Raw genomic sequence first — 144,179 nt, 5'->3', positions numbered from 1 at the left:
TGCTTGTGGAGTAGAATGATGAACGCGCATTACGAGCTAGTGCTAGGAGCAAAGCTGCAGCCGCAGCCGCCACCACATTGCTCCTGGTGCCTGAACTCAGCCTGCATGAAAAAGACATCTGGCTGGTCAGGGCAGCATGTGCTGCAGGCAACCCATCTTCCAGGAGGAAGGCCACCACCCACAGCCTCCAGCCTGACTGCAAGCACTCTCAACAAAAAGGAAAATCAGAATGCTACAGATGTGTTCTCCAGCACAAGAAAAGGCAAGAACTGTTTTTATCCAGAACTGAAAAAGGGAAGTTTCGAGAACGGCCCAGGGAATGCTGTGATTTCCACCGCCCTTCATGAGGTTGACGAGAACCCTTTCCCTTGGTTATGTTTTACATCAGAAACTGCAACAACAATGCTGGTGTTCAAAATGATGGAGACCAAAGCTAAGGGGCATCTAGGAGAAATCATGCCGGAAGGGGCAGACATTATTATTGCTAGGGAGGATAAACGATCCTGGACTTTTCAGGTAGCAACAGGGCCTGATAAAACTCAGCATTCCACACCTGGACCATTTAGAGTTGAAGTGGAGAGAAATWCAAGGGAGCTATTTATCCAGATTGTTAGCAAACTCAAAGGAACTTGCAAGACGTTAGTGTCTGCAAGTGCTAATGTCACTCATGCTTCTCCTCTAGCCTCATTTTCTGCCTTTCACAACAAGGCAACAGCTGCAAGCAAAACTCAGACCTCTAATACAGACTGTATCAATAAGGCTTCTCACATTACCTGTCTCCCAAAGACACTGTTACAACCTGCTGCCCAGGCAAGYGGTACTGACAATGCTGGTAAATATAACACCTCTACAGTCTTGCTGTCACACTATGTCGTATGGCATCCAAACATAAGACTGGTGAGCATATCCATTTTTAGCAATTGGTGCTTATTTCTGGGTGGTGTTGGCAGTCATGGGAAAGAAAGCACCTGCAGACTTGGCTCATCTGMCGGTTGGCAAAGGGTGCATTGCATGTGCAATGTGAAGTGGAGGCACAAAAGACTCCTAACAGATGCTGGGACAAACACATCCACTTTCAACATCAGGTTGCTGGTAGCCAAAGTAAACGTTACCCCCAACACTGTGAATCTAGAAGAATCTTGGAGAGCAGACATAATTCAAAACCCTGTGACCCTTTTAACAGTTGCGGTCATTCTTCTAGCTTACCTTGTACTGGCCCTCTGGGCGGTGAACAAAGACAAAGCTGACAGAGGCAACCAGGACAGCATTAGCGTTCTGCCAGACAATGAACCCTTTGATAGAGTGTGCTTTTTGGTCACCTTATACACAGGCAGTCGCTTTGGAGCCGGAACCACTGCAGATGTTTCTCTTCAACTCATTGGCTGGGGTGGCACAAGTGAAGTCCACTGCTTACGACAGCCACATTGCTCATCTTTCCGACAGGGAAGCATAGATACATTTTGGTTAACAATTTGTGCCTTGAGGGTGTGGCACAACAACCAAGGGCCTTCTCCAGGCTGGTTCCTAAGCAGAGCAAAAGTGGAAAATCCCTATACTAAGAAGGCCTGGTTCTTTATGTGCCGCCGGTGGCTTGCTCTCGACAAGGATGACCACTCCCTCAAAAGAACATTCTTTGTCATGAATCCAAAAGCACGTCTCAGCAGAATGGACTATTTTTTGATTAATCTTGCTGCCAACCTGAGAGATGGTCACCTCTGGTACTCCATTTTTGTTCATACTGGCACCGGCACTTTCAGCAGGCTCCAAAGATTATCATGCTGTCTGGCCATATTACTCCTCAATCTGCTTGTTGACTTTATGTTCTTCAATGTTGGCAAAAGGGAAGAATCCCCACTACACATGAGCATTTTGAGAGCAATAGCACTAGGAACGGAAAGGGCTTTGCTTACTGTCCCTGTAGAAATGCTCCTAACTGTCTTATTTAGATATTCCTGGAAGGAACCTTATGAGGCATTACAGGAGGAAAATCTTCAGAGAGAGAAGACACTCAGCACTGTCTCCCTGCTGTTTAGCAAGAGACTACACTTTGTTTTTTGCTGGGTCTGCGTCTGTTTCTCCTGGGCRCTAATTACAGCTGTAAGTGGCCTGTCATCTTTTTTCCTTGTATTGTATGRCTTGTGCTATGGCTATGAGACCTCYGTGCAGTGGCTTTTTGCATCTKCCMYCTCCTTTGTTAAGAATGTCTTCTTTTTCCAACCCCTCAAAATCATATTTTTCTCTGCTCTGAGGACGCTCTCTCCAAAATCCTGTCAAAGCATTTTTTTTCTGACAAACTAACTTTTCTGATTAAAAGGCTCACAACACCCAAAAGGGGGCTCCCAGATCTCCTTCGGAGCGCATTCTAGGACAGCCTCAGAGGAGACATCASYRACACTGGGKRCTCCAGAAGRGTCAAAGAAATGCAAGAAGAATAGTTTATCTTGTCGTATGAGCAAGACAGGATACTGTATTTAGCACTCATTTGACTCTCTTTCTCTGTACTTTTCAAATAAATGCTCGTCAGTGTTGAACTGCATTGGTTGTTCTTGTGTAAATTTGTCAGTAAATTTTAAGGAATTCTTCACACCCAGCCACTTGCTTTGGACTACGTTGCGGTTTCCTGCAGACTTTTGGTTTTGTATGCACCTCAGTGGTACTTCACCATGTGAAGGCAGCTGATACTCCTTTTACATAGACACTGACTACAGAATAAGACCGTGAGGAGTCCTCTTGCCTCTGTCAAAGAGAGTATGGGCAGTGCTCGGCTCATCTGTGCCTATAAGAGGGGGCTACAAAGGTCAGCGCTCTGAAAGTGGTGATAAAATCTGAACTCCTCTAAGCATAAGGCATAAAAGTTGAGAGGATGATCTATTGTGCTTTGGCTTGGCACCGTAAAAATGTGAGTTCCTAACACTGCATTTACGTTTGTATGTGGATGAGACTGCTACAGTTTTTATTTTTGCAAATCATTGCTGTTAGACTCTAATGTAGTATAAATAGTATAAAAAAGGCTTTCTGTAGGATGCTGCTTGCCGAAGAAAGCTATAAGGGCAGGTTAATTGCGGGAATCTTTTACTCTGAAATTCATCCATCTCCAGATGAGGAGGAACTTCTTTACTGTGAGGGTGACAGAGCAGTGGAACAGGCTGTCCAGGGGGGTTGTGGAGTCTCCTTCTCTGGAGGTCTTCCAAACCGACCTGGATGCCACCCTGTGCCACATGTTCTAGGTGTGGCTGATTGAGCAGGAAGGTTGGACTAGATGATCTCTAGAGGTCCCTTCCAACCTTGAATATTCTGTGATTCTGGGCATAAAAGGCCATTACTTGATTATMCCCCATTATGATTCTTGAGTATACACCATTACAATTTTACATTTTATTCCGGTATCACTGTGACATCCTTTCTGACCTGGACCCTCATGAAACCAACTGCAAGTCAGGAAAGCCCACTGGCTTATCTCTTGACATTCAGAGCAGCCATGTCTGCAGTGCAGCTGCTCCTCTTCCCCAGCACTATTGTTGTCTTAGCCTTCTTTCTGCCCCAAAGATTTATTCCAAATGAAATTTGCACGGCGTTTTCATCCAAGCAAGCCCATGGTCCCATAGGGTAAATACAGAGACTTGAGGAARAAGAAAAAGGCCTAAAAGGCCACCTCACGGCAACACAGCATTAGCARTCCCTAGTGAAGGAGTGAACTCTGCAACRAGGATCAACCAGGAGAGGAGAAAGAGATGCAAAACCTGAATTCTTGTACTGCTGCTGTTTTCCTGGGAAAGACAAAGTGCAAAACCACAGGTAAGCGGGACACCAGTACAATGTCTTTTAAAGATATTTTTTCTTTTTAGAAAAAAAAAAAAAAATAAAAGACACACACAGTGTTGCAAGCCTTTCTGCAAGGCTCACTGTCTATCCTGGGGTTAAATGGCATTACTGATGCTTTTCCCTCTGTTTTTTTCTAGAGACAGAGTGACAGTATGCAAACAGCAGCCCACAGAGGGGGATGCTGCCAGTTTGAAAGCTCAGAGCTGCACCACAGTTATTACTTGTAACCCCATCTCTGTTTTTCTTTTGGAAAGAGACAATAGGATTCTTCTCTTGCAGATCCAACCTGTCCTGTCCACTGGCATCAATGTGCACTACCTCATTTGGGATATAAGACATATTTTTCCCTTCTTGAGAAACAAAGGCAGTTACACTGGGTGCAGTAGGAGGAACAAAAATCTCACTTCTTAGGGATGTAAAATCCTTAGGCTAGTCATTTTACCCTGTTTTGTGCTGAATGTTTCATTTTACCTGACAGACCTCTTCAAGGCTCTTGCATGACAGTTCTCTGCATGGAATTCCCACATCAAGTTCTGTGTGTGTGTGCTCTATATGTCGGTTCCTTCCACTTATGGTTATATTCTCCCGTTCATATTTTTTTTTTATATATATATATATTTGTTTAGAAAATTGTTCTTTCCAGATTGTGTTAGGTACCGTGCACCTCCTGATTTCTTTGACTGACAGGAATTTGTGTGTAAATCGAAACTTTCCAGTTTCTCTTCCATATTTGATCACTCTGTTGCATGTATTTTGTGTTTCCCTCAATTTCTCTGCACAGATGTGTTTGACTTTGAGATGAATTTGTTTGTTTTGGTTTTTCCAGAGCCATTGTGGTGAGCAAGGTGCTTAAACACAATGGTAATCGCATGCCCCGATCCATGGTACCTCTGCTAGTCTTTGGGGATGTGTGAAATAGAAGGATCATCTTGTTGCCATGAGCCCCATTTGCTTGCTGACCTTGGAAAAGCCTCTCTGACCTTGTCCCCTGAGTGCCTCTTCCTAGGAAAGGGGAAGATAWCTCTGCATGTAGAAGTGGCAAGGCTAGACATTATCCATTTGAAAAAGAGCATCTATGACACAGGGAGAATATCTTCCCTGCTTCTGAAGAGCAGCTCTGCTTTGGTGACATGCTTGTTGCCATGTGTTAATATCTAAATCCTTTCTTCTCATACATCCTTCTGTCTAGCACAGAGTCTCTGAAGTGCATGTTGGATATAGGGAGCAGCGCTGGGAAAAGTGCTGGGAATCCCTTCGGCCTTTATCTAATAGACCAAGTGGAATCAGGAGTTGATAAGGCTGCAGGCTTCACCAGCTCTTGATACTGTATTTCAAGTTGTGCCTTTCATCTAGAAGGCAGACATGAGTGCCACCAAGGCAGTGTGCTGTTCTGTCAGCAGCTGGGTCTTTGTGTACCTGCTGTTTTGCTGAAGCGTGACTTGCATGCTGTGACGGATACGTTCCTTTCCCAGCTCATCCTGGCCTGTACCTTACATGCAGCCCTGTTTTGTTGCTGACCACCAGCAACCGATTTAATTCTGGCAGGTGCCATCGTCCTGATTTCTGTTCTCACTGAGGCTTAACAAAAACAGTCCTCAAGGCTGCATCGTAAACAGGGAGATAAGGTCGACACACTAACCTAAGTCTTTGAAGTTAAAAATATGACTACAAGCCAATCATCTTATCATCTTATTCCATAAATACTCGGTCAGCCTGAGAGCCCCTTTCAGCTCTCTTGACACGGCTGTGGCCTGCACACCAGGATCTCCCCTTGGGCAGGGACGCCTCTCAAGGTTACTCCTCGAGGTTCCTCGAGAGATCTTCCTTTCCACAGCAGATTTGTGGTAAGTGAATATAGTGCACGCGCTTTCTTTCTTTCTTCCTTGCTTGCTCTCTCTCTCTCTCTCTCTCTCTCTCTTTCTTTAACTTTACTTTGTAACATAAGCACCCTCAGTCATAAACCGTCGACCAGGTCTGGGACTAGGATTGGATTCAGCCACACCCAGACTCCTTTCAGAAGGAGCCTGGAAAGCAAGGGGGTCCAATCTGAACCTCGTGACCCAACGGGAGGGTATCCCAAGATAATCCTGTATTATCTTGTGCCTCCATGTAGTGAATAATAAGTGACCTTGCCATAGAATCTCGTGAAATCATTGTCCATATTAATAAATCCTGTTATTATTTCTTTCATACGAGTGAAGTGCATTTGTCACTCACTCCTGCCACCACTCGTTCCGTGACACATGCCAACTCTTGCTGTGCTGTCACAAGAACAGGAGCTGATGCATCAGCAAGAATCTAGCTTGGCAACCTCCAAAAATGGTAGCCATAGTTGGCTCAACCCAACCAATCCTACTGCTTCCAAGACCTATGTTAAGCAGACATCACAGACATCACAGACATCACATTTGACCTCCCATTAGATCGTTACTACCAAGTATCGAGCTAAGTCCCGATGTGCTGTTCCCCTTTATTAGCAGGGGATGCATCTCGGAGGCAAGAAGAAGGAACCCACACAGGCTGGCTGCAAGAGGACTGGCTTTGTTCCTTGCAAGCCTTCCTCTTAACAGATGTAGCTGTCCTACAGGGTCAGGCCTTGTACCCTGCAGCTGACCCTCTGCTTCCCTGAGAACGGTGAGAGTTCCTCAGCACAGCATGCAGCAGAGTAAAAGCCTATTTTGTAGACTGAGGAAGAATGTCATTTGGCCCTGGGGGAACCCCACCTGGCGCAGGCAGCAACAACGTGAGCAGTGTCACCAAATCGCCTCTCGCAATATTTTGTATTGCCAATCTGCTTTACAGAGGTAAGTGGTCATTCGAGAAGATTAAAGACAGAGATGTCTTTGGAGATAAAATTGCCAAAGTCATGCATGAGAGAAGGCAGCAAGAGAGCACAATTCATGCTTCAGACAGAAATATCAACTTTTGAGTAACTTGTAAACAGTGGGAGAAGTATTGGAAAGTGTAGGCTTTGGTTCCCCCGGCAAAGGAGTAGACATGCTTAATTACGCAGCCCTCCACTTCCTGAGGTTTTTATTGAAGTGTGAGTTGTTGTGTTTTAACTTGGTAAATATAAAGAACAATGATGCTGGCTGGCTGTAGAGATGCCGTGTGTTTTTTTTATAATAGCCAAAGCTCCCTGAGATGTCTGGAAACAAACGCCACTGTCATCTAACAGTTTTTGTTCTCAGTCTTAATGGGTCCCTTTATTTTAAGATAGCTTTTTTACTGCAATCTAACTTGTGTACAGGTCTTGCCTCTTCCTTGGACATGGTAAGCATTTAAGTTATCCCCTCTATACTTTCAGCGTCCTTCCACAGGAGAGGAGAAAAAGAGAACACGTTGTAGAAGACACACTGTCCACAGGATAGGTGGGAGCCAGAATCCATCCCTCTGGAAAGTGTTTCAGTGCCTCAGATTTGTTCTATCATTGTGCAAGGGAAGGAGTCTGCAAGTCCTGTCCTCCTAAACCCGCTTCCAGGAAGGGAAAAGAGGTGTGTGCCTGCAGCTAATGGCCATAAGCATGGAAAAGCTCTGTCACACTACAGGCCACTTGTGTCAAAATGTGAATGTTACTGTGCATTTTTATCAAGGGGAACAATTTCTTACCAAATGCTGCAGGACATTTGCTTAAGATGTATTAATGTTTTCTGTCCTATGTGTATACATTACTTTTTGTTTTCCAGAACTACTAAAGCTGTGGGAGACGTCATGAGGTAACAGGAATAGAATTGTCTGTCGGAAAGAATTTATGTATGCATTTTGTAGCTTACCTGGAATTTATGTGAGAATGCACTGACAAGGCTATGGCCAAGTGCAATTCCTTTTTGCTTTGAGCCTGCTGTGTGTCAGCCAACAGCATACACATTGTCTGCATCTGTTTTTCAAGAAACTTCCTTTACCTTGTTTTCCTTCGTGATATATCCTCTTTAAAAAGGTGATGATCCTCTTTAAAAAAAGGGGCCACCAGAAAAAAACGTGGATGAAGGAGTCTAGAGCCAACCATGCAATACTGCCTTCGTACAGAATCCGGTACAATCCTCTGTGCCCACTTCCAGGTGACTTTCCTCTCTCAGAGGAAACTCAGAGAGAGGACTTTCCTCTCTCTTTCAGAGCAGTTTCCATATTTTACCATTTAGCACACTGGGGAGATAAAGCATAAATAAAAATGAAAAAGTAAAAGCAGGAAACCAGAAGCTCTCATCTACAGCATTTTGTAGAATACTAGCTTGATGCAAAAACCTCAAGTCACATTCCTGGAAGAAAAGACCATTTTGATTGTTAACCTATAGTTTAACATCACCTTTAAAAAACTTCAAGATTTTTAAGGACTTGGCAGTCCCACTTTTCACACACTTGTCAATACAAGCAAACAAGTCACACACTGATGTTAAGCATATCTGAATTTACTGAGGTAAAGCAGGCCAAGTTTTGAATCACAGTCTCTCAAAAGTTTTCTAAATGTCATTATTTCATTTATTTTGCAATGTATCACTTAGATACCTACAGCCTGCAGAAACAGGTGATCTCTGGCAATTTGTTGCCAGAGGAAATTTGTTACAATGTTGAGTAAAAAGTCCTTTGGGCAAAATCATCATCATAAATGCACTGATTAAAAATCAAAGAGTAAAMAGGCCCCCGTAACTGCAGCACACTCTGCACCAAAGCATGACCACATCTGGAAATAGACACAAAGCAGTGATGCACCTGAAGAAGAGGGAGCAACCTSTGCCTGGACGATTCAAAAGGCTACAGGCAAGGACTGAAGTACCCTCAGGTGCAGGCTCTGACATGGGCTTTGAGTACCCTTTGCTACCATGGAGTAGCTTGATGCTGTTGGGATGAGAGAAAGGCCCTGCTCTGCGGGAGCTAGGAAACACACAAAACCAGCAGTCCAAGGTGGCATTTAGAAATACCACTAGCTAAGGAGAAAAGCCCAGCCAAGCATACTGGAGGAACTCAGTTCATGCTTGTATTGCCTTTGGCCCCTTATATCCTAGTAGCCATGCTTAAACGCCCTATTAGAACAACCCCAAGAGTGTACTCATTATTTAACACATTAATTAAGAGTGTAGCAAGCTGGGCCGATACTTGACTGAAATGCAGGCATTGTTACAGTACTGTCTCTTGAATTGTGCCCTACCGCATATGGTTAGAGTGCTACTGTGGGCCTAGCAGGGGCAAGCATCTCAAAGGACAAAAGGAATCCCTTGGATTAGCTTCAAATAGAAGATAACTGTTTGGGAGGAGGGTGGAAGTGGAGCGTGGAGTACAGCGCTGTGCCTCTTGCCTTTGCAAAGAGAGCAGAGTAAGGAGGAAAGCCAAAGTCACATGTTCTGCTTAGTACTTAGTCTTGGCTTAGGCTCCTCCCGGCTGCTCTCTTTTGTATGGGTTGTCCCAGGTACTATGTCACCTGTCCCACCATTACTTCAAGCTCCCTTCTCTCCACCAAAAACCTCCTCTGTCTTGGACACCTTATGTTGTTGGTCCTTCCTCTTCTCACGATCCTGCTTCCACCTCCCAAAGCTCTGCATAAGCAACAGAGCACCTCCTCCTCCTCAGCATCACAGACTTCGTGCCTTGAGGGTCTGGCACAATAACCAAGGGCCTTCTCCAAGCTGGTCCCTAAGCAGAGCAAAAGTTGAAAATCTCAACACTAAGAAGAACTGGTTCTTTATTTGCGGCAGGTGGTTTGCTCTCAAAGAGGATGACCGCTTACTCGAAAGGACATTTTCTGTCATGCACCCAAAAGCACGTGTCTGCAGAATGGACTATTTTTTGATCAATCTTGCTGCCAACCTTAGAGACGGTCACCTCTGGTTCTCCATTTTTGCTCATACAGGCACCAGCACTTTCAGCAGGCACCAAAGGTTATCATGCTGTGTGGCAATGTTACTCCTCAACCTGCTTGTTGACTTTCTGTTCTTCAATGCTGACAAAATGGAAGAATCCCCACTACCCATGAACATTTTGAGAGCAATAGCAGTAGGAGCAGAAACAGCTTTGCTTACCATCCCTGTAGGAATGCTTCTAACTGCCTTATTTAGGTATTCCCGGAAGAAACCTTATGAGGCATTAGAAGGGGACAATGTTGAGAGGAAGAAGAAACCACACCGCACTGTCTCCCTGCTCTTTAGCAAGAGATCACACTTTGCTCTTTGCTGGGGCTGTGTCTGTTTCTCCTGGGCATTAACTACAGCTGTAAGTGGCCTGTCATCATTTTTCCTTGTATTGTATGGCTTGTCCTATGGCTATGAGACCTCCGTGCAGTGGCTTTTTGCATCTGCAGTCTCCTTTGTTAAGAATGTCATCCTTTTCAAACCCTTAAAAAAATTTTTTTTCTCAGCTCTGAGAACACTTCTTCCAAAATATTTTGAAAGCATTTTTTTTCTGATAAACTAACTTTTCTGATAAAAAGGCCCAGAACAACCACACCTGGGTACCCACATTTTCCTCACAGCACCTTCTAGGGCAGCCTCAGAGGAGACATCACTGACATTGGAGCTTCCAGAACAGAAAAAGTAATGGGAAAAATGGTTTATCTGGTCGTATGAGTGAGGCAGGATATTGTATTTAGCACTTATTTGACTCTGTTCTCTTTAACTTTTCAAATATATGCTCCTCAATGTTGAACTTCATTGGTCATTCTTGCCTAAATTGGTGAATTAAGTTTTAAGGAATTCTTTACACACAGCCACTTGCTTTGGAATCTGTTCTAGTTTTCTCCAGACTTTTGATTTGGTATGTACCTCAGTGATAATCTACCACGTCATGGGAGCTGATACCCCTTTTACTTAGACAATGAATACAGAATAAGACTATGAAGGGTCATCTTGTCTCTGACAAAGAGGGTACAAGTAGATAGATGTATGCTAATCTATAATACGAGAGAACTAAAACAGGTCAGCACTCTGAAAATGGTGATAAAACCTTTACTCCTCACGTTGCACACGTGGCCCCGCAGGCCCTGTGGGTTTTCGTATGACCTCTCTGGGCCTCGGTGCATATGCAACTCCGCTGTCCCTGTGGGCTTCTGTGCAGTCTTCCCAGTCCTCCGTGAGTATGTGGCACTGTTGGCCTTGCCCTCAGTCGTGTGGCCTCCCCAGCACTCTGTGCGCACCTGGACCCAGAGTCCCTGTGGGCTTTCGTGCGACCTCCCTGCTCTTCCGTGCGCATGTGGCCCCAGGTGCCCTGCAGGGTTTTTTGCAGCCTCCGCAGGTCTTTGTGCACACCTGGCTCTTGGGACCCCGAGGACTTTTTTGTGGGCTCCCCGATCTTACGTGCGCACCTTGCCCCAGGTCCCTGTGGTCTTTGGTGTGGCCTCCCCTGACCTCTATGCGCACATGGCCTCGAGTCCTGTGGGATTTGTGTGGCCTCCCTGGGGCTATGTGTGCGCACATAGCCCCAGGGGCCCTTTGGGCTTTTGAATGCCCTTCCTGACGCTCTGTGAACACCTTCCTTTGGGGCACTGTGGGCGTTCGTGCAGCCTCCGCAGGCCTCTGTGTACACATGGCCCTATTGGCCCTGCGAGATTTCCTGTGGCCGCCCTGGGCCTCTGTGCACACGTGATGCTTGGGGCCCTACGGGCTTTTGTGCTGTATCTTCGGGCTTGCGTGCCCACGTAGCAGCAGGGGCCCTGCCACGTTTTGTGCATCTTCCCCAGAACTCCGTTCCCACGTGGTCCTGCGAGCATTGCGGGCTTTCGTGTGGCCTTCAGGGCCCTCCGTGCGCACAGGGCCCCAGACGTCCTCCAGCTTTTGTGTGGCCTCCCCAGGCCACCATGTGCACGTGGCTCCTGGGATCCTATGAGCTTTCATGCAGCCTCCCATGGGCTCTGTACCCATGTGGTCCCAGGGACCCCACAGGCTTTCGTGTGGCCTCCCTAGGTTTCCATGTGCACGTCGCCTGGGGGCCCTGCAGCATTTTCTCTGGGTTGTTGTCTTGTTTTTTTATTTGCCTTTTTTTTCACTTTTGATTTTATGGCAGTTTCACTGGTAACATGACAGCACGCTTGGAATCATTGCAGAGGAGGCTCCCGCTCCAAGTCACAGCTCTCGCCAACTAAATCCAACTAACAAGGACTCTCTTTGGCAGTGTTAAATGTGGAAAAGACCAGGGGTTGAGCCAGCCACACACTGGGGTAGGAAATGCCAAGAAGAAGGAGATAGGTGTCCATGTACCTAAGCACACAAAAAGCAGAGAGGGAAGGTGAGAAGATGGTGCAGCGGGAAGGGACGGCTGGAAAGGGGAGCACGGGGAAGGAGCCGAGCATCTGGTCCCGGGAGCCTTTGCAAGCGCAGGCAGAGTTGGACCCTGAGCAGGAGTCAGGGCAGAGCTCACCCCAAAGGTACCCGGTGTGTGAGAGGCCTGTGAGAGGCTGGCAGGGGCAAACTGAATAAGGGCCCTCTCACAGCTGTCACACAACACGGGCGCTTTCTGAGCTGGCTGCCCTCACAGCAGCACTGATTCTGTGGAGGGCAGCGGGCATGGCCTCAGGGGCACGTAAAACACATGGTGGCAGCAGCCTCAGTGTGCACCGGCCTCCTTTTGTGGCACTTCTTACAAGAAGGAAGACAGGCAGGGAGGAAGAGCAAACTRCACTGAGCACCAAAGGCCCCTGCTCACTGTGCAGTGGCCCTCATTCTGCAGTTCCTCAGGGGCACTATGACCCTGCTTTGCCAGCTCCATCGACCCAAGACAGGCCCCACAGAACCTCCGCAGTATCTCCAAAGCCTCCTGCCCTGTGGAGGGGAGTCGTCGGGAGGGGCCACCAAGGGCCAAGGCTGCCTCTCTGCCTCCCTCCTGCCAGGGCCCACAAGGCCAGTGGCCTATGTCCCTCACCCCATGGCCCTTTTCCCCTGTGCTGCCCCAGGCCTCTGTGCACACATGGCCCTGGGGGCCCTGCAGGCTATCGTACAGCCTGCATGGGCCTCCGTGTGCACGTGGCCTTGTGGTCCCTATGGGCATTAGTGTGGCCTCCCTGGTCCTCCATGTGTACCTGGCCCTGGGTATCTGTGAGATTTCGTGCGGCCTCCCTGAGTCTCTGTGCACACATGGTCCCAGGGTCCAGTGGGGTTTCATGCGGCTTTGCCATCCTCCATGTGCACGTGGCCCTGGGGTCCCTGTGGGCTTTTGTGTGGGTTCTCCGGGCCTCTGTGTGCCCCCTTCCTGGGGACCCTGCGGGCTGCCTGCGACCACCCCGGGCCTCTGTGCTCACGTGGCTCTGGGTGCCCTATAAGCATTCTTGTGGCGTCACCAGGCCTCCATGCGCACGTGGTCCCAACGGCCCTGTGGGCTTTCACCCTCCCTGGGCCCCCGTGTGCCTGAGGCACTGAACACCCTGCAGGCTTTCATGCAGCTTCCCCGGGCCTTCGTGCACACGGGGCCTCAGGGGCACTGAGAGCTTTTGAGCGGCCTTCCCGGGCCCTCGTTCGCACATGCCCCTGGGGGCCCTGCGGGCACTCGTACCACCACCCTGGGCCTCCCTGCGTCCGCCTGCCCTCAGGCGTTTATGCAGCCTCCCTGGGCCTCCTTGCACATGTGGCCTCTTTGGGTCTATGGGCCTTCGTGGGGCCTCCCGCAGACCCTGTGCACACGTGGCCGCAAGGGCCCTGCAGGCATTCATGTGGCCTCCTCGGGGCTCCATGCGCACATGGCACTGGGGGCCCTGCAGGCTTTCGTGTGGTCCCCTTAGGCCTTTCTGTGCCTGTGGACCTGGGGGGCACGCAGGCATTTGCATGGCCTCCTCAGGCTTCCATGCGCAGGTGGCACTGGGGGCCCTGTGGAATTTTGGGCAGCCTCCCTGGGCATCCGTGTGCACCTGGCAATGAGGTCCCTGCAGGCTTTCATGTAGCCTCCCCGGTCCTCTGTGTGTATGTGGCCACAGGGGCCCTGCGGGATTTCGTGCAGTTTCCCCAGGCCTCAATGTGCACGTGGGCATGGAGGTCTTGTGGGCTTTCGTGCGGGTTCCCCGAGCCTCCATGCACCCACAGCCCCAGGACCCTGCAGGCTTTAGCGCGGCCTTCTCAGGTCTCTGTGCGCACATGGCCCCGGGGGTGTTGCAGGATTTCATGCAACCTCCCCGTACCTCCATGCGCACATGGCCCCGGGCACCCTGTGTGGTTTCATGTGGCCTCCCCGGGCCTTCGCGCACACTTGGCCCTGGGGACCTTGCAGGGTTTCGCGTAGCCTACCCAAGCCTCCGTGTGCACGTGGATCTGGGGGCATTGCGAGACTTTGTGCCCTCCCCAGGGCTCTGCGCACCCGTGAATCCGGGGGCTCTGTGGGCTTTCATGCAGCCTGCTAGAGGCTTCGTGAGTACATGGCTTGTGGACTTCCATGCGGCCTTCCTGGGTCTCTGTGCATCCGTGACCCTGGTGGCCAGTGGGCTTTCATGTAGCCTCCCCGGGCCTCCGTGTGCTCGTGTCTCCGGTGGCCTTGCAAGATTTCATGCGGCCTCCCAGGGCCTCCGTGCACTCATGGCCACAGGACACTACATGCTTTCGTGCGGCCTCCCCGGGGCTCCATGCTCATGTGGACTTAGTGGCCCTGCAGGTTTTCATGCAGCGTCTCCGGGCCTCCGTGGCCCCGGGGACTCAACGGACTTTTGTGTAGCCTTTCTGGGGCCCCATGCACACCTGGCCCCATGGGCTGTGCAGACTTTCATTGCGGCCTCCCCAGGCCTTTGTGTGGACATGGCCCCAGTGGCCCTGCGTCTTTCGTGCGGCCTCCTTGACCCTCCGTGCACACGTGGCTTCAGGGACATGACGGACTTTCATGCGGCCTCCCTGGGCCTATGTGCACATATGGCCCTGCCCGCCATGCAGACTTCTGTGCATCCTCCTTGGGCTTCCATGCACACTTGACCCTTGGGACTCTGTGGCCTTTTGTCTCGCTTTCCCAGGCCTCCATGCACATGTGGTCCCTGGATCACTGCAGGCTTTCCTGCGGCATCTCCAAGCCTCCGTGTGCCTGTGTCCCCGGAACTTTGAGGGCTTTTGTGCGGCCTCCCCGGGCCTCCCTGCACTCGTGGCCCCATTACCCTGTGAGCCTTTGTGCAGCCTCCCCGGGCCTCCGTGCAAAGGTGGCCCCCACGGCCCCTGCGAGCATTTGTGCGCCTCTTCAGGCCTTCGTGTGCATGTGGTCCTGATGGCCCAGCAGGCTTCAGTGTGGCCTCCCCAGGCCTCCATTCACCCATTGCCCAGGGCACACTGTGGGTGTTCATGCAGCCTCCCCCGGCCTCCGTGCACAGCTGGCCCGGGGGCCCTGTGGTCTTTCGTGCGGCCTCCCCAGGCCTCCGAGCACAGATGGCCTTGGGGGCCCTGCAGGTTTTCGTGAGGTCTCCCCGGACATCGGTGTACATGTGGCCCCAGGGACACTGCAACATTTCATGTGGTCTCCCCGACCTCCGTGCACACCTGGACCCAGTTACCCGGTGGGCATTCATGCAGCTTCCCTGTGCCTGTGGGCACAAATGGACCCAGGGGCTGTTTGTGGGGTTTCATGCAGCCTGCACAGGCCTCCATGTGCACCTGGCCCTGGGGGCCCTGGGGGCTTTCATGCAGCCTCCCTGGGCCTCCGTACACACATGTTCTTGGAGGCCCTGCGGGATTTTGTGTGGGCTCCCTGGGCCTCTGTGCACACATGACCCCATGGGCATTACAGGTTTTCGTGCGGCCTCCCTGGTCTTCTGTGCGCACGGGGACTCGGTGGACCTGTGGGCTTTCCTGTGGCCTGCCCAGGCCGTCATGTGCACCTGGCGCCGGGGGCCCTGCAGGCTTTCGTGCGGCTTCCCTGGTTCGCAGTGTGCATATCTCCTTGGGGTCCCTGGGGGCTTTCGTGCATCGTCCCCGGGCTTCCGTGTGCACATGACCCCATGGGCCCTGTGGGATTTCGTGCAGCCTCTGCGGGCATCCATATGCACGTGGCCACAGGGGTACTGCAGGCTTTCATGTGGTCTTCCCGGGCCTCCATGCACACGTAGACCTGGGGGACGTACGCACTTTTGTGCGACCATGTCGGGCCTCCGTGCAAACCTAGCTCCAATAACCTGCAGGCTGTCATGCAGCTTCCCTAGGCCTCTGTGCGCACGTGACCCCATTGACCCTGCGGGCCTTCGTGTGGCGTCCCTGGGCATCCATGTGCACGTGGCCCAGGGGCGGCCCTGCAGTCACTCATGGGGTGTCCCCAGACCTCCGTGTGCACATAGCCCCATGGCCCCTGCAAGGTTTACTGCGGCCTCCCCCGGTCTCCATGCGCAGCTGGCCTCAGGGGCCCTGCGGGCTTTCGTGTGGCCTCCCCGGGCCTCCATGCACTTGTAGCCTTGTGGGCCCTGTGGGCTTTCGTTTGACCTCCTCGGGCCTCCCTGCGCGCATGGCCCTGCAGGCCTTGCGGACTTCTGTGCGTCCTTCTTGGCCCTCTATGCTCACATGCCCTGGAAACCCTGCGGGATTTCTTGTGGCCTCCCCGGGCCTCCATGCACACGTGGCACCAAAGGCCCTGTGGACATTTGTGCGGCTTCCATAGGTGGCCCCATGGGCCCTGCGAGCTGTTGTGCGGCCTCCCCCAGCCTCCATGCACACCGTGCTGGATTTCATGCGGCCTCACCAGGTTTCCATGCGCACGTGGCTCCTGGGGCACTGTGGGCTTTCATGTGTCCTCCATGGGTCTCCATGGGCACGTGACCACGGGGCTGCTGTGAGTTACGTGTGGCCTCCCCGGGCCTCCGTGTGCATATGTCCCCAGGGGCCGTGCGAACTTTAGTGCGGCCTTCCTGGCCTCCGTGGACACGTGGCCCTGGGGACCATGCAGTCTTTTGTGCAGCCTCCCCGGGCCTCCATGCGCACGAGGCCCCGTGGGCTGTGCGGGCCTTCATGTGGTCTCCCTAGGCTTCCATGCGCATATGGACCCATCAGCCCTGCAGTATTTCATGAAGTCTCCCCAGGCCTCCATGCATACATGGCCCCGGGGACGCTGCGGGCTTTTGTGCAGCCTCCCCGCGCCTCTGTATGCACGTGGCCCCAGGAGCACTGCAGGCTTTCGTGCGGCCTCCCCGGGCCTCCGTATGCATGTGGCCCCGAGGGCCCTATGGGTTTTCGTGTGGCCTCCTCGGGCCTCCTTGCGCACCTGGCCCTGAAGGTGCTGTGGGATTTCATGCGGCCTCCCCAGTCATCCATATGCACGTGGCCCTGGGTGCACTGCGGGCTTTCATGCAGCCTCCCTGGGCCTCCGTATGCATGTGGCCCCAGTGGCCCTGCTGGCTTTTGTGTGGCCTCCCTGGGCTTTCGTGTGCACATGGCCCTGAGGTCCCTTTCATCTTTCATTCGGCCTGCCCAGGCTGCCGTGTGCACATGGCCCCAGGCTCATTGCGGGATTTCCTGCAACTTCCCCGGACCTCCATGCACTCATGGCCCCGGGCACCCTACAGGCTTTCATGCAGCCTCCCTGGGCCTCCATGCCTTGTGGGCCCTGTGCGCTTTCGTTTTGGCCTCCACGGGCCTCTGTGCACACGTGGCCCTGGGGACCCTGTGGTCTGTTGTGCGGCCTTCTTGGGCCTCTGTATGCATGTGGCCACAGGGGCCCTGTGGCTTTTATGTGGTCTCTCTGGGCGCCCTTGCGCACGTGGCCCTGCAGGCCTTGCAGACTTCTGTGTAGCCTTCTTGGCCCTCCATGCTCACATGCCCTAAGACCCTGCAGGGTTTCTTGCGGCCTTCTTGGGCCTCCATGCGCACGTGGTCCTGGGAGCCTTATAGACTTTCATGCAGCCTCCCCTGACCGCCATTCGCCTCTGCCCCCGAGGGCCGTGCGGGCTTTCATGTATCGTCCCCAGTGCCCCATGCACATGTGGCTCTGGGATCCCTGCAGGCTTTCGTACAGCCTCCTTGGGCCTCCATGTGCAGTTGCCCCCGCGGAACCTACGGGCTTTTGTGCAGCCTCCCTGGGCCTCCATGCGCACATATCCTCGTGGACACTGTGGGCATTCATGCTCCCTGCCCAGGCCACCATGAACCCGTGGCCCCAGGGCACCCTGCTGGTGTTCGTGCGGCCTCTCTGGGCCTCTGTGCAACTATGGCCCAGGCCCTCAGCAGATGTTCATGTGGCCTCCCCATGCCTCTGTGTGCACGTGGCCCCGGGTGTCCTGCGGGCTTTTGTCCACCCTCTCCAGACCTCCATGCACAAGTGTCTCCAGCAGCCCTGCGGGCTTTCGTGCAACCTCCCTTGGCTCCATGCCACCTGTGGCCTGGAGGCCCTGCAGGCTTTCGTGTGGCCTCCTCTGGCCTGTGTGTGCACATGGCTCCATGTGTCCTGCGGACTTTCATGAAGCCTCCCCGCGCCTCTGTGCACACGTGGCCCTGGAGGCCCTACAGGCCTTCGTGTGTCTTCCCTGGGCCTCCGTGTGCAAATGGCCCTGCAGGCCTTGGGGGCTTTTGTGTGGCGTCTCCGGGCCTCCACGCTCACTTAGCCCCAGGGTACCTGCGGGCTTTTGTGCAACCTCAATGGGCCTCCATGTGTATGTGGTGCAAGGCCCCTTCGGGCTTTCACACAGCCTCCCCAGGCTTCCATGCACACATGGCCCCGAGGGCCTTTGGGGTTTTTGTGCAGCCTCCCTGAGCCTCCTTGCGTTTGTGGCCCCGAGGACCCAGCAGGCATTCGTCCATCGTCCCTGGACCTCCGTGCACACGTGGCTTCAGGGGCCCTGCAGATTTTTGTGCAGCCTCCCTGCGTCTCTGTGTGCACGTGGCCCTGGGGGCCCTGCAGGCTTTCGTACAGCCGCTCTGTGTTCTGTGCGCACATGGCCCTGGGGTCCCTGGGGGCTTTCATGCAGTCCCCAGTCCTTCTCACACCCGTGGCTCCGGGGGCCCTGCGCACTTTCATGCGGCCTCCCTGGGCCTCCATACGGACCTGAATCTGAAGAATTGCATCAGCTGAATATCTTCTTTAAATTAAGGGAAATGTTTAGCAGCATTACACAGTTCAGCTTATCTAAAAATCTATTTTGAGGCATAAAAATTAGTTATTACTTTCAGTCACATTTGTACCATGTGCTTCCTTACATACTTCTCTAACTTTAGGTCTAATAACCACATTTGCCCAAATATTTTCCCAGGCTATTTTGTGTAGTGCTAGACATTACTGGCTTCCAGTCTTATTCTGCGGGCCAGTTACACAAGTCAGTTTAGGAATTGCAGCTTTCTTGATATCACGCTCTGATAGGCTTCAGAAGCTAAGGTTTAAAAGCAATTTGTTTTCCAGAGAGCGTTATGATATCCTTCTGGGCTGTTCTTTGTGGATCCTGGCACAACAGGCATTTCAGCATGTCAGTTAACCTTCCAAAGCAGTTGTTTTTCCTTTTACCGATTAACACAGCTGCAGCTGTCACTGCATATGTTACCACATTTCGAGTTTCCCCAAGAAACACACCTCATAAGGTACTTCAGTTCCTTTTCTATTTTTATTATCTATTCTCAGAGTGAGATTTAAAACAGATGCTTCGAATACAGCGTGCACCTAAGCTACAGGAGATAGATTTTGCAAGGATAAAACCCTCCCCTCATGCAAGATACCATCACTAATGTGATATTGCAATCTTTTTCACCCTGAACTGAATAGTCATATGCTTTCATCTCATGCCTTTCCACCCTTGCCTGCGCTCACAGCACAGGTTTGAACCCATATTTTAGTTTCAGTACCTACCTTCCACCAGAGTATCACTTTCAACTCGCTGGTTTTATTAAACGAGGGAATAGGGAAACAGTCAGAAGTGCAGTCTATGATGTTAGCTATCTATCCCTCATTAGTGACAGTAACAGTCGCCACAGCCTTTAAGCTAAGGATTACCCAAAAGCAGCATAACTCTCAGAGCAGTAATATCAAAGACGAGCCTTCTATTTGGAATATAGAAAGAGAGGAAAAATAAATAACAGAGTTCACACAGTGGTGCTTGCGAGAGGGGTAGTGACATGGTTGCCTGCAGGGGCAAAATACTGGTGGCTACAATCCAGAATGGATTTCCCCCTGCACAGTACAAAGCCCGACGTGCCCCCAGAAGGATACAGATTTCTCTGAACTGTGTCTTCTTTAACCAACAGATTGCACATCAGGCAGTAAAGTGAACGAGCTTCCCCCGCACTTAGAAGTTAACACCCTGTTTAGCCTTTAGATAAAAGTAAGTTTTTCAAAAAATGGCAACAACAGCAAGCTTTGCCAGCACTTAAACACCAGTCATTCACTTGCATAATCTTGTAACACAAAGAGGAAAGCCATGTGCAAGTATCTATAAAGCCGGATTGCCAATAGATAACAAATACTCAGTGTTTTATACTTAAACTGGCCTCATAAAAAGGTTTTTGCAGGCCAGAAGCTCAGAGGAAATATCTGAGAGTTTTTTTTTTTTATATACAAATACAGTTTTTAAGCACTTTTCTTAATATGTCAAATTTAAAAGATTTGCCCCAGGAGGCAAATACCAGGCAGTAGAAGCTGTTTCCTACATTAGAGATTCATAACATCTTTGGAAAAAGGAAAAACCATTCAAGCTAGAATTAAGTTTGTTCTTTAAGTACATGTGATCTTTCCAGCATATGTGAGCAAACAGGCTTTACACAAAATTAATGCTGTCAACTGCGGAGTCTTTCTAAATATTACCCATGCCTCCCCCATTTAATCAGTATGTTAAGAATTCATACTTACCACAGCAAAACAGCATACAGAAAAAAACACCTTCTATTGCTCTCCTGCAGGGAGAGGGCAGAACAAACAAAGCTGTTTTAGCTGTTCCTCTGAGATCCTGACTGAACCAGCCTGGAGACTCAACTTAGCTTAGACTCAAATTAGGGCTCATTTACTAGAAAATCAGCTTTATGAGGTACACCTGTGCTGCCTGCCACTCGGCCTACAAGGTGCAATAAAGTGCAAATCAAGTGTCAGTGTCTTTACTTCTTCTATTTCTTCTTTTTTCTTTTTTTTTTTTTTCAGTGCATCCTAAAGTCCTACTGTTATCCTACTCTTATTTTCAAACCAGTGAGCAAAATAGTGAAATAGCTCACTGCTGTGTATGATCTCAGTGGGATGTTTCTCACTTCTATTGCTAATTCTCCTTTCTTTCTTTTCCCRACTGCTTCAAGCTTTCAGGCAGGAGCAGATCTTGTCTAGTTTTTTCCCTACAGCAGCTCAAACAGAGAGCTCAGAAACTGTACAAAAATTCACAAGTCTTATGGCATTTTGAAGTGATGCAAAATTTCATTTTTGCTATGAAAACTATTAAGTTGGTATTCTCTTCATTATTAAATTCTCAGACAAATAAATCTGCATTTTAACACTGTAGATCTTTAAGTATTTCTGTATAAATAACTGGAAATAAGGTAGGCCAATATAATCTTGTGCCCAGGTTGTGCTAACCATACAGTGTGGCAGACTTTTCTAGGAAATTGGAGAAATGTCACTTGTCAGTCTGATACAGACTGTTTCAGAAATTCAGGGAAAAAAAGTCTGTAATGCTCCTACAGTTTTTTTCAAGTCGAATCCAAAATGTGAAAGTACATGGACATTCCTGTTCCCTGTCTTGTGGGAAAATTGCTAAATATAGGTAGAAACTTATCATCATCATCCAGCATCAACATATATCATGGCACTGATCAGTTGATCAGTTCTGCTTTGACTGGTTGGAAGGTGTTTTTTACTAGACATTCTTTCCTCCAGGAATAAAGCTGACTCATAATAATAGAGAAGTAACAAAATTGAAATCAAAACATCAAACTGAAGATCTCTTTTCCCTTCTTTTCTCATATATTTGAGAGAGTTATATGTACGGGAAGATTTTAAACTTCCTGGTAGGGAGAGAAAACCTCACATGTTAAACCCATRTTTTTTCRTATCCTGATGGRATCAAGGGACCTCTACTCAWAAGGTYTGTGTAGCCAACCCTTGTYACTTRYGCTGCTGTGCAGCTAGKGGGRTAGGYRTGCATGCCCCCTGYTCCATGCCTGYRYAGGGGCAAATGATCTCCCTGCTAAAGATTTTGGAATCTAAGATAGGTGGAGTATGAAAATGGCCACAGAGAGAAGTATTGTGCTCGTAAGGTCTAAAACTAGACTCCTAATACTTACATTTTTGATAGTCCCATTGACATACTTTGCCTTCTCTTTCAAGTGACAAATGCCACTCACCGTTTTGTGGAGATCTCCTGAATTTCTTGTTAATTAAACTCATAATTCTCTCCTGAATTATCAGTTAAGCTGATAATTACTCTGCACAAGCACAAACTCTTGTAATGCCTCAAAATATCTCTTGTATCTTGTAATTGCTCTAAAATCTCAGCAAAATTTAATTTAAAAATTAAGACTTTTCTCAAGTCCTTCCCTTTTTATTCCTTCAGGACAGGTGGAATCACAGTGACATGTAATAGCTGAATCAGAAAGTGCCTTTTGGGTTACTTTATTCACCTTTCAATAAATATTTGTATCTTGCTGTGAGACTCAATGATGTGGGGGATTTGGCAGCCTGAAATTCTCATCCTCCTCTTTGACTTGGTGAGTAGCTTAGATAGACATGATTCAGGGCCCATCTTCGCTGAGCTACGTTGTTGTCTTTTGCCTGGGGTTTCACAGTGGGTTGATAGGGATGAGATTTAATAGACCTGGTGACATTGATTTCCAACCCAATTCCAAAACACAATTATCAATACCAAAATGTTTGTCAGTTCTGATAACCTGGTGCATCAGGCAGAGCTGTTTATTCACTCCTGAATAGGACTTCTACCTCTAGAACAAGCTTTGCTTCAAACAACAGCTGCTTTTGTTGTTTCAGCAGTGCAACACAAAACACTTGTATTCAAGTAGGATTCCTTTTCTCTGCATATTGGGACTACATTGCATGTTATTTAACAGTAAAATGTTCTTCATGTACAGACTGCGTGGGCACATACTGAAAAGAAACATTTTCATCTTGACAAGTGTTAAGCAGAATTCCCCTAAGTCACTTTTCTTGAAAAAAAATGCCCTGAGATTTCCAGTTTGGCCTAAACCACATCTTCCGCTATATACGTTATACATTTTGTACATAAATCTGTGTGTTTATATAGAAATATGTAAATCTCTTCCCTCTACATGGATGTGTATAGATAAGGGCAACCACCCGAAGAATCTGTACATTTTACAGACTTTGCTCGTACATGTTAGGCATTTTGACTCCCAAGTAAACCGAGCGGGTTGCTTCAGTCACTGGCACCTGACTGTCCGACTAGCACCGAGTTGTTCAGTTTAACTTGCCTTCTTCCTTACTCTCAGTTCTACCTGCTGTTCACAATCAAATGTTGGCATCTAGCTGCTGCCAACAGCATGTTGGCAACTCATGCTGCGCAGCACTAGCATGCTGTTTCTTGCTGGCTCCATGGATGAGATTGTGTGACAAACATACTGCTCGGCCGAGACGAGATGGCTGCATGCGTAATGTTTAGCGTAGTTTGTAGCCCTCTAGGTAACTTCCTGACAAAGACAAAAATCCTCTTTGCCAAGTTCAGGGGGAAGAAGAAAAGGTCAGATGACCCCTGGCCTTTGGTGTTTCTGTCATTACAGAAAGGTAAGCTCTGTGAGGTATGTTCAGCAGTATCTGCTTCTCTGAAAAGCTGTACAGCTTCTGCTAACATACATTTTAAATACCTGTACTTGGCTGCTCATCTCTCTTTTCTTGCTTGAAAGTTGGAGAAAACTAGTTTCCAGAAAAGTTTTTTCAGCTGAACTCTTTTTCTGAGTGTTTCCCCCAGACTTCTCCATTACTGAAAAAAAAAACCCCATGTACTCTAATATGGTTTCAGAAGTAATACCTCCTTTATGGTGTTTACAGCTTTAAAAAATTTGTTGACTTCTCTAATTTCCTGAACCTTTTAAACATCCCTTACCTCATGAAAGATTTTTAACTTTTACTTAACAGAGAAATACTTTTTGTCACATACTCATTTTTACCCTTGAAATTTCGTCTCCTCTACTAGTGCACCTCTGGGAACACTAGTTCTTGGACCTGAATGTAGCAATGTCCACACTGTAATCCTCAGGTAAGGCTTTGTCACCTCTCTTGTGCCAGTACCTGGCAAACTGACTTTAAAGCAGCTTGTCCAGCATGTCAAGTAATTTTTAGCAGAGCTCTTCTTTCAAAGTCTGTGAAAAAGAAAACAGCTCTAGCAACAATGCAGTTATGCTGAGATCAGGCCTGTGGACATGTATGCTTTGGAGTATTTAGGTAAGTTAGATCTGAGTTTAGGCCAGCTATTAATCACGTAGGTCAGAGAATACATCTTACCCGAAGAGCCGCACCATAAAAGTACTAATGTCCAAGGGGCTAAGGTCTATTCTGAAAAATAATGCTGAAAAACATGTGTGCATGACGTTTTAGGGTGCTTACATGTCAGTGGATAAGATATCTTGCAGATAAGATTTGCACAGTAAACAATTGGATACAGTTTTAAAAGGTGAATATGGAACTTGGACACAAAGTTCCTGCCAGTTTGAGTGGACTTGTGGTTAAAGTCCAGAGTCACCTCTGAAAGATCATAGGAACATAAAAACAGAGCTGAAAAAGATGTTCAGAGGTCATCTAGTTAGTTGTTCTATCCCTGGGCAGGATCAGGTGGTTGGGTAGTCCTAAAAGGGGCTTGGCTACACAATTCTCAAAGCTTTTCAGTAATGTCAGAGCCACAGCCTTTATATTGTTTTAGCCTGAAAAGGCTTCTTCTATTGTCAAATTCCCTTACTGCAAGTTAAACCCAGTACTCCCTGTTTGCAATTTCCTTTTTTTTTTCCAGACTTAGCAATGACAGCTCTCAAATTTTTAAGATTTTATGATTAGCCTGGGTCAGAATTACACTGTATTAGATGCTGTTCAGATTGCAAACTGAAGTGAGATGTGTGAGCCAGAGCGACAACAGATTAGCAGGAAAGCACAAAGGAAGTGCGAATAAAGGAGACAGTGGTCACGGTAACAGGAGATACCAGGATACCATATTTGCTGTTGGATCTGCTGGCCACCTACACAGAGCAGCTTCAACATTTACTCAGGAGCAAGCAGCAGGTCACTGGTATTGTTATCAGCAATTTAAAAAAATGATAGGTGCAATGATTTAGCCTGTATTTTGGGGGAAGTTTGGGGAACATACACAGTCATACGATAACTCAGCAACGCATGCTCGGTCCCACTAGGTAGAGCTCCACCATGGAAGTACTCTTCCACCCGCCTCAGCACTGAGCTCCAGTCGCAGCAACTGACTTGCATTATTTACAGTGTCAAGATAAGCAATCATTGCCCTTTAGATCATCTTTAAGGATAAGCGGAAGTTGTGTTCTTTCTAACAAGGGGTCCTGCTGCTCCAGAGAGCTTCACTCTACTTCCCTCACGTAGCATATTGATTACATGCCAAAGCTGCTTCCTCACTGATATGAATGAGCTGAGAAATGACAGGACTGACAATGAGTGTTTCATGCAGACCTCATCAACCTGAAGTGCTACAGTCTTTTAGTGTGTTATGATCCATAACCCAATTATAGGCTATTTCATTTATCAAGGCTTATATATGTCCATATACTATCTTTGTGAATGCAAACACACTCAGTGAATGTGTTTCCTACTCGAAGTGTTGTCTCTTGTTGCTGTTTGCAAAGAAATTATGTCCCATCTAACATCTTTGAACTGGCTACTTTTCTGAGAAGAATGAGATGACCACCTTTCAATAGAATCATGGCAAGAATGAGATGTGATAGAAGAAGAAATGTCATTTAGATTTTAATCACTAAAGTAGGATGAAGAAACCTGGAGTCCATTCCTTGTTTTCCACACAGACTGCTTAATGTATTTCCATGATGGTAGTTTAGGATATATGTATTTTTAAAACATTACAGCAACGTAGAATTGTGTATTTAGGTCCTTAAGTCTTAAAGGCACGGAGAATTTAATACTTTTCTCTTTAGTCTCTGCCTTATTTCCTCACTTTATGAGTAAGGGTTATGAAGTTCCTAATATTAGACCATTTGATTAGAAATTTTGTTTAGTATTGGCTTCATATTACATGGAGTTATCTGTGAAGTGCATAGTGAGAGCTCCATGAGGCCAAAACCAAAATTCCCTTCTCATTTCTTGCATCCATGCCAGAGCTAAAACCCATTTTGTATGTTGGATGACCAATTTCATCTGGCATTAGCACAGAACTAAAGAATATCCCCACATCTGCATAGCAAATATATCCCTAGTAACTGTGGTTCAAATGGGTCCCCACAGAGACATCATGTTAGGTAAAAGGCCTATATCAAACCTTAGCACTGAATACTCCTCATGCCTCCTCACTTATGAGTTGTATTTCTGTTACACAGGCTGCTCCACCTTGTGGGGTTGCTGATGTTAATTTTCTAATAATCAATCTTCTTTTAAGCTTTCACTTTCTGGCTGCCTGTTTGGACTTCTTCCCCCTTTGCTTCTCTTTCCCATTTTACTAAGGAGAAAGTGAAGGAATAGAGACAAAACCCCTAGATACAGAACCAGCAGGGCTAGAGAATGATTAGTCTTTTGCCCAAGGACAAAAAATGCAATCCATARCTGTGAAGAGTTCAACAAACACTTAGAAACAGCTTATGAAAATGGCTTCTCTGAATCCTGCTTCCTTCCTTTCTTTGTCTGTCTCCACTGCTTAATCTATTTAAGATTTAAGCCCCATGATTTGGGCTTTTACTCCAAGTGATCCATGAGACGCCRAAGTTTTTCTGATTAGTAGCATTTTTTTTTTAATTCAGCTTTGTATTTTCACTTGCATTAAGAAAACTACAGTCAAAAGACTGTCAGAGAAGCAAATGAGATCTCATCCTTTAAATGTGTGCTAGGAGTAACCTCGAGCTAGGGACACCAGATAAGTCATCTCATCCCACGTTGTGTCCCACATTGGCACTCTGTGTCTGGAGAGTAACTCTGAGCTTCCACAGAGGATGGTAAGCTGATGCATGTTTGATTAACCTAGCTAAGAACTTGTCATCYATATTAATATCTGCTTCTGRCTGAGGTTATCRATCATCTGGCAGGAAGGTGASGTYRTATTGCCGTCACACTGGGAGAAGTCTCAGGATTGATGCAGATCTATTCAGAAGGTATTCACCTGGTTAATGGGGTGCATATTCAACTGTGTCCACCCTTCAATCATTTCTCTGACGTCTTGCAAGACTACAGGTTTCCCTCAGGAATCATCAAACCTTTTACGTCTCCATCCATGGGGCTGACAAGAGATCTGGTCAGATTCCTCCACCCTGCCACAGAAGGGGAGGGGTCCTTCACTCTGAAGATTTAAAAGGGACCCCCAAATTGCTAGGAGATCTTGTAACTCTCTCCCAAGAAGACTGCAGATTTACAGCTGAACTAAGTATGAAGGTGAGTGAGACTCTTCAGATGTATGGGAAACATTTTAGGTTGCAATTCATACCTTTTCACTTGAGTATAAGATTTTAGGACCTTTAGAGGGATTTATTATTTTTAACTTAAAAAAAAACCCCAAAATTAGCAATTAAAAGCAATTAATAGCATGCTGTTTTCAAAAACAGGATGGAATAACCCATTGTGAATCATAGTGGCTATATGCTTTGTTGYCTATCASAGTTATTAATGCAARAATAGCAGGAYGRTGTRTGAACGAGGAGAGGGKCAATTTGTCCACAGAGGATTCATGCCCAAAGCATTTGTTTGTGTGTGCTGCTTCAGTGAACAAGCTCCAAGAATCTAGCAGTCATCTACTGTGACACGTGTTTAATCATGATTGATGCAGATAGGATGCTAAATTTAAAAACTTTCTCTTCCTGAAGGAATAGTGACCTGCTTTTATGGGTTATTTGCTTGAAATGGCAAGTCTCTTGCATTGACTTATTGTTTCATCTCTATCATTCATTGTTTGATAAAATCAACATACATGTTATGTCCTTTCCTCCCCTAAGTTTGTGTATCGTGCTTATTTCTGCAGGATCTAGTGTCGATGTAAAAAGCACAAGAAGCACTTGTCTCAGTGACAGCTCTCACCTGTATGGATCCCTTAAAATAATATGAATAAAGTGAATAAATTAGGTCTGATTTAACATTCAACCTGCCATCGAACTAAAGCTGAAGTAGCCACTGAACTAGAAGAATTTTGGCAGTAAGATAGGGAGAACACAGGAGCTGGAAATACCTTCACATTTAGGTTTGAATTTGAGAGGATCTACAGAACTGAAATGTTTTTCCTGTAGCTTGTGATTCTCTGTCCTCTGCAGGGGCTGCGTAACCTGACAGCATCTGTGATGGCCCTGCTCCTTGCAGCATCCTTCATCTCTTCCTCCTGGAGTGCTCCTCAGGTAAACAGCTCACTCAGACCCAATGTGCAGCAGTCACAAATCTCACAGGTTGGTTGGTTAAGTATTTTTACCTGTTAATAATGGCATGGTTAACATGCGGTTTTTTGTTTTTTTTTTTTTTTTTTTTTTTTTTTTGGCACAAAGGGTCATTTCCAAAGGAGAAACTGGACACCTCAAGCTATGCTCTATTTAAAGGGTGCACGTAAGTCTCAATCTTTATCAGTTTTGAGGAGTTAATGTTCCCTAGAGGACATAATGTTCCGCTAGATAATTCTTGATCCTAATTCCTGAAAGAAGAAAAGCGAAACAAAACATACTTAAAATGTACAGATTCGGAGTCTAAAGTAAAACCTATTGGAAAAGCAGTTTCTTCATCTGAAATGATTTTAAAAACGTTTTAAGGTACACTAGATACATTTAGCATTTATTATTCTCATCTAATGTTTTTTAAAGCACCATCTTAAGCAGAACATATTGCCTATCACAACCATTATAGAAGATATTCAGACCATAAGCAACCACTTCTAGAAAGTGCTTGGATTCTGTTGCTAGTTCAGAGTTAACAGAGCATTAATTAAAAAAACTAAAAAGTACATCTGAAGAAGGGATTTGTTCTCTGAAGCAAAAATACAAAATTTAACAAAAATATTTTCTATATTTTAATTCCATTGTAAATTATTATTTCAAAATTAAAAACTATCAGATGGAGTTATATATTAAGACTGCAAAAAGCTTAAAGAATACTTTCCTTCAATTAAAAAGAAAGAGAAAAATCTTGAAAGAAAGTTCACAAATCTGAGAAAAAAAGAGGGGACAATAAAAACAACGATGACAACAACAACATGAAATAGATGCAGGGTCAAAACAATGCTAAGGGTAACTGGAAGAAATTCTAGTTAATAATAAAATTATTATTAACTAATAAAATTATTTCTGTTCTTAATATCACAGAATTTGACACTTTTTTATTGTCTGATTCTTTCAACTGAATTAAGACTAGTTATTTCTTTTATACTCACTTGTGTATCAAACATTGATGCACAGGATGTATTTTTTAATGCAGTTTTTTTTACATTTTTAAATGGACATATTGCTTTGAAGGTTATTAGTTTATAGACCAGGGAAAAAAAAAAAAAAAAAGAAAAAAGGAGGGACTTGACCGCCGTACAGCAGTCAAAGAAAGAGGTAGCAAAAGACAGTAAATTTCACTGGATCTACAGTTCATATAGCAGGTTAATGCAAGAATGAAAAATGCTGAAACCTCACTTCTATGCAATATGTTTGCTTTGCTGTGTTTGAGTTCAGAATGGGCTGTTGCTGATTTTGAAAGTCCTTGGGAAGGATAGAGATATGCATCACATTTTATGTTTGCATAAAAATCACTGTAGTTTTGCTTTTTGAAAATGCTGATCATAGGAATTACAACAGATTTGGAGGTTGTTTTTTATTATTTTTCCACTGTTTTTGTAGAGGGACGTCGATTCATCTCAGAGGAGAGCCAGCAAAAAGATCTGTATGACAGAGTGCAGCTTGGTAAGTGAACATGCACAGGTGTAATGTATCTTTCCTTCGATAAGGAGAGAAATCTGTGAATTCTGTATTTATATTCAAGGAAGCAATTAAACTCCCCATGGTTATTCTTTCATTCCAAAAAGCACATTATAAGAATATGTGTCTGATTTTAGTTTCTTGTTTATCAATGTGACTTCACTGATGTAAGAGGTGGTGTTGCACACTGACCTGGCTGTTAAGTGAGATTGTCAACAATGACGTTGAATCTCTCTTTCTTCTGGAAAAAAATAAAATCAAATTATTAATTTTCGATAAGTGACAAATGTAGACTATGTTAGTCAGTTAGTTAGTTAGGTAAAGTGTCTGTTGGAAACACAGTCTTGCAGCAAAATAAGAAACACATGAAAGAGTAAAATGTTCTTTCTGCTTTGTAAAGTTGAAAATGCATTAGGCATTTATTGGGCTTGTTCTCAGCATGATTGTTACAATGTGAAGCAGACTTTTTTTCACCTTTTTTGGCTCTCTAGATGTAAAGACAAAGTAAAAAAAAAAAAAAAAGCAAGGAGCAAAATATGAAGAAATGCCATCAAGCACTAACAGACTGTGTATCTCTATTTTTTTTCTGTATCCCTGATTTTATGCTTCTAGAAACACGCAGCCAAAGCTCAAATCCTTTATCTCTACCTGAAGCTGCAGCCCTATTTCTTAGTTCCTTGCAGAAAGCACAAGAAGAAGGTAAATGTGTATTTTGCTTTCAAAAAAGCTTTCAAAACGGATTTATCGCTATTTCATTTGCTAACATTTTAATCTCCTATATCTTTCTACGATTTACATCTTCAGTTACAGGACTGCGTTTTGCTTAAGCTCTACTCTTTTTGGGAATGCAGTTGGGAACAGGGAAGTTGTGAAGGAGAGGGAACACCATGTGTGCTGTGGAGAGTCTGTTCTATGACTGCTGGATGCTGGGGCAGATGCGGTAGCTCATGCAAGGACAGGAATGTATCTAAGTTGTGGTGCTCGTCTCCGATCAAGGACAGGGAGCAGACATTTTAAAGATAAAACAGATTTAAAAAAATAAAGATAACAATGCGTTAAGGAGAAAATCCTCTAAAGTTCTCTGAATATGAGAGAGCTAAGCAAAACTGGGAGCTTGTTTGAAGAATACTCCATGGAATAACATGCCTATATTGCAGTGGGACATAGCAGACGAGTCAAATATAGATAAGCCATTCATGTTCAGAAGATCACTTTCAGGTGATTTTAGAATATTCTTGATTAAGGCAAATGTCCATCTAAAACCCGAACATGTTATTTTCTTCTCATGAAAATTCTGTGCCTTGTACTGAAATATGTCTCTGCCTCTCAGCAAGTGCAAAACTTCTCGAATTGCACTGGAAATGAGAGAAGTTGTGATCATTTCTACAGATGCCTGTGCCTCCTACCTAAATAGTCACATTACACTATACCTTTATTTACAGCTTATTTTTCCCCATTGTATCTTGTCTTGCAGTTGACGAAGAAACCAGTGATCACCCTGGATACTTGACAGACAATCTATCAAATTGGTGAAATATTCCGAATTTCTTTAGCGTTCATATGCTGAAATCATGATTTGAGTGAAAAGAATATTTAATTCCTTCCATCTCCACCTAAGTTCGAAAAGAATGATGTACATGTTCATTCCATTATTTTGAAAGCAAAGTCATTAAAAGTTACCCATTCTGATAAGAAATCACTTGTAAAGTTCCAGTCTTGTTTAGACCATTCTGCATGTACCACCCAAAGTTTAAAATCTGCTGTACTGTCTTAGCTGAAAGAGTAAAATTGTCTTTCTAGACAATTATTTCATTAAAAGCATTTTTCAAAAGCCACTGGAAAGCCTTTTACCACTTTTCACCTAGCTTTATTTTTAAAATTTTTATTTCTGATATAGGTAGACTCTTTCATCACTTCATTGTTGACCCTGCGTGTTATCGATAGTCCAAATAAGTCACTGAGATACTGTTGGCAGCAAAGCAGGCAATTTCTTCTTGGACAACACATCAGCACAGAGTATAGGCCACAGTGCTTACTGAGAGCTCAGTGCTACCTCAGAGTTACATACATTTTCAAACCTACCCTCTGAACAATCCTATTGAACTCCCTCTGCATAAAGACAGTGTGTGGATAGCTCTGACCAGGATGAGGGCTTCATTCATGCTTGTGTCAAACAGCAGCTGCTATTATCGGGAGGTAAAATACCGCTGAAGATAGTGGGGAGGCACTGGTTAGGAACCTAGTGTCAAGCATGCCAACAGGCACGTCAAGTATTCATGGGATCATTGTTGCAATTTTTGAGGGCATGTTTTTTGGGCTGAAAATTGGAAGCATACATAAAATGGTTAATTATCGTTTTATACTGATAAGGATAAATATAACATTATGCAGTTTGGTAGCATTACTGCAAAGCCCTCTGTAGTTCTCATGTGATTGAAAAGTTGCTACATGACTCTTGTGTCCAAGCAATTATGTTTTATTTATTAACCTTTAGCCCTAATTGTGCTTTTCATCTTCCAATGCTACTTTTCTCTGATCTTTCTCATGACACTTAATTAATTATGCTAACTCCACACAAAGAAATATAGCTGACGTAACAAAGGAATTAAATCCTACCATGAGATCAAAAGGAATGTTCAGTTATTGTGTATAATTTTTAACACTTCATGGAAGAACTTAACTGGAGAAATAGCAATGCCCTCGTTTGTTTTTGTTTTGTTTTGTTTTTGTTTGTAAGTGCTAGTATATTCATCAACTGCAGTAGTTACTTATAGTAGGTTACTTACGGCATTCACTACGGACTTCATCTAAAAATCAATGGTATCCACTGGAATCTTTTCATTAATTTAATTATTCTTTGTTTCGAGCCTACTCTGAATGCCTCAAGTGCATCCTACTTGTTTTACAGCATATTTTTTCAGCATAACCTAAAATAAAAAGTCCCAAGACAAGAGGCTTATACATCTTTCGGTATATCAGTACCATGAAACTCATGTGCCTCTAAATATAAAAACTATATAATATAGATATAAAAAGTGTATTCCCCACTGACTGATATCTCCATGTATTCCTGTAAATCTAAGCACACTCATTTAAAGAATTCTTTACAAATGCTATGAAGCAGAACAAAAGTTCTGCCTTAGAAATGAGATGCTGTGCAACCTGGATATTTTCAATATGGCAATTGCCTATATAACAGATAGCTGCTACCAGGCTTGTCACATGTCAGTTAGAAATTTGTGGCATTCGAGGGAGACAATCTGTTGTTCTGAATGATCTAAAAGCCATTTCCCCTAAAACTACAGGCTCAAAAGTTAGTAATGTTTTGCCATAGCTATATTGCCTTGGTACTGACAGCTAGTCCCAACAGTCAAGATGGAACTAAAATAAGCTTAGAGACATGGTCACTTTGGTCCCTGCAGGTCCATTTTGGAGAAAAACGGGCACAGCATTCACGGTAGTCATGTCTGGAAAGCTATGAACTTTCTGTCATGCAATGAGTGCTAACAGCACCCTCATTTGTGTTAAAACCCATGCAGCTGAATTTCTGTGGGATGTCACAGGAGATTCCCTTCTTCCCAGGGAATCCAAACTCCATAGGCATGTCTAAAAGAATCTGCAACCTGGACCATGCATTTGGTCTCTTGTCCAGCAGGAACAAGGGAAGTTGTCTTAATGCCCTAGTGAAACTCTTCCATACTGCATATTGTCTGTTTTGCCTCAGTCATTTAGAGTGACTTAAAGTACCTACATAGGAATCGTGTCTTCAAGCACTGAAATGATGATAAAGAGATGTCCATGACCATGTGGCTACCATGTTAGTTGTAGGCAACAAAGGAAGGAAAGTGCTGAATCATTTTCAGAGGATAATTGGTGCAATTTTGATGATAGGGATTTTAGTTTAATGGTGCAGGAAGTCCAAACAATAACACCGATTTTCTTGATATTAGTATTAAAAAAATAAATAAATAAAGGTTAGCTTTAAAGCAATAAGAGTTGGGGGAAAAATAACATTTTGAAATGTAAATTCATGTTTTGATGCTAAAGTGAATTTTCTTTCAAAAAAGGTATGTTATTCAGTTAGAAATACAAAGATAAAAATTGAAACAAAATATTGCTTAACTATCAAAAAAAATTTCACCTACCATATCTATGTTTGTCCTTCCAAATTTTTGACCTTTTTTTCTTTTTTTTTCAAGATCTTGACTTTTCATTATGATTTACAACTGGTCTTTTTTTTTTTTTAATATCTGTCCAATATTCACATGTCTTTTTGCTGTTTCACGTGCCTTTCAAATTTTCTTTTGTTGAATCTCTCAACCATTACATTCTTCGACTGTGCAAAGGAACTTTAATTGAGATAAAATCATTCCAGGGAAGAATCTATACTTCCAAATTGACAAAATGCAGTTATTCTCCACTCTGAAAACTGCGAAAGGAAAAATATTTGCAATATCTTTGTTTTCAGAATTTTCACAGCAGAAATAACTACCCACTAGTTGATTTTAGTTACTTTAAAACAATGTAACAATGGCAGTTCTTTGCAAATCCTAATTCAGCTCATTTTCTATAAAAATCTGGGCCTGTCCTCTGAAAATACTCATTTTTTTTAGATATCCAGAGTGTCTTAAGAATGAAATGGCAATTTAAAAATTGATTTCAGGTGACCAAAAATACAGATAGGCACTATCACATTTTTCACTATCACTTTTACTAGACATCACTATGATGTCTAGTAAAATCCATCTCATCTAGTATCAGTTAAGCACTTAAAAGCAGAAGACTAATCAAAGCTGGCCATTCCCTTAGAACTGACAGCAAAGGTGAACACTTGCAAAGCTCAGAAGAGCTCAGCTCCCCAAGAACAGGTTAAATCAACTCCTGGAAACCTTGAAAATCACGAGAAATCCTTGATACACAAACTCCTAAAAATACAAGATGGATCTCCTTCCTAGTCTTTGTATTAAGATCTACTTACAAAGATCTTGTTCAGGCACTCTCTGCGTCTCTAAGAATTTAAGTATCTTTAGAAGTATCTGTAAGGCAATCTAGATGCCTAGTTCTTATTATGAGGTTTAGTTATTCCCTAAGCACTTGAAGAGTATTAAGAGATAAGGTCTCTTCTGAAGAAGTGAAATGGATCAAGGACAAACAGGACAACTGGCAGAAATAAGGTTACTTGCTTCTGATTGTTCCCACATTAATCTATGGCATGTAGGTTTGGAGGGCATTCTTGACCCAAGTAACATTAATATGTGACTCCCCAAATCAGTTTGTTCATAAACTTTCTCTAAGTCAGAAGAAAAACACTGAGACGTACCAGAGGAATCAGAAAATAAACGGTCTGCTGTTTATTGTGGGTGTAAAGGACTTCAGAAAGATGACTTGATCTGCTTCTAAAAACTAAAACGCCCACTGCATAAGATTGTATTTTGCCACAGGAAGTATGTTTTACAACTGCATCAAGACACTTCTGTGTGCTGTAAAAAAAAAAAGATTTTAAATGATGCAAGTTTACTATAAGATAAACAGCATGAGGAAGAAAGACCATTTTCTTTTCAATTTGTCTTTTTCAACCCTGCCAAGGTTTCCCCAGTGTAACACTTTTTTGTCTCTAAATATTCTGTGCTCTGGCTTAAAGTTCATATTAGCTTGGGGAGGGAAAAGGGGAGACATGAAAGAAGCAGGGGTTTATCTGGCACAACCATAACGGAGCTATCAGCATGGACTATGATTAGTATAGACAATTATGAAGAAAAAAAGTAGTATCTGCAGTGCATAGAGTCTCATGAGGGGACTTTCACATTCTTTAAGTTTATTAAGCTTGGGAAAGCTGTTCTATCTCCAAGAGGGACAGAAGAATTTTCATTTAAACTACTTGTAGGGTAAAATAACATTAGGTTAAACAACAGTGTAGCTCAAGTAATATTTAAGATTCCCCTAATTATACCACTTTGTCCTTTAATGCAAAGCTTGCCAAGTCTACAGGAGAAATTGTTGAGTGGATGGAGACCCTGCCAGGGTGAGAGCAATGAATTCAGTTCCTATATTCTCCATGCTGCTTTTTCTTTCCTTGTGGCAATACTCCAAGGGAAAAGGGAGACTTGATGTTTTGCCGATCCCTTTCAGCTTCCTCATCCTCATCGTATCTTTCATCCTCATCTTCATCTTCTGCTTCGCTATGTTGAGGGCTGGAATGCTGAGAGACAGAGGGTGATGGTGGCACTGATGAAGGCCTGGGGTACCTGAAACCTTCCGTCTGACAGAGAGAGAAGCAAGTTATAAATATTATTACAGTGTTTCTCATTTGATTGCATACAAGAATTTAAGGCTGTCAGCACTGCAAGGCACAATATTAGTGATGAGATATAGGCTAGATCTGCTCTGCACTCTGAATCTAAATTCCCTTGAATGCAGATTCCCTCAGTCCTTCTGTCCAACAAGTATATCCAATGATATGGTGACCTTCCAGTACTACCTGCTGCAAAATATGAAACAATATATTTACTAAGCCTTAAAACTTCACTCATATACCAGATCCTTCTGAATCCACAGTCAGAATGTACTTGCAAAAATTCAGAATTAATCTTCATTAATTAAAACAGTTTCCTAGTTATACTGTTAATTTCTGCAAAAAATAGAGCCACAGAATAGGATTTTGACCTGAGCCTCTTTTCTCCCTATTATATCAAAAATTCAGCTGCTAACTGGAGGCGTCTGGAAATTTGATTTCAAACAACTTATATCAGGATTGAACGACCTTCGTTCTGAAATTAGTGCGAATAGACATTATACAAGAACTGATTGCATGCGTGGGCCTTTATTTGGACCCCCTGCAGTTCCTGCCATGGCCTCCTTCTAACATCCCCTTTTCAAATGAAATAATGCTTTGTCTCTTGTATTCTAGAGTATCCTTCCACAGCTCTCCTTTTATTGAGTTGCAGAATCTCTCCATAGTCTTTTAGCAGCAGCAAAATTAGAAGCTACCAGTCTTCTAAAAGGGACACCAAGGACCATTTCCTCAGCTTGTCTGAAGTGGCAAAGATCCAGCCATGTCATTCTAAATCACCTGGAGAACTATCCCTGTATTGCATCTGGTGCTCCTGTTGTCTGATACTCCGCACTGGAACTTGGTTTTGTATCTGTGACATCCTGCTCCCCTTAGACTGTGTCTGTCACTGTGTTGTCTCCCTCTCTTTCTCTGTAGAGCAGCTAAAAGGCAGTTGAAGTCATCTTCGGAAGCAAACTTTACCTTTGGTGGAGCACTTGGTTCCATTTCAAATTTGTCAGGGAATGTTCTGCTGAGGGCCAAGTGTCTGGCATGCATGTAATACTGAAACATAAAAGAGAGGTCTTTGAGAAGTCAAGGAAATCTTTTTTTCCTTGGAAAAGAAGGAAAGAGCATAAAATGTGTTTCTTCTCAAAGATGAGAGAACAAAAGCTGAATGTGTTTTCAGCCGAGGAGGATCCAACTGATATATTCACTTGTAATGAACACATTGCTGTGAAGTAGTGAACCACTCATGTCAGATTCACAAGGGAACAGAGTCTGGATCAGAAGCCCGATAAGGGTTCTGTAAGATTTAAGGTATATCCAGATGGAAACCATCACTCCTTTCAGCTTAGCTTGACTCTTTTTAATCAGGAAAATGTACATTTTACAGATAAACTTCCTTACACAAGATCATTCTTGCACAGGAAACATGCTTATGACTTTTTTGATACTTGGTATTTATGAATTTGGCAAAACTACTGGTTGGTTTTACAGAACTTCAAATCCACTATATTTACCAGTCTCCATCACTTGCACTGAAAAAATAGTTTTTTGTGTGTGAGCCTTATACTCACATAAACAGAAAGGTTCTCACACAGATACGAGAAGAGGACCGTGTCCATCATAGTCAAAGGGCTGATACACCTGCACCCATTCCTTTTCTTCTGTGGGCTTGACAACCCTGGTTTGCCAGGGCCTTTTTAGTGTATGGTACTGCAGCATTTTCTAAGTTAAATTAAAAAAAACCTATTTTGCCTTTAAGGCACAGTTGTAGTTTAGAAAAGCAGAAGGGCCACAAGGCCCAGTAGTATTTTAGGAAGAATAGGCAAGATTTTTTTAAGAGTCCAGATGATTTTGGAGCACAGATCCTACTCACTCGGTAAGGGTATGCCGGTGTTGACAGAGACACAAGCTTTTTGAATTGCCCTTAGCGTCAGGAGTGCAAAGACCACGATGTCTTTGGCTTCTGCTCTAACCTATTGAATGAAATCAAATATCTCCTTAACACTGGAGAAAGAAAGAATAACACTGAAATGTAAAGGCAGGTTTCGACTGTGACACCTTTGACAGGTGCTTTTCAGAAGAGGGTTGCCTCCTTTAATTGCAGCCTGATGCTGAAGACTGTTAATCAGACTGTTAATCTGTGTGCTATTTTTAACATCTCTACTACATAGTTTCACACACCCTGCCTAAGTATCTCCAGTCCAACAGGTCTGAAAGCCTCTCAGTTCGGTTTCTTTGGATGATCCTCTGGCGCCGGGACTGCTGGCAAAATCCATACAGGATCTGAGTCAGCTGGTTGCATGACTCGTCAGGAGAGCGGAACCTCCTGTCAACTATGTAAATACCTGAAGGACACAAAAAATTGAGAATATGAGTGGAATTGCAAATGTATCTGATTGGCTAGTTATCTGATTTCTAATCCAGCTTCTGTTGCACATGTTTTACAAACATTAAATGTATTGGATGTCTTTTTTAATGTGAGAAGTTAAAGAGGTAGTTATTACTGGAACTGTTGTTTCTATTCTGATGTCACAGGAAAATGCCGGAGAATATCTTTTTTTTTTTGTATTTTACCTGTCTTTACTTTTCCAACTGAAGTCACCAAGTTATTCATAACTCAGAGATTTTGCTGCTGTTGTTGCTTAAGTTTGTCCAAAAATACTTAAGAACTTAGGGATAAAGATTTGACACTTTTACACCGCAAAACTTTTAAAATACTGATTTAAAAAAAGAAAAAAAAAAGTCTCATGCTTTCATAGTTTGTGGTAGAATTTAGAAGTGTAGTTGGTTATAATTAGCCTGTAGGACAGAGATTATTTTCAGTACAAATACTAATGTCTTTCACAGAGATGGCTAACTCATTCATGAACTGGTATAAAACTCTGGCAGAGAAAGGGCCAAGGTAAAATTTCCCAGAGTCACTTTTTCCCTACTTCGTTACATCAAGGTATTGATAAAAAGAGTAGAATAGGCTTCAGCTATCTAACGTATAAGGCAGATTCCCAGCTACCTTAACTGAAGTGCCTGGTCTCCTTTAAGACTGTACAGAGTTATTTCAGTGCCCACATCTATGCTTTGTCAGAGAAGAGCAAGTGACACATACCCTTGGTCTGTGACCGTTATGAAGGCTCTCATACAAATAACTATGCAGACAGGTTCAGATATAATCAGCAACTGGCTTTATCCCAGCAATCCTCCTATTGCACAGGTTAACTAACTCCTTACTCAGTGGAGGCAAGTCTTACTGGCCCTGGAAAGGTTTGCTGAAGTCCCAGTATATCCTCTTAGACTTTTTAAAGAGAAGTAGTTCACAGCTTCTTTGAAGAGCGAAACATGTTATGGTGTAAGCAGAGGTACTGAAGGGAAGTCTTGGGGTATTCTAGAGGAGCGATGAGGAATGCTGGGTTTGAGCTTGAATGGCTCCTTCAGTATAGCCAGATATTTGGAGTTCACAGATCCACAGAATGTTTGAGGTTGGAAGGGACCTCTAGAGATCATCTAGTCCAACCTTCCTGCTCAGACAGGGACACCCAGAGCATGTGGCACAGGGTGGCATCCAGACAGGTTTTGAAGACCTCGAGAGAAGGAGACTCCACAACCTCCCTGGACAGCCTGTTCCAGGGCTCTGTCACCATCACAGTAAGGAAGTTCCTCCTCACATGGAGATAAAACTTCCTGTGTTGCAGTTTGCACCAAGTACCCCTGGCCACCACTGAGAAGAGCTTGTCTCCTTCCTCCCTACATTCCCCCTTCATGTACTTATACATGTTAATCATATCCCCTCTCAGCCTTCTTTTCTGCAAGCTAAACAGGTCCAACTCAGTCTCTCCTCATACGAGAGATGTCCCAGTTGCCCTCTGCTGGACCCTCTCTAGGAGCTCTACATTCCTCTTATACTGGGGAGCCCAGAACTGCACACAATACTCCAGGTGCAGCCTCACCAGAGCTGAGTAGAGGGGTAGGATCACCTCCCTTGACCTGCTGGCAACACTCCTCCTGATGCAGGCCAGGATCCCATTTGCCTTCTTGGCCATGAGGGCACACTGCTGACTCATGGTTAACTTGGTGTCAACCAGGACTCCCAGGTCCCTCTCCGTGGAACTGCTTTCCAGCAGGTCGACCCCTAATCTGTACTGATGCTTACAGTTATTCCTCCCCAGGTGCAGGACCCTGCACTTATCCTTATTGAACCTCATGAGGTTCCTCTCTGCCCAACTCTCCAGCCTGTCCAGGTCCCTCTGGATGGCAGCAAAGCCCTTTGAGTATCGACCACTCCACCCAGCTTGGTATCATCCGCAAATGTGCTCAGGGTGCCTTCTGTGCCCTCGTCCAGGTCATTGATGAATAGGCTGAACAGCACCGGGCCCAGTACTGACCCCTGGGAGACACCACTGGCCACAGGCCTCCAACTGGACTCGGCCCCATTTATTACCACCCTCTGAGCTCTGCCATCCAGTCAGTTCTTGATTCATCTCGCTGTGCACTCGTCCAGTCCACACTTCTGGAGCTTCCGTATGAGGATGTTAAGGGAAACAGTGTCGAAAGCCTTGCTGAAGTCAAGGTAGACATCATCCACGGCTCTCCCCTCGTCCATCCAGCCAGTCATCCCATCACAGAAGGCTATTAGGTTCTGATTAGGTGTTAGTTCTGAACATATTCTCCCCATGAATGCCCATGCACTAGTGAAAAACGTGAGGAGCCATAGCCTTGTCACTGTGCCTTTTTGCTCTTCTAACTGGGAGGCAGTGTATTGATGTGTTGTTAAAAATCTTACCATAAGCAGCTGGATCAGCAACATGATCTTGCATGAAACAGCCAAATCCAGAAAGGTTTGTGGTCACACTGGGAATGCCCATCACGGTACATTCAGCTGCCAAAAGAATCAGAGGAAAAAGGTTTCTGGAACACACACTTGGCACTCTTTCAAGGAAGCTTAAAGAATTTTTTTTTCACACTGCTTTTTGAATATATCTTTTTATTTCCCCAAAGTGAACATTTTCTGGTAGTATAGTGTTGAAATAGAGATCCCCAATGCAATGACTGGACTTATTGTTTGGATTTAAAATTGGAGCCTGTTCCACACACGTAGTCATTAAGTGTTCATGCCTATTTGCAAAATCTCTTAAAATAGGCAGAATCTCTTAAAGGCAGGACTGTGTTAAGCACTGAATTTTCATACTAATTGTTTGTAAACCGGTTTCTATAGCAAGAAAGAAAAACATCATTATCTTAGAACTGCCTTCAAAGCACATGCTGAGTTTATTTTATAGAATTATAAAATTTGTGCATGTTTTGTTCTTATTGTCACTGTGAGAAAGAATAACTTCAGGTCAAAGAGTCTGCGTTGAGGAAACTGTGCCTATTCTAAGGCAGCATACAGTTTAAGTAAAATACTCTCGTCCTTAAAATGCTAAAGGCCATACATCTGACCTTTGGTCACATGACAGTAAAACTGATGACTGTAAAACAGAGCTATAATCCACCCAGGATCACTTACACTTTCTTGGAGAATTACATGGGTATCAATAAAAAGAATTACTTTTGCATTAGTAAAGAGAAAGTAGAAAGTACTCCTTCAAGTAGTATAAATCATGTTTTTCCTCCGAATTGGTAAGCATCAGTCCAACTTTTCTGGTTAGGTTCATTTAATGTTTTATTTCAAAATCATCTCTCACTGTCATATATTTTTATTTATACCTCAACTGAGACTAGGACAGGAAGATAAATTGCTTGAATGTTATATCTTATATTCATGTTGTCTTACTTGAATTGGCTAGCTCTCTGACTTGGAGGGAAAAACAATTACATTGTTCTCTGTACCTTTGGAAATTTCCCTTTAAGTCTGTATCACTGTTTGTAAGTGTCTGTGGTAAATATCTAAGGTATGGTGGAGGTAGCAAGATAGTTACTGTAAATTTGTAGGTGTCTATCAAATTTAATAGCTATCTTTAATTATATCCAGTTAAGTATGTGTGCTGGTAGCATCTGATTTCTTGACCTATTTTTTTCAGTCACTAGATGCCATTTTATACCACCTGCCTCCCACATTTTGCCAGCAGTATGAGTTTTGCACTACAGAAGAAACAGAATACAAAAGAAGTATTTTTCAGCACTCCAGGAGATAATATCTATAAAGCTATTCTGCATCAACAGAATAGATATTTGTCTTTTGATAGTAGTTAGTGTACATATTACCTACCTGGAGTGTAACCCCAAGGTTCATAGTATGATGGAAATACACCAAGGTGGCAGCCTCTGACAAACTCTTCGTAATCCAAGGGCAGCAATGGGCTTGTTGAAGAAAGAAACTCTGGATGTAGGATCACCTGGATACTCAAAATATACATTAGAGCTGAAAGAATACTGTCATCAATACATTTTAATTATTTATAAACTCAAGCAATTTCTTCACCCTGCTCTTTGCCTAAGTATCTGGACACTTCCTTTGCCCATTCTCTTGTCTAATTCAGTTACCCCATCAGAATGTGTTGTGCCCTGCCTGCATGCTATTTTGCCCTAAAAAACACTACTGGTATCAAACACTGTTTTTTTGGACACAACTTCAGCTTTATCCTCTGTGCGAGGAAGACCATGTACATTGACGATTATGCTTATGGCTGTGGCAGTTAGCAGTACTTTCATCTGTTGTATGTTGTTGCGTATGTCTTGTTTCAGAGGCGGTCTCAGGAGGATACAGCTTCACAGTATCCAGCTGAAATAGAGGCATGTTTATGATGCTCAGTGAATCTGTCACCAACTGAGAGAAATTTGAAATCGCACACACAGTCCTGTGCATGGACTAACTAATCTTCCTGAGAGACTAAACTTAGTCTCTATCTTAGTCTCATGTTCCTATAACACTTTCAGGATCCAGGCTAGTTTGTCTGTATAGCTCTGCTGGTTCAGATTAGGGCTGCTTTGAGGGTCACTGCCCCATATTTCACTGCCCAGGTCAGAAGTGCTTTGTGTAATGCTCTCCAGTCAGCTTTGGGAGAAAGAGGTGTGAGGAATGCATGTAATGTTCTTTGGGCTTTTCCAAATAAAAATAGTTCAGTCACTATTCCATGTAAGGATTTGCTTTTACTTTTCCTTAATAATGCAGTGAAGTTACTCATTTTGATAAATTAACACGTAAATGGGTTGTAAGCTCATTGTGTGTAGTTCCAATGAGTTAAACAAGATTTTCCATTGGCATCACTGGGGCTAGATTTCACATGCCAGCTGTGTCTGCATGGAAATGCAATATAGCTCTGAGGATGACTTTGGGTTTCAGGCTCACAGAATTTTCGTTCAGGACATGCAGCTTTTTAAGCATTAATCCTGTTTCCCAAGAAAGCAATTTTTCTGATGACAATGATAATGACAGTTTTGTACTAACTTGATCAATACCTAGCCAATTGAGGCTGCTGAGAAGCAGGAAGAGGTATTGCCATCTGCTTTCTCAATGACTGCAAGTAGGGAGTCCTAAAGACTTTTTATTACAGTTGTATACAGTGAACCCTCCCAACCTACTTTTGTAACATCTAGTCTGTTATGTTATGTTACCTCAAGTCATGTCACATCATGTCACATCACATCACATTATCTCTTCAAAGCTCTTTGGAGACAAATATTTAGCAGAGACTACATTATGACACTAGTAGGTATGCTGGGAAGTATAGAAAAACAGCTACTGAGTGATCCTCATGTGTTTAAAAGCCACAATACTGAGAAAAAGTGACATTTCATTGTCAGAGATACTATTGCTCTGCATATCAAAAGATGGTTTGGAAGAAAAGCAATTTGCAGTTTTAGCTTTTACTTTGAATAAGGCGATGCAGATCAAGTCATAGCTAACAGGGCTAACACCAGAGATATTTTGGGGCAAAAAAAAATGGGAAAGGTGAAAGTGTGAACTGATTGTTTCTGTGGGTAAGATAGATGTGAAAGTGCAGGAAAGGATTTATTTCAACAGTTGATTTAAACATGAATGCCAAATGAACAGGAAGTACTTCTGGAGTATCACAGGAGGCAGTGATAAGAACAAATAAATACTTAACATTAGATTTCTGACTTGAAACAGTAAATTAGGATATCTGTGAAGTGACTCATGTTATTCCTGGAAGGGAAAATGAAGGAGAAAGTATTCTAGTAGTATTTTATTGTATGCCTATCAAGAATTCCACTTCACTATTGAGCTACATTGAGATGCTTTAAAGAAATTCAGCTTTATATCTATAATGGAAATTACATAATGTACCTTTACTCTGTCTGTTCGATTGTTGAAAAGGCCAATGCGCCGGATGGTGTTGAGGATTGGATCGTTGCCATCATCAACCATGTTGTGGGTGGTCACTGGCGGCAGGCAGTGTCGCTAAAGAAAGTAAATCCTTTCATTTTAAGATAGGAATGTTATGATCATATAATGCTCTCTCCTATGTAACATAACCTTCAAGTGAGGTCATAAAAGCTGTCACAGCTTTTGTGTGTTTCATTTCAAGCTTGTTTCACTTATGGCAAAACAAATGCATATGTACCAACTTTTAGAAAGATCTAAACTTTAATTTTAAAGGCTTTTAGTTTTCGGGCATTGATCTTATCACTTATCAAGAGGCTGATTTTACATATTTCATTAAAATGGAAAAAAAAATCAGGCTTTGGAAACAGACATGAAATAAAACAAGAACCAAACCAAACAAAAAATGACCTAGTGACAGTGCAAAGACTTTTTACTTAATGCAGAAGAAAATAAAAAGATTTGTGGCCAGCGTGTGACTGTAGAAAGTTGAATTTCCTCAATCATTTTAGGTTATATTCTCATTAAAAACAACCACAACTCAGTTTTAAATTTTATCTATGAAAAATAAATTTGTTGAACTTATTTTTCAGTGCAAACACATCACAATATGTCATACACAACATCACAATATGTCATACACAATCCTTATACATAATCATGTTTATCATTTGTACTGGATATTTGTATAAATAATAACTATTTTCTTACCTGAGTGGAAAAGATGGCTCTTTTCATAATGGTTATATCATCCCGGTCAAGAATCTTGTTCAAGTCTGGAATTTCTCCTCTGTAGATGCAATACAGAGCCTGTTTTACCAAATGGCTTATTATCAGTCCTTCCAAGTGTATGAGCTCAAATTAAAGTTGTGTAAAGAAAATGAAAAAACAGCAGAGTCCACTGTGTCAACTTCTACTTTTTTATTTTAATATTCTCTTTATATTAATTCTTTTAATATTCCCTCCAATATATTTTTTAATATTCTTTTTTACTATTCTCATTCCTATCCCTGATATGGAATAACATCTGAACTTGCAGACGTTCCAATTAGCTTTCGATGAAGTTGAAAGACTGCTTTTTTGCTTTTCAGACAGACCTTATATGCTAATCATTTTGGTTGTGATTCACTTTCAGCTCACCCTAAAGGTATTTTGAAACAAAATGAACAAGCCACTAATCCACATTAATCCACTTTGTCTTTACTGATATTTTGAACTGAGATAATTTAATTTTGCCGAGTAAGCCATAGTGTTAATTAAGACTTCCATATCACTTAAGGCTCTTTGCACAATGGGATGCTAATACCTTAGGTTTCTGTTCACTTTTGTTTTTAATTTTGTGACTTAGCTATCGTACAAATAACCTGTATATGGAGAAAAGGGTCCCATATCCTTCTCCTATGTCCTTTCCTATCTACCACAAAATCCTCTTACACAAGCAGGAGAAGCATAGAAGCACCACAGATGAGCCAGTTGAATATATGGCTCCTCAAGGCACAGCAAAATGACCTACACACTCACCTTAACAAGGCATTGTAGAGTTTCTTTCCAAATTTTTCTTTCACGGATTGCGCAGTATCCCTAGGAAAATAAATAAATATATGTGTAAAAAAGGCAAATCTGGACAGAGACAGAATAAAATAGATTCTTGCTGTTCGGAAATAAAATGTGCTTTCATGTATACTGATGGAACAAAGAATACAGAAGCACACAGAGCTCTGGTTCTCAGAGGTCTTTTACCCAACCAACAGCCATACTGACTGATTTCAGCACAGCTGAGGATCTGATTTACATCCAAAGAAAAATGCACTGCTAAAGCCAGGAGTGAAATTCAGTAGTAATTAATTCCAATATGTAAGATGTATTCCAAGATGTAAGATGTAAGAGTTAATCAGATAGGGTTTTTAAAGAAAGCTAATTCTCTTTTTATTTTCCTAAATTAAACCATAATTTTCCATAAATTAGTTTGTGAGCCAGGAAATTTCCTGGAAAATTCAGGCCTGTGTTTTAAATTAACAATAAAATCTGTGACAGACAAGTGTTATATTTTACTTGTGAAAGCACTCCAGGGAAGAGTTATTCTAAATAAGTTATCCTGCCCATAGATGGAATAGCAGAGTGCTTGAAAATACAGGTGAAGACGCAAATGCATTTTCAATTCAGCTTAAATGCCCACTCTCCTGGAACTTTTCCAGCTCTTCTAATTTCTAAGAATTTGACTTCCAACTGAGACAAAATTTGTTAAGTAAAATTCTGAACTTGGTTGAGTTGGGAATCCACATGGGTGTTTTTAATCACTCTCTCCCAACTCGCATAGTCACAATGGTGTTAATGTGGGGTGAGTTATAAAGTGGCCAGATGCCAGACCATTGATCCAGTTCCCAGCAAGCTACTCCCCTCGTGACCATGCATCATGCCATGAACCATCTTTGAAACTTACCCAGAGAGGAGAGGCTGCTTTTCCAGCAGCACAGGAAACAGGGATTTTATACCCCTGATCAATCATTTCCTGTCCTCGATAACTGCCAGCTTCTTATTGTATTTAATTTCTCTGGCATCCTTAAAAACTAATGTCTTACTGATGTCAGGTTGTTTTATCCAGCAGATGCAGATAATGACCCTGACAACACTGCACATGATCTTTTGCTTTTCACTGAGTAAACTGAGAAGAATAGCCAGAAGCAGTATTTTTTGCAACTTTCACATCTTTAAGGTCATCCTTACTGTTCTTGTTCCTGTATTACTAAATATTCAGAGGAATAACCAAGTAGTTGAGCTAAAACAGGCAAACCTTTTGCATATTTCATTTCACCTCATCTCATTTCATTTAATTTCATCTCATCTTTCCTGATATGTCACCTATTATTTATTTCTTCCTGTTGTATTCATACTTTGTACCACAAAATCACCGAGGCCAAAGGACTTGTTCCAAGGATGGCTCTTTGTACTCACAGCTCACAGAGCTGTTTTAGTGCCAGATCCTTATTACGTTCCCTATTACAGCAGTGGCTCACTGCCCACTGAATTCACTGCATGCCCTGCTTTGCTTCCAGAGTATTTCCAGCTGGATGGCCCATTCTTGAGTACAAAGTTCTCATTAAAACCTCTGTCTTTCTTTTAACCATTCAAAGGTCAGGCTAGCAGTGTGGCCCCTCCACAAGTACCCAAAGAATAACAGCCAGTTTCTGAGGATGATTCACTTCACCCATCTTGATACTCTCCTATGTGGTCTAGGATGGATCACCATCTGGAATCAACCATCACTCTCTACCAGAAGTTTAGACAGCTCACATGCATTTTTTTGGGTAGTCCAAGTTAGACAATTAATTCCAACCTATATTTGTGGCACCTGTTTCCGGAATGGTAACCAGGTTAAACATTTCCTGGCAGTTGCAAGAAGTTGCTGTGGGGTGACAGAAGAGGCAATCTAGAGAGTAGATTGATTTCTCCTACCTGCCTTCCTTTCCAGATATGGTAAATACCTTGTTGTTATGACCTCTGTTATACTATTTCTGTCACTGTTATTGTGCAGTTAGTTTTAATATCAATTACTCTGAAGACTTCAGGTTGTGTACCAAATGTTGAGAAACTCAGCCAGAGACCATCTGCTGAAGACAGCTGGTATGGTAACAACACAGTTACCATACCATACCAACGAGTTCTCTTACACAGTGCCTTTTGCCCACAGATATCTAAGCCATTCAGATTTCATTTTATAAACATAGAACTGTCACTGAAAAGAGGCTAAACACCTTGAGAAATGGACATAAAAAAAAGAAACCGGGTTTTGCTGGGTTTAGTCCCTAAGCTTTAAGACCAGCCTCTTTACTTCTGCAGCAGTTTAACTGCTCTAGCTGCCTGAGAAGCATGTTTTCGTTTCTCCACTTAGATAATTCATCTGTGAATAAGTGATGTTGGAGTGATATAACATTTTTAACAAAATCAATCCTTGATATCCTACCACTGATTTCCTTAATGAATTTGACCCTTTTTGTTTACAGAGTCTCTCAGTCTAAAAGTACTTCATAGCACCCATCTCATTCTCTGGAGAATCGCACAGCGTTTAAAGGGTTATTGGATGAGGAGGTTACAAGGTCCACAATGAGAATGGCAATTACCAGAGCTGCTTTCGGACTGCTTGTCCTTTCAGAGTTTCCACATTGAAATTGTTTGTCTTTGCTGGCATGATGAAGAAAACAACAACTGTAACATCGTTCTTATGAACCTACATGGACACGAGATGGAGAGAAAAGAATATCATATCACTATAGGCTATCACAGACCTTTTTAATACAGATTTGGTTACAGCAAAACTCATTTCACTTTCACTGATTGTCCAGAGGATCCTACCCCTTCTCCTTTACCTGTGAAGTTTCTGTCAAGTCAGAGAGACAGTGCAGGGTAAGTATAAGTAAGCAGAGTTTACACAATTCTAGTTTGGGCCATATGGGACTTTCTCACTTCTCATGGCTTATAGACTGTGATTTAGGATGTGAAGATAAGACTGTCAAAATAAAAACATACACATATTTTCTCATCTGATACAAAATACTTTCATTCAAAAAGGTGAGAAATGTTCTTTGAAGGACTAATTTTGAATGGAATCAGGTTCTGGAACATATCTTGGAACAGCAACATAATCTATGCTCAGCTCATGGGATAAGCAAGACCCAGTACATCTTCTACAGTGCTGTGGCTCAAACCTAGCTCCAGTTGCCTGTGACTTACCATCTGCCAAGCTTCTCATTGGGGTCATATTAGTCTTTAGGTACAGTAACAGACAGCTGGTATTGCTCTTTATCAATATTTATAGTTCAGAGCTGTGTAAATGCCATTAAAAAGTACCTGATGTTAAACAGCATTCCAAAACATTAGAACTCAGGTGTCTGGCAAAGTGGAGGAAACAATCAAGTCATACAAGATGAACTGCTTGCTGGTAAATGGATTAAGTATTTCCAGTGAGCCCATAGACTTTAATTCTTTATTAACAGATAAACAGATATTAACAGATGGTGATGGTAGAAAAAGGATACTTTGGCTTTGAACATTAATGGCTGTGAACATTAATAACTTAATGGCTTTCAACATTAATTCTTTGTCATTTTTTCCTGACAATACAGTATCAAGATTTTTAATTCAGATTTTCCATATATTTTAAATGATAGCGTACTAAAGAAACAGGGACAACAGCCAAACAACCTTTGCCATTTGACTGAAAACTGATTAGCATGTTTTTGATTTTAAATGCATCAGTCTTCAGGATGCACCTGGAGATATTTTCAACATACTCCCCATTTGCAACAGATGAGTGCTCTGTTTTCTGGTAGTAACAATTCCTAGGTCTTTTTATCATTACGGTACTGCAAAAAGGCATCTAGAAACATTGCACTTATCTTGCTGAGGAAACAGAAGCCTGGAGGAACAAATAGTTTCTTATTCATCAGGCCTCTGCCATGCTTTGAATTTTAAGCCAAGATTCCCATCCAGTACTACTCAAAGTTTTCTAAGAACATGTTCAGATCCTAACAAGATACATGATTGACATAAAAAGATGGTTTAAAAATACATCATGAAAAGATTAATTCTATCTGCCTTCTCTTGTTTAGACTTTTAAAATGCATTCCCGAATCACATTTTCAGTACTTTTCAGTACAAGGGAGGTGACCATAGATTACTTTCTTTAACCATTAAATAACTATTTTATTTCTAAATAACAGAGATTTTTATATATTCTGATGATTTAGGGAGAAAGCTTTATGAAAGCTTCAAGTATACCACAATTACTATCCTACAAACCAAAGTATGGCATGGAAATTCTTGCATGTGGCTTCCCTAGCATGGAAATTTGTGCATAAGTTCTATGTTCTCTGCATTTTCAAAAGCTTTCTTACCCTCAGCAGAAAGTTTAGTCTTGATAAGGCCTCTAGAAACATATCAGCACCTTTGTTGGAAAACTCATACCTTCCAGCAATGAAGAAAAACAAGGTATTTTCAAGATTGAAGTCAAGGTGGCTGAAACCAAGCAAAGAAACAGAAAAGTACCAAGTGTTTCAAGATGTGATCAAACAACATGCACATCAAACAAAATCATGTTTTGCATTGCAAACAAACTACAGCACCAAAGCTGGACTCTAGAATACTTTCAGTTTCTCACTGAGAAATCCCAGACAGACATTTGACTAAGTTGATAACTACATTGATAACTGATCTAGGAACTACTTTTTTACAGTCATTCTGCTTTAATTCTAGCTTTAAATAGTATTGGTCAGCCACTGTTAATTTTGAAAAGTAAAAGCATACCCATAAAAATGACCTCGAATGAACTCTTGGATCCTAGCCTTGTACATGGAATGTAGATTCTGAAACTCATGAATTGCTGAAAATTTCTTAATATTCAAGCCATTTGGGGTGACAACATCTGGAAAAGCAGACAAAAGAGAGGTAGACATCTTAAGAGAAATCTTTAAAGAAAGAACCAGTATGTCTTTCAATTACAAATATGTGAACAGGTAATGTATTCTTACTAGGCATGGGTAGGGAACAGCACTGGGAACTAACACTAGGACTTTTGTCATTCCAATAACTGGGCAACACTCATCATAGTTTGTACACATTGTTGATGCAGGCAACTGAACTGCATGGCTAAGGTTGTATATGGCTTGGGCATACTCCACAAAGCCATTCCATGAGGCTCTCTACTATGTATATAGCATTAGAGCAGCTTTGCAGCATTTTGACATTAAAATAGGCCAAATCGAACACTAGAATCCCCCCACGATATTTCAGAAAGCTTTAGAAGATACTTTATCTTATCTGCACTGAAGTTATACCACTGAAATTTGCCATTTCTTGTGTAATACATCTCTATTTTTTTATTCTTAGCATGACTGTTCCCTGCTTTATCAGTATAGATGGAAAATTTCTGAAAGCAGAAACTGTTTTATACTACGCACTTGTTCACTATATGGCACAACAGAGTGCTGTTATAACAGGCCTTCTGAGGATTTACTGGAAAAGAGAAAATATAAGAAACATTTTTAAAAGGACTACCTTTCAGTAATCTGCTGGATTTCTCCTACACAGGCACAGAATAGTATTATTTACATTTCTCACTTACAACTCACTTCTCACCGAAAACAATTATTTTTACTTTACTTACAACTCTCCTCACAGATTTTAAAGGTTTTTATGATTAGAATTTGTTCATTTCCAGTGTCTTCTAAGAAGGAGGTATGGAAAGGTGTAGCTTATTCCAAACAAAACAGAAAATTCAGCCAACTTTTCATCTTCTGGTAAGGCATTTTAACTATTTAAGAACTTGCCTAAATCTAATTAAAGGGAAAGAATGCCATTTTTCTCCTTCTAAGTTGGCTCATTGAGCAAAATATACCAAGAAATGAAACAGGGGCCAGTTTCTTAGCAAAATTTTACAGTTCCTCAAATATTTCACAGTTAGAAAGTGACTTCAGTAGAACTGTACCAGTCTGCAACAACAGAAATTACTCAAGTGAAAATGCTCTTTTGCAAGAGGTGTTATTTATCAGAAGATTTACTGGCAATGATTTCATAGAACAACTTCTACTGGCAAATTTCATCAGCCCTCTAGTAACTACAACTCCTAACTGTATTCCTTTTTTTTCCCTCAGTTTTAAGCATTATCTATAGGGTGCTTCATAACACATCATTCCCTATTATCATACATCTACATATTCATGTAGGCAAATGAGCATCTACTTTGATTTCAATATGTGTGATTAACATTGACATCAGGGCTACTGATGTCAGCATGATCTCTTTTGACTGCCACCAGCTGAGCACTTGAACATTACTGCCTTTGTGGTTTTCAGTGAAGGCTTCCTGACATTCAGTGTTTCTCATCTCTTCTCCCAAAAGCAGAGGTTTGTGTGTCTATAACATGAAGCATCTCACCTATTACAAAACTGTCTCTTACTTCTGGAGTTACTACCAGAGACTTCTTTAAAACACCTATAGTTTCTTTGGCTGAAAACATTTTGAGATGCTTTTGAAATAAGTGCAATCAGTTATCCATGTGCTATAAAAACCAAAATAAAATACCATGGTCACTTTTAATGACTTACTTAAAAGTTATAGTCTACTTTAGCGGCATTTCTTCAAAAGTATGTTTTTCAGAGGTCAAGTGCTCTGCTTTTGAAAGCCATTTCAGAGATAAGCTGGACTAGATGACTAAACACCCGAATTACTTTTAAGATGCATCTTTCATGATTATCACTCTATTAAGAGCCTGTCAGTAATAAGGCAAAGGATCAAATGGACAATTTCTCTGTTATTCTAATGCAGGATCCATGATGTAACTTGAAGCGTTATAGTTACTAGAGTTATCAGTCCTAAACCTTAATTTTCAAATCACCTAAAAAACTATTAAGAAAAACCCAAAATAAAAAGCCCAACAAAGCTATTTGAGTATTGTTATACTCAAAATAAGCATCTAAGATGGTGAAAACAGCCAAAAAAAAAAAGTCTCAATACTGTTTTGCAGTTTTTCCCCCTGTGACATATACCTGCAGAAGGAGGATCATGTTTGTCCTTTACAAAGCATTATACTGATTTATGCAGTACCTTAATGACATGTCAAAGCAGGATCATTACCTTACTCAAACCTCATGCACAAACAACACAACAAGGTTTGTTAATAAGTACTGTATATGAGACTAATTTAATGGGGAAAACCAGACAAACTTTTGGGCACTTTAGTGTACCGACTAGCTGGTTTAATGAAAAACATTTGTCATGGTTAGGTCCCAAGACCACAACCCCATTGCTACTTCTACCTGTGAGAGATATAGAGACATTAACTGCATTGGTTTATGGTTTGTTTTTCAATGTCTTATCTCTTTCAATACCAAGTAAAGAAAAACAGCATTAGCACTGGTAATCAAATCACATCTAGCATTCTTTTTCACATGAGAAGGCTTTTTTCCTATGTTTCTAAAAGAATATGTCACTTATTGCTATCAAAACAATATATTTTAGACTCCATGTAAGTTGCTGAAATGTATTACAAAGATTTCAGCTTCCACTTTCATCAGTTATCCTAAATGCACTGTTATCACTAGGAGCCCGACTATATACACAAGACTCCTGAAGCATAGTTATCTCTGAAAAGAAAGCCTAACATCTGTGGAGCTAAACTAATGCCCCCATGAAATGGATGCAGTTACTAAATGGTGCTGAAAATGATTTCTTCTGGATTAGATGTACTACTAGAATCTGCTTCATATGACTTTGCACCTTTTTTTGAAAATTGGTTATTTCCTGAAGTGTAGCCAGATAAATGTATGTGTGCTTTGCTTTTCATGACTGTATGCTTGTCTCTGCCTACCATTTTCATTCAGCTGGAGAAAATCTAGGTGCTGACAGGAAGTAGTATAGGAAAACAATCCAGGTCTTACCAGGATTTCTTTTAAGCATGTGCTCTGCTTCTATAGCTGTTATCTCTGAGACTGTGGTGAACACATGGGCACAATGTACAGATGCCCGTTCCATACAGTAACGATGGTAAATCTGTCTCTCTCCTGCTTCCTTGTCAATGTCAAACTGTTGAACATCAAAACAAACAAAGAAGACACCTGAATGATATGCTACTTCAAACTTAATATTTTTTTAAGGTCTTGTTTTCCTCAGAATTATGTTCTTGGTCTGCCTGCTTTTTGAAACATTTTATTATCTTAAAAGACTCTGAAGGAACAAGACTGGTTTCAATTCCTGCACGTTTGTAAAAAAGAGACCTGAGAAAAGGACAGAGACCCAGATAAATGATTCTGCAAAAGGTAAAGATCTGAAGTGTTTGGCTTGCTGACTGGCCACATTTTGTGCTGCCTTCTGCCTGGGCATTTTGAAGAACTTGGGAGAGAGGGGAAATTGAAAGTAACTGAAGGTATATAGACAGAGAGATGACAAAAAGAATGAGGATTAAGAGAGATCTGGGGACTAGGTAGGCAGGAGTTAATGCTGTGGAGAGGTGAGATGTAAGGACTCAGTCACAGATCCACAGAAAAACAATGAAAATAGAAAATTGTCACATTTTCTAATACTCAGAAGTGCTGTTGAATCAGTTCCAACACCATTACTTCCTTTTGGTTAAACTGCATTAATTTCTAGAGACAGCCCTAAATTAATCTCCTAGATAAAAACACCCTAAGTAAATAAGAAGTAAATAATAAAGATAAAAGGTAAATAATAAACAGGATAAATAAGGAATAAAGATAAAAATATTTCTGCTTCATCTTCAAACCTTGCAGCTGTTATTTTTTCATTAGCTTGAATGCAAAAGATAAACAAAGCAAATAAAGCTCATGTCTGGACCATTCCAAGTTTTAATTACAAAGACAGATTAAAAGGATTCATCTTTCCCCATCTCCAGTATCTATAACTCACTATTTAAATTCCTCACTACAGTTGGAATTATAAAGGACATTCTTTATAATCTGTCCCAATTAGTGTCATAATGTTATTAAGCACTGCTAAGCATCTACTGGCTTCCAGCTAGACATGGCAGCTTTTCACTCAGGGATACAGAGGTTCTCATCAATAACTGCATGTCAGATTGCAGCATTTGCAAAACTCTTCCAGGACTGGGAGTAAAGAGACCTTTTAGGAAATAAAAGCTATCCTTTTTGTCCATATTATACAGATTTTCAGGCACACAAAGAAACGAATGAAATAAAACCTTGGAACAGCTGTGCGATAGGAACATTATCCTAAGGGGAGGGAAATGCAAAATGCTATGAAACCCATGCCTAAAGGTTCAAATGCTGACCACCAATGTCCACTACAAATGGACAGTTTGAAAGGACATCCCTTGCACAAATTGAAGTTTAAAAGGAAAAATGCTAATCAGGTGCCAACACCTACAATGAAGTGACAGTTCTCCTTAGTTTTCACTTCCAGGAATATCAAGGTTACCCTCCCAAGTCAACAGCATGGGCACTAAGTTGATTGTGTGAGCTATGTAGATAGTTACAGTAACTCTCCCTTAATCCTTTTTTTTCATTATTCTAGGATGTCTAAGACTAGCGCAGAATGCACGTGTCTTAGTAGGACAGGAAAATTCACATTTTGGGTTTACACCATGTAAGCACACTTACTAATTCCTAATCAATGCTTACAAGTAAGCATTTATACAGATTTGTGAGCATTTGTGACAAGATCAAACATTAAAAATAATTCTTAGGATCCAAATTTCATCTCCAGTATAATTATAATGCCTGAATTGCTATTATCATTATTATAATGAGCTCTGTCATTGTCACTACCTAAACTAGTGCATAGGATGATTTTGACTGCATTTGGCTCCTTACCTTTACTGGCCAATAATGGTTAAAACCATAAAGGATTTAACCATTATTATAGGCAAAGCAAGTAGTATTAGATATAGTTAGGACCATTTGATCTTCAATAAGCTAGTCTTTGCTTCAGGTTTTTAGAACAGAGTCAAAAGTAAAGCTATTTCTAGAACTTTTCACACCAAGTTCATTTTAAGGTCAAAATGTGCTTTGAGAAATTTCACCAAATGCGAGTAACTTGAGAGAACAGGATTTAAGAAAACCATTTTTTACTTTTCTATATAGATAAATGATATAGATAAAGATGTTGCTATTGATACAACAAGATGTTGCTACTTACAACTGTTTTGCTGGAAAAAGTTCAGTGCTCTTAGCCATAGAACACTCTAATTTTGCAGTGGCACTACATAGCTAGTGGTAAGGGGACTTCCACTATATCTGTTGAAAATACCATTCTAATGTGTTAAAAAGAATAAAAAAAAAAGAAATCTCAGGTGAAAAGTTCCAGAGAAATGCTGAAGCTCACTATGCACATTACCTCAAAAGTCTACTAACTCTAAGTAAGCCTAGCTCTATAATAGCTCTTCCAGTTTAGACATACCGTGTCAATGAAATTAAAAACATGGAAATTCTTTCTGGCTGTCTCAGAACTGCAATTATTGCCTTGTAAGATCACATTGGAGAAAGTTACTTAACTCAAATACACATGTAACACAAGTAAAGGAGATAGCACAAAGTGAAATGATGTGCACTGAGGAGGAGCCTGGCAGAGGAGGCTTGAGAAGACAAAGAGGCCAACAAATAGGATGGCTATTTCCCATGTCTATATGTTATTTCATTAGGTCAAGTGGTGGAGGATTGTGTTGCAGAGTAAGGTACCTGACCCACTTTGTGACCTCTTCAAATACTGGTGATCCTATTCATCAGGACTGCTATGCTTGTCAGTGTGATTTTTAGGAAAGTTAGCAGATAGACTTTATGATATAATGTGTTATACCTTTTTTGCAATTGCTTCATTATAGATGACATTTTCCACAATCCCCAAGAGAATTTTAATTCATGAAATACAGCCATGTCACAGAAGATCACCTTTCCTCTAGAAAATACACCTCACATTGCGTAAATTAAATAGCAGGGAAAGCACAAGATTGGAAGACAGAGGGAAGAGAAAACTAAAGCTGAATTAAGTTGACTCCTTAGTGTGCCACAGGGCTGCAGTGACACAGCCTCCAGCCAGGCTCCTGATATAAAACTCTGAGTTTTAAAGTGTCAGTGTCCACTTAAATAGCCATTAAAAGCTCCCCTAAAAATTATGGGCAATATAGTTCTCTCCTCTGCATGTGGATGCAGTAAATCATAATTAATGTCCTGGAGAATTAAGATACCACTGTGATGGATACAGCAAAAAAGCTCTTAAAATAAGGGATCTGTTATTCAGAACAGAAATCTTAATTCCATGCAGTAAAAAAGCAGAAGGTTGAACCCTGAATAAGAGTATAATCCCAAATCATTGTGATTATTCAATCATTCTGTGTACCAAAGATACAAAATGGTGCTGTTCCCTAGGGCATGCTGAGCAAACACAAAAATAGAGTGAATTACCATGGTACAAAGTTAAGCAAGATTTTTTTTCAAATATATTTTCAATATTCAAATTATGAAAAAAGAGTAACAAAAACAGATGGCCAAACTTCAGAAGTCTTTCTTACTCACCCCTTCCTCCCTGAATAGATTATTTTTTCCTTCAAAACTAAGCGGGATATATTGGCTACCTGTAGATTAAGACAAGATTCATTCAAACGCTTCTAGGAGAAACATTTGTCAAAAATTTGTCTGAAGTACTGTGGCTTATTTCTGGCTAATTTTATGTCTTTGAATGCATGAAAACATCTAATACATACTCATCCCTTTTCTCCTTTGCTATTCAATTCTTCATCTTCTAGAAATTGGAAAGCTTTTATTATGGAGATGCTCATACAACTTTTGGTCCATTTTTCAAAGGTATACAAGTACCTTTGTAATAACAAGCAAAAACCAATGCCACATAGTTTACACATTTTATTCCCCCTCCTTCTCTTGCAGTTTCAGTCACCACTTGATATAGCAAGAACTTGGCCTCTGACCTCACTTATAAGGTAGGGCAAGGAATCCCATTGTGTATCTAAGAGGGCTAGACAAGTGTCTTTGGAAAATAATAGTCTTAGACAAGTTGAAGGACAGGTTAAACAGAACTTAACAGGTGAGACAGTAAGCAGCGCAGGAGACAAACTTATGCCATGTAAGGAGCAGTGTGCAGAGACAGCTGAGCTGTATTAGCTCTAGAACTAGAGCAACATGCGGCACAGTTCTGCACAGAGCTAATAAGCTAATGCACAGAAAGAAAGGAGAACAATGGGGCAACTAGTCTGCTTTTCAACCACATGCCAGTGTTTTTGTTCAGCAATGTGCTCTGCTGGCTTGTTTGCCCTGGCTCAGACATCTGTAAAGTCCATTCCACGGCTTTCATGTTCAGAGAGGACAATATAAAACATCTGTGAAGGGTCTCATGCCTATTTTTGTCTAATTTCTCTATACTGACAGCAAATAGGAACACTAGCAAAGTGATAAGCAGAAGCTGAAAGCAGATCTAAGCTGCATTCTGTGTTTTTTCCTCTACATAGCTTTTAAGCACCGAACTCTTTAATATCCATTTCACTCTACACCTGTAAATATTCTGTTGCTTTTAGTAAGGGTTCCCTCCCGTTCTGACTTTTAATAACTGAGTGGACTAAATATAGATGATGGCAAGAATCAGAGGTGAAAATGCTTTCCCAAAGCCATGCCATAGCACCATGAAAAGGTTTCACAGATACAATGTTTTTGACTAAAGACTAAAGTTAGGTGTAAAGCAACCCTGAAAAAAAGATAGAAAGGAAATAACTTATTTCAATGGATCCATGTGATGAGCTTACTGCTTCATTCCTAGCTTGACAGTTGGCTTAATAGCTAACAGCTGGCACAGTAGGTAATAATCACTGAAACTCCAAGGATGACATTCCAGTTCAGAGAGTTAATATAATCTTTAAGTGTAAAAACGAGACATGACCAAGCAGTTATGGGGAAGTCATATTATGTTTCTCTTGGAAATAGTGAAACAGTACTGAGATTAAAAAATTCAACTCAGATTTTCACATTTCAAACTCAAAAAGAAAAACTGCAAAGGGTTTAGAAATGCACAAGAAGAATGATTTGAGTGCATAAAAGGATTTAAGATTGCACTAGTTATGTATACACCTGATTGAGAGACAGGTAACTTGCTTGTTTCCATATAACTCCAAATTCTGACATACCCCTATGCTTTCATTGGGCCAAAAAAAAGCATGAGGAAAACAATGGAAAGTAAACCAAAACACATTCATATTGGAAATAGACTGCATAGCTTTGATAATGAACTACTTCATGAAACTCTGCATGTGAAATGTAGACTCTGCATATGAATTGAAGACTCCCTTCATCACTTGATCCTTGCCTCAAGAGTGGTTAACATTTTTTAAATTATCTCATGTTATTTCATGCTTTAGGCTTGATGGAGGATTTCTTAGCTAAGGATTTTAAGAAGAGAGTGAAATGATATTTTCTTGTCTTCAAAATCCATGATATATTCAAGTTCATAAGATGATTCTACGGTGGGGGCAGGAGTAGTCAGAAGAAGGACTGAAGTTCAAATTTCTCACCTCGTGAGAGATGAAACAAAGATCTTCACACATAATCACAGTTGGGCGGCTATTTTCTGAAGGATTTAAGAATTGTTCCTGTTTTCAAAATCTAGCTTACAACATATTTGACTGTCACCAACTGTTATCTCGTGCAAATACAACTTCTTGTGCCAAGATTTTTGCTTTGGCTCATGTGCCAAAGAAGAACGAAATTTATGCAGCCTGGCTCAAGTCTGATCTCCATTAGCTGTTCTACTAATAAAGCAGATCAACTTTGCATAACAGTGAGCTCAGTGCAATATACTAAAGGAATATGAGTTTATGCTCCTGTGTTACCAGCATAAAACTCCAGACTGTTCATTTCTATTGGAATTTTAGTGCTTTCCTGTTAGATCTCTTACTGCAGAATTCTCTACTATATTACAGACAGTAACGTCAGTAATACTTGCGTGATCTGAATATAAAATGCTAAGTCTGAATAGAATTGTTACACATTGGAAAGGCATCCTTATATAAAAAGTTATGAAGAATCAGATAGAAATGAAATGTCTTCTTAAGATGAATTTTTAATGAAAGATATTCATATTAAATATATATTCATATTTTAAGGTGAAATACGTCTTCTTCCTCTACTTAGAGCCCTTTTTGCTTTACAACTCCACATAACTCTTCTAATAAGAAATATTGGGGAAAGTGGAAAGTGAAAATATTGGGCAACTTGTTCCAATGCTTCACCATTCTTTCCATGTAGAAATTTTTCTTAATATCTAACCTGAACCTTTCCTAGAACAACTTGAGGCTATTTCTTCTTGTCCTATTTTTGACAATTATTTTGAAGAAGAGATTGACCCTTGGTTCACTACAACCTCCTGTCAAGAAGACCTTGATGCTGGTGTTCATTCTAAAGAGCACAGTATTTGGGCCAATATCATCTCTGATCTCAGATGAATCAAAGTACTTTTTCATAGTGGAATTCAGATACAAGCTATTAGTTTTCTGAGGTGACAAGAACTTCCACTGTTTCTTAGTAATCATTCGTACTTTAAAAAGAGCCCTTTCAATGAAGTTTTTATCTTCTGTTCCTGTTTATTGACGAGGTAGTGTAAAGCTGAGGTGAAAGGGTGCTACAGCATGTGTACACACGGGTGTGTGTAGAGAAGGCAGGACAGTAGACAGTCGAGGACAAACAGTGCTTTGCATTATCAGGGCCAAGAGAAGACAGTGACATAAGGAAGAAGAACCTATTGCTCACACACAGTGCCTGGAACACTATAAAAAGACAGAGAGAAAGGACTGCAAAAGACTTTAACATTGCAGAAAAGCATGTGATTTTAGACGTGAGCAAAGTTCTCGCTAGCAGGCATTCAAACACAGCTTGTTTGAGTTGTGCTGGGCACTAGAAAAGGGAACATGAAATTTCTGCTCTTTTCTATAGGAACTGTCCATGTCTCCAGGCACTACTAGACTTTTCTCTTGCACTGCAATCATTTTTTTTCCTGTACTTTCTGCATAAAACATACCAAAATTGCATCTTTCCTGCCTATCTCAGCGGCTGTACTTAAAGCTGGTTGAAAATACGTTTAATCATGAAATTTGGATCAGAAGTGAGAGCCTAAATTCATTTATTACCATGCTGTAAAGGAAAAGTTATGCAATTGTCCTGAAACAAGAAAACTAGCTTTTATTCTTTGGGAGGTGGGAGGAGGGAGTGACATGCCCTTTAAAAATATATTCTCTTATCCAAAGGTTAAGCATTAGGAAGCCCTGAAGAATCTTTATCACTGGAAAAGAAAGAATCACTTCTTTGACCTTAATAGTTTACTACTAGAAGACAGCAACAAGAATATCCTCTGAAGTCTGTATCTGTGTCATTTAATAACTGTACTCTAGATCAATCCCTTACATTTCTCAACTAGCTTTTGGGCCAGGCTGACCTTTTAACAGCCAAAGGGGCCTTCATTAAGACAGCTGATCTCTTAGTGAATGCTAACTTTCTTAGGAAGAGACCTAGCACCTGCAATCATGTGAAAAAGTAGCGCAACAGCTTGGCTTTATTCCCTGTATTAGTATCTGTAAATGCCAATGTCTACATGGAAGGCATAAGAGATTATGTGTGTAGGAATCCAGAAGTCTCCTCTCTTAAATTACATTTACAGCATTTTATAATAGCACTTCTAACAGATACCTATGTTTCATTCAATGTATTCTTAGAATAAAAGCTGAATATATATTTTTATATTTATCACATAGGTAATAGCCTACCAAAGAGATTTCTAAAGCATTGCCATGGGATGGACAGCACTTTATCATATAAAGTTAGTCATGTCATAGGCAAATAGCATGAATCATAGAATCATAGAATGGTTGGAAGGGATCTCAGAGGTCATCTAGTCCAATCCCCCTGCTCATGTAGGGACACCTAGACCATATGGCACAGGGCTGCATCCAAGAAAGAGACTCCACAACCTCTCTGGTCAGCCTGTTCCAGTGCTCTGTCACCCTCACTGTTAAGAAATGTTTCCTTAAGTTCCTGTGGAACTTTTGGTGCCTCAAGCTTGTGGCCGTTTCCTCTAGTCCTACCACTATCCACCACTGGAAAGAGGCCAGCTCCATTCTCCTCACTCCCTCCTTGAGGTATTTATACACAGTGATCAGGTCCCCCCTCAGCCTTCTCTTCTCCAGGCTGCACAGGCCCAGCTCCCTCAGCCTTTGCTCATAGGGCAGATGTTCCAGGCCCCTGATCATCCTCGTAGCCCTGTGCTGGACTCATTCCAGCAGCTCTACATCCCTCTTGTACTGGGGAGCCCAGAACTGCACACAGTACTCCAGATGTGGCCATACCAAGGCCTATACACCAAGGCTGTGTAGAGGGGGACAATCACCTCCCTCGACCTGCTGGAGACGCTCTTCTTAATGCACCCCAGGATCCCGTTGGCCTTCTTGGCCACCAGGGCACACTGCTGACTCATGGTCATCTTGTCATCCACCATGACGCCCAGATCCCTCTCAGTGGGGCTGCTCTCCAGCAGGTCAACCCCTAATCTGTACTGGTGTCCAGGGTTATTCCTGCCCAGGTGCAGGACCCTGCACTTGCCCTTGTTGAACCTCACGAGGTTTCTCACCGCCCAGTCGTCCAGTCTGTCCAGGTCCCTCTGGATGGCAGCACCGCCTTCAGGGCTATCAGCTACTCCACCCAGTTTGCTATCATCAGCTAACTTGCTGAGGGAGCACTCCAGCCCTTCATCCAGGTCGTTAATGAATAAGTTGAACAGGACCGGACAGAGGACCGGCCCCTGGGGGACACCGCTAACTACAAGTCTCCAACTGGACCCCGCACCACTGACTACCACTCTCTGCACCCTGCCATCGAGACAATTCCTAAACCTCTTCCCTGTCCACTCATCTATCCCACACCTTCGGAGCTTGCCCAGGAGGATGCTGTGAGGGACAGTGTCAAAAGCCTTGCTCAAGTCCAGATAGACGATGTCCACTGCTCTGCCCTCACCAATCCAGCCAGGCACTCCATCACAGAAGGCTATCAGGTTAGTCAAGCATGATTTCCCCTTGGTGAATCCATGCTGGTTACTCCTGAGCACCTTCTTCTCCTCCAATAATAAGAATACAAAGACTAGCATATAAAAAAAACTGAAATTTAAGTCTGTTCAGATGAAGATCATGACTTTCTTTTGAATACACAGGGAAGGGAACCCATAAAGTTATCATTAGGTTAAAAAATAAATGCTTTTGAGAAAGGCAGACTAGTTTGGCAAGTCTATTTATTGCACACCAAATCAATGAGAATATAAAACAAAACAAAACAAACTAGATTTCCCCTTAGAAAATCTCTGACACAGGATTTTTAACATCAGTCTGTAAAACTATTGATATTCTGTGTTTTATTTATATATAAAATAAGCTCTGTTACTTACAAAAACACATTTTTAATTGTGATTTCTGTAAAAATGTGCCAAAATGCAAAGATCAACTAATAGAGCTACAGCTGCAAATCCCCCACTTTCTCAAGCATTAACACTGAAACTGCATGTTCTCTCATTTTACTTCTGTCCAGAGAAGAAAATACTTAAAGCAACTTAAAACACATATGCATGTTAGGTCAATACGATAGGGTAGGAATGTCTAGACCACCAAAGCCTGGGTCTGACAGAAACACTGGGTTATTCACACTGCCTCATTAATCCACTAAACAGAAAGATATCTATTTTAGGATACACTAATTTTCCTAAATGATGTAAGGAGAATGTGCTCTAAGTCACCCTACTTGAGCAGAGAGGTCAGACTAGATGATCTCTAGAGGTGCCTTCCAACCTCAACCACTCTGTGATTCTGTGAGACAGATCTTTCAGAGGGTAACTGGAAGATCTTTGCCTTGCACTGACTCTGGAAGAGCCAGTGTAACCATTGAATATACAGGCTGCTGAGGAGAAGAAAGCTATGTTAGTTATCTTCGACTGGGTAGAAGGAAACCCTCCTAAACTACCATGTTGCAGTCCTCTGTGCTTATCAGTAAGTGAGCGGAGCCAGTCCTTTACACTTATTTTGTTTAGTAGTAGATTCAGTAGTAGACTTGGATTTAAGAAAAAAAAAAAAAAAAAAAAAGTGAGTGGCTGACACTCCAGAGGGCTGTGCTGCCATTCAGAGGGACCTGGACAGGCTGGAGAGTTGGGCAGAGAGGAACCTCAAGATGTTCAACAAAGGCAAGTGCAGAGTCTTGAATATGGGGAGGAATAACCCTAGGCATCAGTACAGGGCAGGAGGTTGACCTGCTGGAGAGCAGTTCTGCAGAGAGGGATCTGGGAGTCCTGATTGACATCAAGTTAACCATTAGCCAGAAGTGCTCTCATGGCCAAGAAGGCCAATGGGATCCTGGCTGCATCAGGAGGAGTGTTGCCAGCAGGTCAAGGAAGGGGATCTTTCCCCTCTACTCGGCTCCAATGAGACCGCACCTGGAGTACTGGAGACAGTTCTGGGCTCCCCAGTATGAGGGACATGAAGCTTCTAGAGAGGGTCCAGTGGAGGGCAACAAAGATTAAGGGAACATGATTAAGGAACTGGAGCATCTATCTTATGAGGAAAGACTAAGCGAGCTGGGCCTGTTTAACCTGGAGAAGAGAAGACTGAGAGGGGATCTCATCAATATGTATAAGTACCTGAAGGGAGAATACAGGGAGGAAAGGGTCAAACTGTTCTTGGTGATGGCCAGTGATAGGACAAGGGGTAATGGGTACAAGTTGCAACACAGGAAGTCCCATCTCCATGTGAGAAAGAGCTTCTCCACTCTGAGGGTGACAGAGCCCTGAAACAGGCTGCCCAAGGAGGTTGTGGAGTGTCCTTCTCTGGAGATCTTCCAAACCTGCATGGATGTGACCCTGCATCACGTGCTCTAGCTGGCCCTAATAGAGCAGGAGGGTTGGTCTAGATGATCTCTAGAGGCCCCTTCCAACCTTAACCATTCTGTGATTATGTGTTTCTGTGAAGTGTCAGATGATGTCTACAGCTGAATGTCTTTTATATATTCAGCCCACTCATTCTGCTATAGCAGGTCACAAACAGTAGTAATCAATAGCTCTGAGTTAATTCCCCCTTCTGCATATGAAGGGAGTATTTGCACAGACACTAGATTTGCAGTGATGACTTGGCACATAACTACTCTCCCTTTGCTTTTGAAACCCCTCATGCCACTGAGAAGAAGGTTAAGAATCTCATCTGGCAAACCCTGTGGAGCTGCCTCATTATTCCATGAATTAGTGGATTGGACTAATCCATTGACTTCACTAGAAGCTGAATGAGCTCTCATGTAAAATCTTAAAGCACACTGGAGATAGCATAGACGCTCTTTACTCCACTGAGTTTAGAACCAGTCACAAAGACTGAAAATACCCAGAAACCTCATAGCCTGAGGCGTCAGGAAATGGTTAACTTTTTTTTTTTTTTTTTGTGCTCTTGAACAGACGAACTATCAGTGCTGTGTGACAATCGCAGATCACATAAGGCAGAGCATAAAATATTTGGTATGCAGTTAGCAGAAAAGGTGCCGGGGCTGATTAGCTGAGAACAGAGGGAACGAGAAAAACAGTTTCTTACCTGGTCAAGATTATTGTAGAAATCTATACTGGCTGCACACAGATACCTTCCAAGAAGAGTTGCATGGGTAGTAAATATCGTGGCAACAGGAAGTTTCTGAGATCGAGAGAGAATTAAACCCACTCCTGCTTGCCATTCATGAAAGTGGGCAATTATGTTGGGCTTGCCATCAAACTGACAGGAGAGCTGAAAATAATCAGAAAGAAAAGAGATGAAACACACATAATCTTGCTCATCATCCCAGCCTCAGGAACATCTTCTTTCATGCCTTCTTCTACATGCTTTCTTTGGAACAAAGTACAAGATTGTTTTAACTGGCCATGTGTCCTAACTCCCACTAGCCCTGATCAGTAGGCCAAGGAGAAGCACAAACTGTTTAGTGCCTCAAAACAGCATCCTTCCTAGTATTTTAGCAAGCTCAGGTGATCACAGACATTCCTCATTTATTTTCAATCTGTTCTTCTGTTGCTGAAAATCTCAGATGGATAAGAAAATCATAGGCCTCTCTGATGGACAAATGATTCACCAGATTAATTTTTTTTTTCTCCTCAAACAATTCTTTTTTCCTCAAGCAGGCTGTGGTAGCGTAGTACATGAAGTGACAATGGCGTCATCATTTCCTGCTGTCTGTCTCTATTCCTTGTACAAGTTCTACCAGCTAAAATATACAGTGCTGACTGGCTTCAGGGACAGTTTGTGAGTGATTACCTGACTAGACAGGGCAGAAAAAGGTAGTTTGATATCCTACCTGTAAGAGAATCCAGTGTCAAATAAGAAAGCTAAGAAGAGACATTAAGGACACATGACATTGAACATAGAACACCTCATACAATAATATTTTTAACAAAACAGTTAAGGTGTCAGTTATAAATACAAATTTGATCTAGAACAAGTAGCAACCTTGGTGTCAAAATGCTAGTTTCAAAGCTAGTTTGCACTGCTGTCAAAGCTCGGGTTTTAAAACCTTTTTATTTAAAAACTGTACCTCTTTTAAAAACCAGGCTGTTAATGATCCAAAAATCACAGCATCATTGGCTTCTCGGTCATGAAAAGGGATCCCTATGTTGCTAACATCCCAAAATTCGCCTTTCCATTTGTCCAGATTCCATGCTGCTGATCCTATATTGAACAATAAGACATATGGGCTGCCTTCTATCAGCCATCTTCCAAAAAAGACCTATGGAAAAAAGGCAAGAGTATTATAAAAAAAAAAAAAATAAAATTTAACATTATGGACAATTTCTCTCACTATTTTCATCTATCATTTTTTCCACATTCATATAAAAAAAGGAAATATTTTAGTATTACATACATAATGGTTATGTAACTATTTGGAAATATATAAACAGCTCTATATACCTAGGATATGTAGTCTTTAAGACCAATTTAACGCTTTTATTCTGCATTTTCACTTCAGTGTTATTTCTTTCATGGAAAACTATACTTGGTTGAAGGCTTATCTTATGTTCTTATTGAGATACCTATTGTATTTTTGTTCTTATTTCAAAAGTATTATTATTTCTTTCCAAACAGCTTTGTCATCAATACTTTGCCACTTATGTGAGATTATCAGTGATGACTTTTGTAGGAGAGAAGCTTGGGATCTTTACCTATCACCACATTTCCTGATGCTGCCCAAGCATCATAGTTGACATCCTATGGCAGAGCAGAATGACCTGTCAGAATGAGTAATCATATCTAAAACCACATCAGCCTACAAAATACAACTGTCCTACTCCAGCTGCATCAGTGCTGTTAAATATCTCTAAGGGTATTTAGGATTACACTGATAAAATAGCGCTGTACAATGACATCTACACCTGATCAAGGGCATTACACTGAAATGTCAACACAACCCAACTGGGCCCACACTAGAGATTTTTTGTCAAATTATTTAACATTAATTCCACTAAACAAAATGGCTATAGCAGCTGAGGCAGATTAACCAGGGAAAACGAGGTACTACAGGGATGCTGCTGTATTTATGTTTTGTACCTTGTAGGAAAGAATCTCTGTCTTGGTTCTCAAGGATTAAACATAGCACTGACATTAGAACAAACTGGGCAGAGGTGGGGTCTTGAAAGCAATGAGAAAAAGGCTTTTAGACCTGTTCACGCAAAGACTAAAGAGTCTGTAAATACAGGGTTAGGCTGTGGAAAAGGACCACTCCTGACCTGAGCAGTTCAGAAGCATTCCTAGGTCCCCTGGAGGGATTCAGCGTGACACATAAGTAAAATCCAGCCATAAATGTTAATAGGATAAGCTGTCTAGAAACGAAAGCGTCATTATTACAGATCAAAACTATACTTGACGTACCTGGGGCAGATTTGCTTCTATAAATGAATATGCCAGCAGCACTAGATACATGTGAGCCTGGCATAATTGGCTGGCTAAACTAAATGTATTGCTGGAACAACATAAGATGTATATAGAATTACAATTAATCTGCCCCACAAGTCTTCAGATATTTCTGAACAAAGGAGTGTTCTGTGGCTTGCAGAGACATCTCTCTGTAAGCAGCAGAAGCAACATAAAAACCTTGATCAATCACTTATGAAAATCTAAGCAGAAATAAAAAGGGCAGCTGGATTAGACCTTTTAATTTGAACTTCAGCCTGAAGCATCACATAATGTTATTGTCCCAATAGGCACTTTCCCAAGCTGCTGTACATGTACACCTGGCAATATATTTGCACATAACACAACATAACACACAGTAGGACATCCCAGGAACTGCCGTCGCCAGGGCTGATACACTTCTCCAGTGTCACAGCTGGTGACAGTTTGAGATATTCATTAATTCCTACATTAAAGTGTGTCATTCTCCTCTGCAGTACAGTCCTGTTAGAAATCTTCATGGCTGTTAATGCTCTTTACATGTACTGAACACCTGAAAACAACTTTTCTCCTTCCAGCTAACATCCCCCAAGAGTCAGTGTTGAATCAAGACCGAAGGTGGGTCCTACATTTCTGACAATTTTCAAGAAAGGAGTTCATATTTGGCTTATATAATTTTTCACTACTTTTCAGGTAATCAGTTATCCTGAAAGCTATAATTGTTTGCAGCTTAGCAGATTGCCTGTCCACACCACATATCACCTACTGTAGAGAGAAGAAGCATTTTTATCCCCTCCTTCTCCATATTTTGTGGCTGGAGAAGCCAAGTCATGGAGAGGGTATGAGGTCACCACATTTTCTGAGATCACACAGGAAACACTGGTTAAAAAGCTGTAAAAAATACAGATTAACTCACTCTCTGTGCAACACCTTAACCTCTCTTCATAGGGAATGGACAACTAGCTGTTTTGCTCTGAAAAAGCAGATTCTTTGTTAGCTAGATACTTTTTAAAACTCATTTGTGATTTGTCACAAAACTGTGATATAGTGAAATGCTTCTCTGTATCCAACTTCATTGAATAGCACAAGAAAACCAACTGTAATATATGAGTTGCATCAAAGTAAGGTCATATTCTGTCTAATAAAAAATCTCACTGTATTTAGAGGCTAGAGAAATAAGTCATTAATCCAATTAAGTAGCTTGCAGATAAATGACTGTTAAAACCTGTAATTGGATGAACTGGTTCTTCCTCAAAAATAACCTTTAATGAATTGACTTTGCAGCTCTAACAGTGGATTCTGAGCCTTTCCCATTGTGACATTGAACAGGACTGCTGTGTCAAGTGGAACAGCAAGAGCATTAACCAAAACTGTAATCTCCTCAGAGTCAGCTTAGTTGCTTTAGGAAGCACTAGCACATCTGATTTACCTGACAGCCTTGGCCTTTTATAGTGTCCATTGCCTTCTTAACTGCAGGGTTTGGAGGCTCGCAGGCTTCCACCTGAGTCTTCACATTGTGCTCAAAATAGGGACCAATCAGGAAATAGTTTTCACCCCATTCGTCTGCAGTAATTTTGGTTTTTGTCTGGATCACAGTGTAAATGCCTCCCACTGCAAAAGATCACAAAGAACAAAAGGTAGAAAGGAGCACGGGCCACAAAGCTCTGGAATAGGTTCCAAGCCACCCCTGAATCACACATGGCTATAGTTTAAACACTTTATAAATTCAGATTTTAGGGTGAGTTCTGCCGCTTATATTGGACCAGGGCTAAGCCTCTCTACTTACTGATGGCAGACCATGCATGATCCTAATATAGTAATTTCCTAGTTCTTTGCTTACTCCCAAATGACTGGATGTTCACGACCTGAATTTCTCATCTAATCCCAAATGAGCACTTTCCAGCCTTAACTGCTACTTTTATCCAGTCTGTGATTCTTTCAGTCCTCGTAAGTGTTTGAAATCATACTACCAATATGGATCCCATGTGCACTTTTATTCCTATGTTGTCCCATTTTTTGGATCTCAAAATCCAGACCAGGAGATTCAAAATCTTTCCCTTGCCAAATCTTGGTTCTACTGCACTCCAAGTGCAGCCTCCTGCTTTTTCACTCCAGTAGTCATCATTTTCAAACCCATTTCTTATGCCATGGAAATACATGCGGTTAGAAATCAGGTTGTGCTTCCAGCTTATTTTACACAAACCACTGAGAAAAGTGGTGGCACTGATTAATTCCACTATTGATCATGAAAATTAATCTATTCCTAAATGAAAATATGTCATGTTTCACCACCAGTCAAAAGAGTTGCTGAAACCTGAATGAACTTAGCCTACACCACCAATATAAGTACCTGTAGCACTTCCCACCAAAGCATTACCGATTTAAAAAAACAAATGCAATATTAAAATGTAGATGAGAACATGACAGCCACATCCCCTGACACTTAAATGCAGATATGTCTACTCTACACTCAGGTTTACTTAGATTCATCCTCACTTCATCTCTCACTTCTCCACGGCCAGCCTTGTAATTCATTCACACCTGGAGTACTGTGTGCAGTTCTGGGCTCCCCAGTATAAGAGGGACGTGGAGCTTCTCAAGAGGGTCCAGAGAAGGGCAACCAGGATGATTAAGGCACTGGAACATCTCTCGTATGAGGAGAGACTGAGTGAGCTGGGCCTGTTTTCTCTGGAGAAGAGAAGGCTGAGAGGAGATATGATTAATATGTATAAGTTCAGGAAGGGAGAATGCAGGGAGGAAGGGGACAAGCTGTTTTCACTGGTGGCCAGCGATAGGACGAGGGGTAATGGCCACAAGCTGGAGCACAAGAAGTTCCGTCTCCAGGTGAGGAGCAACTTCTTTCCTGTGGGGGTGACAGAGCAGTGGAACAGGCTGCCCAGGGGGGTTGTGGAGTCTCCTTCTCTGGAGGTCTTCAAAACCTGTCTGGATGCCACCCTGTGCCACATGCTCTAGGTGTGCCTGCTTGAGCAGGAAGGTTGGACTAGATGATCTCTAGAGGTCCCTTCCAACCTTAAATATTCTGTGATTCTGTGATTCAGGTACTGGATGACAGCCTTACAACCTCACTTTTGTTACATGGTACCAGACAGTGCCTGTTTCATCATGAAATACCCAGAAGAATGACAAAAAGTGCTTGGACCCATTAAGCAAACAAGAAGAACCAATGAGAGGCTGGGCATCTGCTGTACATGAGAGGCACATCTGGCAGAACTCCAGTGATTCTGAAGCAGCATAATAGATAAAGCTTAAGGGGCAAATAACACCTTTGTACAAGATGGTAGAAGTTTGCAGATCTGTAAATAATAGAAATAGAATGAGTGCAACAGCTACTTAAAATTTCATCCTCCCTTATTGAATCTGGAAACATTTTGTATTATTCCAAGCAAGATGATTGAATTATGCTTCTCAGCAATTACATCAACTTATAAAAGTAGCCAGCCTTTCAGGTTGCCAGGGATTGACATCAGGCACTCCAGGCTCACTTTTTAAAAGGTACTCAAATATCCAGAGCTGCAACTGAAGATGGTGAGAATCTTCAGAGATTACTCAAATTCATCTTAATAAGATCAGCAGAGCCCCTGAATTTTTTCAGCACTTCGGAATTTAGTCCTGAATAAAATGTATCAGCTGAGAAGTGCAGCAAGCCTTGCCCAAGCTTGATATCTCACAGTCCCAAGGAACTAAACTGCCAGAACTACATTTTTTATTTATTTGGAAGAGGTAGGTGTGCTTCATATTAATTCAATAAGGGAAGACCCTATAATGATCTGTACTGTACAGTGCAATGTTATGCAGACTAGCCTAATGTGCTAGTCTAAATACTAGGGCAGTATGTCTCCATTAGCAGGAAACATCTGTAGGGTAATCTATTCGAGGAGAAAGCCTACTTTCATTACACGACTGTACAGATATACATGACCTTACAGACATACACTAAGTGCAGGGCCCATTTTATTTCACAAGTTTGACTGCCTTTTAAACCTGAACATCTTTTCGTAGAATTATAGAATCATTAAGGTTGGAAAGGACCTTTGGAAATCATCTACTCCAAACCCCCTCTGCACATGGAGAGGCACCTAAAGCATGTTACATAGGACTGATTTCAAGCGAGCTCCTCCTAAGGAGATTCCACAACCTCTCTTAGCAACCTGTTCCAGTGCTCTGTCACCCTCACTGTAAAGAAATTTTCCCTTAAGCACCTTTTCATTAAGAATAACTCATTCGAAACAACTTAAGGAGCCTTTGTCCTACTGAGGTTATGTCAAGGAGGTCTCAGGATGCATTACTTTGCAAAAAATGCAGTTTTAACCTATCAGGTAGCTAAGTAGAATTATTACACAAAAAAAAAAAAAGTATTACACTATATAATAACTCATCTAGGAAGACCAGAATCTTATACTTCCATGTTCCTAAATAGATAGTACACCTTCACAGAAAACAAGTAAGTTGAATGCAGACTCTAAGGTTTTGTTATCAAAAACAGATTTTAAACAAACAATAAAAGATGTAATGAGGAATGATGCAATTAGCAATATCAAGAGAGAGAGGTTACAGAGATTTGGGTTGACTGGTGAATCAGCAGTCTAATGTGGATAAAGGTCAAGTTAAGTGTTTTGACTTCCTTGAGAATGTTTTACTCAAATATTTTAACTTTTTAAAAAATTTAAAATGTCAAGAGAAAAATCTTGCTATCATTTTTATTTAAAACTTTTTGAGCTTTTCCTATCAGGATAAAGGAAAGGAAGTTAAAAAGAAAAATCAATAACAAACCTTCCCTTTCTTCCACTTCCCCTTTTCACATGGAAAAATAAACTGTTATGGAAAAGAAAACTAAAATGTTTGGAAAAATAGGATTTTTTCTATTTAAAAAAGTTTGAAATTCTTTAAAAAGTAGAAGACTAAAATAAAACATTTTCTGAGAATAATTCACAGAACTATTTTTAAAGCTTTGAATATTTTGAAGAGATTTTACAGTGACTATAGATTTATCCAAAAAGCTACTTGTACCACTTCCGCTGTTTTCTTCTACCATTTCAAGTTCAATTGCTTTATTACCATTGCATATTTAAAAACCAAAGAATTTCTAATACAGACTAGAGATAAGAATTACCTAAATAAATTAAAGGACCATGAATCAAGAACCACCCCCCCCCCATCATATTGTTACTGATAAAAACATTAGGCAGAAGTGGACTTAGCGGTATGGAATGATTTTTAAGATACCTTTGTAGAACAGCGATCAGATTTTCAAAATTCTCAGCTCTTCTCATTAACATATCAGAAAAAAACACTACCTCAAGCTAATTGTTATTGCAGCTGACAGAATTAGGTTTCTCTTGTCCCCTATCCAGATTAAATATTTCAATTTACAGTGAAGAAACATTTAACAGTGATTGAAGGGAATAGCGCAAGGACAAAAGATCACTGTGGAAAATTTCCTGGAATGCAGCAGCAGTCTCCATGCCCCTGTAATAGCCTTTGGTTGCTCCCTCTTGACAATTTCTGTCTGTAGGGCTTTGGACACTAGATCTGAACAGTTTATAAGCACTTGGTATGTGCTCCTGTCCTTACAGGAAAACAGTCCCTCTTTGTAACAGACATATGACTAGACCTGGCTCTAGTGGAGCAGGCTGGCCAGAAGAGGAGGTCAAAGGAGGGTAAAAAGTTATCTGTAGGAGAGGCTACACTGCAGTGCACTGTGGCTCTGGCTGCCTGCTTTTTTCCTCCTTCTATCACAGAAACATGGCAGAGCCTCTTTGCAGGATAGGACAGTCAAATAAAGTAAGGAAAATCTTGCATCACCAACTATCCTTTCTCCAGTTCTTTGACGGGAGAATTTCAGAGCAGGATGATTTCAGTGCTGTGCTTATGTTTTATGTGTCAAGTTCCTGTTCACATATTTGGAAAGGAGGAGGTGGAACAGTGATGCTTGCAAATACGCCTTTTTATTTCTCATTCTTTCCTTCAGCTGCCTTGCCATTGTTTCCTCAGATAGCGGATGTGAACAAAGGAGAAAGAAGAGTAACTGAGGTGCCAATGCTTTCAAATACATATGTCAAAGTTTATCACCTATCACCTTAGAGGATATGGAAACAAAGCATGAAGAAATAGAAATTCCTGCCTGCTGGAAGCTTGTGTTAAAAGAACCAAGCTTAGGAAGAGAAAAGGACACCTTCACTGTGCCAGCTGCTAAGACAGAAATGACATCTTGTTACACAATGTAATCAGATGTGTTTCAGTTTGCAGGACTCCATCACTCTCACACCCTGAAAGAGAATGTACTTCAGAGGTTCGGAAAACAGCAGAGTTCCTTATAAAGGGCACTATTTACTCATGTGGGGATGGCTGCATGTGAGCTCTAGTAGCATGCTCCTGAGAGAAAAAGGATTTAGTCTTATTGTCATGAAAAGAATCACTAAAAAGCAGCACTGGTCAAGAGGGAAATGAACCCATAGCCAAACACTTAGCAAAGTGCACAAGTTAATATAAAGCTTCAAGCTCTCTCCTGTAGAGAGTAGCTTTACAGTACCTGAGCAGTGCAAAGCAACTCCATGTTGAACTGCTCTGATTACATCCTTGTGTTGTCAGAAACGAGGAAAGAAATTTTCATGTAATGTAATGGATCAAAAATAGCCTGACAGGTAATAAATCCAGCCAATGCTCATCTTTCCTCCTTATCAGCAATATATATATAACGTTATTAAAACTAAAACACTAAAACAAGTAGCAATACTAAATTTATCAGGGATCAGCCTCCTAGTCAAATAAACAGTTCTTCCCTATGCTACAGAAGGCAGGAAAATTACAGTGTAAGCTGTTATTTCCTAAGTCTATATACCTTCTGTGATGATCCACCCTGTATTTTGTAGCCACTCTGTCTCCTGAGAGGCACAGTGCCCTAACATATTCCAGGAACTGTTTATAAAAGGATAGATCATGAGGGAACACTATCTCACCACGTGGTTTAGACATTCAATTGCATGGAAAGAAAACTTTAGAACAAATAGTTTCAGAAAAATATGCTGAAATAAGCCTTTTTTTTTTTTTTTTCTCGACAAGTGCTTCCAGTCAGGGTTGGTTAAAGAAAATTTGCAGAGATCCAACCCTAAAAGAGAAATTGTTTGCTTTGATTAGCTCAGTCCACTCTGGTTCAATACAGGCCTGTAGTAAGTGGTATATTTTAAACCTTCTCTTTAAACTAATTATAACTCATATTAATTAATATTAATTACACACTAGCTCTCCCATAAAATGTGGGAATAATACATTTTAGCTCTGTGAAACTAATCTGGTTTCAGTGAATTCAACAAGAGCTATATGGATGATTCACTATGTGTTTTGTACATACACAGATAAATCTACTTGTGCTTTACTTTTTCTTAAACTTATTGTGTGGTTTCTATAACAATAAGTCCAAACATATGTACAGTGGATTTCACTGAGATGTTAGATAGAACAACTGGATTTCAGCTAGATTTCTGCTGCCATCTACTTGCAAGTGGCTTGCTTCTGCAGTATGCCTAATAAGCAAATGCTGCACGCTTCAAATACCAAGAGCAGCAAAATTAACTCAAAAGGTTTGATGGAAAACACTGAAAAATAGCACAGAATACAAGTTCAGTTTCACCACAAAGGTAAGCTCTAACCCTGTCTGTTCTTCACACACATTTTCCCTTCAGGGTTTAAAGCTTACAGATTATAGATCCACTAAATAGTCTCTTTATTTATCTCCCAGGACAATGAGTATATGAGGTCAATCATTTATTCTTATAAACTCATTTTTGTGATAAAAAAAATGGAGTCTGTTTCTCATTACTGAACTACATCTAACTAAAAGGGGATGGTATCGTGAGTAAATTAGAAATAGGGACTAGAAGATCTTTAGAGGACAACCTGCATACAATCTGCAAGACAAGCTGCATTTAGTAAGTGATTGCAAAACTGTGCACATGCACAAAACCTGAAATCCCTGTTTGTTACCACCTATGTTTGCAAAGACCAGACCAAAAAGGTTTCAGCTGGCACAAAAATGGCAGGTCATTGACTTCTGTTTTTTATTCAGTGGTTTCAGTGTAGCTATATTTATTTACACTTGTTTCAAATTTGGCCTCATCTCTGCATTACTATAGAAAGCAGAGGGAAACTGATAGACTTTTCTCAATGTGATGCTTGTTTTATGACTTGTTTTTATATGTTATGTTCTCATGAGGATTTGCATGGGAGGTAAAACACGAGTACGTACACAGCAATATCTATCTACCCATATATGCGCACAGCCCAGCATAACACTTGGATGCTCACCTAAACAGCCTAGCCCTGGTGGTGAAACATATGAAGACGCAGATAACTGCTTTTATATCTGCTCTTTCTATACAAGCATGTGCAGATGTAGCCCACACCTAGCATGCATGATCACATATGGATGTTCCCTTCCTCTAATACAGTAACTCTGCAGCCATCCTTTCCCCAGTCTTCCCCTAATGCCTTTTGCACCTAAGAGCTTCATACCACCCCTGAAAAGCACAACATTCACCCCTAAGTGTTGTACAAACCTTTGTTGGTAACTTCCCAAGAAACTTCAAAGAGCAACAAGTCCTCCACTGGCAGGTCTTCATCCTCCCACTGAGGAAGACCATTAAGAGAGGTCATAGACAGGGATCTCGCCAGCGGCATGTTCTTCAGCCCTGTCGCGCTCAACACACAGCCCACAGGAGTTATCAAATGTCTGATCACCGTGGGGTCTCACTGCAGTCCTGGTTGGAATAGTCTGTCCGCACTCTGAGCAGAAAATTTACTCAGATGGCTAGGAGCTAATGGGTTTAAACTGTCTGACCATCAGCATTAAATTGGCTCAGTAAAATCCTCAGGGCTTGAGAAGCAGCTGCTAGTGGAGGTAGGAATTTAAGACTGCGCTGAGCAAGGTCTGGAGCGTTTTGGAGTTATGCTGGTTTTCTCCCTCAGAGGGAAGTAAAAATCAGTTGTGAGCTTCCCAGACACCGCTTCCAGTATCTACCACCTCAGCAGCAATTGAAACTCACCAGTTGTAAACACAGCACTGCAGTGAGCAAACTCCAGCTGGGAGGACACTCAGGTTCAGCACCTGATTTGAGCCCAGCCCCCAAGTCCTCCCCTCGAGATACACCTTTCCTGTTAACACCCATGGACCTTCTCTATCCCCTGCTTACCAGCAGGATAAATAGACTCCTTCTGTATGATGTCTCTTAGATTGCTTTGCTGGTTAAACACTGTTAGCTGTCCTGTTCATCAATCTATGAGCTTTCTCCTTTTTCCCACAATTAATCCCTTTTGCATCCCCAGGCCATTGACTTCGTTCTGTACCCAAGCAATCTTGCAGCCCTGAGAGCTTATATGAACTACAAAGGTCCATACTTCGGTACACACTCTTGGTGGTTCTCCCCACAGTCCTAGTCCCTGAATTTCCAAAACTTCTTTTTTTCCTTATTTTCTCTTTCTCCATGTCACAAATCTTTTCCAGTGAGTAGTGCGACAGGGAACAGCATATTCCTGTCTTGCTCCAGGACAGAACTGGGATGCTGCGTTCATCTTCAGGGGAAGGCAGGCTCCTATCGCCAAACCTGAGGCCCTCAAAGCTCCACAGACTGGCTGTCTGCCTCAAAGATGTTTATATGCCCATGTGTCTGCTCATGATCACAGTGTTTCTGAGGCAGCTTTGTAAGCTGGATCCATTCCTGAATTTAGGAAGCAACCTGTCCAAATCCAGAATTCAGGAGGGATCATCTCTCCCTCTGAGACCAGGAGTGTCTCTGGGACCTTCGAAGACAAAGGCGTGCTGGCAAGCATGGCCTTTATAATAACAGAGCTGGATCTCTCTGACCTCATGGCTTGATTACCAGAAAACAAATTTCAAAGCTGGCCCAGAAGAAACAGAGGACATTAGATGTCACTAATCGCTCAGAAAGGGATAATATAACAATCTAATTCAACAACTGAGCTGATCTTCACAGCTAATTGTCTCCAAAATGTCATGGTCTTCTGCTCACGCCTCAGCTTGGCTTCCCTACACAAAGAGCAGTCAGTTGATGAGTGAGATTATGGATTCAGTTTATTCAACTAACTCAAACCCCAGAACAATTTTTTTGCCAATTTATCTGTTTCAACAGAAGGTCTGGCAAGTATCAGAGAGAATAGCACAAGGCTGATGAGAAAATGAGAGGGAGAAGGAAGGTGAAAAGGAGTTTTTCCCTCCGCTCGCTCTTATACTAAGTGAAGCTGACAGACAAGTGAAGCTTGGCTATATGGTGCTAATTCCACTCGTATGTTGGGCTAGACTTTTAGGGAAGGAGTTTTTTTATTAGATTAACTGGAAAGCATTGCTGCCTACCCAGAGTAGGGCTCAGCATTTTATTGGGTGTAATCCATATCAGTTTATGGGGAAAACAAAAAAAAACAAACAAACAGATGTGAAACAGTATTTTTGGAGCAGCTGGGACTATCTGGAGTTGAGAGGACACCAGACCACACTATAACTTAGGGATCTTGTCATTTAAAAGACCTTCCCCCCACCACACACATACACATTTTAAATTTGAGGGTCTCATTGCAGAACCATCAGACCTGCCCAACAATCTTAATTCGGGGAAGCCCTGAGGGCAAGACTGAAAGCAGCCAACCTCACAGAAGCCAGCTGGCCTGAGGGGCATCAAACGGACTCTGCCCGTTTTATCAGACAACAAGCACGCTGCAAAACCAGGCTGGGAGCCTGAAACGAGTTGCAGGGAAATGAACTGCCCTCCATGCATGGGCTGAGCAGCGCTGTGCACAACCCAGGGCGGAGCCTCCTCTCCTCTCCACCTGGCCCAATTGCAGTCGACAGCAACACCCCCTTACGCCGACGCTCCAACGGCCGCCCCATAACGGTCGCCCTCTAACGGCCGCCTTATGACTGTCGCCCTCCAAGGCCGACCCCTAACCGCCATTCTCAAAGGGCCAGCCCATAACGGCTGCCCTCCAGTTGCCGGTAGCTCACTAAGCTAATGGTTGTAGGGCATCGTGACACCTTAGTTTTCCAGGCTTTTTAGTCTAGATGGACTTTTATTTTTTATTTTTAACATCCCAAATTCTTGCTTTTTTTATTATAGCATAATTCCTATCCCAAGCAATTTGATAGGAAAACATTGGATCTGTTTTGGGCAAAAGCAATTAGTAACACAGATTGTGCCTGTTGTTGAGTGCTGAAGTGAGGTGATCTAGGTGGACTCTCCCCTATATCTTTAACTGAAAGTTCAAAACAGCTGCTCAAAAATGTCTACTGGCGCAGGTCTTGTTGAAGGATGATTTACATTGTTTAAGCAGAATGAGTTTCCTATATTTCAGTGGCATGGGAGGACTTCACATTCTTTGACTAAAAAACATCCTGGAACTGCTAGCCATAAGCATACATTTTTTGCCCATTGAAAACTTTGCAGGAAAACTCAAGATGCATGTATCCTTAAGTGAACAGTCTTCATTTTTTTCACTAAAAATCACACTCATGGGTCAAAAAGTCCCTCTCACAAGACCCTTCTCCCGAGCATACAGAGTACTGAAAATGTTGAGTAGGCAATATTACAATTGTATGTAAATTACTAACCAATCACTGCCAGAGGGATGTACTTGGGAAGTTACTATCAGTGTAAATCCACTTAGGAAAGTCTGGAGGGTGTGCTTGATTTGTGGGACACCACTGAGAGCCCGGGCTTGTGCAGCTCCAAAATAAAGAAGCAAATGTCTCTCCTGAGCATGTGGGTATGTGAGCACACCAGGCAGTAAACTTGCTTTTCAGACAACAGTCTTGATCTCTGTTTTAAATCATGTGTGCTTTAGAATTTGTCAACTTTCAGCAATATAACTGACATTTGTAATGTTATATCCATTAAAACCATAATATTTAATCTACCAAAAAAGAGGATTTCTCACATATTGACCTTTCAATGGCTATTTCCCATGATGGAATAAAATCCCCTTATAATTTAATACATCTTTCTATACGGATTAAGTATATTGTGAAAAAAAAAAACAGTGCGCTCATGCTGCTTTTATTCAGACATAGTGCAACATCAGACTACAAGAAAAACCTTAAACACAGCTCTAGTTACTTCACGGTGAAGTCATCAGGTCATCAACCTAAGGCAGCAGAAAGGTTTTTCTTAGTACTTGCAGAATCAATCTTCCTTCTTTCTTTTTTTTTTTTTTTTTTTCATTTTCACGATAAGCTTTTGTTAATTAAAAAAAAAAAAAGTATGAAGTGCTTAGGAAAGGTTGGGTCCAGCAGTCAGTTCAAAAACTTTCTTCCCTGCAAATGATTCTAGTTGCTAGAGGGCAAAGGACCACGTACATTAAATCTGTAGGCAACCAGGATTAAATAAGGGGTCTATACGACACACCTGGAGTTATGTGTTTACGGTTATAAATGCCTGTGGCTCTAAACCTACAGCAAAATGAGCTCTCCAAGAGCTATATTCTTACAGTAATAGGTGTGAAACTTTTAGCACATAGCAGTGGAGATGCATTCACCAATAACAGAAAAGAACAAAAAATAAATCATTTAATATTAGTAAATAATATTAGCAATAATTAGTAAGCTGAGCCCAAAGATCTATGGAGAGAAATGATGTCATGTGTGTATTTATTTTTTCCAAATTTCCTGATCTCTGGAGATCAAAACAAGGATGAAGTTGTGCACCTTGCTCTACCTAAAACTGCTTTTAACACTATTACCTCCGAGGATGCTGTCTCCTCTGCATGCTTTGATCTAGCTCCTTCTATTTGGGGAGATGAAAGTGGGGTTTTTTTCATAAAAACAAATTATCTTGGCATATCATCTCAGGAAATAAGTCCTGGATGTTGTCTTTGTGCCATAGATTTCTCAGTCCCTCTCGAAAAAACAAACAAAACTTCAGCAATTCTCCCAGGCTGAAGGAAAGAAAAAGTGTGATGAGGGAAGAAACATCCTCAATGTGTGGGAGCCTATAATGAGAAAAGTATCTGGATGGGCTTACTTAGAAGGTTTTCAACATTTTCTTCAGTTAACTATAGGAAAAACAAAGCCTAGATGTTAAAAATACCAACAAATTTTAGTCAATTTTTATTAGCAATGAGATACGGTGGTTTATAGCAATTACTGATGTACTTCGAAAAAAATAACAGTAGATGGCAGTAAGGACCTTAATACATGACTTCTTCAGTTGTGTATTGTTTCCTTCAACAACAACAACAACAACAACAACAACAACAAAAGACTTTTCTTATTATTAAATCCTACTTCACGAAAACCTAAATTTTAAGAAGCCCGTGAGATGACAATCACAATCTTTTCTCTAATTTTCTGCCTTTTTTACCCTTCTTTTCCTTTTGAAACTTCAGATTTTTTTCCAGTCATCTATTTTTTTAAAGACGTTCTTTTCATTTCCATGTGATGCAGATATCTTTGATCCAACTGAAGATCTCTCTGTTTTATTATTACATCTATATTTTTAGGTGTACTCATGAAACATGATAGCTATATTTAGCCAAAAGGCATCAGAATTTTATTTAAAAAAAAAATACAGAGCTTAAGGTGGAAATGTCAGTTTTCTGCCATTTATCCTTGTGTTGTGCAAGCACAGTGTGATGTCAACTGTGTTTGTTTTTAATCACTCTAAAGAGAAAAAAGGTAAAGTCATAATATTTTCTTGCTTCAAAATGTATCTCATGCCCACAAACCTCATTAAATATCCCAGACTTTTGGTGGACTTTAGAATAATGAAGTAAAGCTGCCTCAGGGATGTGCCTGAGTTGTTTTCCAGCAATGTCCTCCTTTCTTAAAGAGGCTTTGTGGTCAGCAGTGTGAGCTCCCGTGGCCTCATGCCAAGCTGTTGTGTGCAAAAGCAAAGGAAAGCTGAATGACGGACTTTCCTTAATAAGACTTAAGAAATGCAGAAGCAGTGCACAGGTGTGAATAAGTATGCTGGAGATGCTGAGGGACTTTGATGACCTTTAAAGCTTACCACATCCTGTGTGTGATCCAAATCTAGTCAAATTTATAGGAAAAGAGTGGCCAGCTGGTGATTCCCTGGCATTGCTGGCAACATCCCAAAAAGCTGGTGGAGAATTAAGCTATTTTCAGAGACACCAAGAGTGAGTAGCAGATTTTCTGAGAGGTTGGTCGCTTGGGGCTATTGCACTGTTTGAGGAAGCGCCAGGAGAAAAGCTCTGGGGACAGCCCTGCTTGCCTACATGGCCTCAGCAAGTCCCAGCTGCGAGGCAATGACCTTCAGCCCTGCTTTGAGCAACTCCCAAGGGAGCTCCATATCTAACGAGCACAGAGTTGTTCCCTCCTTTCAGGAGGTGACTGCCCCTGGAGTACACAGTAACTCCGTGAAATGCTCAGGAGGGAGAAGAGGCTACAAAACATTTGAAGTTTTCCCTAGCTTTCTGACAGATGGAGAGGTTTTCTCGGGAGCATTTGGTGCATATGTTGTTCCAAATACACATGGACTCTGCGACATACCAGCCAAGGGGCTGTCTGAAAGGCTGTCATACCCAGCTCTGCAGGTCATTTCAGCTTGTGCTCATTCACAGGAGCTCTTCAGGAGAGGCTCATTCAGCCTCTTCATTCAGGAGAGTGAGGTTGAGAAAGAGCTCTCCTGGAGACATCAATCCACTGGGGGCAAGTTTAATTTTAATCCTTTTGGACTTTGCTTTGGGAAAGGATGCAAGGGCAGTGTGGCCCGTAAGAAGGACCATGGTATTTCATTAAGACTCGATAAGTTCCCACTCCGTTGAAAGTTTAAAGCAAACACAATCATGACCAAGTATCCCTCTGATGGGTAGGACTGTATAAAAGGTGCACTACGAATAGTGGTCACTGTTTTCCCATATACCTAGAGATGTGAGTTTGTCTTCATTTTCAGGTGACCTGTTTTTCTAGGCATTACTGCACAACTCACACTCTGTGAAGGGAGCAGCCTCTCTGTCTGTATGTGCAGGCAGGCACCACGTATTAGAGGCTGGACAAAGTCATCGTTTATTTTGGAAAATGATTATTTAGTACCGCGCAGATACATATGAGTACAGTTTCTGAGAAAGCCCACAATTTTCCATGTGATACATGGTGTGACTCTAACTTAGGAAGTAAATGCAAGACTAATGCATGATTTTACTTGTTTGCTCTCATGTAGAGTGTTGAGTTCCCCCCTGTAACACAGGCACACGTACAAAAACACACACCCATGTGCACACACACACTTTTTTATAGGTGTACATACACAGAAATAGCTTTGGTCTTCATTTGCTGTGGTTAGCACAGTGTCATATTTATCAGTCACAGAGATCTGTCAGTATGTTGACTTCATACTGGTATTTTCTTTTTAACTGCATGCAGCAGTCGCAGGAATATTGAAGTCTCACTGCCTGGTATTCTGTGAATAGGATATTTTCTGATTTTTCATTTTCTGAAAATCAATGTTCTTTATTTCCATTAGATCAGGAGGAGCTGTTTGACTTTTTGTGATTTTTGCAAACAGTAAGGAAGCTTAGGCTATGTATGAGCTCTTAGTACATCTCTTTTTTTATCTTGTGTGACCCTGAAGGAAGTGTTAGCAAGACTGGCAATTCATGTTCTTAAAGCTTATATGCATCATTTTCCTTTTTGGTCTTCAAATAAAGATTTATCCAAGTTTGTATGCTTTGAAAGACTATTCAGGGGAAAAAAAATGTGTAGTGATGAAATTGGTATTGCCGTTTATTCAGCTGTGCTGTCATTGAGAATAGTGACTGTCTATTATCAGTATTGATACATATTGAAATTTAGCCAGGTTTCTCCTGGATTTTGTCTTTCCAAAAACTAACAGGGCATCCAGAATCAATCTAGTACAGAAGTCACTTGAAAAACATTTATTTTCTTCTATGTGGGGACAAATTACCAAAACAAACTCAATAAAATAAAAAGAAAATCAACAAATATTTTTTTAGACTGATCTTCTCTCTGAAAATGAGAACACTGTTATCATACATGATAGAAAAATGAGTTTCTTGTGACTCTTGGGCTCATACCTGATTCTTGTTGATGCTAGGAGAGACTGCTGAGTGAAAACGGACTTTGAAAATCACATCTTTCTGTTTTACTCTCTGTGATACAGAATTAGCAGCATAAGCTGCATTCAAAGAAAGTGCCTTTTCTCTTCCTCTGGCATTTTCATTTAGCGCATGCTTCAGGGCAAGAATTATGAATATTACCTTCTGCATTTCACTACTGATAGCCATTGACTATCAGCATTAAGCCATTAAGAGTTCATTCCCTTCTGATGAATTTTCTACATTTTTTACCTCAAATATTGAATGTATAGACAAATCTAAAATTCCTCAAAGATCACATAAGGAGCAGACCATAAGGAAAAAAATATTTACTTGATAATTTTTTTTTTTGCATATCCTCTGTCTGGGACAGATTGTGCATATTTGCTTATGTCCGCAGGTAAATTATTTATTTCAGACACTAAGAAAATCCAGCCCAGTAGACCACTCTAAGTTAATTATTTGCACAACTCTCTTGCTTTTTGCCTGCGCAGAGTAACAACTCACAGGGGGCATCTCAGGGAGCAGTCTGTACAAACACAGTAAAACACAGTGATTGGTGTGGATTTTAGGGAGACCCTGACTACTGTAGTCTGTGCAAAACTTTGGAAGTTTTGACTCACCTAAGGCTAGACTCACAGAGATGAGTTCCAGGAGAAGTGCTCATGGATGGAATGCCAGTAGTTGGACGTTGGCCTGAGAGGCCCTTTCCCTGTTGTCCGGTGGTGTTGTGTCACTCTAGCCCACAATGTAAGGATCAGACTCTTACTTGTCTCTGCCCCTGCCAGTGGGAGCTCAACATACACGTACCTCTGAGAATCTGCAGCTTACTTTCTCCGATTCACTTCAATTGATTTGGGATAGCAGCACATCTTTACAGCACATGCTGTAAAGATATGAATATGAATATGATATGAAGCTCATAACCCAATGGCTACAAGAACTCTAATGAGTAAGACACAAATCGCCTATTTATCACAAACTGCAGTTCTAAGATAGATACTGCATAAGTTATATAAGCTCTACTGGTCTAGCAAAATACGTATATAAAATATTTACATTTCTCTATGTCTACACACTCTTTTTAATATCATTTTACTGTTTAAGACTATTTCCAATTCCCTGCCCTAGCTTTATACTCTGAATAGTGAAAGAGGGTTGATTTAACACTGTGGGTTCAGAACAAGCCTACATCTTGTCTGGGTGATGAATGAATGATACTAACAGAGCTGATGTTTTACTAGTTTTACAGACAGTTTCTTGTTATAGAGGCTATCACAATAAAAAAATGGGTGCTAGTGAAAACTCTCTAAGTTTTGTATATGTGGGTGGAAATCTGAAGCTCTGTCTCTTTAGCATCCTTTTCCTTTGGAAAGCCGTAGTACAAATACAAGGGTAAAAGCACATACATGAGGCTGAGCCTAACTTATTCTGGTATTTTGGCACAGCCGTGCTAGTAGTATCTCTCCTCTGTCCATTATCTGCCAGCATCTGCTTGCCTCTTGTTTAACATTTACAGGAGAGTCAGGCTGACTTTCTATTCTGTATTTTGCATTTGTTCTGTACTTATATACTTGAAAATGTAAGATGTGCTGCAGGGAGGGTTGGCTCCTTACAGCAATGAAAACAGCAATATTAGCCTTACTTGATGCGAGTCTAGCAAACTGTGCTCAGTGCTTGTGTAAGTATCCTGGCGTGCTTCTGCTTTCTAGCTGTACATGCAAATACCAACTATATGGAGTCCAACAGAAGCTCAATATCTTCTAAGAGACAAGAAGCCACAGGGTACTCCTTGACGCAAAGGAACATGGCTAAAAACTTGTATTGCCTCTCACTCAAAAAAATGAGAGCAAAGTCCACATATCCACGTGGTCTGTACAAACACAACATAAAAGATAAATGTCTTTCATGTTCAGAGAAACACACAGATATCTATTACAGATTATATACTGATGTAATCTGGTACTAAGGAATTTTTATGGTTGATACGTCTGTAGTGTAGATAGACTGCAAGTAGCAGAAAGTGATAGTCTGGGGTTTTGTAAGTGTATATAGGGAAGTTATTCAACAGCCATGCAACTTCAGTGCAGTTAAATGATTATGTAATATATCTTCCAATAAAAGCTAATTACAATATAATGAACAAACTTGCTAAGGGCCTGCAAACATCAATGGATGCCAAAAATAATTTGAAGAGTCCATTGACAAAATCTGATAATTGCCTGATTTGAGATACTCATTCTTCCTTAACAAATTCTAACCAATCCCTCATACATCCACAAGGTCACTTCATTGTTGTTTAAGTTTCTTAAGATTTTCCTTAACAGCATCATCTCCCAAGAAGCAGGATTTTGTGCCATGCTTTCTTGTGCTATTTATGATTAAATGATCACAAAAAAAAAAAAACCTCTATGGTGGCACTGGATTGAAAGAGTAGGCCAAATGTCAAGATGACATTAAATTCCGAGCTCAGACAGGGGCCTCATGCTTTCTTTTTTTGATTTAGCAGCGTGCTGTGAGTCTCAATTTGGCAACTGTACAACAAGCCAAGTACCCTTCTCATTAGTGAGTGTGAGAAATGCACACTGATGTGATAAGGGACAAAAAGCAATTTCATTGCAAATGAGTCATCTTTAAAAACAAGGTTCTCTCTCAGAAGGGAAAAGTGCTCTTCCCTGTCCTCTAAAAAGGCTCACGACTCTTTGTACACATCAGTCTTAAGAATCCCAGGAACTCACAAAGTGCTATAACATGGTTCTGAATTATTAACCAGAGTAATCTAAATGAGAACAAGCTAGGAAGGAACTGTGCAGTTATGCAGCGTCACGTTCAGATGAATAAATGTACGATTTGGAATGGCAAGTAAGAACACAAACAAAAAAGTAAAATAAAGTCATGGGTTGTAATGAAAGATGGTCTACCTTTTTATTATTATTATTATTATTATTATTATTATTGCTTTTCATTACTTAGTAAGGCAACACAGAGAATTTGTCCTCTCTGAAATGGCAGAGCAATGACAGGATGAAACACAGAGAGGTTGAGCTAATCCATGCAGGTGTCATGCCAAGTTATCGAAGGGGCTACTATAATTGTTTCCCTTGTAAGCAGTCTTTGACATTGGAAATAGCTTACCACGTGCAACTTTATTCTCAAAAGACCTTTTCTAAAGTTTTCCTGTGCTATGGCCAGTATCCCACAGGCTAGTAGCTAGCTTACACCGTGACAATATTCACACCTCCTTTTTCCTTTAAGAAGGAGCTATGAAAGTGAAGTTATTTGTGAAAATGCTTTGATCTACTCCTCCCTCTTCCAAGTATTATGAGGTTCTGGTGTCAATCACACGCAAGTAGGATTGTCTTTCACAGCCAGAAGCAACAGAGTGATGCAAATGAAGCAGTTGATACTTGACAGTGTCATAGTACGTAAGATAAGACTATATTCTCAGAGTATTTGTTTGTGCAGACATTTCGGTAATACCTGCTTGGATACTAGGATGCCCCACAGATTTATGGAAGGACAAAGCTGTAAAGGTTATTTCTCATTGAGAGTTTAGAGAATCAGTAGCTAACAAAAATTATGTTCTATTCCAGCTAAAAAATTAAGGGAGTGGGGATTTGAGCTGCCTGAGCCTTTCAGGCAACTGGTTTAACAATGAGAATAAATTCAATTTTCACCTACCTGTTTTTTAATTGATCTTTTGTTATCAATTTTGGCAGAGGTATCAACTTCACACAGGACAACTTACCTCCCTCCCTCCAGAGGCATGGTGGTCTTTCAGGGCTGATTGTTTCAGGATACTTTGTCAACCTTTGTCAGAGCAGGAGCAATGATTAATGAAATGCTGCTATTCTCAGAAACAACCCCCTTAGTACCTAAATCCTAGAATCACTGCATCTTACTCACAGTACGTTTAATAAGAAATACACTTGCAGACTCCTGAATTACACGAGGCATATATATATATAAATACATATATGGGATGTGGCAGATTTTGTCCCATGCACACTTGCATTGAACATTTCTAAGCCTCTCACACTGATGTGAACCAAATGTTTAAGATAGATAGTGGTTATTTTATGGCTAATATTCTGCTAAGAAATGCAAGTAAAGCAATTGGAAAATGTATATACATATTTTAAGCCAGTCCTCCTCTCCAAGTATTTGTGCAACTATTCCAAATAAGCATTTATGAAACAGTCATATACAGGTTTCTGAAACCACAGAACCCTTGTTTCTAGGCAGGTAGCTTACAGAAGCTTAATATTAGTATAAAATATGCCATGCCTATTTTTGGCAGTTGGACAGGAGATGGTAACCAACCCCCTCCCATTCAGTTTTCTGCAGCTTTCACTAAAAGTGGGAAGTACTATATCAGAAAGAAGAGTCTGGGAGTTAACTAAGTCATTATAAATGATTACTTCATTGTTTATAAGCTTTTAAAAAGTGTGTGTTTGCAATTCCATATTGTTGACATTACAGACATAAATGGAGAATTCTGTATCTAGAGTAAGTTACATAATTACAATGCAGGACAACAATAGGACAACAAGGCACACCTGAAAGTTGTTTTATTTGTTCATAAGGTTTGTGCATTACAGGAAGCATAGGTTTAACTACTGTGGACAAAAGTTCACTTCAGTCTGGAAGAGCATTAAATGTTAACCATAGAGACGGACAGTAGAGAGCCCACATTTGTGCACAATATGCAGGGTTTTTTTTCTATTGATGGAATCTAGCATACATGAGTTACAGATCTTTGAGATCTTTCTGGATGCTCCACAGTGTATCTGCACTCTTCTTCAGCTGAGCCACCTCATCATCCTTCAGCTTTTGGTTGATGACACTTGTCAATCCAGAGGCACTTAGGACACAAGGAAGGCTCAGGAAGACTTCATTCTCGATGCCGTACATACCCTGCCACAGACAAAAGCACCGTTCATCACTCAGTGAGGAATGTTTTGTTGAGATAGCATTAAGCCTACTGAAGCCGAGCTGAAGACTTACATCACATTCCAGTTCTACTAGGAGTCACAATGAGCAAAAAATAATTTAGTTTTGAAAACAAAGTGACTGGCAATCCTGAGATGCCTGACTTTGGGATTTCTCTCATTCCTTCTATCACTCCCACCAAAAAAGAGAGAAAACCCTTCCACAGCTTATATAGCAATTAATTGACAAATGCCCCACAGCCTTAGTATTTGGGTACATAATAGCACAAGTGTTTATTTCCTGAATGTAGAGGGAGCTGTAGGTTAAGTTCAGCATGCTCCAAGTCCTTGCCTCGTCACAGGAAACATAGCAGGCACAGACCAGATGCAGCTGGTTACATAAGTACAGGAGGATATAGCTCTCCTGCCTGGCAGTTTTGGTGCAAAGTGTTTCACGGAGTCACAGATGGGCCTTCAATGAGTTAATTGTTTTTTGCACTGTACGTTCCTTCTAATGAAACTGCACAGTACATCTGGGGAACTTGATCCAAAATTAAATATGACATTGGCCAGAGTACAGAGACTTTTGTTACAACTCTTTTGTGAGAGAAAGGTAAGCTAAGAGGGCTGACTGAAAAACACTACAGTGCTCAGTTCCCAGTACAGTGCTTTCAAATTCAGGGCAGCTCTCTTACAAAGTTCTCTTTATTCAAGGCACCTTGCAAGCTGGGACTCTGCACCTACCTAGCTCTTCCACAACAAAATCAACCAAAACCGCCAGGTGGCTCCTGTTTCTTACCTTCACCATAGTGGACACAGGATGGACCCGACACAGGTTCTTCAGCATGGTCTCACAGAGGTCAGCAACGCTAAGGCCAATGGCCCAGTTTGTGTATCCCTTAAGTTTAATCACCTCATAGGCACTGAAAAAACAATGAAATACATTAGCTAAGGTGGCTTCAAAACACTTCCTGAACGATAAACCTTAAATAAAAGTTTCACTTTTAAGAGCAACTGAAATCCTTGTGATACACATGCCAAGCTCCGCATTTAAAAGTCTAAAGAATAAGCCTACAGATTTCAGTATTAGACAATAAAAAAAAGCCTGTGTTATCCCATACATGCAATGAAGAAATCCTATTGTACTCAAGATAGATATTTTTCAACTTGTATTTTCTAAGAGCTTATCTTACAGCGTTAAACACAAACCAAACAGAAAGGTAATTGAACAAAGTTTTCTATTCAAGTCAACAGACCAATAATTTAGATAATCTATTCTGAATATATTCAGAATAAGTATTTAGCATCAAGCCATGCACTGTCCACACACATATTCTCCAGGGAAAAAAATGGGTTTTCTATGCTCTGTATCTCTAGACTCTCCGTATCAATATAGTCCTTGTTTCACTTGTGAAGCAAATGAAACTGAAGTGGGTATTTTATGCAATAGCGTAAGACTTGCTGCAGGATGCAGCAACTTATGAACAGAAATTCTGCAACTCTTCCTTTAAATTAGTATGTTTCCTTGCTAATGCAACCCTCTTCATAAAAGAGCACAAAAGCTGCTTTGGAACGGACGCAGGGACAAGGAGGGAGCGAGCAGAGCAGCTATCTTTCCTAGCATGTCCTGTCCCCATATTCCTCACTCACCTTTCCACCACCTGCTTGTGGACCTCCTTCCAGTTCTCACTGTCATTGTCTGTTCCCATGGCAGGGTTCAGCTCCTGGAGGGAAACGCCTGCCACATTCACTCCACTCCAAACAGCCACTGTAATGCACATTAGAGATGTAGTAAGGTTTAGCAGCAGTTAGCACTAGACAAAAGCTTGAAAGAAACAGGCAGACCTCCAGAGAGAGTTAGATTTTATATTTTTCAGTTCAGAGTTAGATTTTATATTTTTGTTTCACTGCTGAATCTTGACAACTCTCTGCTGTCAAATATGAGAAGATATAATCAAAATGTCAGTACCAACAGATTAATCTCTCGGTGCTTGAATGAAAGAACTTTCAGTTCTTTATAGCTATCTTTGATGTCAGAAGCTTCAAATTCCAGGAAATTGGTGTCTTAACTGTTTCTTTTAAAAGTGACTAAAAAGGAAATTATTTTAGAACTGCAATAAGAAGTATGTATTTGCTGTTCCTCTAGGATTGCTCTCCAAGAATTTTCTTCATATTCCCCTGAAAACCAGTCTAGCAACATGTAAAGTTACAATTCCAAGATAGGAATTTGTGCACCTCCTGCTATGCTGAAAGGCTCATTTGCTGTTCCAGTGAAGATTGAGAAAGTTTCCTTCTCACTTGAAACAAAAAGTAGCTATTATACCAAAGCAGAATGAGATCTGCGTATGCTCAACTATGCTTTGTCTTCATTATAGTGTAGGGCTGATTTCAGTAAATCCTGAAGGTGACCAGTCACTGATTCAAAGGGTCACTGAACAGGTCATCTTAAAAATGCAGAGCACTAGGAAGTGCAAACCAGCACCAATCACATACGCAACTGTTCTCCTGCATCATTTCAGACTTGAAAAGAACATCTGAACAATTAAGATTCATTTCACGGCGATTTAAAGTTCTCTAAGTAACAGAGAGAAGAAGTCACAAGAGAAGGTAAAAGGTAACGGCAGTATCTTAAATCTGAATTGCTAGCACTTTCCACTGTCCGCAATGGAAACTCTGCAGCTGATCTAACATGAACTAACAGTGCTTTCAGTAGAGGCTGTATTATGATACTCCAAAACTGAGGCCAGAAGGAAAATTAAGGTGCGGGGGGTGGACAATTTCACCTGTAGAATTAAATCTACAGCCCCAGTCACTCATTGAAAATTATGTGGCTGGGCTTCACAGAATCACAGAATGGTTAAAGTTGGAAGGGATCTCTAGAGATCATCTAGTTCAACCTCCCTGCTCCAGCTGGGACACCTAGAGCACATGGCATAGTCCTGGACTTGTCTTAACTCTGTTCTTCATAAAAATACAACTAAGTGCCCGTAACTCAAGCTCAGCTGCATCTGGTTCTCTCACAGTTTTGCAACACATCTTAGGCCTTCTTTGTGACTTCTTTGGTATTGCTTATTCTCAGTGAGACTGGAAGAGCTCCTTACCACTTGAATCACCATGTTCTCCCAGGATCCAGCCATGGCAGCTGCTTGGGTGGATACCAAGTCTCTCGGACATCAGATAGCGAAATCTGGCTGAATCGAGGTTGCAGCCGCTTCCAATCACACGATGTTTTGGCAGGCCACTCAGCTTCCATGTGACATAGGTTAATATATCCACTGAAAAGAAGAACATGCACATTCAGGAAAACAGTTCACATACACTGAAAAAAAGAACCCTTAACTACCTCACTTTGGTTGGTAGAGCAACCAGAGGGACTCAGAATACAGCTGGGCTCACTGGCCACAGTATTTTGAGCTATTTAGAGGAACAGAAAAACATACGCTGCTTGGATAACCTAGCGGTTGCCCACCTACTGTTTTAAAATTGAGGATGATCACTGGAGAATAGTATCCTATCAGCTAAACCCAGAGCAGCTTCATTAACCATAGGGCATCCAGAATTGGGACTGAGCTCTATTCACATGGCTAAAAACTTCAAACAATTTCAGGAAATGACCTTATCTTCCTCTTAATCATCTCTCTAGAGGTAGAGCAATTTATTTTCAGTGAAACATGTTTGATTTCTGTACCATAACTACTTCAGGTTTATTTCTTAAATAGGTTTGGCTTTAAGCAGTATTTTCACTCATCACCTCAACATCATGAAAAGCCATATAAACTACATTTTGGCATGTAGCTGTAAAAAAAGTATTTATTTTTAGGAGAAAAAAAAAGAGAAAAAGAAACGAGTTTGGTGGGAAAGGGGCTAGAAAGAGAAATGAGTAGAGAAAAACTCAACTCCTTAACTTAACAGAGTTGTAAGAACAAGTTTTGACTCCCAAGCTTTAAATGGTAAAGCAGTTCTCATGGGGGAATGATCTTATGTTGGTCTGTATATACCTGTAATGTATCACTCAGCTCAGATACTAAAAGTCTACAATTTCAGCAGAGTTCATACCTCGCTGTCATGAGTCACACTCTTTGGGCAAAGCTGCCCTAAAGCTTCAGTTAAGAGAGTTCCTGCCAGGGTCAAATGTTATCTGCACAGACTACGGGGCACCTTCTTGCCAAATGCCTACATTTATCTCTGGAAGATCTTGTTTTCGAGCTAGGTACTGAGCCAGGTACGCAGACTTTTGAGGGCTGATCTGCAACCTCAGTTTGTCAGCAGTAGGGCTTTGCACTTGGGACAGGTCAAGGACAGTGCTACCAAAGTTAGAGCCCAGCCAGATTTGGGGAAGTTCAACAGGGAATGTCATCCAAGTAACACACCAAAACATGTGGTGGGTGCCCTTGATGCTCTTTAAGTCCCTTCTAATGCCCCTCATAATAGCTTACACTACAGAAGACTAGATACAACATACGGCAATTGAGCAGAAAACATTATAAAAACAATCCTGAAAAAGCAAATTTACAGTTCTCCTCTTGCAGCTTTTCTACTGGAGGCAAGTCTATTGTCTGAATACAGCCACAACAAGAGCCAATTCATCTTTTACTCCATTCAGTATTTTATATGGATATTTAAAATTACCCTAAGTTATTACACTTGTACAGTAGCCTCTTGCTCAGTACTTCAGCATTCAGAACTACTTGTACCCTAGCTACCTACCCAACAACCACCAGTTGAGTTGCTAGTTTTATACATGCTATTCTGCCTCTGCAAAGTTATCAGTGTCACTTAATTTCTAGGGTTCTGTACAAAAGATAACTAAGATTGTATTTAGATTTATTTATTTATATTTTCACCCCCAGTATTAATGGGATAAGTATAGTATGTTCATACAGATAAATTCTTCATATTGAAGAATGGACATATTTTTATATTCAGGCACAAGTGAAAGTTATTATTTATGACCAATTTGCAAGCAAATTGAATAGCTCTTGCACCTAAAAACTTTGGGACTAAAACCTTAAAATTATCTACTGCTTGTAAAGTGAAGTATGTACAGAAATTAAGTATTTGTCATGAGACAAATTTTTAAAAAGGACATCATGGGAAATCCTGAAGAAACAAAACACTGCCAATTGTAAATTGTTTATTTCTGTTTTACAGTTAGTAACTCCATGGCAGAGATTCAAAAAGAAAAAAAAATCTTTTTCAACATTCAAACAATATTTGATAAAGTTAATAAAATAAAACATCATCTCCCTGAGCAGTAGAATTTGTAGATGTTATATTAGAAAACTGCCTTACCTGGGTTGGAAACAACAAGGATGGTGCAATTGGGACTGTATTTAATGATTTGAGGAATAATGAATTTGAAGACATTCACATTTCTCTGTACCAAGTTGAGACGACTCTCCCCCTCTTGCTGGCGAACGCCTGCAGTTACTACCACAATCTTGGAGTTGGCTGTGACAGCGTAGTCTACAACAGAGCATGACAAACAAAATATAGAACTTGCTGACTTATCACTCATGTCAACAGCACTACATTCCTATAGGTATCCTGGGTAGCTCCTATGCTGTTCAAATATTCAAACCCAAACACGAGACACACCAACTATTACATCCTCCACATATATCAAAAAGTGGCAATTGAGAGTATTGGGTCTTGATTCACCCCTCTGAATCTCATTTCTACTACTGAAACACCATAAACCATATTTCCTCTACATTAGAGATGTAGTAGAGTCTCATTAAAATCAGTTTGATTTGATTATTGTCCTTAAGGGTAAAGTGACCACTACAGATGTAGGAGAACGCTCATATTAAGACCTATCTCCATTAATAGTGTCCAAATCTTTGCAAAACTTCATGTATATAAGATGCTCATAACTTTTAACTCTCTGATGACATATCCTCAGTTCATTACCATTACATAAGACTGCTCTACTATCTAATAAGAAGAGAGAATCTGAGGTTCACCTTTGTCTGCCACAATCTTGTGAGTCTGAAGGAACAAGCTCCCATGCTGTAGGTCCATCATTTCTCCTTTCAGTTTGTCTTCCAGAACATCAACCAGAGCAAGTTCATCACAAAGACCCTGAGGAAAGCAATATGAAATTTCAAGGAATTAGTGGAGTGTGCAATTATTACCAGTTACTACCTGGCCTCTCAAGGTTACTTTTGCTGAGCTGAACTACATAAGCACATTCTTGAGTAACATGGCACATCTGAAAGCATCTCTTTTCCAGAGACAAACCACTGAGTTACTGAAAGGTACATTAGAACAAAATCAGAAGCTATTTTTTAGCACACGTGCATAAACACTTTGTTCAAGCTTGCTTAAAAAAGTGTATTTGTGCTTTCACCTTTGAGAGTTGTAACACACTCCCCAAATCCATCCAAGATAAGTATGCCTGTTTTGAAAATATTTAGATGTCTAGTAAGGCACACTACAAAACTATCAAATAAATATTCCCTTGTAACATTCCTTCTCCCAATTCAGTGAATTATGCAAAAAACCCCATAATTGCAAGAAACTGATTTTCCTTGTTAGTGAAAAACCATATCAAGAGAAAACGATTTACCTATTTTTTGCTTTACTAAAGTTATTACAACTTAGGTCTTCCACAAAACAGTTAACCACATACTCTTGTTGTCCAGCTACATTAATTTGGAGGATAATGTTATATAGTCTTAGAACAGAAAAACATTTAAATGCTGTGGATGGGGGAGGCTTTCTACTATAATTCATAAATTTACCACTTTTTGAAAAATATTTGAATTCTAACATGTTTTTAAAGGTTTGCCATACAGGAAATTATAGAGCAATCCAGATTAGTACATTTTTCTTCTGTTTTCCTAGGATCTACATACTTTTTGAAAGCAGCAAGCTAAGGCATTTTTATGCTGTTGAATATGTTACCTTGAGCAGCCTTCTCTCCTTTGATTGTTATTGACTATTTTAAAATGCAACAATACACTTTGCTTTTCTGCTGGGAAGGTATATTTAACAGCAGACATAATGATGCTCTCAGTTTCCTTTCACAACTCCTTTCAGCAATTGCTGGAGGAAAACTGCAAAAACTTGTACAAACAGGAGTAATTCCAATGACTAGTTTTGTGGATTTGCATCAGTGTTGCCTAGAGAGGAGTCTGCCTTGTTATTAACACATAGGAATAAGAAAGCTTTGCAATCACTCTCTAATGCCGCTTAAAATATTCTCATTAAAAAACAGTAGACTTTCAAGGTTGCGGTGAAAAATCCTTCAATTTCCTCTAAAATGGCACAGCAACGTCATACAGCAATTATATATAGTAACTGAGGGGGAGCTAAAAATAATCAGCATGAAAATTGTAGTGTTATTCAGGTATATATACTAAACCAAATACTACGCTAGTAATCTCAACATAGTATCCCACTATTTTTAGCTATATAAAATTAATCAAATACAACTTAACGCATCTGTAGATTAAAGGTTAGGAAATTAAGTGCAAAATTTTATGCTATAGCTTGTTTTTTTTAAAGGAAGACATTTTGGAGCCATCCATCTTGCAGAAGTCGAAGTAATGTCTACTTTGGTGGCATAAGTTGAAGATTTCTTTTTATTATAAATATCTTTTATACTGCAACTTGTATTTGCTGTATGTGTGTGCAGGACAGAGAACAGAAACCTGGGGAAAGAGAGGATCTCTGTCATCCCATAACCTGAGCTTGAGAAAATTCAACAGCAGTTTTGCTATGAGTTTGGTGCACAATGCTCTTAACGACAAACCTGTATGGCTTCTGCACTTTATAAGTTACAGCGCTTATTTGCAAATTAATCACGAGTATATATACAAACATATGTAGTGTGTTTTTAAAGAACAATTGAGCTAATAATTCCTCTTGACATTTTCATTTTTTCCCACTACACAGTCCTAAAAATATGAAAACTATGTATGAAATCTTTCCGATCAGTACTCAGTTTGACTGTAGCTTTTACTTACTGCCCACCAGTTTTTCATGCTGAAAAGGCTCATGATAAACTGTAGGAAAATTTGTAAGGATTAAAATTCCCTATACTGTTCAAAACACATACACTTAAGGTAACAAATCAAGGAAGGATTTGTGTTCAAATGAGGGGCAAATGGCTTAGTAGTTCATGCAACATTTTTAATTTCAGCCTCACATGTTACTTTTATAAAAGGTGTTTCCCATTTGACTTCTCAAAACAGCATGAGAGAAGAATCTTTTTCTGATAACTCTCTCAAAACAAAGAGAAAAACACCAAGATCCCTATTGCATGTTTAGCCTTTGGTTTCTTTGAAGGCTGCACAAGGCTGAAAAAAATAGCCTTAAAAAAAAACAAAAAAAGCAAGAAAAACTCTAAGTCTGGCCCTAGGTTTCTAGTCTTTGGAAGTTGTAGGTGGCATCTTCAGACACAATGACATTACATAACCAGGCCATACTGGGGTGGGCGCTGGAGAAAGGAGGACGGAGGGAGAAAGGAAAAAGCAGCTCATGGAGAGCTCATTGCTCATGGAGAGCAATGGTAATGCTGTCAGGAACTTCAAAAGCCCAATTAGGGGTCATCTGAATTAAGAGCGTAATAAAGCAAACTGCTTCCTGTCCCTTATTTCACTCATTTTTGGCCTGTCTGAATTCTTTACCCCACAGAGTGGCAGCCCTCCCACCAAGCAGACTCCAGCCTTACTCTGGGAAGAAAAATAGCTGTAATAAAAGAAAGAAAAGTTGGGCAAGGGTTGCAGAGCCTTTGCTCACTACATTTTCCCAACCGCAAAATAACTCTGAGCGGGAAGGTCAGCCTTGCCCAAAACATTAATTCACTGGTTTCTCCCCAAAGAAGCAACCAAATAACGTGCCCAGGCCCATGCTAAGCTCCTGCACAGCCCGTGATCCGAGCAGCGCGCACCTTGCCCAGGATGCTGATGGCACAGGCCATGCCGACCTGCCCGACACCCACGACGGTGATCTTGTTGTTGGGCACCGTGCTCTCGGCAGCCACGGGGGTGATCAGCTTCTCCTTAAGCGTCGCCATGCTGTTCTGCACGGGGAGGAGGGAGGAAAAGAGGAAAGAAAAAAATAAGTAAAGATCAATGCAACGGAGGAGAACACGTCATGCAGGAGGCAACCGCGTGCGAGAAGGCGCCCGGAAGCGAGCGGAGGGAAGCGCGGCGCGCTCGGGGCGGCTGCGTGCGCCGTGGGCGCGCAGCCATGGCTCGCACCCCGCGCCAGCTCCCTTGGCTCCCTGCCCTCCCTCCTGCTGCCCTCTTCGCTTTCCCGCTCCCTGCTGCGGGGCCAGGGCAGGCGGCAGCTATTTTGGCAGCATGAAACACAATATCCCTCTGTCGCCCAACTTTCCGGAGGCTGCTGGGGGAAGGCACGCGGGCTGCCCGCGTTCCTGGCCCCCCCGACGGCATCCATCCCTTTAAAAGATATATTTGCCCCCTGCGGCTACAGCAACACCTGTAAAAATATGTGGAACTACTGCAACCGGTTTGGGGGCGCACATGCTCATTTCGCCACGCTGATTCATTCCCACGTGGCCTCGGGACTCGCTTTGTTCGTCCCAAGGGCAGGGATGGACAGGGCGGACCCGACCTTCCCCGTTCCCGGCTCCAGGCGCTCCGCGCAGCACCCGCGCCCACCGGGAATGAGCGGAGGTGGGGGGGAGGGGGAGGGAGGTGCGTGCAGGGATGCTCGGCCCTATCCCAATTCCAAACTCCTGATCCCAAACCCTTATCCCGAACCTCACCCTGAACCTCACCCCAAACCCGCTGCCGACCCACTGCACTGCGGCCCCCCGTACCTCGGGTGCGGAGCTGCGCGCAGCCGGGCAGAGGAGAAGAAGGAGGAGGAGAAGAAGGAGGAGGAGAAGGAGGAGGGGGAGGAGAAGGAAGAGGCGAGGTCAGCGCCGCAACGCGTAGCGCTCGGCGCAGCGAGGGCCCCGCAGCGGAAGGGGCGGTCTGCGCTGCACCGCCTCGCCAAGGACGGCGGCTGAAGGGCGCCTCTGCCCGCCCCTCCATCCCTCCTCACCCCTCCTCCAACCCTCCCTCCATCCCCCCTTCCATCCCTCCATCCCTCCTCGTCATCTCCTGTGGGGCCGCTGCGCGTCGCGGGCGAGGCCGGGCATCGATAAAGCGTTTAGACACAATAAAACATGGACAGAGCGTTCCCGCTCCAGGGCAGAGTTGCTCAGGTCTCCGGTTTTTATACCCTCTACGTTTTTTTTTTTTTTTTTGGGGGGGGGGGGRGTTTTTTTTTTTTTTTTTTTTTAAGGAATAGGCAAGCTGAGATGTGCCTGGTGTGCAGTGTGCCAGCGAGGCTGGGAAGGAGGAAGTGTTTTGCTGAAATTCCTGCATAGCAAACAGGGAAGACAGGGCTGCAAAGAATGTTACCCCCTCGTGCTTTAATATCAGTTCTTTCTCCAGCGAAGAGCACACGTTGAAAAAGAGAAACCTCTGGGTTTCCCTTGAGATGCCCTTGTCCTAGGCCCAAGGTTAAAAGCGATAGCCTTTCCTGGCCAAGGCTGTGCTTACTTTTGACAGAGTTGTTGCCAGCTTAGTGTTTTGTTACTTTTTTTTTTTTTTTTTTGGCCTAGGTTTCCCATGTTCGCTAATGCCTGGGTTGGTTCCCACTGGCTCACCCCGCAGCCAAGCGCAGGCTCGTGCAGGAAAGCAGTGAAAAGAGGCAAAACCGGTTCTCTAACCGTGCCCTTGCCTCCTGACATAGCCATAACCAGCAATTCACTTCTTTATGGCATTGGAAAGGAGAGGAAGGAAGGAATGCAGTGTCTTCCACATTTCAGGCTGGCTCGAGGCAAATGAATGCATGGCCTCCGTAGCCACAGCTGGAATGGGAGCTGGAGTAGATAATATTTATAGGGCAAGATATAAGGGTATGAAAGTTTACTAGGTATTGCCAAATCTGAAATCTACACTTAAAGAAAAAGAGAAAGAAAAGGGACAAGAAAAGGTGTATGAGGAAGGAGAGATTGAAAAGGATCAGGACAAGATTTATTTCTGAATCAGAACCAAGTTTCTATTTGTCCTGATGGTGTTTCTTGCAAAGAGTGTGCACTGCTTCTTTACATGGGGCCCTTCTCTCCCTTATTCTATCATTCAGCAATCGAAGTTGCAGCATTTTTAATTAAATGGAGGAGCAAATGCCAGTTTGCTATTGGCAAAATCATAAGGGTTTTGAAGGCAGACTGAAGCATTGACCATGTTGTAACAGCTCCCCTAGGCCCTGACTGTATATATCAAGCCTCTTTGGCTAGCAGTATTAAAAACACAATATATTTAATCCTTCCTCTGAAGCAGTTGCAATCTCAATAGACAAGGTGAGAAAGCAGAAGAATGAGGATTATTCTCTCTTCCTGCTTTTAGCTATTTATTTTTTATGGATGATGGAGTAGTGAGGCACAAAGAGGAGAAAAGATCTCCCCAAGGTCAAATGGGGAGTCACTTAGTGACAGGGCACAGTCTCAAAGTTCATATTTAGTTTGACGATGTTTGTATTTTTGATGAAGCCCAGTTTTTTGGGGAAAACAACCCCCCGTGTTAAGGGGCACAGTCTAAATAAATTTGGCTGATAACCTTCCTACAATTACAACATTTTTTTGTGTGTGTACATTTTAACCTCATTTAACTTTGAGTTTGTATACGAAGTCTGCAGTTAGATATGTCTGAGGTACTCCAGAGTACTCCAGAGCTTGCATCTGGCCCACCAGCTTCCCAAGACACATAAAAGCAGCTATGGTTTCCCTACTGCTGCTGGAAAAAGCTGCTGCCTTTTTTTTTTTCTTCCCCCCCCCCCCCAAAAAAAAAAAAAATCTGATTAGAGAGACCTCCCATGAAAAACCGGCACCTCCTTCCCACAGCAAATTATTGATGATCTGGTGGCCATGGTCTTGATGTAATAACTATCTAGAAGAATGTAGGCATATAGGCTATGAGTGGCAGGAGGTCACAACATGGCAAGAACATGGGATATAGACCTGCTGACAGGAGCAGGTGAGGTTAAAGACAATCTTGTGGCTCACAGTTTCACACCTGGCAGGGCAGGTCGTCTGACTCCAGGATGGTTATTCTAAGCGCTGTCACACTCCACTGTAATGGAGAAACAAGAAGCGTTGGTCCAGTGGGCCCAAAATATCTTGGAGCCGCAGTTCTGCAAGCTTCCTTTCCTTGTAGTTTTATTTGAAGAAATGCTTCTTTATTTTTGGCACTAGGGCTACTTGTTTTTTTTTTAATGTTGGTTTAAAGATTGATATAGTGTGCCAGATAATACATTTTTGATAGATAAATACATAATGACCTAGTTAGTAAAAAATAATAAATATGCAACACATGCACAAGTTTGCATAGTGATCACCAGCAACTGAAGCTCGTAATGCTGGTGGAAAAGTATAAATGCCTTTTCTGTCCTGTTTAAGCTGTCCTTAAGTAAGACTTTCTTGTTAGCTCACCATGATATCCCACCTTTTTATTAAAAAAAGAAAAAAAACAAGATTAACTTCTATTTAGGGGCACTTGCATGAATGGGCATCCCAAATTTTCCAACATGCTTGTATAGGTCTGTGGAGCCAAGCAAGGAAGCATATTGGGAACCTGTGTCAAGTGAGCAAACTGAGCTTGCTCCTGCAAGCCTGTGTTGCAGTGCTGGGTCTGTGCTTTGGTTTGGGGATCATGCTGTGAGAGGAGGAAATCTCATTTAATGGGTTTTCTTGAACATCAGATGATGGTTATAAAATGCAACAACTAGTAGTTGCACTACATAGTAGCACTCAGACTGTAGCAACTAAACTGCCTTGATAGCACTGGAGCTTAAAAAAATGATAGTTGCTTCTCACAAACATATAGCTGTTGTGCTATAAATGACTAATAATAAAAATAATATTTCATTGCATTATACCAAACATAATGGGTTTACACACAGATAGTTTTACCCTGTATTCTCAATACATGGTTAATTTTTAGGAAAGATAATTATTATATTTGCCCTACAAACTTAGACAGAGTAGCTTTGATAATGGTCCCAGCAGTGAATCAATGGAAAACCCAACCCTGGTTTCTAGACTCACAGTCTAACCAGTGAACAGTTTAGAAGAGGTTATATTTCATTCCTGCCTTCATTTCTTTTGAAAACAGAGCACAAATTATAGCATTGCTAATGCATCCTAATCAGTGTTAACATATCAGAAATACTCACAGACTACCTGGAAAAGATCCTTCATTTTTTGTAATTCTTGCTTTCCAGTAGAGTTTGTTTTGCTTTTGTGTTTTATTTTTATAATGCTCTGTTTTCCCTTACAGCCTATTTGCAAAATCCAAGCCCCTGCAATGTTTTATTTTCAACTGCATTTGCCCTGGCATGCAAACTAGCTTTCATACTCCAAACAAGAATAAAAAACGGCTTTTGTTAACAGAAACTAAATTACTTTATATTTTAATACCACTTTGGCAGCAAAGTGAGTTTGGGATTTCTTCTTTGTGGTTCCAAATATAAGCAAAAATGTGTAGAATTGAGAGACTGCATGACATAGGAACAGTGATTTTTAGCAGTAGATTAATTGCAATGCAATGAGGGTGATGTATTTTCTCTGAAGTGCTTACTGCTCTAAACTTTTTGTAGTCCTGAGATTTTAATGTATGGATTTTGTTTCATGGTTGATGAGCAAATACAGCATTCTCAATGTAATGCCTATCTCCGACACATAAATGCAAGACCATGTTCATGCCAAAGAGTTTTTCACATTAGTTTAATTACCGCCTGTAATGACGCTTTGCAGCCTATCTGCCAAAATAGCGACACATCCCACTGTGATTTATCTTAGTATAGAGATAGCTTATCGTGGTTCAAAGGTTTTTATGGTAGTACTGTATACGGTAGATCTTTATGGCGTATGTGCCAGCTCTATCAGAACTTCTGAAGTTGTTCCACAACTACATGGCAGGAGTGGGCCTTCCTATCCCCAGATGATCATTCACTGCCTCTGCCACCACAGAGGACTCATGGGGACTGTGCTATTAAAATGGGATCTCAAAAGAATCCAGCTACAGAGCAGCTATTCTCCACCCTCCCTTGCACATGGGTTGCCTTGCAGGAAACCCTAAGGGTCTTAATATTTCTGCATAGGAGGTATGCCAGATCCCAGTCATTCTGCCTGTTTCTGTTCTGATCACAGTTGGCTCTGTTTTGTTTGCTTGCTTGATTTTGATATAGAAATATGAACTTGATATTCTAACACCAACCTTCAGCAAATTGCAAGGTCAAATTTAGGAACCATGTGGACTTTTGTCATGAAGCTGAGGACCAGTCCAGAAGGGTTGCCTAGATTCATCATTCTGAGTCAAGCAGGCCATAAATTCAAATCAGTTTTCAGGAAGCGCTTAAGACACGTTTATATGACAGCGAGATATTTAACAGAAGAAAGTTGTGATTTGGGAGGCTGCCTTTATTAATTCTTTGACTAATTAATTCTCTAAATTAATTCTCTGTTTTTGAGTTTTCTTGTAGGCTTGCAGTACTTGGGGAAGGTACTGTGCTGCTTGAATGGTGGCCAGCCAACGCTAAACAGTGCTCGCACTGTATTTTACTAAAGTACAGATTCATCTTTTGTATTTCCTTCCAAATAGACATTTGTTCAAATAATTCCACATTTAGCCTGCTTAACATTAACAATGGTCTCATAACGGACAGCGTGGATTTTTGCCTGTTTTACGGAAATAAACTTCAACTATTATTTTTTCCCCTGGTTTGGGAGCAATTTGTCATCCAGGGCAGGCGCTACACTGAAGGCCTCGTCTCTGCCCATGCTCTCCAGGGAGGTTTTCAGCCTTTGAAGCCCCTTGCTGATGTTAGGGGTCAAGGTTTATCAACTGCCGTCCCTTTTGGGAAGCATGGACTGATAACTCACCTTTGCCATACTGCACCCTGGACCTGTACTGCTCTGCTGTCCACCGAGCAAGCTTTCCTGTGCACACAGCTGAGCTTCCAGAGGATGTTATTTAACTGGTTTCCTAGTACCGAGGAATGTTTGGCTCCATCACCATAGGAAACCAGTGAAGGGCACGAGTTGCACAGCACCCCCTGGTGATGTGTCCCCAGCCAGGGTCTGTCCTTGGAGATGGCAAGAAGCATGGGGTCTGTTCCATTGGGAAAGTGCTGCCGATCTATTCGCTCGGTCTGGGCACATCTGGTTGTGTGAGGGTCTGTGCAAGGAATGTTTTTTTACAGCGTTGGTATTTCAACCCCAGGATAGGCAGTCTCTTTTCAAATTTTGCAAATAAAACTTATGGCTTTTGTAGTTGCACTGGATGGCATGCTGCAAGAAAGGCTGTGCTGTGAGCCCAAGCTACTCCTTGGCATTGCTAGGCTGCTCCTGAGGCCAGAGGGTTTTACTGGGAAAAAAAACATGTCTGAAAACAAGGACACACACATGACCTATACCAAGTAAATGGGCTTACCTATTGCAGCAGTCGAAGTGTGGCACATCCAGGGTCAGATTACATACCCATGGACACGCATTTGAATCTTCTCCTTCAAACATCGAGACAGATTCCAGCTGTTCAAAAAATCAGTCTTTCACATTGATTTGTAATACTGAATGAACCAGGAGCTTTAGGATGGCCATGAGAAATATGTTTGGTTTGTATTTAACAGGAGCCCACTTACAATTTTTATGAGTCTTTTGAATTATTGAGAGGGGCTTTTGCTTCCTTTAACACATGCTATTACAATGTATAGTAAGAAGAGCCAGTGAGATGCTTCATGCTGTGGATTTGGTAACATGACTGGAGGATTTTAATACAAGCATTTCAATGCTCAAAAGGTCAGTCAAGCCAACAGCGATCAGAAGCTGACCGAGTCCACCTAACTACTATGATTTTGAATACTCATATATCCCCCTTGTCTAAGAGAAGTAACCAGACGAGGCACTTGATCTGGATAGGCCTATCCCAATCTCTGCTCAGTCCTAGTTCCCTCCAGCTTCAGGGCTTGTCTGATCCTTCCGTGAGCCAGCTCAGCTCATGAACTCATCGGGGGACCCTCCACTTTCCTGGAAGCAGTTGCTTAGCAGACCAATTTGGTTTGGTGGCCCACCAAATGCCAGAGAGAGTTCAAGGAGAGCCAAGAGAGGTCCCATCCCTTGGTGGTGCCTGAGAAGTACTCAGTCCACTCGCCCTTCTTGTGCAGCTTCAGCCTAAATTAAGCTCCTGCTCTGTATTGCCTTCTAGAGAAGCTTACACTTCCACAAACTACAGCAGGAGTGAGGGGATTAACTTCACTTGGCTAAATTTAGTCTGTGTGAATTCCTTTGCTCCATCCTCTGCTTTAACTCCAGTGTTTCTTATTAATAATATCTCATGCACATAAACTCTTCTGAGTTGTCTTGAACAGCATAATCAGCACCAGCAGAGGATCAGTTAGCACTGTGTGGATAAGCACTACATGTTTTCCCTTGGTTTGTGACAGAGATTTACTGCGTGCACTGAGCTGGGACTCTTGAAATATCTTTATCATTGTAAACCTGTTAACTAGTGCTGGGATTTATTCACATGGGCAGCAGCAGATGTGATAGGTTCAGAAAGTCACAAGATCCTCCTTTATTTTGTTAACTTGCTCTTTAGCTCCCTAAGATAAGCGGAAATTCACCAGTTAGTGAGCTGGCTATTTATCATCCACAGCAAAGGGATGGGACCTCTGCCTGTGCATGCTTGTCTTGAGTTTTAGTTTTACTAATCACAGCTTGGAAGAATAACTAAAATTAATTGCTTAGAAAGGGTGGCGTATGGTTGCACATTAGATGTCTGGGGCTTCTGTCTTTCAAAGGTGCAGTTAACAGGCTTTGGATTTTTTTTGATTGTTTAAAAAAATATGGAAGTGTTTTGCATGAAAGCACTCTGAAAACAGTGAAAATTGTATTTTAATGACCTGAGTTGTCTCTTCCTTTTGTATCTTCATCATGGCTGATCTGACTGTTTTTGACCTGTGTTTGAAGAAAAAGGCTCTTACTCTACCTATTTGAAAAGATGTGTAGAACTAAAGACAGAAAATTAATTGACGTCATATAGTTGGTATCAAAAAATCTCTTTTGATCCAAATCAAACTTTTAATTATACACTGACATTCTACTTATCAGCTGTTTTTAGTCATTGATGTATTTACCTATTTCTACATCAATTAGTAGATTTAAACTCCCTTAAACTATCTGATATACCAATTTTATATTTTCTAGTAGGTCCAGCTAATGCACTTTGTAGTAGCTCAGTTTTGCAGACCCACTTCCATTTGAAGTTACTGAATATATAATGCTGCTGTATTATTTCACAAATGCTATTTAATATCATTGTAGCTATTTTGTGTTCTTGGGGATGTTTTAACTTTCGAATGAAAGACATACACAAAGATGATTATATTCCATTTGCTCTTTGGTTTCATCATAGTCGGAAATGAAACTTAATTGTTGTGCCATGTGATTGGAAACATACTAAGAGGTCATCTCTTGCCCCGTGTCTATGATCTTTGCTTCATATGACAAAGGAACGTGACATCTGTTACTGTTTGTACAAGTAGTTGTCTGTTGCCACAAAGTCCAAATAGCAACTGTGAGTTGCTAAGTGAGCGTGGATGATTATCTTCATCTATTATTAATAATTGTTTAATTGTTATTTTTTCATGAACTGTTTCCTCTGTGCTAGAAAGGACTTGGCAGTGGGGCTAGACTGCAAAAATATACCAGGCAGTTTTCTCAGTGGAGGTTCATTTCATAGAGCAAAGGCCTGTTCTTGGGATGGTTTATGCCATTTTTTTTTTCCATCGGAAGCAGGCTATACTGGCCAAAACACTTTTGACAGCCAGTGTGGGCATATGCAGTTTCTATGTTTGTAGTTACAGAATTGTTATATTATAGTACAATTACACTATATATTATAGCTCCACTGATACCATTATGTACTAAATGACAAAAAAGTTATGACTTCTATGTATCTTCTTAGTTTCACAGATTCACAGAATATTTAAGGTTGGAAGGGACCTCTAGAGATCATCTAGTCCAACCTTCCTGCTCAAGCAGGCACACCTAGAGCATGTGGCACAGGGTGGCATCCAGGTGGGTTTTGAAGACCTCCAGAGTAGGAGACTCCACAACCTCCCTGGGCAGCCTGTTCCACTGCTCTGTCACCCTAACAGTAAAGAAGTTGCTCCTCACCTGGAGACGGAACTTCTTGTGCTTCAGCTTGTGGCTTCAGCTTAGTTGCCTTGTAATGTGCCATTTCTAAATTATAACACAGAATTATCAAGAATGAGATGGTAGCGACTAAAGAAATTAGTATGTGTAAAGAACCTGCTTACCCCTGTATGCGAGATGAAAAATGACTGCAGGCTCCAGGCTTTGGCAGATGCTACTTCCATGAATGAGTGCTAGGTAAAAGAAAAGGCTCCATTTAAAAAAATCAGGCTGCCACCAGTCTGACACTGAAATTTGTCAGGAGGCAATTCTGGGCTTGCTCAGTAACAACTTGTTGATGCCTAGAGAATTTAACAGGGCATAAAACCCAGGTTCCTACATATGTTCCTGGCAGAATATGAGCACCCGATGCCTCATCTTGACGGAAATCTGGCATATTCTACGATATGGACTAAGAAGTTAAATTGCCTTTAGCAATGCCTATCATTCGCTATAATTATAAGGTGTTCCAAACTTCTCTATAGTGAAATAGGTGAGATGAATACACATTTTAGCAATGGATCTTGTCTCATCTACTTTTAGAAAAATAGTGTAGACTTCTAGTTGTCTAGAGTTAGTCCATCTAAAACAATACTTCCCCTTTTGATTTGTCTGCCCTGACATAGATGTCTATTATGAGGACATCTAGGCTATGAAGCCTATAAGTACATTTTTCTTCCCCTTCTCTCTAAAAGCAAGCAGGGTCATTGGAAAAGGGGACAAGCAAGCAGCAGGGAGAAAAGAAGGAGAGGGTGGGATCACATCTCTCAGCACTAGTCCTGCTCTTCAAGTCTAGCTGTACCTTCGGAAGGTCATTGGCTCTGTCAGGTTGCTGTGCTGCCCAGAATGGGAACAGGAATGGGAATGGCAGGCATGTGCTCCTATTGTGCCCCTGCCCGACCTCAAAGGAGAGCTATTTTAGCCAAAGCAACTGCCAAGGTCGAGTGCCTCCACACGTATTTATAGCAGCAGCACTGCACCATTAAGCAGTGCTGAGCACTTAAGCTGCAGCAAAGCACAACAAATATAGTCCTGGGAGCACCAACTCCTTTCAGTTGCCTCATGTGCCGGCGGACTGTTTTGCAATTGTGAGAACTTATTACATGATCTTGTTAGCTTCTGTTTAATAAATAAATAAAGTTCAGATTGGGTCATGAATGAAACAGTGGACTCCTGCAGGACACTCTGTGTAATGGGTTGGCAAGTCCTTGGGAATTGGTGGCACTTTAGAAAGCAAAACCATGTTATTGCAACTGTCTCAGAAATAGAAAAGGAGAAAATCTAAACAATTTGGGCTGTCTCAGAAGTCTCAGAAGTACTGCTTCTGGGAGTTCTGGTGCTCTTTAAACAAGTGTGCTTCTGTGCTGTCTTACAAGGCATTGCATTTAGTCCTGGAAAAGGCTGTGGGTGTTCCTATCTCAGACAAGTAATAGCAACAGGTCTTAAATAAGCAGCTGTGACACGCATGTGTCAAGAGCCACTGAAGCTGTCTAGCTGGTTATCTCTGTATTTCTGATAGTTACATTATGCTGCCCTCAGTGATCCTGATATCCTCACCTATTTCGGGTATCTGAGTTAGTAAATAAAGATTTTTCTCTTACCAAGTTTGTCAAAACTTCTTGTTGCTGCAGTTCTCATTCTGAGTATGCACAGTCTCTGGATTACTCTGATCCTCTTCTCAAACTGAAGGTCTGAAGGTTGAAAACCACTGGGGAGATGACCCAGCTTGTACTCATCTATGGTTTCCTTCAGGTGAAAAATGACTATCAAGGCCATACAACTGGATGGCTTTCTTGGCATCTGTCTCAGAAAAGTCTAGTCTGTCCTGAATTCTGTCATGAGATATTTGTGTGTTGCCTACAACCAGCTCCTAAGAATTTGTAATCATCAGATCTCAGTTGAAAGTTTCTTTTCACAGTCCTTTCTATTGTACAATTATTCCTGCGATCATGGAACAGATTTTTCTTTCACTGACAATGTTATTAATCTAGATTAAGACTTTGTTCTCTGTAACGATGCTTGTACTATGCAGGCTTAAGTTCTCTCTGGCCCCACATTCAAGCTCCTTCTTACTCATGCATCTCTGCTGATGTAATTTCTTGCTTTCATACACACTCTCCACTCGGAGAAAACTTTCCTCAAGCACTGACTAATCTGACTAATCTTGCATTTTCTTCTTGGGTCCAAATACTTTTCTTAGCTGGCATAAGTGCTCTCTGAAAATACTTGTCTAATTTCTAGTGGCTGCTCCACTGGGTACAGAAGAATATAGATGCAGAAACAAAACATTGTAAAAACTCTGGTCCACATACATAGAGCTTGGGATCTCCTTTGGAGGGGATACAGCAGTTTAGAGCAAACCTCTAACCCAAAAGCAAATAGACAGCTCCAGATAGGGTAAGCCACACAGGAGACAGCAGTATCTGGAGATAATGTGAAAGGGGCAGTAAAGGTTGTGTCAAAGCCCATGGGTTTATAATTTATATGTGTTTGGATTTGCTGCCAAATGAGGAAAAGAGTGAGATTGCTATAATGAAGAAAAAAAAAAAACCTTTAATATATAATTAGCAACCTGAGTGATAGCCTTTGTTATTGTTTCCACAGATTTGCATGCTATAGGGAAGACAAGAAAAATAAAAATGGAAAAGAATAGTTACCATAGATTCGGATAATCACTAAAGCCAAGACAGCATGATATAGGAGATGAGAGTGTCTAACTCATCAGAGTGATTGAGAAAACAGCTTGCAAACACCAAGAATAAGGTCATAAACTAGGGGATCCATGAGACACATGGGAAGAAGCCCATGGGAAAAACAATGTAAAGGAACTAAGGAGATCTGTGCTCTGATCTTGATTGCTAGGAGTCCTTCTGCTTGAAGGCTGTTGACAAATCCCCTTGCTTCTCCAAGACATAAAAATACTTTAAGGCTTATGAGGGAAAAAGCAGTCTGCTGCACTTGATGCATTTTTAAGGACTATCATATTGGGTCAGACTGACGGGTCACTTAGTCCAGTATGCTGCCCCAGTTCTAGTCAGAAAGTAATATAAGAAGCAAGGGAAATGTGGAGAGAGCTTGTTTCTGGCTTTCTCCTCCTAATTTCCAGCAACCAGATGTTTAGGGATGGGGTTTGCCACTAAATATGTCATCTGTTAACGTTCATAATGGTGAAGTCTTACCAGTGTTATGGTAAGGAGTCCCAAGACCAGCACCAGCTATAGGAGGGGACAATGATTGAATGCAAAGGAAATCTGTCTGCAATTGTTTCAGAATGAGCTCAGCTTCATAAACCCAAATCTAAACTAGTTGCATTCAGAGTCACAACACTGGGAGGGCCTGGGACATTCAATCCAGGCTTAGTCTTTACTACAAACTTTCCCACTCATGACTATGTCTGCTTTGTGATAGTTTTACAGAGCAGCTAAACAGAATGATATAAAACACAGTGTTTCTTCCCATTTTTATTTTTAGCACAGCATCTCCAGCAACACACCTTTGGAACAAACAAGTAAGCAAAACTCCAAAATCCCGCTGTGGTTATATGAGTGAAGGGAGACAATCATCTCAGGCATTTTAAACAGCTTATTAACATGAGCAAGCAACCCCAGAGCCTGCTTAATACAGCAGATAAATCCCCTGCTTTTGCTCACGTGATGGCTTTCGGGAACTACAGGCTGCCTTGTGCAACCTGGCTGCTCCAAGGGCTTATCAACTTCTTTACACTGGGTTGCATCTCGCTCCATATTTAATTTCATTTGTCTCCATGGAATTACTTGCAAAGTAATCGGTGCCGATACAAGCATCATAATTGGGCCCAGACAAAACAGTTTCTTGACTCATGTAGAAGCTGACCGTGTAGGCAGAAGATGTTAATGTCAGCAATGTATAATACAGTTTTTCCTTAAAATGAATAAAAATATATTTCTTTAATATATAAAAAATATTTCCTACAGGAGAGAAGAAAAAAGGTTCTGTATTTTCTTGTGGAATTAGGTTACTTTTTCCTAGACATGAAGGAATCTACATCATAGAGACTTTGGAAAACAACCTTGATTACTTCTGCTGCCTATGGCACTGTTAATCAATATACACGGCCCCTAGCATAAGCTGTGATGAAAGATTCAGCAGATCTCTCGCTTCCTTTGTGCCAGGCAGTCACAGAGCTGTCGCAGCCAGGAGACAGTGAAGGCTACGTGTGGGCAGACACAAATGTGCAGCAGAGGACAGAAACTGGGTGGATGGGAAATACAAAGGGGGCCGTGAAAGAAGCCATGAGTTTGTTCATTAGTGCAAAAAGAGCATTGCCACATGGCTTGTCCTCTCTCGTTCCGCCCTGGTAAAACAGAGCAGGCAATTGTGCAACCTCAGCATGGTTAGGGCAATGGCAACGCAAAATCTTGAGAACAGGAACCAGGAGGCAAAACTGATTTGCAAAGACACATATCCAATTAGCACAATCACGGTGGTGGCTGGAGACCAAAGGAGTTTGAAAGGGGAAATACGAGCAATTTTAGGCCAGTGACGCTAGAAGAGGCAGAGAGAGCCGCTGTGCTTGCACTGCTGGCACATGGCCCGATGCAGATGACTGCTCTCTGAGTTGCCTTTCTGCTGAATTCACTGTTCCCACCTTGCTCCTTACTGCTCCCTCCATCTGCTAACACTCCAGATACCTCCTTGCAAAGCTGAAGAGGCTTCTGGAAATGGAAAACTTATCTCTGTGAAGGAGTCACCTCCATGCTCTGCAGCCACAGCTTCTACGTGCATAATGTTGCTGTGTGCAAACGGCTCGACAAGCAAGGAGAAACAAGAAATGAGAGTTACTGGACGCGTCTGGGACATGCTGATATCAGTTTGGAAGGATTTCCATTTGCATCATATCTACTCTCATTAAGTCATGATAGACTTCATTTCCCTGCCACCACCCATATAGTCAAAACTAGCAATGATGAGTCTCGTGACAGAAAGCGTCATGCAACAAAGCTGTATTTGCAAGAACACACAAGGGACAATTGAGCTCATGCTGTAGGTTCTGCTGCCAACCATGCTCCTGCTCCCTTAAAAAAAAAAAAATTATCCCACTGAAGGAGGTTTTGCTCATCCTGAGAAGGCGAATGTGCGCTTTGCATTTCAATGAAAGGCTTTCAGTCTCCTTTCCCAGGCCCCAGACTGTTTCCCGTGCAAGCCCTCTGACTTTCGTTTTCCTTTTGAAGCAGCTAAATTTGCATTTCATTGAGCCTTCTGAAGCACTGAAGCATCTTTTTTTTTTTTTTTTTTGGCTCAGCATATGAGAGAAGTCTATGCCAGGGCACATGCTGGTGTGCACATCTGGCTCCTGCATTACCCACTGGAGCTGGGACCAATTCCTGTACAGCATGACTCCTCACAGCATGAAAAGCCCAAAGACCCCCACTCCCAGATGCCAGTAAATACATCAGATATTGTGGTTCCTTTCACCAAAAATGTTACTTTTTTTGCAGCATCTGTGTGTCTGCACAGAAGCAGATGTCACCAAATGGGAGGTGGGTTGTGACACTGGCCTATGTGGCAATGGCTAGGGCTTTGGAGATAGGCCCAGTGAAGAAGATGGGGAAATGCAGGCATCCACTGTATGAATGAGACAACCTCTGTTCCACTGGCATCTGCTCCACTGGGATCCAAGCAACACTATGAATATGACTGGGATGATAACAACGTGCAACATAGTTTACAGGAGAGAGCATCAAGATGGTGTTTGGAGCTTTTTGAAGCTTACACATAATCCCATTTCCCTTTGACAAAGCATCTAGGAAGCCCAAAACATCTGAGCTGCCTGAAAGACCTCATTTTGAAGGACAGACTACCCACGCTTGGACTAATTCGAAGTAAATCGTGAGCATCAATAACGCTTGATTGGAAGATCATAAATCGTGAGGACCGATAATGCCTAATTGGAAGATCGTAAATCAATTGGAAGATCGTAAATCGTTTGGAAGATCGTAAATCGTGAGGACCTAATTGGAAGATCGTAAATCGTGAACATAGATAACGCTTAAATCATGAGGACCTAATTGGAAGATCGTAAATCGTGAGCATCGATAACGCTTAATTGGAAGATCACAAATCGTGAGCATCGATAACGCGTATCAAGGACGCTTCTAAATCATTCACCCAAACTTGGACAGATAAGAAAAATCACACTTGAGTAGTTTTGCAGGAACTTCATAAGGGATACCCCCACACTTGGACAGTTTGSAAAAGTGTTCAAAGAGAAAGATAAGAAGATCAGCCAATCCCGAAAAGACAAAACGGCATGTTGGGGGGGGTGCGGTTAATGATCTTGTGTCCTTACTTCAAAATGTATAAAAACCTCTCGCGCAGATGCCTTGGGGTCCCTGGCAAGACCCCCTTCTAGGGTGAGCCTTGGACCCCAGCTAGCTGGCAATAAACATATCTCGCTTACTCGGGTCTCTCTCTGCCTCAGTCCATCCAAGGTACGAGGGGCATACCTAACAATTTGTACACGCTCCTTCTTACTGGGAGTAGCAGGAACATGGAGCCATCCCAGGCCCAGAGAGGGGAATTGCCACCGTCTCCTTCTGTGGCTACAGCACATGGCAAACTCATTGGCCAGCATGTGGTAGGTGACACCAGTGTCTAAACCAACAATTCAGAGCTGTGGGAGCTCAATTGGGGACCCTCTTCTAAGCAATCTTCTGTGGAAGGGGCTTGAGCCTGGGCTGGGAGGGAGGGGGGATACTGAAGCAACTGGGCAGAGTGAACATCCTTTTCACTCCAGCACCTGGAAAGCACAAAATATGCAACTTGCAAAAAGTGCTTAGGAAGATGTCCCTCCAGTTCCAAATATCCAGTTCCAAGCCTTTCCAAAGAATAGACACATTTGAAAAGGAAGAATCCATTTTGACATCTAACTTAGGAGCATCACCAACTTAGGAGCAGATTTTCATAGTATGTTGGGATATACATGGTGCTAACTAACAAGAAAACGAAGGATTTAGCCAGCAAGCAAAGATAAGCCCGCTTACTTCTCCAGGGGTAGTAAAAACATTCCACAAAATCAATATTTTTCCTTGGAGGGTGTGAAATCCTGTGATTCAGCGTTTTATGGTGGAAACAAGCATTATAGTCAAAATTGCTGATACCGCTAATCTGCAAACCCCTCAATCACTGCTGGTGCACACCATTTTTCACTCCTTAACTTTAGATTTATGTTCAGTAAGTGTACCTCTACGATGGACGTACAAAGCAAATTTGTAAGACAGACTGTGTTAATAGAGCATTTTAATTAGAAAGTCTTTTTTTTTTTCTTTTTCCCCACAGACTTCTTGTTCAGGATAATACTGCACAAGGATTTACAAAAATTAATTCTCATTTATTTTAATACAGGTGAAATAAAATTGCTGATAATGTGTTTTTTTGATGTATTTTTGCTACATTACTCAGTTACATCGTATCAAAAATATTTCATTTATCTAGTGTGAAAAACCTATAAAAATCATTTTAAAGTGATTTCTGGATTCAGTCATGAGGGAGGCAGCATACTGTGTGGTGAGGTTGCTGTACTACACAAGGATATAAAGCTTGGAAATCTATAGCTGGCTGACAGACAAGGTTGACATTGGTTTAAAAATGTGTTTTTCTAGATCCATGTAATGGGGACCATGTCACTTCTAATGGCTCAGTCATCTGTAGATTCTCTGAGGTCTAGTAAAGGGTGAGTTAATCAGCCTTTCTGTCACTGGGGGCCATACAAGGTTTCTTTTGTCTGCCCAGTCCCTGTGTCATGAAACTTCAGGGAGCCCCATCTCTCTGTGCTATCCAGGTTGGTTGTAATTGGCCAAGTAGTTCAACGTTTAAGGAAGGAGGGGGAAGGAAAGGATTAAGAGCGGACAGGACGGACAGTGTGATCCTCCTTAGCTTTCCTTCCCTGAAGGGACACGGTGAAAAGCCTCATCAGTGGGTGTTAAAGCTGGACAGTCCAATTAACATTTTAGGTTTACTTTCCAATGCTTTATTGTGTCTGATATGGTGCTTTTAATACCACTATCCAAAGAAAATAAAAGAAACAGAAATAACTCTCCTTCTTTAGAACTAAAGAGTTCTGAGCTTTTTTGTTTAAGATTTCCTGCTACCATGTGTTGCAATATGAAGGGCTGTAGCTTATTTGTAGTTCCCATTTGTCCCTTAATGGTTTTTAACTTTACTCTCTTTGAGTTTGATTTTACTATGACATTTCTGGGTAGATGATTAAGCCTGACAGGTATAAATACATACATACATATATATATATATATATATATCAGGAGGATCAACACCATAGCAACCCAGTTTGCATCAGAGTAGCAACAGCTAATGCCTTCTGAGTAACCCAATTAACATCATTAGGGATAACTGCCTTGCTTTCATTAGAGGAATCCATTTTTGGGTACTAGCTCAGCACTAATAATGTCCCAGACTGCATTTGTGGCAGGAAGAGTGAGTGAGAATCTGTTTCCACAGGTGTGGGCAGAAGTGGGTTAAGATGGGTGGCAAAGTTGTAAATTCAGATTTGAGTGCTGCAGAAATTGCAGACGTAGCATTCCCATATGGCTGTATCTGAGGCAGATTTGATTAGTATGAAGAGTGATACTGCATTTGTAGTCTAAACAGTGCTGATACTCTCAGTTAGAATCTTGCAATGCCTAAAGGTGCTTAACTCTCTAATTAAAATTATGTGGGAAGAGCATGGAAAGCAATACTGGTGCTTCGGGGAGGTATTTTCTGCTAGTGCAAAAAGAAGCTGGCTTTCTTCATTTAACTCAGCTACTCTTAATTTAACGACTCTTGTTTCCCCAGTGTTATCGCAGTCACACACTGTGCTCAAGGGAGCTTGCTGGCGAGGAACCACTTGGACTGAACAGTGTAAGACCCTCAATGAAAGGCTCATCCTTGAAGGGGCCTCCTGTTTCTCCGGCTCTGCTACTTGATTACAGATGCTAATAACAGCTTCTCCTGTTACAGGACTCCTCTCTGGAGAGGAAATTAGTTTCTACCGCGTGCAAAACYAAGCTGAACTGCTTAATAGTCTCATTGTCTTGGTGGTTGCTCAGAAAAACAGCATTTCTGGGCCGAAGAAAGACATGCTAGAAATCCCACTGGAAAGATTTACCTTTAGCAACTTCCATTTCAGTGTTGATCATATGGGAATTCTGTCTGCTTCAATCCTGCAAGCAAACTCTAGAATGAATCTTGTGAGGCTAAACTCAAATTTAAGCTCTGCCTTTGCTTTCTAGTGGCACACAAAGGTACAGCAAAAGACCAAATGACAATTGTTCAACAAGTCTTCCTGTTTTATGAAAAATGTATGACCCCAAACACTGGAACAACTATTCTTCTATGCTTTTTGGTCGTGGTAGTGGTGGTAATGATGCTTTTTTGCTTTTTTTTTTTTTTTTTTTTTTTTTTTTTTGCTATATAGAATCAACTTATAGTAAAGACTTTGGTGGGATTTCTGAAACATTCTTTCCTCACCTCCCAATATCTGCTATGTGAGCTAAAAAAAGAGCCATTCTGTTATCTGGGGACAAAAGCCAGCTGTTCTGAGAGGCAGCAGCAGTGCTTGTGTTTTGCAGACTTGTCAGTAAATGCAACATCTCTAAGACGTATGCATCAGGCAAGCAAAAGGGAATAAGCAGGCATGTTTTTGTAATGGAAATGTGTACCTTTTACTGCAGAGCTCTATAAAGTTTAGATATCTGTACCTTTTCTGAAGAGGGCTAGAAGCACTCACTTGAGTTTGCTTATGGAAGTATTATGTTAGCTTTCATGTTGATAACCTCAATTTTAATTGCAAATATAATTAACAAGATGAAAGTCCTATTCCATAGATAATTTGGACATATATGTTAAATAGGTAGAGTCCTGTTTAGGCTAACTATGCTGCTTTTTTTCTCAGTGAAGAATTAGTTTAGCATTTCAATGTGCTTCCTATTCAAGCATAATAAAGGCTGTAAGCACCGACGGTACAAAAAGGAATTATAAGGATCATGAATGGTTCTTTTTCTCTACTGAAAATACTCAATCTACTTTGTTATTTCATGAGAACTTTCGTATTAGAACATAGTGTAAATTGTTAATATTTTTTCTATTTATTTTTAAGTCTCTTGGAGCCTTTTTTTTAGCTTTCAGCTAAGCAAAGACCTATTTCCTCCCAACTTTTTGTTCTTTAACCTCAATAATATCTTGCACCTCCATTTAGTTTTCTTTTTAGAATCTAATTTTATCATTTTTATTTTATGTGATGTAGCACTGGAATATCTACACACTGGTCAGACAGTGCAGACTCATTTTTTTTAACAAAAAAAATTAGCATATTATTCCCATTTTCCAAATGGGAAGACTTTTTTTTATGACAGACAGTGGTGAAGCGATGTGATAGTGTGAGCAGAAAGTAAACATTAGGCAGAGTTCTTATAAAGCAACTGTGTCTAGACCTCCTGCTCCTGAAGTGCCATCTGTGTGGCACTGAAGTGCATCTGTGTTTACAGTGTGTTATTTTGATCCCTTTAACTTTCTAACTGTGTCACCATAAAATAATAGTCTGGCCATGTATTTTATTCCCCTTAGAATATATGCCTTTTAAAAATATACCTTCAAATTTTGCTTGTGACTGTAAGTATTTGACAGGGGAGAAACCTTACCTTGATTGTAGACCAACCAGAGCCTAGATTCCACCTGCAGAATAGGAAATGATGATAAACTTATTACTCTGATGTTTTGAGTAGTCAGTGTTCACTGGCTGGAGCTGAAAGACAAACCACCCACGCTTGGGCTAATTGGAAGATCCTAAATCATGAGCAGCGACAACATGCATCAAGGATACCCCTAAATCATCCACCCACTCTTGGGCTAATTGGAAGATCCATGCCCAAGCAGTTTGGAGAACTGATAACACGTATCTAAGGACTTCCTGACGAAAAGCAGGTGTCAGAACAGCCAATCCCGAAAGGACAAAACAGCATAAGGCGGGGGGGGGCGGGCGGGATTAATGATTTTATAGCCCTACTTTAAAATGTATAAAAACCTCCCGCGCAGATGCCTCGAGGTCCCTGGCAAGACCCCCTTCTAGGGTGAGCCTTGGACCCCAGCTAGATGGTAATAAAAATATCTCGCTTCTTGGGTCTCTCTCTCTGCCTTTGTCCGTCTGAGGTACAAGAGTCGTACCTAACATTTGGGGGCTCGTCCGGGATCCTGAGCAGGTGGACGGACGGGGTATGGAGGAACCAACAGGAGAGAGAGTCTTGGTAAGCGGGATATTACGGGCCTAGGGAAAGGGTAAATGTGGCAGACACCCAGGTGGACGCACCGCAGAGTAGCCAGCGGGTGGCGCGGGAGACGTCCCCGCCACCCCGAGGTTTTTGGGAAAAGGTTAGTTACGTGTATTGGAATAAGAACCGTTTACTGGTAGAAAATGAGCATATAACTGTGCCGGCTGTGTGAATATTATTTGTTGTCTCGTGTATGTGTATGTGGTTACTTCTGTCTGCTTGTGAAGAAAAGATGGGGCAAAGTCAGTCTACTCCTCTTTCCCTGTTTGTTGAACGATTTCAGGATGTTAAAAGACGGGGGCATGATTTGTCAGTGGAGGTAAAGAAAAACAAACTAATAAAATATTGTTCTAGCGAATGGCCAACTTTTGATGTGGGCTGGCTGCGAACGGGCAGCCTGGATACACAATTGGTAAGAAAGGTAAAAAGAAAAATTCTAAGTCCGGGGCAGGGTGGGCACCCGGACCAAATACCTTATATAATAGTATGGGAGGACTTGGTTGAGAAACCTCCTGAATGGCTGAGGCCATTTATTAGTCATAAGCCAGATGCTTTGGTGGTTAAAGAAACTCAAGCATTATTGGCAACTGGTGTGGGAAAAGGGGATAAGAAAAAAGTGGAAATTCTTCAAAATTCACAGACTTATCCCAGTTTAGAGGAATTGGGAAATGAAAATCCCCCGCCTTATGCTCCGGTACCAGTCACCCCAGAAGGAGCTATCTCGTCCTCAAGGGTTACCTCAGCTACAGAGTTGGGGTCACCTCCGGGAAGAGATGAACCTCAGGGTGTGAATAATGGGGTGCCGGGACGCACACAGCAGGAGGAATATGAACTGCGAAGTTCAAGTGTACAAATATACCCACTCCGAGCCCTACGCTCAAGGCCGGACAGGGAGAGAACTTATCAATATTGGCCATTCTCTTCCAGTGATCTGTATAACTGGAAGAGTCAAAATCCGTCATTTTCGGAAAAACCTGTGGCCTTAATAGACCTTGTAGAGTCTATACTGTTCACTCACAATCCCACTTGGGATGATTGTCAACAATTGTTAAAAATTTTGTTCACCACAGAGGAACGGGAGAGAATCCTAGCAGAAGCGCGTAAGCATGTACCTGGGGTAGATGGGCGACCCACCACCCAACCCCACCTGATAGATGACGGATTCCCCCTTACGAGACCTCCGTGGGACTTCGACCAGGCTGAAGGTAGGGAGCGTCTCCGAATATACCGCCAGACTCTGATGGCAGGGCTGCGAGCAGCAGCACGTAAACCCACCAGTTTGGCTAAGGTTATTGCGGTCAGACAGGAACCAAAAGAAAGCCCAGCCGCGTTTTTAGAACGAGTGCTAGAGGCGTTCAGACAATACACACCATTAGATCCAATGGCAGAGGAAAATAGAGCAGCGGTAATTTTGGCTTTTGTAAACCAAGCCGCCCCGGATATTAGAAAGAAACTGCAGAAAATAGATCGACTGGGGGAACAGACAGTACAAGATCTGTTAAAAGTAGCAGAGAAGGTTTATAATAACCGAGAAACACCAGAGGAGAGACAGGAAAGAATAAGGAAGGAGGATCGGGAATTCCAAGCCCGAGAAAACAGACGGAATTAAAAGGAGTTAGCTAAGATCCTTTACATAGGGAAAGGAGGAATAGAGAGCACAGAGGCAAGTGGGGAAAGGGAAGGAAGTGGGAGATTGGAGCGGGATCAATGTGCGATATGTAAAAAGAGGGGGCACTGGAAGAATGAATGTCCGGAGAGAAAGAAGGAAAGAACTGGGGAAGGAGGAGGGCTCCAAAATCATAAAAGGCGAGTCCAAGTAATGACAGCTGAGCGCGGAGAGGAAAGCGACTGAGGGTGTCGGGACTCGGCCCCCTTCCCTGAGTCCTGGGTAACGCTTGGAGTGGAAGGGAAGCAGATAGGATTCTTAGTAGATACTGGGGCTGAACATTCGGTTTTAAATAAAAATACAGGGAAATTGGCTGAGAGGACCAGTCTGGTTCAGGGGGTTAATGGAGTGAAATCCTATCGCTGGACCACAAATCGGCGGGTGGATCTGGGGACAAAACAGGTTACGCATTCTTTTATATATGTTCTGGAATGCCCAGCCCCGTTATTAGGAAGAGATTTATTAACTAAGCTTAGGGCCAGAATATATATTGAGGAAGGAGGTGTAAAAATAAGAGATGGGGAGGGAAATCCTTTACATGTTTTGACAATGAGGTTGGAAGATGAATATCGTATATATCAACCCAGGAGAATAGAAGGGATTACCCAGGAAATAATAGAATGGGTAGAAAAGATCCCTGAGGTCTGGGCCGAAACAGCGGGGGTCGGGAGGGCTGCCCATAGAGACCCAATAATTGTGGAACTGAAACCAGGGGCCAGGCCGGTGGGAGTGAGACAGTATCCGATGACGAAGGAGGCGAAGAAAGGAATAACCCCACATATCAATAGGCTGATAGAGCTCAGGATATTAAAGAAGTGCTGGTCTCCCTGGAATACCCCCTTGCTGCCAGTTTGGAAGCCAGGAGGGAATGATTACCGCCGGTACAGATAAATGCCTGAGTTGAAGATATTCATCCAACTGTACCAAATCTGTATACTCTGCTTAGCACACTCCCCCCATCTATGGGCTGGTATACAGTACTGGATTTAAAGGATGCATTCTTTAGTTTAATGCTAGCAGAGAAGAGTCAAAAAATCTTTGCCTTCGAATGGGAGGATTTACAGAAAGGGATATCGGGACAGCTTACCTGGACCAGGTTGCCTCAAGGGTTCAAAAACTCACCAACCCTATTCAATGAAGCACTAAGCGAGGATTTACAGTCATACCGAAATAAGCACCCTGAACTAACCTTATTACAGTATGTGGATGATATATTAATAGCGGGAGCGACTGAGGAGGACTGTAAAAGGGGTACTGAAGATTTACTACAAGAATTAGTTCAATTGGGATACAGAGTCAGCGCCAAAAAAGCGCAGATATGTAAAAAGGAAGTTGTATACTTGGGATATAAATTAAGCCAAGGGAAGCGGTGGCTGACAGCCCCTATGAAAGAGACTATACTGCGTATCCGCAAACCACGATCAGCCCGAGGAGTACGGGAATTCCTGGGCTCGGTGGGCTATTGTCGATTGTGGATCCCAGGATTTGCTGAAATAGCAAAGCCACTCTACGAGGGAAGCCGGGAGTCTCAGGAGTGGATATGGACTTGAGAAATGAAAGAGGCTTTTGAAGCCTTGAAGCAGGCATTGCTGGAAGCCCCTGCCCTGACACTCCCCGATCCGTCTAAGGAATTTCACCTTTTTATTGATGAAAAGAAGGGCATTGCTAAGGGAGTGCTGACTCAGAATAAAGGGCCGTGGAAGAGGGTGGTGGCTTATCTGTCAAAGAAGTTAGATCCTGTGGTGGCAGGATGGCCTCCGTGCTTGAGAATAATAGCAGCTGCCGCTTTAATGACTAAAGATGCAGACAAATTGACTTTTGGACAACAGCTGTGGGTTACTACCCCGCATCAAGTAGAGGCTGTTCTCTGGCAGCCCCCAGCACGGTGGTTAACAAATACAAGACTGGCACATTACCAAAGCCTGCTGCTAGATCCGACCCGTCTGAAGTTTACAAATCCTCTGGTTTTAAACCCGGCCACTCTACTCCCAGATCTGGATTATGAGAAGCCGGTGCACGATTGCAAGGAAATACTGGCAGAAGTAGCCACAGTGCGAAGAGACTTAATAGATAAACCTCTGGAAGGAGGGGGCTTGTGTGGTTTATGGATGGGAGCAGTTTCGTGGAGAATGGAATCAGAAAGGCGGGAGCGGCAGTGGTAGATCTGGGCGGGAGAGTCGCTCAGAACGCCTGACTGCCGCAGAGTACGTCGGCACAGAAGGCCGAGCTAATAGCTCTCGCAAGAGCATTAGAACTGGCTGAAGGGAAGAGGCTGACTGTGTATACCGATAGCCGGTACGCCTACGGAACAATGCACATACATGGTGCAATATATAGAGAAAGAGGATTTGTGTCATCATCTGGGAGAGACATTTGAAATAAGGAGGAGATACTGCGGTTGTTAGAAGAGATTCAGAAGCCTAAAGCAATAGCTGTGTCCCTGGGCATCAAAAAGTGACGGACCCGATTAGTCGAGGGAATCAGAGGGCCAGTGAGGCAGCGAAAGAAGCAGCTAGAGTGACTCTTGAAAAGGACCAGGAAGGGATTAGTCAGGAATTGATGCTAAATATCCCTCCCCCGGGGATGGGGCAATTACCTTGGACACCGAATTATACTGATGAGGACATCCGATGGATAAAAGGGACTGGAAAAGCGGAAAAAGGAGAAGATGGATGGTATAGGGGTTCAGACTCGACTCTAATGTTGCCTCAAGCTCTGGGGAAGCAGCTATTAAACCAGCTGCATCGAACAACACATCTTGGAAAAAAAAGGCTGCAAAATTAATGGCCTCAGCCAGGTTACAGTTCCACAATCAAGGGGCGATAAGTCGAAGGATAGTAGAAGATTGCAGGGTATAGGTATCTGTTGATAATGGTAGATACCTTCTCAGGATGGGCAGAAGCTTTCCCAATGAAATGGGAAAGAGCACAAACAATAGCTAAGATACTGATGGAAGAAATAATTCCCAGATATGGGATACCGGAAGTGATAGGGTCTGACAATGGGCCTGCTTTTGTGGCCAATGCAATTCAAAGCTTACTGCACTTAGTGGGAACAAAGTGGAAATTGCATTGTGAATATAACCCACAAAGTTCAGGACAAGTAGAGAGGATGAACCGAACATTGAAAGAATTAATATCAGAGACTGGTGGTGATTGGGTGACGCTCCTGCCTTATGCCATATTCTGGGTACGAAACACGCCGTATGTGATGAATCTCACACCGTTCGAGATCATGTACGGGGCACCCCCGCCAGTATACCCTGTTGAAAAGAAAGGGAGGGAGAAAAAGGGGTTACCCAGGGATATGATACAGGCAATACGTGCAATACAAGAAGTCCACAGGGAAATATATCCGGTAATCAGAGCCATATATGAACAAGGGGACCTACTCGAGGGGTGCCTACATGATCTCGAACCAGGAGACTGGGTATGGGTAAAATGCCATAACTTGAAATTGTTAGAAACAAAATGGAAAGGACCATATGTTGTAATCCTTGTAACTCCTACAGCTCTTAAGGTGGATGTAATAGGCCTGTGGATACATCACTCGCATGTGCTGAAGGCCAGGCCACCAGAACAAGAGGAAGCCGAAAGAGAAGGATTTCTCAAAATGAACAAGTGAAAAAGGGGAGAATGAAGGACAAACCACCCACGCTTGGGCTAATTGGAAGATCCTAAATCATGAGCAGCGATAACATGCATCAAGGACACCCCTAAATCATCCACCCACTCTTGGGCTAATTGGAAGATCCTTAAATCATGAGCAGCGATAACATGCATCAAGGACACCCCTAAATCATCCACCCACTCTTGGGCTAATTGGAAGATCCATGCCCAAGCAGTTTGGAGAACTGATAACACATATCTAAGGACTTCCTGACGAAAAGCAGGTGTCAGAACAGCCAATCCCGAAAGGACAAAACAGCATGGGGGGGGGGGGGGTTGATGATTTTATAGCCCTATTTTAAAATGTATAAAAACCTCCCACGCAGATGCCTCGAGGTCCCTGGCAAGACCCCCTTCTAGGGTGAGCCTTGGACCCCAGCTAGCTGGTAATAAAAATATGTCGCTTACTTGGGTCTCTCTCTGCCTTTGTCCGTCCGAGGTACGAGGGGCGTACCTAACAGAGCTAAGAGAAACTCTTTGAACTGGAGGAAAATCCATAAGAGCCACCTGTTTAAAGTCCAATACCTTTGCAATGTTTGCTAACTTCTAGAAAACATGTCAATTTGAACAGCTTGCATACTGTTAGAGAGTCGTAAGTCCTCATGTTTAACTTAGTATTCACAGGAGGCCTTTGCAACCAGCAAATGATCCTAATTGTTACAGGGTATTTTTATATCTGAGTTAAGAGAAACCCTGTTAAGTTGTTAAGAAAACCAGGAAAAGCAAGAAAAGCACAAGAGCTCTGTGTCATATCATTTGGGGGGATGCTAGGCAAAGGAATTCATCTGCCTGACCTGCATTGATGACCCACTTAACTCCAGCTGTCTTCTCTTACCCTGGTGATGAATGGTTCCCTTTCCTGCCTTTTGAAGCAGAAGGGATATTAGCAGAGAGCTAGAGAGCACATCTGAAAAGGAAACTTTTACAAAATCAAACTTTGTTCTTCCATCAATGTATTAAGGAAAAGCTTAGTGCTTTTCTTGTGTATCATCCTTAACAGGTTGGAAGGAAGGGAAAGAGGTGGTTTAACAAAGTCTCATGTATTTGCTAGAGGTAGACTGTTTTGCTGTTCAAAAAGGAAATAATCAGCATGCAGCTAACTTGGAGCTTGCTACCTGTCACCATCCCAATGGTATGTGGGACATCTTGACCAGATATATAAATGCACCTTTAGCACAAGCTCAAAGTGGCTTTGCAGGTAAGAGAACATTTAATGCTTTTTAATGCTTTATCTTTATCAGATAAAATTCCTTACCGCTGTCATGGTTTTGTTTATTCAGTGGCTCAACATTGGCTAAACAACAAGTTGAAGAAAGATTATCTAGACTAGTAATGCTTGGTCTGCCTTCTTGTTCCTCTCCCTCTTAATTTCTTAGCAGATAAAATAGCAAGCGGTCAATTTAGCTTTAATGATATGAAGGACAGATGAGAGTACAGAGCTTAATACAGCCGATCAGAAAGGTTTTTCTTATTACTTATTTGTCAGTAATGACTAACTCGATGCTTACAGGCTTTTTCGGTCACACGGACACTTTGTGTTCCTTTAAAGAGTTCTGTTGCTATTAGCTTTTTTTATTCTCCTTGAGTGCTTGTTTTCCTGCTACCTTCTGTATCTCATGAGCCATTTCTGCAGCATTCTGCTTGACCTCAAAAAAAGCCCCTGAAAAGTCCTCCTTTGATTTCCTTGAATGCCTTCTGTTCCTCCTAGTGCTGCACTGCTACCATGGTGTTAATGGCCCCATTGAAAATCAAGGGGTCTTGGGGGCTCAGTAAGAGCAGGCGGCTGTTCCCATTCACTTGTACCAGCCTTTAACCGGACAACTTGGACTGTCTGGAGGAAGGATCAGGATACCCCTTATCCTTCTCTTTTGAGACTCTTTGGTTTATTTATTTATTTATTCATTTATGAAGATTTACTGCTCCTGGCGAGCTTATTTTAGTAGGGCGTTCGTGTCTGCGCATACTAACCGCTTTTGACTTTGACTTACTCTTTGTAGTACTCAGGCAGGTATCACAAATGGTGCTGAGCATTTAGGACATGGTGTCCTTCAATCACAATTCCTCAAGTGCAGAAGTTGCACCTGAAAAGCTTCAAGGCAACTTCATCTTTGCAAAGGGCTGGACTTTTCTGATGAAATGAAGTTCTGACTTTCACCTCTCAGGCTGCCCTGCAGTTGGAGAGTCGAGTTGCTTGCGCTGAAGACTGTCATTTCCTCTTCCAGAAATGAGTAGTAAATGAGTCGTTTAAAATTTCCTTTCTTGTAGATTTTGCTTTCACATTGACACTAGTCTCAAAAGTAGGAGCAGTTCCTTTCCATGCTGCTGTTTCACCCTCAGTTAAAATAACTGTGCAATTTCCTGGTTGTTTTCTAAAAAACTAAGCAGTATTTTGTCCCATAATTTCTCCAGTGTAAGTTCAGGTAGCTATTGGCCTTTTTAATTTTCAACATTTTTACCCAGCAGTATCCTACAGAAGCCACTCATTAAAAATAATGCAGAATAACTGTTGTGTCAGGACAGAAAGGGAAGACTGTTTCTCTTTTGCCTTTGCTACTGGCAAGTGCTGTGACCTTGTCCTTGGAACCTGGTCACTGCATTTCCTTTTCCGCAGCTTATTGGTCTCAATGACATAAGTTGCAAGGGAGTAACTTCACAGAGGCTTGTGCAAGTGAAGCCAGCCTTGGCTTTCTGCCAGGGTGCTGTGAGTTTTTCCTAGCTGGTGCTTTGCAAGCGGATTTGGGAGCAGCATCTGCTGCTGCTTCAGGTGCCTTCCTCTTCTGAGCTCCTGTAGCAGAATAGGTGCAAGTACAGTCTTTCTGACTCCGCAATAGTTGTTTTAGATGTGAATATCTTCAATTTTGCAGCAGTTTTGACTGCCCACAGAAAATGCATTTTCATTCCGTAAACTGCTTTAGCTACAGCCAGGAGCTGTGAAGGGAGCTCAGGGAAGCTCTGGGAAAGAGCTGCTCCAAGTCTTGTTATCAAAATATCATAATATATGTGTGTATGTATACAGATACATAATTCAGTGTGGGTGCATGATATTGCTTTATAAGTCTCTTGCATAAGCTGAGTTTGTAAAATTCAAGACTGAAGCATACTATGGCAAGCACCTCTCTACAGGTGTGACTACAGCAGCTTGAATTGACCGGTACCTCTAACTAGAACAGATTAACCAGGGCCTTATGTGAAGCTCACACACTGAGATAATGAAGGCAGACAGTAGGAATTTATCCCTTATGAAAATGATAGCCTTGGACCTTCCCATGCAAGCTACAAATTGTTCCCTGTAGGTGTTTTTTGCCCTCTGTCTTCTGTGTTCCTAATTGGATTGATTCAATCTACCACCTTAAGTAGCCACTTTTATTTCTTTTTAATTAAATGCTTTTCCTCATGATTCTATTTTCTTTTGAGTTGGTTTGTGACTCATGTGAGCTTTGGCTGTTGAGTTTGTAGCCAAAGGCTCTGTTCTGATGCTCCTAGTGGTATTTGTGCTGGAAAAAACACGTTTAGCATTCCTGTTTCACTGCTAGCCCATGGATGATGAGGCCTGACAGCAGACAGATGGGTATTGTGAAAATGGAGATATCCAACCTTTTCCCAATATCTTTCCCATAGGCTACAGCTTTTGGTGAATTGTTTTTAAGAGCAAAGATCAAATTTACGAAATGACTCACCTCCATTCAATGAGAAAAAAGGGCATGCTGAACTGTTTGGAGCTATGATTCACATGAATGATAAAGAAGAAATTGTGTGTGGGGCGAAAAATCAGAGATACTGTGTTGAAACTTTTTCTTACATGAAAGAGACTCCAAGTGAATCAGTGATATCTACCTTTGCAAGTGTGATATCTACCTTTGCAGTGATATCTCAGTGATATCTACCTTTGCAAGTCTTCCATGAGATTCAGAATGTATATTTAAATATATATATATATATAAATTTTCTAAAAGTCTAGGACACTTGGGTTTTGCAACATTACTCTTCTATCACAAAGTTTACGAGAAGGTGATTCAACTGTGTATTAAGAAAGCCAAGTCAAACAGCATCTTTATGCTTAAAGTTAAAAGAAAAAGCTTCAATGAGTTTTTGGTACAGCAAAGTGTGAGAAGGAGTGACCTCCACCAAAGCATTCACCCTGGGATGCAGCAGTGCTGGTGCAAGGGATCTACTGCTTCATCTCCTATTTGTCCTGGGTGCCCAGGCTGGCAGGGGTGTCCTGTACTACACAATGTGCCGTGGCTCTTTCCGACTTTTGGAGCTACTAATGACATCCTCTGAGTGCAGAAAGGATTTCAGAAAAAGGAAACGCACAAGCTCTTCTCTGGGAAGCAGGTTGTACATGCCAGCCCTTTCACAGAGTTTATGCAGGGTCCATCCTCCTGCAGGTGTGGTCTATGAAGGGGGTTCAGCATTATGGGACTTTGATATGTGGCTCTTGATTTCTGTCAAATGGCACAGGTGAAGAAATCATAGCACCTGAGTGTTCATAGTTTCACTTGCTGTGAATAGCAGGTCCTCAGTTTCAATGAGATGATGTCCAAATCATTGAGGAATATTTAGAGAAATGGTTTTTTTCTAATTTTTCCATTCCCCTGTTGCATCTGCTCTCTTCTGAGCTGCAGTGATGCCAGTAAAAGCTTGGTAATTGCTTAAGACAATTCACCAGAAGTCATGGATAACATAGCTGCCATCACTTGACACTCACATTGCAGCCTGCTCTACTCCATTCGGTCTGCATCCATCTATTGTGTCTTGTTGGCAGTGATAAACTGTCTGAGCCGCTGTTTTGGTTCTTTTGGGAACAGTCCCTAATACAATGGGATTCTGGACTATAAAAACTTCTAAGTGCTCACAATACATGATAACCACAGACTATTTATTTCCACTTGGAGTCAGGTGAATGATCAGAGTGACTGCTGCTGACGTTGTCAGAGGAGAAGGTTACTATGATTCAGGCAGCTGCTCTTAAGTATGGCCCGTTATTGCTGATAAGGCCTCAGTGCTCAAACACGTGCAGCTTAGCTGCTCCAGATTGGTCATATACCTTGCAGAGTTCCCTCCTCTGAGATGATAAGCAACTATTGGCATGTCATTATATAGCTTTTATTGCTCCCAGAGCCAAGCTGTTATGCAGATTCTGGCGCTGCTGATACTCCTGGGTTATGCTCTTCTCCTGGCTTGCACTCAAGCACCATTGAGTGCTTTGCAAACAGAGCTTTACTTACAGCTCACATCACCTCTTCAGGCAAGTAAGGTTTCCTATTGCTGGATAAACACAAAGCACAAAGGAGAAAAAAAAGCACCTAGTGCCATTTTCTCTAGCTTACTTTAATGTGATGCGGAGTAGGGGAAAAAAAAAAAAAAAAACTCATTTGGAGTAACCGCATCTAGGATATCGCCAAAGGTGCCACAAATTAGTAGTCTTTTCTGCAAGAGCAAAGAATTCAAAGAATTTTTTTTTTTTTTTTTTTTTTTTTTAAGTTGGCCATGACTGCAAAAAGGCACCGATGCTCATGGCCATGCTCAGCTTGCAGCCTGCACTGAGCATGTGGAGAAGGCCTGCATGCAACCTTCTCCTAGCTCCACGTGGGAGCTGGGACATCTGTTTCAATTTATTTCTGTAGCAGCATAGCTAAGGCAGTTTCCAGCAAACAAATCCAAAAAGAAAAGATCTCTCAGGCTATTATAAAGACTGTCAAAAGAGAATAGGATACATTTAACTTAGTTGCATTATTTTGGATATTTGGACCAGCTTTGCCTTTCCCCATGCCCCTCAGGCTTACAGTGTGTGCTGCTGTGCCTGGAGATGCCTTATCATCCTCTTGTCTTAAGAAGCCTTGGACAAGGCTTCTTGGACAAGTTGGAAAAGTGCAAGTTGCACTCTTAACAGGAAAAAATGTAGCCCAGAGGTAGTTGTTTGTTGAAATCAACTGCTACAAGCTCTGAATTAAAAGATGCTAATTTTGAAAGCTGGCAGGATGCTTTGTAATACAATATTCCGCCGAGGGCTTGGCAAAGCACCTTTCTTTTTTGCTATCACAACCCAACAACCCATCCTCCTCCCAGATGGCAAGATTTTTGTTAGATAAAAGGCTGCAGTAGGTTTTGGGGGTGGTATTGTTACGGGGTTTTTCTTGTTTGTTTGTTTGTTTGTTTGTTTTCTTCCTGCCTGCTTATTCTGTGTCTTTGGAGAGAGGAGAGAAAGGAGAGGGAGGGGGAAAAAAAAAAAAAAAAAGTCCCAATGATAACATGTTATTTCTGTACTGCTTTGGGCTGGCATGTGTTCAACCCTCTTTTCCTCAGTCCTTTGCACAAATAGGTGCCTGTCTGTCTGAGCACAGAATATGGCTCTGCTTGACCTAAATACCATATCACAAATGGATAGGGGTATTCACAGCAAACTGATTTGCTCATGCCTGAGAAGTTCACAAGCTTTCTAACAAGTCAGTCACCCATACACCAAAAGAGAATAAGACTCATTATTCATATGAGTGACAGCACAGAATAAATAGCAATAGACCAAACTGATAAAGTAAGCCAAAATAAGTCTACTCGAGGATATGGTGCTATCAGCATAGAAATGTTTACAGATTTAGGCTGATTAGGAAAAGAGCTAAGAATTAAAAAGTTTGGATTGTGGCAGTCAGCTTCATCAGGCAAATGCAACAGAAACTATAAATGTAGTGTAGTTTCCCATTGCAAAGTTCATCTTTGGACAGATTCCTGCACTGGCAAGGACTGCATAACAGCCCTGCATAACATTGCTCATAACACTCCTCACGGCTGTCACCACTCCTTTACCCTCCCTTGGGCAATTACCCCACCTGTAGGGACAAATAGTTTTGTGTTTAGTTGGTCAGCTTTGGTGAAGCGTGGAGAGATGGAGGTGCTGAGGGGGAAGAGAGGCCCTTTAATTAGAAAGGTATATTTTTTTTAGTAGCAGAGAACCTGATCCCTTATGGATATTCTGTTTAGCAATATGCAAGTGCTATGGAACATGTGCAAAATCATTCAGCAGAAAGGCAGGGAATATACAGAAATAGAACCAACATGGCTTCCAGAAAAGGTTTTTAGGTCTATTTTCTGTTTCTTTTCTGTTATTTTCTGCATCCTCAATTGCATAAGGGTTACTCAGGCACAACAACAAGAAAATTCTCTCCAATATGCTGAAGGGGACGGGCAGCAGTAACTCGATCCCTTATTTTAAGTCATCTCTAAGCAATCACTGTGTCTTAAAAAGCAACAAAAACAACAAACACACACATGCGTGGGCTAAGCAAAAATACACTACTGCCATGAAAATCAGGTTTATCTCCCAGAGACACAAGGAAGAAATATTTAAAAAAAAAAAAAAAAAAAAAAAAAAGAGAGAGAGATAGAGAATTTCCATTAAGGATGAAGCCATTACTAATCCACACAAGGGTGTGGAGGTTTTTTTTTGTTTTTTTTTTTGGTTTTTTTTTTTTGGCAGTGTACAACTTGGAAACTTCCAGATACCCCAGGGAGTCTCTGCTTCATCCGGAAGAGGCAGTTTCTAGCCTCAGTCACTCCCTTCCTCTTCAGAAGAGCAGGAACAAACTGACAAACACACCTTAGCAAGAGCTAAGGCAGAGAACATAGAAAACAGCACTATTTCAGAAATAATAAACTGCTTCATGATTTTAACTACCCAGAGCTAATAATACTGCCAGGAAGGTTCCTCTGGGTTGTTAGACCCGAGATTACAAAGCATATTCCAGTAGTATATGTGTGGTGCAGTGTAAAGACATCACTCGAGGCTGTTCTTCCTACAAAAGAAAAAAAGAAAGGGGGGGGGGCGGGAAAGGAGTTTGTCTGCTTTCCTTTTCTAGCAAGACTCTGCTTCCTCCAGGATGACTCAGCAGCTGCAGTTCTGCAAGAGGGCTTGTAAACTTGGGTGGCACGAGAAGAGCTTTCTTTAAAGGGAGAAAATAGTCATGGAGCAAATTTTTAGGAAAACGGCAGGGGCGTAGAAGTTTCATTTCTAATCATTTCACGTTATTGGCTTGTGCTGTGGCCAGAAAGGGAGATATGGGTTTTTAGAGAGATTAACTCCTAAAAATAGCTGGGAAAATAGGCTTGAACATTGTCTGTAAGCTGGGCCAAGTGATAGCTTTTAACATGAGCATAGCAAAGACTGCGTGAAGGCAAATTATGAACATTTCTTCTATGCTCTCACTTCTTCCTCATCTCTGTATGTTTCTTCCTAAAAAGCTTTGATTCTTTCTTTTAAAGAAAACCTTTCCAAGTTAGTGGCACTAAGGGAGTAGGAAGTGGAATATGAAAACTCACCAAAATAAATGGTGTTCTTTGCAGTGCAGAGTCAACCTGTGAGAAGCTACTTCTTGATGCAACATTTATTTGTGGGGAGGAATAATCCCAGAGACCAGTACAGATTAGGGGTTGACCTGCTGGAAAACAGCTCCATGGAGAGGGACCTGGGAGTCCTGGTTGACACCAAGGTAACCATGAGTCAGCAGTGTGCCCTCGTGGCCAAGAAGGCCAATGGGATCCTGGCCTGCATCAGGAGGATGTTGCCAACAGGTGGAGGGAGGGGATCTGCTCCTCTACTCAGCTCTGGTGAGGCCTCACCTGGAATATTGTGTGCAGTTCTGGGCTCCCCAGTACAAGAGGGACGTGGAGCTTCYAGARAGAGTCCAGCAGAGAGCAACAAAGATGATTAAGGGACTGGAGCATCTGTTGTATGAGGAAAGACTAAGCGAGCTGGGCCTGTTTAGCCCGGAGAAGAGAGGATTGAGAAGGGATGCTAGCAATATGTACAGATACCTGAGGGGAGAATGTAAAGAGTATGAGGCCAAACTGTTCTTGGTGGTGGCCAATGACAGGACAAGGGGTAACGGGTACAAGTTGCAACACAAGAAGTTCCATCTGCATGTGCTGAAGAACTTTCCTGCGAGAGTGACAGTGTGAGTGGCCTGTAACAGGCTGCCCAGGGAGCTTGTGGAGCCTCCTTCTTCGGAGATCTTCAAAACCCACCTGGATGTGACCTTGTGCCCCGTGCTCTGGGTGTCCCTGCTGGAGCAGGATGATCCCTAGAGGTCCATTCTGTGATTTAAGGATGTGCTAGCAAGTTAAAAGGACTTGACATACACGACTGATAATGTCTACAATTACGTTACACAGGGTTTAGCGAAAAACATACCTATTCTTTTTCTTTTTTTCTCCCCCCTTTCTGGCATGAACTGCTGCCAGAGAATGTTTTGGGGGAGGGGCAGGGAGGGGGAAAAGTAGCCTTCAAGATGGGGTTTGTGCATCTAGCTCTGCTGTGCACATATATATGTGTGGGAGTGCCAACAAAAAAATGAGGAAACGAAGCATTTTTTTTTGTTGTTCAAGCAAGACTCTTTTGTTGGTGTATCATATAAAAGAATCAATGCTTTCACTGGCTCATTTACTGGTTTGAAAATTGGAAAAGTTTCCTGGTCTTCTAAGCCCATCTGGTCCTCCTTTAGTGTTCTCAGGCAGCCCATAGTCTGTTGAGGTGCCTAGCAGAGGATTTTAGAAAGAAATTGGAAGGACAGTTCATTTAGAAAGGAATAAAGCCATTCTAGGAAGAACTAATGAAGATGTACAAAGATAGCCTGACCAGTGCCTTCATATACTACCTGGCGTGAAACTTGTCAGATGATCATTTCTGAGCTCAAGGGTGTTAAAGCACCTTTTTTTTCCTGCTCCAGCATCTTCATGATCTTTGCATCCTGCTTGTGATGTCAGATTCTCCCAGCTCCAGTGATGGCGATCTCAGAACGGGGAAACAAGATGAGTGTTCTCAAGATGTGTATTTCAGCATTTTGACTTGTTTATTGTTACCTGGTACTTCCTCTTATTAAAAAAAAAAAAAAAAAAAAAGGGGGGGGGGGGGTGGAATGCCAAGTCAATCACCTAGGATTCTCCAGGGTGGAATGCAGAATTTTAGTAGTAGTTTCACAGTGTTGCGTAGGAATTCAGCAGGCTGTGAAATGATGATGGTTCTGAAGGAGTGATAGTCACTTTTTGTTTATTCCTGAATGATATTCAGTTTTTCTTGCTTGATTTACTTATGGTAGCAAAATAAACCATTCTGTTAATAAGTCTATAAACTGCACTGAAGTGTAATGAGTCAATCCTTTTAAATAGTTTTCAATAGAGGCGAGATTTAGGATTAGCCTGACAACTTACCCATAATTTGCATTTAGCTGTTAAAACAGTGCATGAGGCACAAGTCTGAAAGGGGGAGGTTTTCACAATGAATGAATGTTTGCCAAAACTTGTATGGAAATAATACAAGCCTGTCCCTATGTTGGCACTGCCCAGTTTTGCTGTGCCATCATATTTGCAAGTGGGATGCAGGAATCTCAAATACTTGTAGGGAACATTTTCCCTGTGATGTATATTCTCTTTTCCAATGACTGCATCTTGAATCCAGATGGGGAAAAAGAAGTTGACTTTTTTTTTTAATCCCTAGAATAATTCTTTCTTCCATATTGTCCCTGTGTGCATATGTATGTGCATCGTTGACATCTACTGACCAAACTAAAGAATCACAGCCACCTTAGACTGCAACTGTGTTCACTTGTAGTTTTTAATGCTTAATGCAACAGCTGGTAGAAAAATTAGGAGCTTCATCTCCTAATTATAAGCAGTAGCATTTAGTTGGCTTTTTATGCCTGTGACTATGCAATTCCCTGAAGCTGGATTTGGTTGAGGAGATTCTTTGGAAGGACACGCTATGTGTCCCTTTGACCATGACTTCCAGAAAGGAGGCAAGAAATCTCCATAGTTCTCTTAGAAAAGTAGCTCTAGGCAAGGATGAGAAACCCTCTTGTTCTAGTGTGGTCCAGATCAATTGTGCTATGAAAAAGGTTCAAGCTAAAATGTATTAGTAATGTATTACTAGTAGTATTAATATTAGTAGTTTATACGTATTTGTAAATGTATTTCTGCTGTCAGGAAGGAGGAAGAAGGTGGGTATGGATTTTTGGTGACTTCCCCCTCTAAACGTTGGTAACCAGAACCAGCTGCTATTTAACGAGGTTTATGCTGACCTCTCGTGGCAAGTGAGTATTAAAACCACATATCCTTCTCAAAAAAGTTGGAAGCTCAAAAAATTTGGAAGCTCAAACTTTTCTCTTATGTGGAATTGACAGGGAACCATTAGGACAGACTGGACAAAAACTCTTGACACAAGCGATATTTAAAAAGTGGAGATAATTTCTTTAGGGAAGTCTGGTCCCCAGCTAGCAAGAAAAATTAAAATTATTAATTAATTAATGTAGCAAGTCCCTTACTAGTTTTTATTTTTCTTGTTCTTATAGTGATATTCATATATTAAAATGACTTGTCACCTACATTAAAATACATCAGTTGTGGTTGAAATTACTGGAGATATGAAACCACAACAGCTACCTTAGTGAATGTGTTCCTACTCCTTATAAGAGTGCTAATACATTGACTTATGCCAGAATTTATTGCCTGACAGTGAATCACTGAGATGAAGACATAAAGGATTAATGATTCTGTGTGGTTCTGTAATGCACAGAGAACATGCTATCAGTTGTGTCTTTCTGAGTTTCTGATACAGCCCAGTGAAATTACAAATGAATTAAATGAGTTTCAAGGATATCTGTCCCTTGCCCAGACATTCATCTCACGCTCTGTGTCAGTGTTCATTCTTTGAACCGCGTAGCCTGTCCTACTCTCTTTACATTTGTGGACAGTGGGAAGCTGACTTGAAGACTCGATCTCTGATCTTCCATGCACTGAAACAGGTGTGTCAATGCTGTTCCTCCAGCTCCTAAGGTCTGAACTTCAAAGTGCTAAGGACTTCTTTACTTACTATGTTTTCTTCTCAAAATTTCCAGTAACGCTCAGTGCAGTTCTTTTTAGCCTTTGCCTCCATATGTTCTTCACCCTATATTTGAAGCTGTGTGTGCTTCTCCTCTAAACAAAGTATGAACTTCACACCTACAAAGAGTCACACACAGATTCACCAAACAGTCAGATCTGCAGATCATCTTGTGCAAACCCGCTCTGCACACAGGGTCACTTACAGCAGGTTGCACAGGTCTGTGTCCAGACAGCTTTTAGATATCTCCAGAGATAGAGAGTCCACCACTTCTCTGGGCAGCCTATTTCTCTCCTGGGCAGCTTCTCTGACAGCTCAGTGACCCCCACAGAAAGAAAGCATTTCCTTATATTCAGCTGGAAATTCCTGTGTTTCAGTTTGTGCCTGTTTCCTCCCATCTTGTCACTGGACGCCACTGAGAGGAGTCTGGCAGGGAGCTGAAGGGTCTACTGGCAAATTTAAAAAAAAAAAACATGTTTTTCTAACCTCTTCTTTAGCTGCAGCCTGTATGCTTCTTGCTGCTAGCTCTTTTCCTAGAGTCCTGCTGCATCCCAGGCATGGTGACTATGCTGCGACTGAGCATGCTTTCCCAGAGGATACGAAGAGTGCTGGAAGGAGGTTGAGAGCAAGACCATGGCAGTTACTGAGATTGTCAGGACGGTAGGATAACTTCCTCTCCATGGAGAAAAAGACTATTGTTTATTGAAAAGACTGACTATTTGATGCCTCGATGTTAAATTATTTAAAAGATGTTTGTAAATCAGTCACTGAGAGAACTCCTCAGAATCCTGTCTTGCTATGAAGAAGGTGTTAAGAGCACCCAAGTGCACCTTTTATATCTGCAGAAAGAGCCACGAAAGCAAAGAAAGATTATATAAACTGCCCATAATTGGTGCTTTTCTGCAGCTTTTGTGTGTGGGTAATAGAAATGCTTGCTACATGCATACCATGACCACCACTAGGTGGTGGTAACAAGGCAGTTGATTTCTTGGGTTTTGTGTATGGGAAAAAAGATTGACAATTTTACGTGTTCGTGGTGTGAGTGAAACGTTTGTTAGATGATAATGAACCCACCCAGCAGACTTGACATGTCAAGGGAAACCACAGGCGTGTAGTCCATCAGTGGGAAAGCACACAGGCTCCACCAGAAATGCAGCCACAAACAGCATGGTTGCAAAAACACAGAGCAGCTGAGATTTACTCACAACATAAGTTATACCCAGATCTGAACTCCATCTGTGCCTACATTAATACATATGTCTTTTGGTAGAAGCACTTCAGCTGGTTTTAAGTACTCAATATCGTAATTACTTTTACCAGCATATTAGATATAGTTGAAAATATATGAAAATCCATGGAGTTGCACTGACACATGCTTCATTTTCACCGGTGATAAGGACTTGTTTGATTATTGCTCATAAAAAGGAGTCTTTCTATAGCAAATACAGGTTTTTTTTCCAGTTTGAGAAAAATTGCTCCATGACTATATTTTTGTAATCATAGGATATGTTCCCTTAACATGTACATGCCAAAATTGCATGAATCTTAAATTGGTGAGTGTGCAATGGTTGTTCAGTGTTGTTATTTTTCAGTCTGAATGGCCTGCAATCATAGTCACCAACTAAATAAAAGTTATATGCTAGGAAAATAGAAATATTTTCAGGTATTTCCCACTTGTTCTTTCCATCCAGTTTTTCTCTAGGCCTGTTCCAGTGAAACTAAGCTTAAGAAAAACTAGAATTAGTCATGTCTAAGTCAGACCTGAAAAATTTTAGCTACTGGGAGGAAGCAGAGCTGAAGACACAGTGAATGAGGCCTTTTAGATTGTGTGCTCAGTAGCAAGGCCAAAGCAGCAACACTGTTGGGAGACATGACTAAGAACAGCTGTGCAAGTCGGTCACTGCCTTGTGCTGAGACACCAGGATACTCCATTTAATCCTTCCCATTAGTAAAAAATCCACCCCGAAGAGGTCAAGAAGCTGTAAAACACACAAAAACTCTCCTCCCTGATGCATTCCTTGTGGTCTATTTTTACAGAAATCACCGAAGCAGTCCTGTTAGTGCAAGCTGTCCTAAGATTAATGGTTCAGGGAGGTTTAGCCAGCTGTCCAAAGCCTGGAAAAGCAATCAGACTCCTCAGTCAGCACAGCAAATTGATAAGGTGCTGTGGAAAGTGCCCCTATGTCTTTTGGCAGCTGGGGTCCAAGCCCTATGTCAGCTACATTTGGAAAATGCCACAGGAATCCAGCCGAGTATAAATATCTGCCATAAAATGTCTCCCAGTAACGTCAAAGCCAGCTTGCTCAAAGAAAACGAGACCTTCGTGTAAACACTGCGGAGAAAGCCATTTTATTAGCTGATAATGTTATTAAACATTGTTTTCCTAGAACATTTGCACCACAGCTCGTAACAAATAAGCCAGAGTATGTTGAAGCTTTATCATTTGCCATTGCTAATACCTACAGAATTTGGGGTTTGCTCAATGACAGTGGATGTACAATGAGTATACACAAGTAGTGTGTTTGAAAATTTCCAGTGTGTCTCACTGATTTATGGAGAAATCTGACCCTGAACGCAAGTTTCCAAAGACAGAAGAGAGAGACTTTGACTTTACTCTTAACCAGCTCACACAGCTGCCATTCAGTTTGGTGACAGAAAATGGTAGTTAGTACTTGAACAAAACTCACCCATTGTTTCTGCTATTTCAGCAATACATATTGCAGCATCCTTCCATGGGACTTCTTCAGATGCTCCCTGTGATGAGCACGCTCTCAGCAGAAAGCAAGGCTGACAGAAGCAGCAGCACATACACTGCCTATGTGGAACCCAAGACAGGAATTTCTTTTCCAGGCTTGCAATTTTACGGTTCACAAATTCTGTATCAGCTCAGAGTTTGGTACCAGTCAAAAAAAGCAATCTGAATGTTAGGAATTATTATTAATACTAAACAAAAGAAAGCATCATAATTTCCTTGTATAAGTCCATGGCATATCTTGAATATTGTGTACAGTTCTGTTCTTCTGTGTCTCACTTCAGAAAAGACATAGCAGAATTGCAAGGTTTGGGGAAATACAGCAAAGCTGATCAATATGGAGGAATGATTTCTGTTCCAGAAGTGACTAAATGAGTTTGGAAAATGAGTTTGTACAGGAACGTGCAACAAATCTTTATAAGATCATGTGTCAGGGGGAAGATGTGTAAGAAATCTTTTCGCAATGTCTCTTAATGCAGGAGCTAATGAGCATTGTTTGCAACTGTCAGAGGTAGATTCAGAACAAACAAAAAGGGGTGATGCTTTGTGAAATATAATTCAGCTGTGCCATGTCTTGCTACCGGATCTGGCCAATGCTGTCAATGTACATGTATTCCAGAAGTGGTTGGATCCGTTCAAGGAACCAGACTTACTCAAGGGCTGTTGGTTGTAAGACTTGTAAGACCAGGTCTCTGCTTCAGACTGTCCTTGGATAGCAAAATCCAGATGCTGGGAGGATTTCCTGGGGAATACTACTACTACCTGTTCTTATACTGCTTGCTATATATTCTTTTTTTGGCTACTTCATAGCATTTTGCTGTGGGAATGGGACAGAGTCTGAGTGTCCCAGCTCAACAAACCCATTTAGTGGTGAGTTCTCACAGTGAGCACCTACATTTTGAGCCAGTAAGAACAGATGCCATATGTGATCATAACTAAACCTGGAGAAATCATGTTGCGCTATAGAAACATTTGGTCTGTCTTTGTACATGTGCTCCTATGTTCTTACACTAGGTCCTTGTATTTTATTACTCAAAGTTAATGACTGCTCAAGTCATTTTTGTTTGCTTAACATTAGTCCAAGACCACTGGATCTTCCCAAAAATGTAGCATATTCTTATCACATTCTACTAACTTTTCCCCCAGATTAAGGGGGAAAAAAAAAAAAAAAAAAAAGCTCTGAAAGAAGAAAATAATGTTTTTGAATGGGTGGTTGATTTTGGACAAACACACATCACATTGTTTGGAGGAACTGAGTGTATAATAGCATTTGATATCTACCAGGGAATGATTTGTCTGGGCTGTTGGGAAGTGATCATATGAAGCTGTAAAGGTGCTCAGCTTCCAAATCGCTTATGCATGCTATTTGCAAATACACGTACACTACAACCTTTCCCTCAGTGAAAATACTAATAAAGCATCTTCTACTGGACTACACATTATAATAATACTTGCTAATCTCAATCATCTTTGAAACCTCTGTGATTTGTGGTTTGCATTATCCAAACGATTCAAAAAATGACAAATGAGAGGGGAGGAAGGAATGGACATCCACGCACAGTGGTTGCCTGTGTCTTGTTTTCATGTGCAAAAACATGGTGACGTATTTTCAGAGCATGAACAGCGGTGAGATTTGGAAGCTTTTATAAATTATGTACCATTTTATTATGCTCACTATCATCTGGAAATTTTATATCCACGGACAGTGAAGTCAAATGACTGCAAGGCATAAAACTCTTATGGAAGGAGGCTCCATTAGTTTAGCTGGTCAAGGACTTCCTTGATTCTTCTTTTGAATCTTATCTCCAAAAAGCAGCAATAATCTTCCAAATGAACTATGAGCACCAATCACATCAAGAAGTCTCTTTCTATGTACTCATTCATGTTTTCTGTGCATATAAAAACACCTTTTTATAAGCAGCGGAAATCGAGGCTTTCTGGTTAAGTTTAAATTTTTAAAGACTTTATTCTGAATTCCATGATTTTATAGCAGAGAATATATATTTTATTGACTAGATCTCCTGCTATTTTTCCAATTCTTGATCAGAAAACTAGACTCTTAGGTTCTCCTTTTCTGTAAAAGAGTCCTAAATGTCCAAGAACTTATCCTGTTAGACTGGCCAGGACAGCTCCATCGAGTCTCTTTTCTCTGCCTCATCTTGTACTGTATATCTCATTTTTAGAGAGAGTCCTCCAACATGGCACTATCTTGAGAGAAAATATTTCTGTGTGTGTATAAATTTATTAAAGTTGGCACATGCATTGCTTTTGGAACATTAGCTTGTGACTACCATTGCTTTTTGAAGTTTTAAAGCTTTCTCTCTCTCTCTCTGGCTGTGTTTAATAAGCAAGTCAACGTTTGAAACTGCACTTAGCAACGTTATCTTTTCTGATGTTTGGAAATAATTGTTCTTCCCTTCTGAATAGATGGAGAACCATGTTTTCTTTTAAGTTCTCCCTTTCTCCACTGCTCTTTAAACAAACTACTCGAATGATTGTGCCAGTGCAATGTTTCATAACAAACCTTTCCTATGGGTATTTCTAGGACAACACATGTAAGAAATGGCTTCTCTCCTAATATTTCTGTTGGAATCATGCTACCGAGTGACATCATATTTCCAGGACTAGGAATATGGGTAATCATAAAAATAATCCAGATTTGAGTGGACAAAGCACGGGAAGATACTAGCGACATTCTTAATTCTCAGTCTGCTCCTTTCCTCCTCCTTTTTCTTAAGTTTTTTAAAGGTTCACTGGTTTCCAACTAAGACTAAACAGCTGGAATATCTGGTTTAGAAAGTCAAGCTTGTTTCAAAAAAAAACAAGCTACAGCCATTTCACAGCTAAGTCCTGCATTATTTCTATAAGGATTGTCCGAAGAAACACCAAGTTTACTTAATTTCATATTTTGGTGACAGCCTGAGATAAACTAAAATTATAGCTTGATCACTTCAGCTAGTGACTTTGGAGTACAGAGATGCATTTTTCTTCATAGTTACAGTTCACAGTGAAACTGTAAAAACCTCAAAGATTTAAAGGGCAGTCAAGAAGGGAAAGGGAGATGTGGCAGAAAGCTGAGATTATACAGGCCAAAGCCAAATGCCTCTTGAACATAAAAATAATATAACTTTTGCTGTTATTTCTCTACTATGATTAAAAAATCTTGATCTGACCAAGATATGATTTTAGGATATGGGCTGTGGGATGCAGACTCAGCCTTATAACTAGCACTCTTTGGGGTAAATATCTCCAACTTTACTTTTCTGAAGCAAGAATTACTGGTTGGGGCCTTTTTCTTTTTTCTTTACCTTTTAAAATTTCATCCTAGTCATATTTTTTTTTCTAACCAGATCATGCAGACAACTCCATCATGTTGTCATTTGCGTACTTTGTGAAATCTTCCCACACACACTTACCTCAGTACTTCCTTGAGTACATGGAACCACTGAGAGAAAAATAAGCTTAGCATCTGCCAGGTTACAATTTTTCTTTCTCCCAGTACTATTTTGTTGTTAATGGGTTAGCCTACTCCTCAGTATGTTTTAAAACTCTCAAGGAACCAGCTGTTGAAATGCATGTTAGCGTAATCAAAAAACAAATAAATAGCAAAGACATGTGGGAAAGGAACCAGACGTACTCACTGTGAACATAGCAATACGCAGGATGGACATCTTTTTCCTCTGGTTCCTCTTGTAAGTCAAAGTTTTTTTACCCGTGAACCAGAGAGTAACATCTGATCTCAGTTTGACTTCTGAAATAGGTCACTGTCTGGTTGGGGAGCAGAGATATGCAAAGATGATATGTCTTTGCTCAGAGATCAGTGTCTCATGGCTAAGGGGAAGTAGATAGGAAAGCATTAATCAAAATAAATAACTTTGTCCCTTCTGTGGCTGAAATGGGCTCCCATGGTATCCAGGGACAGCAGAGGATTTGGAAAGAAAAGTTTCATTGTGATTGTAATTTTTCCTTTGTGGTTACACAGAGTCTCACAAGGGAAGATGAGAAAAGGCTTTGAGCATAAACCAGTGGGAGTGAACCAGTGTTTCAGATTCCACACAGACTAGCCTCCGTGAGAACTGCAGTGGTTAGTGATAAAACAGTCAGCGTTGGTGGCAGAAACACAGCCAGTCATTTCAAGGGAAGTAAGGGTAAATAAGGCTAAAAACAGACAGGCTTTGGGGATCTCATTGTAAGCAAAAGGCCTACAGAATAGTGTTAAAATAATTTAATTTCTTAGTCTTGATGTTTATTTGCATCATCACTGAGAGAGAGAGCAGTCAGTGGAGACTATCGTATGGAAGAAGTGAAGGCACTAACTTTTGTCTCCATTAGTGGAGTGATGGCTGGCCTGAAAAACTAGTAAACTGTAAGATGACAAGTTCAGGCTCAGTATTTCTAGAAAGAAATCAGAGATGTGAGTCAAAGTAACATTGAAAACAGGTGAGTATCATAAGTATTTTCCTTAGCAGGAATCTGATGCCAGGAGTACTGATGCCAATCAGTACTGATGCCAGGTGCAGCATTTTCACTACACCATTGTAGTATGGAAGATGTCTCACCACCCCAGATGCTCTGTGGCCTTTCTCCTGGTCCTGTGGCACTTGTTTCAGTCCTAGCTAGAAGAAACTGGACACCTTTTTTAAAAAAAAAATCTGCTGCATTGATCAGTGGTCTGGCACATCTTGGTACCCGAAATCCATTTTAAAAGTTGAAAAAGCCAGCAGGCCATGCCATGCTGCTGAGACATCTCAGAAGGCCCTACTGGAGGTCAGTCAGCCAGTATCCTCCAACAAGCTGGGGAACCAAGGCTGCCTGAGGATATTGTGCATGATGGGGAACTCTCCTGCCATTAGGATAAGCAAAAAGATGATGGTCTGATTGCACCAGGTTATGATAGAGGAAGAGGCAGCTGAGAGGCAGAGGGAGATTGTCCACCATACCGAAGGTGTACAGTGAATTTGCAGCTGTGCAGATATCCTCAGCCTGTGTTCATTGACTTTCAGGAGCACAGACCGAAGTTGAAGATACACAAAACCTTTGATTTAAGGCTTCAGGCATAGTCAAGACACAATATAGTCTGTGCCTAGTCAGAGCAAGATTCAGAGATGGTGTAAGCAGAAGATTTGATGGTGTAAGCATTGACTTAGGCCAGCTTCCACCATTTGAAGAATAGCTCCTGCTAAATAAATTTTGAATCAAGCCTCATGACATTGTTAAGTAACTTTTTATGACTTCTCATTTTAGAAGAAGACTTGGGGCAGAGCGGCTAGAGGTGTGCAGCAGAAAAGAAGCTGGGACTGTTGGCTGACAGCCAGCTAAACATGAGCCAGCAGTGTGTCCAGATGGACAAGAAGGCCAATGGCCTCCTGGTTTGTATCAGGAACAGTGTAGCCAACAGGACCAGGAAAATGATCATCCTCCTGTACTCAGTGCTGGTGAGGCCACACCTCAAATACTGTGTTCAGTTTTGGGCCCCTCATTACAAGAAAGACGTTGAGATCCTGGAGTGTGTTCATACCAGTGAAGGGCCTGGACCACAGACCTTATGTGGAGTGGTTCTTTAGTGTGGGGAAAAGGAGGCTCGGGGGAGACCTTATCTCTCTCTGCACCTACCTGGAGGTTGTAGGAAGGCAAGGATAGGTCCCTTCTCCAGAATAACTGCCAATAGGACATGAGGAAATGGCCTCAAGTTGTGCCAGGGGAGGTTCGGGTTAAATATTAGGAAGAATTCTATGTGGAAAGAGTGGTCAAGCAGGAACAGGCTGCCCAGGGAAGTGGTGGAGTCACCATCCCTGGCAGTGTTCAAGAACGAGGCACAGTGTTCAAGAATGAGTGTAGATGAGGCACTTAGGGACATGGTTTAGTAGGCATGGTGGTGAGAGGTGTATGGTTGGACTTGATGACACTGAAGGTCTTTTCAAATATTCCATTAAGATTCTATGATTCTATGAGTC

At 41.7% G+C, this 144,179-nt stretch overlaps 3 protein-coding genes and 1 pseudogene across 4 annotated transcripts; 2 read left to right on the top strand and 2 right to left on the bottom strand.

Moving 5' to 3' along the window:
• The first annotated feature begins 27,067 nt into the window (after positions 1 to 27,067).
• Positions 27,068 to 31,459, top strand: SPX (spexin hormone). The gene is made up of 6 exons (XM_026035804.1): positions 27,068 to 27,216; positions 28,086 to 28,166; positions 28,311 to 28,368; positions 29,637 to 29,699; positions 30,327 to 30,413; positions 31,189 to 31,459. The coding sequence occupies exons 1-6, from the start codon at positions 27,211 to 27,213 to the stop codon at positions 31,245 to 31,247; spliced, it is 354 nt and encodes a 117-aa protein (XP_025891589.1). The 5' UTR covers positions 27,068 to 27,210; the 3' UTR covers positions 31,248 to 31,459.
• Positions 31,460 to 35,042: 3,583 nt separating this feature from the next.
• GYS2 (glycogen synthase 2) lies at positions 35,043 to 76,796 on the bottom strand. Of its 2 annotated transcripts, XM_026035803.1 has the most exons (17): positions 76,298 to 76,796; positions 69,154 to 69,335; positions 66,373 to 66,564; positions 65,388 to 65,573; positions 53,698 to 53,842; positions 50,567 to 50,684; positions 50,158 to 50,278; positions 48,385 to 48,491; positions 45,788 to 45,847; positions 44,978 to 45,056; positions 44,231 to 44,344; positions 42,191 to 42,317; positions 40,766 to 40,861; positions 38,173 to 38,336; positions 37,865 to 37,964; positions 36,967 to 37,047; positions 35,925 to 35,973 (listed from the first exon to the last, which is right to left on the bottom strand). In XM_026035803.1, the coding sequence occupies exons 1-16, from the start codon at positions 76,416 to 76,418 to the stop codon at positions 37,001 to 37,003; spliced, it is 1,959 nt and encodes a 652-aa protein (XP_025891588.1). In that variant the 5' UTR covers positions 76,419 to 76,796; the 3' UTR covers positions 35,925 to 35,973; positions 36,967 to 37,000. The 2 variants fall into 2 exon arrangements, with proteins under 2 accessions (XP_025891587.1, XP_025891588.1); XM_026035802.1 differs by lacking the exon at positions 37,865 to 37,964 and having other exon boundaries at positions 35,043 to 35,973.
• An 11,580-nt stretch (positions 76,797 to 88,376) lies between these two features.
• On the bottom strand, positions 88,377 to 98,603 carry LDHB (lactate dehydrogenase B). The gene is made up of 8 exons (XM_026035777.1): positions 98,547 to 98,603; positions 97,650 to 97,781; positions 94,717 to 94,834; positions 94,043 to 94,216; positions 91,852 to 92,025; positions 90,401 to 90,518; positions 89,550 to 89,673; positions 88,377 to 88,736 (listed from the first exon to the last, which is right to left on the bottom strand). Exons 2-8 carry the CDS (start codon positions 97,773 to 97,775, stop codon positions 88,569 to 88,571), a joined length of 1,002 nt encoding a protein of 333 aa, XP_025891562.1. The 5' UTR covers positions 97,776 to 97,781; positions 98,547 to 98,603; the 3' UTR covers positions 88,377 to 88,568.
• A 19,902-nt stretch (positions 98,604 to 118,505) lies between these two features.
• LOC112944384 lies at positions 118,506 to 123,143 on the top strand (annotated as a pseudogene).
• Positions 123,144 to 144,179: the final 21,036 nt, after the last annotated feature.

The sequence above is a fragment of the Nothoprocta perdicaria genome, unplaced genomic scaffold (genome assembly GCF_003342845.1).
Source record: "Nothoprocta perdicaria isolate Ctin4 unplaced genomic scaffold, notPer1 scaffold_167, whole genome shotgun sequence".
Lineage (NCBI taxonomy): Eukaryota > Metazoa > Chordata > Aves > Tinamiformes > Tinamidae > Nothoprocta > Nothoprocta perdicaria.
Note: the sequence above shows the minus strand (reverse complement) of the source record. Positions and strands in the feature narration are given on the sequence as shown.

Bases quoted from the DNA above. Each gene is read 5' to 3' on its own strand.
- SPX (XM_026035804.1), top strand. The intron at 28,369-29,636 runs GTAAGTCTCAAT...CTGTTTTTGTAG, and splicing joins GCTCTATTTAAAGGGTGCAC to AGGGACGTCGATTCATCTCA. The intron at 29,700-30,326 runs GTAAGTGAACAT...TTATGCTTCTAG, and splicing joins GTATGACAGAGTGCAGCTTG to AAACACGCAGCCAAAGCTCA.
- GYS2 (XM_026035802.1), bottom strand. From the start codon at position 76,418: ATGCCGCTGGCGAGATCCCTGTCTATGACCTCTCTTAATGGTCTTCCT. The intron at 66,565-69,153 runs GTAAATCAGATG...TTTTTTCCATAG, and splicing joins TAAAAGGCCAAGGCTGTCAG to GTCTTTTTTGGAAGATGGCT. The intron at 40,862-42,190 runs GTAGGTAATATG...TTCTTTTGGCAG, and splicing joins ACCTTGGGGTTACACTCCAG to CTGAATGTACCGTGATGGGC.
- LDHB (XM_026035777.1), bottom strand. From the start codon at position 97,775: ATGGCGACGCTTAAGGAGAAGCTGATCACCCCCGTGGCTGCCGAGAGC. The intron at 94,217-94,716 runs GTGAACCTCAGA...GCTCTGTTGTAG, and splicing joins CAAGATTGTGGCAGACAAAG to ACTACGCTGTCACAGCCAAC. The intron at 88,737-89,549 runs GTAAGAAACAGG...TGTCTGTGGCAG, and splicing joins CTGTGTCCACTATGGTGAAG to GGTATGTACGGCATCGAGAA.